Here is a 143,230-nt window from a genome sequence, read left to right on the forward strand (position 1 = left end):
AAAGTCTGAAAGCTTCTGTCAAGGCTTTTTAATGCTGGCTATTAATCACACACACAAATATATATTTTTAATTACTCTACTTTTAACCTATTCTTTAAGATACAGCTCAAATCCTACTCCCTTAGGGAAGCCTACTAGCTTTTCCTTTGGAAGTCCTGGCCATGCTTTGTTGTTTACTGTCTGGCATGGTTCAGTTTTGTACTGATGAAAGTGTCATGTTGATATAATGGTTATCTACCTCCTGGTGAATAATTCTTCAGAAGAAATATAGAGAATACTGGACTAAGCTACTCCTTTTTCAGAGCTCACTGAACTTGTGTCGTGGGCTTATAGGTAATGGTGAGCAGAAATGTATACAGCATTTTCTTAAAACATAGTTAGCAGATTGGACTCCATTATCTGCTCGCTTCCTTCCTGTGAGTACATCTAGCTTGCCTGGTGGGAAGTCATGTTGGTTCTTTAAGACAATGTTGGAAAATTCATCAGTATGAAGCAGAGAACCATTAACAAGAGCAGGGCTCATATTGGTGTGAGAATAACACCCCTTATTCCCACAGTTTTACACTTTAGGAAAGTCTTCCTTTCCCTTTAGGTAGGAGAGATGTACAGAACAGGCTAAGATGGGCCATTCCCACAGGGAGAGTAGGTAGATCCCAAATGGAACTGAAATGCCGACCTGCTTAGAAGCGTTTCCACTCTGGGTCTGCTGGTGGCTTTGGATTAAAACACCTTTGTCAGAAGGCCCTTGAAGTGACATAAACATAGTGGACAATCAAGAAAAATCTACTTATTAATAATCAATTATCCAGACTTGTTCTCTCTTTCTCCGTCTCTCTCTCCCATACAGACACTACCCTAACAAAATAAAAATCAGAAATCAAAGAGATTTTACTTTTTCTCTTAAATCTGCTCTGTATTTCCAGATTTTCATTTTTAAAATATCATTTTTTTTCTCAACACAGAGATAAATAAAAAAAATTAGTAACCCACTTGTCCAATATTAATAGCTTTGTATATATACCTGTATCCTTTTTAAATTCAAACACTTTTTTGTTGTCTTTGCAAAAGTAGGATCATAATATGAACAGCTCTTTGCATTGTCATTTTCTCTTTAAAATACATCCTGTGGAACTAGAGGGTATTATGCTTAGCGAAATAAGTTAATCGGAGAAAGACAGCTATCATATGATCTCCCTGATATGAGGAAGTGGAGATGCAACATGGGGGGTTTGGGGAGTAGGAAAAGAATAAATGAAACAAGATGGGATCGGGAGGGAGACAAACCATAAGAGACTCTTAATGTCACAAAACAAACTGAGGGTGGCTGGGGGAGGGGGGTGTGAAGAGGGTGGTGATGTTATGGACATTGGGGAGGGTATGTGCTATGGTGAGTGCTGTGAAGTGTGTAAACCTGGCAATTCACAGACCTGTACCCCTAGGGCTAATAATACATTATACGTTTATTAAAAAAATTAAAAAAATTAAAAAAAGAAACACACCCTGGTCTCCTTTCTAGCTCAACAGAAAGTCTTAATGTGTTCTTTTTATTTGTGCGTAACATCCCATAGAATAGATCAACCACGATTTATTCAATCAATTTAGTTACCGATAGACATTCAGGTGCTTTCCAATTCTGTCACTACAAAATAGGCCTGTATTGCTCTAATATTCTAGTATAATCACGTAATGCTTATATTAGAAAATATTATGTAAGGAGCAAATATAGAGTCAAGAAACACACTGAACTTGTTTGCTAAACAGGCAAATAAATGTATTAAAATGATATCTGGGAGTGGAGCCACCAACCTGTTTCTGGGATGAAGTAACAATTTCATTGCAGGCCCTGTCTCCCAGTGGAACTTGCAAATGCCTTGAGGTCAGGAACCAGGCCTCCTTGCTCCTCTTCTCTTCCAAATCGCCAAGCACAGCCCTGCAGAGGGCAGGCAGTCCCAGACCCACACAATCCAAAGTACTTTAACAACGTCCTTGGAAAACAGCTGTTAAGATTTCAGACTGGAAATTTCCCTTATGTAGTGTCGTCAAACTGGCTTCCAAAGCCAGCCTACAAATTCTTCGTTTAACCCACAATGAAGGTAAACTGTATTACTTACATTGTTAGAGTTTCTTATTATTTCTGTGGTAAAATACATTCTGAATTCCAAATGAGCATTTGCACGCAGAGAACCCTCCTCTACTGTGTGTGTGTGCGCGCACGCGCGCGCGTATTCACACATGCGTGCATGTAGGAGAGAGGGAGAGAGAGACGGATAGGTTAAGAGAGATTCTTTCCTTCACTGCCCTCAAATGAGATGTTTTCCGTCCCCTTCTGCTGATCTGGTTGTATGTGGAAACTGAGCAAGCAGAAAAGGAAATGTGATGACTAAATATGAAAGTGCCAGAAAGACGAGATGCAGGAAGAACAAATTTAACATAGAAGTTTAATATTTTTCTTAGTCCTCATTCATGTTTGAGATCTAAGAATTTGAATTTGATTGCTAAGAATATAGTAACTGAAATTTGCATATAAGTGAAATGAAAATTTATAATTAGACAAGATCTTTTAGTTGTTATGGATTTCTCTTAATTCTTATTTGCTTTCAAATAGCATATTTAAGCCATGGTGTGAATCAAAGCAAAAGGTTATTGAAATATTAATGATCATGGGATGTATCATTTATTAATAGCTACCTATCTGGATACACATTATAAGCTTGTTCATATATGTTCATTTGGAGAGTCACTATTTGAACTGTTAGGATAAAAACACAAATGGGACAGTGTGCCTGGGTGGCTCAGTGGGTTAAAGCCTCTGTCTTCGGCTCAGGTCATGATCCCAGGGTCCTGGAATCGAGCCCCGCATCGGGCTCTCTGCTCAGTGAGGAGCCTGCTTCCCTTCCTCTCTCTCTGCCTGCCTCTCTGCCTACTTGTGATCTCTGTCTGTCAAATAAATAAATAAAATCTTAAAAAAAAAACACAAATGGGTTTTAAAAGATGAATGTTTTGATAAAATAAAAGATTAGGAGAAGCTCCATGGCATTTATCCGTAGGAAAAAAATTATCTTCCATGTAATTTAAAGAGATATAGGTTTAAAAATTCTTAAAAGAATGTAGTCTAAAATATAAGATACATTCATCAGTGCTTTCTTTTTTGAAGTTCTATGGAAAAAACTAGCTAAAACTCACAAGTAATTTATATAAACATCAAATATCAAAAAATACTTTTCCAAAATCACCTATACAGTAGTATTTAAAGTTTTACATGAATAAAAGTGAAATCTATTCTCAAACAACATTAACTTTTCAATAGGAACAAAAATCATCCATAGTTCCGTTGCTCAAAGACAATCACTGTTAAGGTTTTGATGTAGTTCCATTTGGCCTTACTCATAAGACATCTTTGGGGTGGTCATACCATACCTACAAACTCTATTTTCCTTTTCCCCTCAGTGTGGTATAAATATTTCCTACTATCATACTTAAGTTCATCATAAGCAAAAATACCAACAAAAGAAAAAGCGCATATGTGGTAAAACATGCATTGAACATTATGAAAGATGACAGGCTCGGGGGGTCATTTTTTTCCAGTTTCTCAATGAGGGAAAAAGGTCTGTTCAAACCTCAATTGCATACATGAAAACCAGTAGTCACGATTCTTTTGTTCTGCATCACGAGAAGGTCTCATCAAGATGGGAAAAAAAAACAAAGAAAAATGTGAGCCAACACCTGCGCAAGTCAATTGTTGATGAGCCTAGAACGTTGGTACCTCTAAGGGGCCTGGCTCTGTTCTAGGGACATTCACAATCACCTCCCGTCACTTGGTGTCTGTATTCCTTTCTCTCCTTCATTCAGTCTTTCGTGGTTTCCCACTTAAGAGTTGGTTGTGTGTTCTTTTTTCTCTCTGATTATCTGAATACGATGTAAAACTGACATACAGTTTTTGTGGCCGTTAGTGTTAAAATTGAAAAAAAATTTTTTTTTTTAAAACAACAGAACCTTTTCCCTAAATTAAAGCTTACTCAGAACCTCAATACATAAAACAGAAAAAAACTTGACCTTTTTTTGGTTGCCAGGAGAGGAGTGGTGCAGAAATCAGGATCCACAACTTGAGGTTGAGAAAATACGTGAGGGGCTGTTTAAACCAATATTTGCTTTCAAATTACAGAACGTTCAAGGCAAACCATAAATTCTTACTTATGCTGATTGTTCTGCCAACAAAAATTCAGTTTTGTGAAAACGATTTATTACATGAGGAGTTTCTGACAGAAAAAAATCTGAAATTTTTTTAGAAATCAAAACACTGAAATAGTTTGGAGCCATTGAACTTTGGAATGAATATTGATTTTTGTGGCAACACAATCTCTTTAAAATGATCACTGTTCACTCAAAACAGTCTGAGGAAAATGCCTGGAATCTATAGTTGAATATATCTTCTTGTTTTCTTTCTTCTTTAAGGAAAGTTTATTTAGGGATAGAAAGAATGAAGTAAAAACTTACTTCATTTCTGGAGATGAAAATCAGAGAGAAAGTTAACTGGAAATAAATATTTTAACTGAGAAATTAAAAATGAGTCTAAAAAGACAAAACCGGGGATGCCTGGGTGTCTCAGTTAAGCATCTGCCTTCGGTCTGGGGTCATGATCCCAGGGTCCTGGAATCTAGTCCCATGTCAGTCTCCTTGCTCAGCAGGAAGCTTGCTTCTCCCTTTGCCTATCACTGCTTGTGGTAGGCTAGTGGTACCACTAGCCTGCTTGTGCCCACGCTCTCTCTCTGACAAATAAATAAAATCTTCAAAAAAATAAAAAAGACAGAACTTTCAGAATATCATAAATATGTTGTATTTCCTCAGCAATTCCACACTTAATGAATTGAGAGGGCAAAAAAAGAACCATTGCAAATTCTCCTAAGAAACCAACAAATTAAGAAATCCTTGCATTGCAGTGCTAAAGCGACAACTGGGAAATTTATAACATGACCTTTTAAAACCACAGAACCCATGGAAACCTGCCCATTGATCCTAGAATAAAACCCAAACTCCTTGATCTTCAGTCATGTTTTCCAGAATTCACCAGACCCTTCCGCTTCTTAGGGCCTCTGTCCCCATGCTTTCCCCTGTCCCAGGCCTTTAGTGCACGACTAGAACTTGTTACTTGTTAAATGGTGTCCTCCCCACCCCCCACCCCCCAACCAAATTCATATGCTGAAGTCCTAACCTTCAGTACCTCAGAATGCAACCTTATGCAGAAACAGGTCTTCGCGGATGTCATTAGTTAAGATGAGACAATACTGAGTAGGGTGGGCCTCTAATCCAATAACTGGTATCCTTATAAAAAGGAGAATTTTGGACACAGATACACTCCCGAATACCATGTAAAGATAAAGGCAGAGATCAGAGATCATCTTTGGCAAAGAGGGCCAAGACTCCTGACAAACTACCGGAAGCCAGGAGGCATGGACCTAATACCTCCCTCAGCCTCAGAAGGAATCAACCTTTTCTTTGTGACACCTTGATCTTGGTCTATCAGCTTCCATAACTGGGAGACAGTACATTCCTGTTTATTTAAGTTGCCTGGTTTGTGGTGCTTTGTTATGGCAGTCTTAGGAAACTAACACAGGATCCTCTAGTTCGTTCTTTCTTTCTTTCTTTCTTTCTTTCTTTCTTTTTTAAAGATTTTATTTATTTATTTGATAGCAAGCCAGAGAGAGAGAGCACAAGCAGGGGGAGCAGCAGAGGGAAAGGGACAAGCAGACTCCCTGCTGAGCAGGGAGCCCGATGTGGATGTGGGGCTCCATCCTAGGATCAGAAAGGCAGGAGCCCAACCAACTGAGCCACCCAGGTGCCCCTATCCTCTTGTTCTTTAAGCCTTGGCTTAACTGTCATTTTCTCTGAGGAACCTTCCTTGACCACCTAGATCCACTGGTATTTTCAATCAAAGCTCTTGTTTATTTCCTTCAAAACACCAAGACAAATCTGTAACTTTTATTGGTTGGGTTGTCTGTTGACATTGCCCCCACTGGGATGTAAACTCTGGGAGAGCAGGGGCTTGTGTTGTTCCTACCACCTTCAAGGGTGTGTGTGTGTGTGTGTGTGTGTGTGTGTGTGTGTGAACTGTTACGTGCATGTCGGATATAGCGGAGGTGAAGTTTTTCCCAGTAAGTCAGACTTAAAAATACTCTCAATCCTTTGTTTCATGACACTCTTCTGTCTGACTGGCAAATTTCCAAACATTTGCAAGTAGAACAAAGGGGTGTCATTCAGAATGCAAGAAAGAGAACACGCTGAGTGTCATCGCACTTCATTTGCTGGAAGTGAGGAACTTACAAAGAGTGGAAGCTGTAACAAAAAATTCTCTAAATAGCATAATCTCCTCCAGTCCCATCCATGTTGATGCAAAAGTTGGGTATTCATCCTTTCTGATGACTGAATAATATTCCATTGTATATATGGACCACATCTTTTTTATCCCTTCATCTGTTGAAGGGCATCTCAGCTCTTCCCATAGTTGGGCTATTGTGGACATTGCTGCTATGAACACTGGGTTGCAGGTGCCCCTTCTTTTCACTCCATCTGTATCTCTGGGGTAAATACCCAGTAGTGCAATTGCAGGGTCATAGGGTATCTCTATTTTTAATTTCTTAAGGAATCTTGGAACTGTTTTCCAGAGTGGGTGCACCAGCTTGCATTCCCACCAACAGTGTAGGAGGGTTCCCCTTTCTCCACATACTCTCCAACACATGTTGTTTACTGTCTTGTTAATTTAGGTCATTCTAATTGGTGTAAGGTGGTATCTCAATGTGGTTTTGATTTGAATTTAGGAGAAGGAAGGGAAAAATGAAGGGGGAGGGTTATCAGAGAGGGAGACCAACCATGAAATATTATGGCCTCCAAGAAACAAACTGAGGGTGTTAGAGGGGAGGGGGGTTGGGGGATGGGTGAGCCCAGTGATGGGTATTAGGGAGGGCATGTGTTGCATGGAGCACTGGGGGTTATATGCAAACAATGAATCATGGAACAGGACATCAAGAACTAATGACGTACTGTATGGTGACTAACATAACATAATAAAAAAAATATAAAAAAGTAAGCATCAGTTAAAAAAAAATAAAGTCAGTCATTTGAAAATACCAAAAAACAAAACAAAACAAAAATCTCTAAATATCCAGATCCAGTGAATTGTGTAGTCTGCATTAAAAACTTGAAATTTATTTTATTTAAAATATTTTTAATACTTGAAATTATTATAGTAGTTCTTTCTGAAGAACCTCAAAAAAGAACCATGGATGCCTTTTCCTTTTTTTTTTCTTTAATTGACACCTTTTCCTTCTGACTTTAAAAATAAAAGTATTACTTTAGAGTTTATCACCTTGAAGAAGTGATGAATATTTCAAAGCTATGGGGGATGGAATAGAGAAATTTTAGCAAAAAATGATTTACGAAGTTTTCATAATGTAAACCTTGCTTTTAGACAAGATAATCTTTTTCCCTTTTCTCTCTCTCTCTCCTGTGCACACACACACACAAATCCTATTTTTTTCCTTTTATTTATTTACTTTTAAAGATTTTATTTTTAAGTAATCTCCACACCCAATGTGGGGTTTGAACTTACAACCCCCCGAGATCAAGAGTCACACCCTCCACTAACTGAGCCAGCCAGGGTGCGGTGCCCTATCCTGGCAATTTTAAAGAATATTTTTTCCCTTACTTCATCAGAACAGGACAAAATTAATATTTACTACTAAGGACAGGGCAATATATCACTCAATTTAAATTCATGACTTTCAGAGAATAATTACAACAAAATGAACCTCATTTCAGTTTCTAGTGAAGTGGGAGAAAGCATTACATGAGGTAATAGTCAAGAATTTCTTCAACTTGGGACGCCTGGGTGGCTCAGTAGGTTAAGCCTCTGCCTTCGGCTCAGGTCATGGTCTCAGGATCCTGGGATCGAGTCCCACATCGGGCTCTCTGCTCAGCAGGAAGCCTGCTTCCTCCTCTCTCTCTCTGCCTACTTGTGATCTCTGTCAAATAAATAAATAAAATCTTAAAAAAAAAAAAAAGAATTTCTCCAACTTGATGCCTCTGATCCTTGAACTTTGACTGAGTGCTTTTCAATGTCATCACAGTTCTATTGTCTCAACAAAAATCCAACTTGACTGTATATTTATTTAACGTGGACTTCACAATAATATTCTCTGGAGTTCAGGACTATAGTTTATGTATTGGTCCAACTGCTTTTGCAGGTGTGGAATACTTTTCTATGATTTTATAATCCCCTGAATTATAACACCATGAAGGAGATGCTTTGTGAGCAGAACAGAGTTGTGTCATTGATAAGGTGGAGAGGATTGGGACATCCATTGACTGATGGATGAGAAGACTACTGATGTAATCAGAACTACAAATACTTAACACTTTAATGAGCCAGCCATTGTATTGCACATTCTTAACTTTAATGTGGTTATACATGGAGGGGACAATGTAATGGAAATTAACATGTCAATTTACTAGACTATAAGAAACCTTTTCGGGAGGCCAAGATTTTCAATGGTTTTGGTTCAGTTCCCAGCGCTGAGAAAAGTTTGTGGGCACTTAATAAATATTTGCTATTTGAATGATTATTTTATCAAACCATTCTTGTTAGAAGAATAAATGAAAAACCCATCTGAAAGAGGTTAACCTTGAATGTATCTTTAAATTTCTTCCTTAGTTGAAATCCTTCACTGCACAGAGATCAATCACTACAGGCCCAACCAATCACTGCTCTTACTCAACTTCTTTGAAAAGAAATTAGCTCTAATGCATGCAGATGGATCTTTTAGAAGGTTCCATTCCACAGGTGAAACATTAACAGGCCTCACTAAGGAGATCGCTATTTCATTACAGAAGACTGCTTGAACGATGGTTTTGTATTAGACCAAGGTGTCTGGTCAAATTTCTTTGGAATGGCAAAGGTCACTTTATTCAGGGACTTTCGAAAAGATTATATTATGCTACATCAATCCATTTTCCAGAGATTTATGAGTGTATGTATCTCATCAAAGGGTTAAGAAATATTTCTTGACTGTGTATATCAATACCATGTGGATTTGGGGGGTGTATTTATACTTTTGGTCTGTAGCGATACATCATCAAGGTTATAGGAACAGAGTGAAATTCATCCCATGCTTTATGTGTTCAGGGGCCTGAAAAATTGGAAACAGTACCCATGCCTCCGGGAGTTACAGGGGGCTCAGGAAAGGCAGGAGTCAGGGATGTCTGCCAGTCTGCTGGGTAGGTCAGCGAGGTGACAAATATACAAGATTGTTGGGAAAGATGTGATGTCCTCAGTTTTAGACGTGCATAATTTGTCGAACCCAAGGACCGTCCAGGAGGTAATGAATTCAGCCCAATGAATTCAGGCCTCAGAAGCTACAGATTTTGGAGCTAACACCAAATAAAGCTATCTGAAGCTTTGGCCTTGAGTGAGTGAGAGCACTCAAAGGGAAAGCACGTGGAATGAGAAAATGGAAGGGTTTAAGATGGAATGTCTGGAAACACCATAATTTAGGGGGCCGGCAGCAGAAGAGGTGCCGGCCAAGAAATAGAACAGGACAGAGGGAAGTCACTCAGACATCATGGAAAATGGGCAGCGCAATGGGCATTTCTACATGATACAGAGAGACTGTGCCAATGAGGACTGGAAATGGCACTTTGGGAAAATTAAAGGAAGAAATGCATAAAAATATCAACAGCCCAATTTCTGACTGGTGACATTTCAGGTGGCTTATCTTCCTCTCCCAACATTGCTGCATTTTCTGCATTCTGTACAATAAATATCAGTTACTATATATTAAAAAATAAAATACTCTGAAAAGTCTAAAATATTTCATGAGAAAAAAAGGGCAGGTGATTATTAATTCACAAGTATTTGGGTCTCTGTGTGCTGGGTACCCTGCAAAGGATAAAACAACAAAGAGGCTGGCTCTTGGTGATTTATAGGAAGAAATGACAGCTGATTAGACAAAAGGGAGGAGCAGAGAGCTGGCGGCGGGGGGCGGGGGGGGGGACAGTTGCAGGAGATGAGGCTGGAAAAGTAGCTCGGTGCCAGGTCATAGTGGATTTTATAGGTTTCGTTAAATAATATGGACTCGATGGGGCGCCTGTGGGGCTCTGTCGTGAAGTCACTCCTGATTTTGGCTCAGGTCATGATCTCAGAGTTGCGAGATGGAGCCCTGTGTCTGACGGAACGCTGGGTGTGGAGCCTGCCAGAGATGCTCTCTCTCTGCCTGCCTCCTTTCTAGCCCCGCCCCCCACCTCGCTTGTGCTCTCTTTCTCCAAATAAATAAATATGTAATAAAAAAATGGACTTTATCCTGAAGGTTACAGGGCGGTTTATGAGAAGCAGAATTAGGGTTAGAATCATGCTTTATTTGAAGTCAGTTTTCTACTGCATTGGACAGTAGCGTGGCTGCTAACCCAGAGGAGCCCAAGGGTGGGCATGGTTGGCAACAGCTGCCTTTACTGGTCACAGGGAGTGCAGTGGGGATGAAGGGGCCAGGCCCACATGTATTAGCATCAACAGGTCAGTAGGGTACTACCCATTGGATGTATGTTGGGGGAAAGAAGACATGACGAACGACTACTGGGTTTTTAACTTGTGTCCCTAGGTGGGTAAAGGGCGACAGCCGCCCTACAGACTTTGTCTATAAGGACGCTCAGTGCCTGGAGTGGTCAATGTTCTATGAAATAAGGAAGCAAGTGTCTGTGTCAGACAGTATTACAGGAGAGGGAAGAAGCAGCAATGTGCATATGTGAGATCTGTTTCCGAGATCACAGCCACGAAGCAGAATCCTAAACACTCAGCCATCTCCTCATCACATATGCACACTGAGAGACTTTTATTTCTTCCAATCCACAGAATTCAATACTTCAGTGGCAAAGAGGGATGTTGGCGCTATGTTTTTAGAAGTGTTCACATGCAATAGCTCCCAGGAAGGGTCTTTCTTGGTGGCAGAGAGAAGTTGGGAGAAGGCTGGTTAAACTGCAGTTGAGGGAAGAAAGAGGTATAATTAGATGAGAATTGACACTGTTAAGGCAAAGGACCCCAAAGCGGTAGGTCTCAAATGAATTGTGCTGGTGTGAGCTCACACACCCTGAAGGGAACAGGTGCTGTAGTTGTATTCTTGGGTTCTATCACTTGGCATTGAAAACCGAGGCCTTTGGTCGAGCAACTTGACGGAGCAGGCCCAGCTACTAAATTAAAGGGGCCAAATCTCAACCTGGCTGAACGAACGCATCACAGTACGAAGCCCCTCTCCTGGACCGGCCAGGATTAAGCCATCTGGATGTAAGATGAACTCACACCCTTGCGCACCTCCTCCTGCAGTAAAGGAACTTCTGTTGCACCGGCGATAACTCGGTCTCGCATGTGCTGCTGTAGACCGACCCGGGGGGGGGGGACACCCCCTTTTATCACCTTCCCTACGGAACAGAGCGCCAGGTGGTGCCAGAGATGGCGGCAGCCCTCCAAATGGTGACACCCTCAACTCCTGACGACGGTTCAGTTAAGGTTAAGGTCGCCGGTCCTCGGCGGGCCCAGTTCTTGCGTGACTATGGAAGTACTGCTGTCTTGTCAGTTCATTGTTCCTTTTATTCCTTGGAGGCGGGCATGTCACAGAGTGAAGTGTCATCCCCCCTGAAAAGAGCGGTGCTCAACACCACTCACACCTGCCCCACCAGCTGGAAGGCAAGCGCCCCCTTTGCTCCCCTCGCCGCCCTCTGCCTCCTCCCCCTTCCTTCCTTCCCAACCTCCAGGTAACCCCGAGGGTGGAGGCTCGGGTACCTGCGTTCCTCTCCTACCGCCGCTAGCTTCTGGCCAGAACCGAAGCAGGCGCCCGGGTCGCTCCCGGACCACCCCCTTCACCCCCACCCCCACCCCCCACCCCCCACCCAAGCCTCGGCGGTGTGCGCGGCGAGCGGGAGCGTCCCGGTGTGCCAACAACAGACTCACGAGCAGCCGCTTGTTGCTCCTGCTGCCGCGACGTGGGGAAGTGAAAATGAAATTGACTTTTCCGAGAAATGATGAAAGCGGCGCGGCCCGCCAATGAGCGGCGGCGGCGAACTTCCGCACCTCCCGGCCGGGCCGCGCGCGCCCTCCCTCCGCCTCCACCTCCCGCTTGCACAAGCTTGAAACAAACACTGGGGAGGAAGGGCGGAGGGAGGAGGGCGGAGGGGGGGAGGCGAGGGAGGGAGGGAGCCAGGCAGGGAGGAGGGCGGGGGGTGGGGGGATTTCCAGCCTCAGCTCTTCGCAGTTTCCTCTCCTTGTTTTGCTTTCGATCTGGACTGTTCTCAGGCAAGCCGGGGAGTAACTTTTAGTTTTGCTCCTGCGATTATTCAACTGACGGGCTTTCATTTCCATTTCACACACCCTAGCAACACTTAAACCTTGCGGAATTGTATTGGTAGTGTGAAAAGCACTACCGAGAGGTAACATTTTTCAAATAATAGTTGTGACTGTGCGTGTGTGTTTTTCTCGAGGGCATGTTTGTGAGGACTGGAGGGGATGTGTGTGTGTTTGTGTGTGTGTGTGTGTGTGCACGCGTCCTGACGGTTTGACACAGTGTTTTGCAGGCGGAAAATGCTGGGGTTCATGAATATTAATACCGATTTTTGGAGGAACGGTCGGAGCTCTTATGGATCATCTGATTTTAGGGGAAGCAGGTTCTGCTGCTGTTGCTGCTGCTGCTGGGGCTGCTGAGGCTGCGAGGAGGAGGAGGAGGAGGAGGTAGAGAGGGAGGAGGAGGAGGAGGAGGTTGGTGGAGGTTTAATTTCACTTTTGGATTTGCAGACGGGGAGAGGTGGCTCCATGGACACAGACCTGCTCTGTGTGATTCTGCGCCCCAGGTGTTGTGTGTGTGGGTGCAGGTCCGCCGGAGTCGGGCCTCCTTTTAAAACAAAATTGTCGTGTGCATGTGTCTGCGTGCGTGTGTGTTTACAGACGCGGTCCGCCACCAGATCGAAGGAGGGGAGCGGGTCCTTCTCGGTGTCCGGCGGCGGCGGCGCCTCTCTCCTGGCAGCCCCAGCGAAAACAAGCAGGAGCCCGCCGTCCGCCCCGCCGCCTGCTCCCCGCGCCCCGGCCAGGAGAGGCGCCTGGCGCCGCGGCCAAAGGAAACTTGGTGGGGCGCCCCGCAGCGGTCCCAGGGCTCGCCGGCCCGCGGGACTGGGGGAGCGGCCGCGGGCGTCGGGTGCCAGCGGCCGGAGGCGGCGGGCGGGCTCCGAGCGGTGCTGGGCGCCGGGCCTGGCCGGCACGCCCGGCTTCCTGGGAGCTGGGCCGCTGCCGCCAGCGCCGCTCCGGAGGGACGCCGCGTCCTCCTTCCCGCCGGCCAGCGTCCGGCCTGGCCCGGGGGCTTTGTCACTGCACTTGTCCAGGCGCGCGGGGAGGGGCTCCGGCGGCGCGTCCCGGGAGGACGCCGCGCGGAGGGGTCATCCGCCCCGGCCGCGGCCTAGCGCCGGGCGCCGCCGGGTCCCCCCAGGCGCCCCCGGGCCGGCCTGGCGCGCTGGGCCTGACCCGCCTCGGCTACGGAGCGGGCGAGGTGGGGGCGGGGAGCCTCCGGGGACCGAGCGGCGCCCTGCTGGCAGGCGTGGGGGCGGGCGTCCCCTGGGGGTCCAGGGGCGCGGGCAGCGGCGGGGTGGGGACGCGAGTGCCCGCCCCGCGCCCTCCGACCCCGCTCTGGGCGCCGAGTGGCATTCGCCCGCCGGCCGAACGTGGTTGGTGCACAGCCGTGGCCGCCACTTCCTTTCCGCCTCGCCGGCCGGGCTCGCCCACCGAGCGCTGCCCGCCGCGGCCAATCGTGGCGCCCGCCCGCCTGCGGCCGCGCTCGGTGCCCCGGCCTGGGGGCCGGCCCCCGAGAGGGGCTCGGGCAGCCGCTGCAAGTTCCAGGGGCCTCTGGGTGTAACTACGTCCCCTCGCCAGGACGCGCCGGCATCTGTCTTTGGCCCCAGGTCTCGGTACGTTTGCCGCCCTACCCCCTTGCCCTGTTAGAGGGGGAGAAGGGAAGGAGGCTGGCAGCCCGAGCCGGGCGCGGAGACGGTGTTCCGGGCGCGCGCCCGGGTCCGGGGGTGTAGGCAGAAGCCTGGGGCATCAGCCGTACATGTGCCCCCTGGGACTGGCAGTCGGGGTGGCCGCACACGAGCGGGGCGGCGTTCACTCGTATGCAACCCCTTAGTGGAGTGTTTGGAACTTGGGGACATTTTTTAGCCGCTCCGTCCCTCTGCAGCTTCCTCCCTCCGGTGCGGCCGGTGGGTAGGGCTCCCCGTCCTCGGTCACGGAATAAGAAAACGCAGAGTCTTTCTCCAGGAGGAAAACTGCTGGCATTTGCCTTGTGCCACTGGCCTCTCTGTTGCTGCGACTCGGTCTGCTTTTGATGAATGGCTAGGGAGGGTGGAGGATAGTTACATTTCCTGTTGTGGATTTTCAGGAATCGCCAAGGCTGCTGTCAAGCCTGCCGTCATTTATTAGTTTTCAGACCGATTGAAAATGGCACTGGAGCTTAGGAGCCTGCACTTTTTGGTGCTCGCTGGGCAGGTGCAGACAGAGGTCTGGTGACAGACTTGAGTTCGAAAGGTGGGTCGTCTCGATGTCAGGCAGATGCGCGCTCCCCACCAGGACCTGGAAGGGATCTCTTTCACTTCGGGGTGCACACAGATTCAGGATTCTCTAGTTTTCCCAACGCCATGTCCTTCCTTTTTCTTCTTCTTTTTCTTTTTTTCTTTTTTTGGAGGGGGGAAAGAGGTAGAAATAGAAACCTAAAAAATCCTAGAAAAATTTATCTTTTCTAAGGAAACTTCGGAGATGGAATATTTGGAAATTAAACGGGCACTTCTGCGGGGTAACCTTGGAACGTCTATTGATTGATGGATGGCAAAGTCTGGAATTTCCCAATTAGTGAATGATTATAATTTATAACACAGCCTGTTGTGTAAGAAGTTAGATTTTGGCCTCTTGGATTCAGGAGTTCTGTTCTGTGATGATTTGTAATTGCTTCCTAATATTAAACATTTATATGCTTCATTCTCAGTGACTTGTCTTTTTTCTTTTGATCTTCACAAGTTGAAGATAATGTTGCATATTTCAGACTTACCTGTAAAAATGTCATGGTAATCAAGAGTTAGAGTTTGTAGTTAAATTGGAAGCAAATTATGGCAAAGAAATGGTTGTCCTAAGGTCCTAACAGCTCTATGAACCATGGCCTCACTTTTCTCTTCCTCTGCCTTCTGAAGTCCTTTATTGGGCAGATGTTGAATATACCCAAGTGAGTTAAACCTCACAAGGAGTAGTGGAACATTTGAGATGTAGGATTTTTATCTTTTGGTGGGCACTCATTGCTTCATGTTTGCAGGGACACTGTCCTTTTATTCCTATGATTATTGAATATGAGCTCTGTTGTTTCTAGAACATTTTCGCTCAATTTCCTTTTGATAGAGAGCAGAACTCTAAATGGGGTATCTGGGACATGGTTCTGTTTTGTGCTTTACACCAAAAAGGGGAGTAAAGCAGATGAAGGGCCTTATTTATTCATTTAATGAATATTCCTGGGATATTCAGTAAGCACCAGACACAGTTCTAGGCTCTGCGGGTTCAACTCAGAAGAGGAGAAGAATTTCCTTGCCCTCTGGGGAAATTGTATTGTAATTGGTGAGCTGATAATACACAACCGGTGATTACCTTTTGGGGTTAGTTCTGTGGAAGGTGATGATAATACTTAAATGCCTATCTGATAGGGTTGCTTTGGGGAACAGATGAGATACTGGGTATGAAAGAAGGTTGTATAAGTTACAGCAATCTACAAATGTGTAAGGCATTAACTTTCAGAATTCTGTCATTATTTTTAATGTGAAAAAGCCAGGAAATCAGGACTGAACAGTGACTTTCTTTTACAGACTTTGCAGCAAAAAGGATTAACTTCTTCTGAGAGTATATGGATAATGGCGAGGAATTAACACAGCATAGCTTTTTTATGTAAAGCATCAAAGAATTTAATAGTGAAATATAATATTGTCAGTGAATTTTTTCCTGTCAGAAGAGAATTAGATGGTATCCATGGAGACCAAATGATATGGAAATAACAGTGATGCCAATGTATTTTCTCTCTTTCTCTCTCTCTCTCCATCTTTTCAGGCTCAAGGTGCTTTAGTGTGAATTTTCTTCACAGTTGCTTCAGACTCTCTAATTCACTATCTTTATTATGGGTATGTCCCTAGCTGATTTTAGTATTTAGCTGTAACATCTTTTTTTTTTTTTTTTTTTTTTTAAAGATTTTATTTATTTATTTGACAGACAGATCACAAGCAGGCAGAGAGGCAGGCAGAGAGAAGGAGGAAGCAGGCTCCCTGCTGAGCTGAGAGCCTTATGCCCAGGATCCTGAGATCAGGACCCCTGGCCGAGGCTTTAACCCACTGAGACACTCAGGTGCCCCTAGCTGTAACATCTTTAAGGGAATTCAGTTAACTTTAACTTACTGAATGCTTACTGTATGCCCAACACTGCATATGTGTAATAAACGGATAGTATATTTTAATAAACTATAACATCTTAAAGTACATAAAGTAATATATAAACAGAATGTAAATTGCCGTGAAGTGTCAGTTTTATTAAGAATAAAATCAGTTCTTCTCTTTGTCTGTATGGGACATCAGGTCCTTTTCATATGGGGTAGGAGGGCAGGGCCCTCTGCTCATTTGCCCCAGATGTGTCCTGCTTTTGTCCTGAGTGTGATTGCTGTTGGGTGCAGAATGTCTGCCCAAGGCAGGGTTCAGGAATAGCACTCAAGGAAGTGGATGCTGGAAACGGAAGTGAGGAAGTTTGAATAAATCTTGATTTTTCAACAAAGACTGATAAATTACCTATAATATACCAAGAGAGATATACCAACAGCAAATCCAGCCCTGGGGCACCTGATGCCAAGCCCTATCCTGTCCTGGGGACTCTGCTAGGCCCCGTGGGCTACAGGCAGCAGGCCCCTAGCTGCCGGCATTTTACCTTCAAGCATCCTTTTTGAGTGATTTTCCCCCTCACCAGCTCCATCTTTTGACAAACTGTGCCTGAAATAAATTGTGTTTAGTTAGGAAGACTTTGAGGCCTATGTTTATTATGAGAGTGGCATAAGACTTCTAGGCAGAACTCCTGATCTACCCTCCAGGAGGAGCATCCTCAAATCTGGTTGATCTAAAACTCATAGTCCCCTTAGGCTCTCTGAGTTCTGCAACTAGCCCAGGACCCCTGCTGGCGGCAGGAACATTGTGTTCTGCTGGGGAACTCATCCAGGGATCCCAGGATGTGAACAATTATAATAACCCAGGCAGTTGTTTTAGTGAATGAACACACACATGTAACCGTCTATCACTAGTTTATTAAATACTTGTTGACCACCAGCTGTGTTCAAGGCTCTGTGTAGAGCAGGTGCAGTGAACTCAAGTGTCCAGAGGCCCGGAATTGAGTTTGTGCCCTTTCTTTAACTCTCCCGATCACCTCTCTTTTTGGTACCTTAGTTTTCACATCTGTAAAATGGGGCTGCATGGTTCTGTTTGCTACGGGGTATGGGGCTCTTGTGCGCCTCAACGTCACCTGGGGGAAGGGGGCTTTCAGAAGCCGCAAGGAACTTCCAGACTTAAGAGTGTCTACAGTGCCTTCCTCTCCTTGATTCTTTCACCCAAAGAACCCACTACCCCCACCCCTATAGCAAGCCTTTTACGTACCAGAGCCTCCTGGATCCCTGTCCCTCAGATGCATGGGCCAGAGCAAAGGCAGAGAACCACTGAATCAGGTATCTCTTCTTAGGGCCTGATCGATTATTTTTGTATTGTCTTGGGCCCTGCTATGCAGACCTATTTCCCACATTTTAGACAGGGCTTTTAGTAGGGAATCCATGGTTACTCTCTGCTGGCCTGGTTGTGTTGACCTTGCTTGTCCTATGAATGTGATATTAGTGTGATGATTGTGATCCTTTGAATTGTCCATTCTGAAGAGGCAAGAAGGGCTTTGTTTTATGGGTATGTCTCTTGGTCTAGGAAGGCCATCAAAAGTTATGGGTTTGTTTTGTGTTTGTTTCTGTTACAGCTCATTTTCCCCTTTATCAGTGTGGTATTCAGCTCCGTTAAACAAGAGAGAATCGTGGATTGGAGCATCGTCCCCCTTTTTATGAGAAACAAGGCTCATGTGGTTCTTTCTGATGAGGGATTCTGAGCATGTTTATCTCAAGGGCAAGGCCAGTGTCATTTACCAAAATATCTTAATTTAGGATTTTGTGTGATAAAGTTCTAATTTTCATTAAGCCAATATTTTTGGGAGTTAAGTACGTGCTATGTAATTTTCATAAATAATTTCTTCTCAGGCCTACTGAGCAATCTGTTACTATGCTTGCACACCCAGTGTGATGGAAGGAAAGATGAGCTTCCCGTGTAATTTGTTCTTATTGAGCTGATAAATGTCAGCTTTGTGTAGGATCTAAAGAAATATTTTATAGATAGAATACACTGTCCTGTCCCCATAATCTTAGAATCCTACTGACTTTACCATTTCATGAGGTTGACATTTTGACTGAGAAGGGACTGCATACAAATTGCTTTTTTTTTTTTTTCCCAACTAATACCTAATGTGTTATTTTTGAAGAGAGCTTTTTTTGTTCTCTTTACCCTAGAATTATTGAACCGGATGAGAATTACAGTGGTGAGAAGAGCGTCCTAACACCTGGATAGGGGGTGTTAGTGGGTGCGTGGATGGGTAGGATAGGACTGGGCGGGCTTTGGAAGGGGACACTGTTGTAGGGGGAGATGATGAAAAAACAGAATAAGGTGTAGGGCGGAATAGCGCCTCCTGAATTCTGGATTGGGAGAGAGAAAAAAGGGACTCAGGCAGGTAGATTTTCTGTCTCATTACAGGTGTCACTGAAGGAATTTCAGGGCAGCAGGGAGCAAGTTGGTAGTTAATTAGCAGGAATGCAAGGTCAAGTTGAAATACTAAAGGACCCCCCCCCCCCATGTCTGACTTTGGAATTAAGCCTTTTTATCCTGCGGGACGTAGAGTCTGATGGGAAAACCGCTAGGCATCAGCCGACTTTGGGCAAGTGAACAGGAGGTTGTGGGTAGATTTCCCTTAGGCTTGGTTGAAGCCTTTTGAGGTAAGAGTGCTGGGGCTGCGGTGGCTAGGGGAATTGATATCCCGAGCGGAGGCCTCAGCCTCTCTCAGACCCGGTCCAGAATTGCCTTTGGAGGCAACCATGGGCCCCGAAAGGAAGATACATGGTGATACACATTTTTAGAAATATTGGAATCGCTCTCTCAGACCCATGCTGGTCTTCTCTTAGATCCCATGCTGGTCTTCCTCACTGCTCTTTTATTTGGGGTCAGGTTGTTGGAGGGGACTAGGAATCAGGAAAGCAGTAAGGGTTGATTCCATGTTCCCCCAAAGAACAGGTGGCACAGTTAAGGCTGAGCCCCGAATGCCATCACTGGGTTCCGAAGGTCACCGATGGTGAAAGTAAGCACTCCGTGTTGCAGTTGGGATTGTATGTTGAAGTAAATCTTCTGGAATGCAGTTTGATGTTACATTCTCAAAGTCTTAAAAATGTTAAACCCTCTGTTCCAGTAATCCTACTTCTAGGAATGTACTCATGTCAAGTAACCAGAGATGGGACGGATTTCTTTATGAGGATGTTCATCGAATTAGCTTTTGTTATAGTGAAAGTTTGGAAACAGTCTAAGTACCCACAATGGGGATGCCTGTAAATGAAGTCCGGCACATCCAGATGATGAGGACAGATAGCTGATCAAATTCATCTTTTTGCATTTAATGATGGAAAAGTGCTTGTGATATATGTTGAGTGGAGGAAAAGAGATACTTAACTGTGACCCTAACTTTATTTTACAGATGTGTGTGTATGCATATATACATCATTAAAGACATAGCTGGCAGAAAATATTTGCATGGTAGGATCAAGGGTGCTCGGCTTTTTTTCTCCCCTTGAAACACTGGGAGTTTCCAAATTAATATAGCAGTACAATTGCTTTTATAACCGGGAACGTATTCTCACAACAACTCTGAAGTGTGCCATCTGACCTCACCTTGATAAAGGTTAAGATTGGGCCGTTGCGGAGGAGGGTGCTGTACATGGATAAGGCCTTTTTTTTTTTTCCCCCCCCAGTGGGCTCCACACCCAAGTATGGAGCCCAATGCAGGGTTTGAACTTACAACCCTGAGATCAAGACCTGAGCTGAAATGGGGAGTCAGAGGCTTAACCAACCCTTGGATGTGGCCATTCTTGAGCTCGTTTGCCCTGATGGATGGAGCCAGGCTGTAGAAGCTGGACTTTCCCACCTCATGCTGAGAGATGCCTTTGTCCCAGTTTCAGCTCTTGGTACTTGAAGCCGCTGAGCTTGAGGGCTCCTTGGTGAGGGGAGGGTGGGACATGTTTTGTCAAAAACTGTGTGCGTGTGGGGGGTCACAAATGTTATTGCACTTCACAGATACCTCCTTTATGTTCGTGAATACAGCAGAAACAAGGCACTGGGGGAGGGGAAAAGACTTCTTTAGCCATCATCATGGCCAGGTCAACAGCCAGAGGGGTGTGGCAATGGACAGCCATTGCCAGACCCTCAATGATGCTGTGAGAGCAGGTGGAGTGTGGGTGTGGGCTATGCTCCCCTGAGAGTGGATGGAAAGGATTCAGGGTTCTCATCCTAACATTTTGGAATGTCAGGCTTTTTCTAGGAGTATTCCTAAGATCTGGGCTTCATTCCATTTGAAATGTCCATGTTTAGAGACAGGTCTTTCTGGCACCTTGGGAACTTAACCCAGGGAGCTAGTCCCAGCTGTAACTAGTTGGCCCCCCAGAGCGGGTAAGAGTACAATTATCCTCTTGGATCAGAGCAATTAATTTAGACAAATGGCTGCAGATCCAATTCTCATGGCCCAGTGAAGAATAAAATGTTTCTAGGGGAAGTGAATGCAGACATGCCCTATCTTTATGTCCTATACATTCTCTGTATTGTACACGTTCCCGGGGCTCGGTCGGGATGGAGTATCTCACAGGACCACTGAGGAATCTGGCAGAGTTCTGTTTGTCACACAACCTTTATTGGAGAATGACTTAGTGTCGGACTCCATCAGAGTGTGGCGTAAGATTTCTCACAACTGCAGAAACCTCCAAATCCCTGGCTTGTATCTGGAAAAAAAAAAAAAGTTTAGAATAGTTTTCATCCCTTTGTAGATCCTGGAGACATTTTTGGATTGTTATGAGCTAGTATTGGATATAACCAGACGCAGAGGCAGAGTACCAAAGCATAGCTTTAAAAAACAAAACAAAACACTGTCCCATACAAATAAAACATGAGCTGCAGGCATAATCTTTAATTTTCTAGTAGCCATGTTAGGAAAGTAAAAAGAAAGTGGAAAATTTAGTTTTACTATTTTATATAGCTCAGCATGTCCAAAATATTATCATTTCAACATGTGATTCATATGAAAATACTGATGAGGTCATTTACGTTCCTTTTTCGTACAGAATCTTCGAGATCCAATGTGTCTTTTGTGCCTAGAGCACATCTAAATTCAGCCTGGCCGCATTTTGAGAGTGCGGTGGCCGCAAATGGCTGTCGCGTTAGGTGTGGTACAGGATTAGGACATGAAGAGAAGTAAGGGGAAAAGTTGTTATCGGAGGACTGAACCTAACAGGACTGAGGGAAAGCAGATTTGAGCGGTCATTTTGGTGATGTGGTCCGGTCATCTGGTGAAAACTGCACAGCCCTCCCCCACCCCCCACCTCCCCAGATAAACCCCACCTTGAACTCTTCAGCCCAAGATACCAAAACGCTCTGGATTTCTTTAGAAGCAACACTCTGCACGTGCCATTCCTTTGGCGATCAACCTCAAACATCCTGAATATTTCTGGCACCTTGAACTGTTAAGACAATCCTCGATTCCTTGGGTTTCTCCATGTGTAACAGCTACCCGGCATGGGATTTGTGAGCGAGGCTGGTGGTGTTCCCCACCAATACTTGATACGCAGTAAGAAGTAGATAAATATTTGTTGATTTGATTTTCAGCCTCGAAGCAAAGGTTAGCTCAGAAGGCTGAATTCCGGTTCAGAATGGATGGCCCAGAGCTGTGTTGGGTTAGAAACCTAATAGTATATCTACTGGGCATGTAAACATCGAGATTTGTTGCTTTGTATTAGGGGTTCAACATCCAGAAGGTGAAAAATTGGTTTTTTTCCTTCTCCTTTGTACCTAGGACTTTAAAACAATTTTACCAGCCCTTTTCTTTGACATTTAAGATCCAGCGAGTGTACTAATTGCTCCCTGTACATATAAATAAGCTATAGTCACTGATAAACCGGAGATATTTGGGATTTGGGGATATTTGGGAGCTGTTCCTTTCTTGGTGGGTTAGTTATTAACAATAACCTTATTATTAATGAACACTTAGTCATAACGTGTAAGCAGTGAAATTCTTTGAAAATCAAGTACAGTATTTTATAGTTGCCTTTATTTGTTCCCTCTGACTATAATTGTTGGGTTGAAGCAACAGACTTCTTCTCCACAGAGCCAAGGCAATTTATTTTTACTGAAGCCTACCTAAGAACTGCTTAGGTAGCTTTTCTCTGTGAGATTAAATACGACCTTCACTGAATCATGTTAGCAGGGCCGGCAGCTAGAAAAATAAAGACTAAACCAAACCTTCAGCATAGAAATTCCCAGCTGCTCAGTGGGTCAGAGCTTTCCTGATTGCTTTCTACCAATGAAAACACTGCAGATTAGTTTTAAGTGAATTCTAGTAGGTTTGGGGATTTGCAACTGACAGAAGAACAGGAAAGTATAATCTCACTTTAAAAAATAGTAATCCTGAAGGTAAATCTTTATTGACTCGTTTTGGAGAATGTTGGGATTTTGTTCATATGGAAAAACTTCACTCGTGTGCACTGTTTAGCTGACCTTGGAAGTTAAGGTTCTCAGGATAGAATGGGGACAGAGAAGTCAGACATGAAGCTCTTGCCCCAAAAGGACACTGTGGGCTTGTGGGGGTGTTCTGGGTACTCCCAGAGACCAACACAGATGGCAGTGCTCCCCTTTCTCCTCTGGGTTATAAAATGAAAGTAGAAATGGGGAGCCTGCCAAGGAGGCCCCAGGGGGGAATGTAGACAGATGAACTACATTTCCACTTCTGGGTGTGGTCATGCTGGGGAGTGGAGAAGTCAGGATGAATTTACAATATTGCGGGGGAGGATTTGCCTCTCTTACAGGTGCATTTCATACATTAAGACTTAAGAATTTTTTTAAAAAAATTCTTTAAAGTCAGTTTGCAATTTAGGTTAAGATGAGTCATTCCACTGGCACAGTGGACTATTTTGTTCATTCATTCAGTTAATGTATTTCACAGGTATTTATTTACTCAGTGCTAACTGTGGAGAGGGAGGTTGAAAAAGGTTACAAGGTAATAAGCTTGGATTTGAGTTAGCTAGGTAGAGGATCTGCGCTCCTAGCCAAGAGGAGATGACTGCAAGGAGATGACTAATTTTAACAGCTATATAAAACAGAATCAAGCAGTTGGGAAGGCCCCACTTCTGGAAGAGCTGTTAGATATGGGTGAATCCCCTCTAGAGGTCTTCATGGGCCACATGGCCTTGTCTTAGAGCCTAGGGGAAGCAGCAGCGCCAATAGCACATATTTTTGGCTGGCTGTATACATTTTAATTCCTAAAAGACAGATTTTTAAAAAAAGATTTTATTTATTTATTTGACAGAGAGACACAGCGGGAGAGGGAACACAAGCAGGGGGAGAGGCAGGCAGAGGGAGAAGCAGGCTTCCCACTGAGCAGGGAGCCCCATGTGGGGCTCGACACCAGGACCCCAGGATCATGACCCAAGCCGAAGGCAGACGCTTAACGACTGAGCCACCCAGGCGCCCCTAGAAGACAGATTCTTAATAATAAACCACATAACAGGCACAAAACAGCATACTGCTTTGTTGTCCCTCTTGTTTTTCTACAATCCTTCCACACTTCGTTTGGCCTGTAGAATTCAACTGTTGCTTGGTATCTTTTATCGTTCAGGAAAACCACGTGGGGGAAGTCCTGATCTTGATCTCCGCTCTCTACTTCCTTCCTTCAAGGTGGGCGCTCTAACCAGCAGCACTGCTAATCGGTGTCACTGCTCTCCTCCCTCCCCAGAGGTGGGTGCTGGGAGAAGCTGACCGTGCGCACGGCCAGGAGAGGCTTTCCCCTCACTTGGTTTGAGATGTCATCACCATGAACAGGAAACTGGCCCTTATTTTATTTTGAAAAGCCTCCGTTCCCCCCTCGCTTCCCTCTCTTTCCTCGCACGCTCGGTGTGTGCGCATGCGCCCATTGGCTGCGCGCGCACGCGTTTGGCTCATGAAAACTTCCGGTTGCCTGGAATCAAAGAGTCACCATCATCCGTGATAGGACTGAAGGAAGCAGTGCAAACAGTAGTGAATTCGTAAATGCTACTTACTTTTTTTTTTTTTTTTAATTGCGGTAAAGGTTACATAACATAAAATTTACCATTAGAGAGATCTTTAAGTGTATAATCTGGTGGCGGGAAGGGCTTTTATGATGCTGTGCAGCTGTCAGCCCATCCACCCCAGAGCGTCCTCACCCTGTCAAACAGAAACTCTGTACCTATTAAACGATAACCCTGCTGCCCTCAACCCCTGGCAACAACCGGTCTACTTTCTATGAACTTGATGATGCCAGCTACCTCATGTGAGTGGAATCATACAATATTTGTACCTTTGTGTCTGTTTTTTTTTTTTTTTTTTTTTTTTGGTCACGTTGCAGAACGCCTTCTAGGTTCACCCCGTTGTAGCAGGTGCCAGAATTTCATTCCTTTTATTTTTTATTTTTTAAAGATTTTATTTATCCATTTGCTAGAGCAAGAGAGGAAACACAAGCAGGGGGAGAGAGAAGGAGAAGGAGCCTTCTGGCTGAGCAGGGAACCCCATGTGGGGCTCCATCCCAGGACCCTGGGATCATGACCTGAGCCAAAGGCAGAGGCTTAACAGACCGAGCCACTCAGGTGTGCCGAACTTCATTCCTTTTTAAGACTGAATAGTATTCCCCCATTTTGTTTATCCATGCACCTGTTGATAGCCACTCGGGTTACCATGACCATCTAGCTATGGTAAAGAGTGTTGCTGTGATGGGTAGTCTACAAAGAACCAGTTCGAGTTCCCGCTTCCCATTCTTTCAGTCCAGTGGATCATATGGTAATTGCATGCTTTTAATATTTTGAGAAACTATCAAACTTTCCCACGGTGGCTGTACCATTTTGTATCCTTCTACGAATGCATGAAGGTTCCGCTTTCTCGACATCCTGGTCAACATTTGCTATTTTCTGTTTTTCAGGGATTTTGTTTTTGTTTTTAATTTCTTTTTTTTTTTTTTAAAGATTTTATTTATTTATTTGACAGAGAGAGATCACAAGTAGGCAGAGAGGCAGGCAGAGAGAGAGAGAGAGAGAGAGAGAGGAGGAAGCAGGCTCCCTGCTGAGCAGAGAGCCTGACACGGGACTCGATCCCCGGACCCTGAGATCATGACCTGAGCCGAAGGCAGCGGCTTAACCCACTGAGCCACCCAGGCGCCCTGTTTTTGTTTTTAATGCTAGCTCTCTTGATGGCCGTGAAGCAGTATCTCATTGTGCCTTTTTTTTTTTTTTTTTAAGATTTTATTTATTTGAGAGAGACAGAGAGCATAAATGGTAAGGAAGGGGCAGAGGGAGAGAGTGAAGCAGACTCCCTGCTGAGCAGGAAGCCCGCCATGAGGCTTGATCCCAGGACGCTGAGATCATGACCTGAGCCAAAGACAGATACTTAATGGACTGAGCCATCCAGACACCACTGTCATTGTGCTTTTGATTTGCATTTCTCTAATAGCTGATGATGTTCTTGGTCATTGGTATATTTCCATTGGAGAAATGTTTATCCAAATCTTTTGCACATTTTTGATTTGGTTATTTGGGTTTTTTGGTTGCTGAGTTGTAGGATTATGTCATTCTTTCCTGTTGGTTCCAAAATGACGTGCTAGATGATCTGAAAAGCTAACAACAATCCCTCCTCATATAGTATATATAGCATGGGGCATAAGATCATTTGTAATATTTGCGATGTAAAGTTGATAAAGTGTGCACATTGAGGAATTAAATTACATTGCATGAAGTAAATCAGGGTGGCTTGGTAAACAGGGAATCAGATAAAAGTATTTAATCTTTTAATAGAGTTCTAGAATTGGAAGTTTCCTTAGAGATTATGGTCTGCTGCTTCAGGTTTTCAGCTAGAGATTTCAAATGACCTGCCCAAGATCTTGTGGCCAGATGAAGTACTCGGTATGTCGTGTTGAACTCTGTCATAAAGAATTAACTTTTCGTAGTGTTGTAGTTTGAATTTTAAGATTTCTGGTACGAGGAAAGTCATAGCAGTGCTTGAACACGTTAATGAATTAATTGTAGTGGGCTCTTCCTATGGTGCTCAGTAAACAAACCCTCAGGTTCATCACCACTGTGGTATTAGGATAAAAGTGAGTAAAAGGAGCCTTAGACTAACACTTGGGGCATGAGAATTTAAATGTAATGCATCCAGTAATGGCTTAATACTACCATTTGTGTGGATGAAAAATAAATTTATTGCTTTAATAACAGATCTGTAAAGTATAATGAAAGCATCTGTATATTTATTGAGAATTATCGACCAAATAAGGAACCAATTATTTGTTCTTTTTTTTTTTTTTTAAAGATTTTATTTATTTATTTGACAGAGAGAAAGGGATCACAAGTAGGCAGAGAGGCAGGCAGAGAGATATGGGGAAGCAGACTCCCTGCTGAGCAGAGAGCCCGGCGCCCCGGCACGGGACTGGATCCTAGGACCCTGGGATCATGACCTGAGTCGAAGGCAGAGGCTTTAACCCACTGAGCCACCCAGGCACCCCATTTATTTGTTCTTATGCGAGCAATAGGAGATGAGGAAATTCAGTGAAATATCACAAATGTACAGCAGCAAATTTACTCTTGGTTTGCTTTTACGTTGTGCTCAGATTTTTCATTTCACCAGATCCTCGTGTGGAGTTGGTCTTTATTAAATCATACAGCCCGCCAAGAGAACATACGGATATAACTAAGAGCGATTTGTGACTAATTGGGAAGAAGATACATAATGTCTCTGACATAAGGGGGGCGGGGGGGGGGGTGGTGGTGGAATTTATATTCCCTTCAGGTTGGGGGCCCAGGCTTTTTCTAAAGAGTCCTCAGAATTTGCCTCCAGGACTATGAAAACAAATAGGATCATGATGAAATAAAGTTGAAGGCTCCTTTCTGCAAGCACATATTTTAAATGAAACTCTCAGGAGAATTAATTCCTTCAACAGACCTTTACGAACCGGTGTGTGTGAAGCCTGGTGGTTGTGGAGACATAAAGTTGACAATTTCATGTTCTCAAAGAGCTTATCATTTACTTAGAGAGACAGGCGGTAGATAACCATCTGTCGTAATAAGAAGAATGAAATATGTGCTTGATACAAGCCCAGCAAGCCAAAGGATCTGTGTCTTTGCCCAGAGAAATGGAGGCTGTGCTCCACCACGGACTTCGTACCTACCACAGGAGGACGGCCTTGGCCACTGGTGGCAAATGGGTGAACAGGGCGTCTTTGGTTGAAAGAACAGTCAGAGCAAAGAAAAGACGGGGGGAAGATTCCTTCCAGTCTCGGTGCGTGGAGGGGGAGGTCTGGTGGGGCAGGACCAGATGGATCATGGGAGTGACCGGCTGGGTCTGGGGGACCACAGCTACCACAAGTCGTGTGCTCCAGTAAGGAAAGGCTTTGTTCTGAGCATAGAGCAAGTTTTCTATGGGGGGGGGGTGTGATTGGGGATTTGGAACATTGCCCCCTTACATTTTAGAGAGTGGTAGGGGATGACTGTTGGCGGGGTGTGGCGGGGCGGTGTGCCTGCCCCACTGGAGAGATGGAAGGGGGTGTGTGTGCATCGTTCTACGCATGACGGACATTGCAGAAAGGACCGGATTGTGCTTTGGATGAGAACCAGGCCTGCTTTTGAGGTGTTTTCATAGGTTCCCAAGAGGAAGTGATGCCCAGGTATAAAAATATTTTTTTGTGCTCGCTTTTGTTTGTTTTGATCTGGTTTATAAAGAGAGGGAAGTGATTATGAATAGGTTTACAGTAGACGGTTGTCCTTAATATGGATGAGAAACCAAGAGAACCAAGAGAGTAGATGGCAGGGTGCCAGAAGTTTTCAGGCTAGGGTGTCCTTTTGGCTCAAAGAGTGATGGGGATCTCGCTCTCCCCTCAGGAGTGAGATTGGCGGTTGGGTTTGGACGCTCCTCCCCGCCCAGGCGTGAGGTACACTGGCTCACATTCTCTGAGTTCCCCTTCCTGAAGGCCAAGGCCATGGAAGGGCTGGTTCATGGATCATTAGGGTCAGGCCTAAACTACAGGGACTCAGGAAGCCCAGAGGAACCTGGTGAGATTGGCCGTGCCACGGGAAGGTTCCTTCCCATCTGCATTCCCTCAGCACGGCTGCAGTCAAAATGGCTCCCTCCATCCGGTGTGGAGGCCACGTCAGCCTGGTTGACTGACTGCCTTGAGAGCATATAATCGATCTTTGCTGGGCTCTCCACTTCACTGTCAGGCTAAGGTTTGAAGATCTTATTCAAAGGCCCTAGAATTTTCTGGATTATATTACAATATATCACATTCTACATCTATTATTAATGACTGCCTTCTCGACTCCACTGATAAATTTTGGAGTGCTGTCATGTGTTCCTCGGGGCTCAGCAAGATGACTTCATATACCCAATACTCAGTAAATGTTGGCTGCATTGAATTGTAATGATTGGCCTAGTTCTCCATTTATTTCCTGTCCAGACACGGGCCCATCTGTAGTACCTTAGAGCTAACAGGACTCATGTGCTGTGTTGCCTAGTAAGGAACAGGACCAGACGGCCGGTGGAGAGCACATCAGCTGTGTTTGTATGTGCCCTGGGGTGCATCGGGTGTTTCCCCTCATCAGTCAACAGGGACCCTTGTTAAGGTGCGAGGACAAATGGTTCTCTGTTAATTAGCCAGCCTCAGACAAGCCTTCTAGCTGTTTCTCCACCACTTCCACCCTCTCCCTGGGGCACAGCTTCTCCCTGTTACTAATGGTTCAAACATGCCATGCACACTTCCTTCCTCTTGCCTTTATTTGTTATTCCCCCTTTTGTCTGGAATGTTCTTCCTTGCTTTTCACCTGAGGATCCCTTCCCTCTCCAGGATGCCCCCTCTTCTTGGAAGTCTTCCAGAGTTAGCTCTTTGGGGATTTTACATAATACAGTAGAACTCCCCCAAAATGCCTCACAAAAGAAATTCATCTCTATAAAGCTCAGGGTCACACTGTTGTGAGGCTGATGAAATGGTGATGGGGACAGGGGAGTCTGATGTGGAGAACGAACCACAGCCCAGGGGTTTTGAATGCCCCGTTCAGTTATCGCAGACCCTTTTAGATCCTGAAGTGCATCATCGAAAAGTTCTACTGTCCTCCTTTTGTTTCTCTAGTGTTACCTAAGGACAAGACACCTCATTTTGGAGTTGGGTGCTTATGTGCCTGGGTCCATCATTGCAGGGTCAACTCTGAGGACAGAGATCATGTCCTCATTTCCTTTGTGTCCTCACCCCCCACCCCAAATTTTGTCATTGTGCTTGGTACATAGGGCTCTTTATAGTACCTGGCTCAATGAGATTTTTTGAGTGAAACATGCTTTTTGTAATCACTAGTCCCCCCTACTTTTTATCACTTTCTCATATAATAAGTCCTTTCCATCACAACATGTAGTTCATATCCTCTGCCCCCCCTCCCCCGCCCATGGAGGGATCCGCCCACTTCCTTCTGGCTGGTTTGCAACTCTCCTGGGAGCTTCCCCGGTGTGATTTGAAATTGACCCCTCTACTTAGAGGGCAGAGAAAGATGGAGAAAGAAGCAGGCCACTCCAGGTTGGTAGGTGGCAGTTTTAATAAGCAAAGGGAACTTGGAAATTAGGGTCGTCTTGCGGGCAGCACAACGATTGGATCTCTGCACTTGCCCACCAAACCCTACACACTTCTACAGAGGCCTTAAGTCACATACACTGTGCAGGTGTTCTCAACATCACATCACTATCTCAAGGCTGTGACCTTGGAGGAACTTCTGGGAGCAGGAAAGGCAAGGAGAATGCACATTCGGAGGACAGGGGACGGGGTGAGGAGTGTCCTGTTGCTGCGGTCCAGCTCACAGTTCAGCCGGCAGTTCCGGCTCTTCCCTGACCTTCTCCAACACTTATCAGTAAACGATTACTATGTAAAGTTATTTGCAAGGCGCTGCGCTTGATATCTGGGGAGGTTTAAAGATGAATAAGATGAAGTTCCTGCTCACAAGGACTTTATACAGAGATATGCCCGTTCTCAAGTTCATGAAGCTGTGAGCTTTGGGAGGAATCAGTGGGATACAAAGACGGGAAGGTGGGACGGGCTGAGTTGTGGCTCAGATTTTATTCAGGCGGCCTTTTGGAGCTGCTGGAAGACATTGCACCAGGTGATGTAGTAGCGGTAGTAGTCGTCGTAGTAGTAGTAGCAGTGGTAATAATAATAATAATAATATTAGGAAGAAGAAGAAGAAAAATAAGAAATAACCTTTATTAAGTGCTTACTGGCTGGGGGGACAACTCAAAGGAAATCCTCAAAGGAAAAGTGGCAGCAAGAAGGACTTCAGGCACGGCCTGTGGATGTGGACTGAGGGAAGGGAACCTTTATTCTCATCGAGGGGGAAAGATAGGCAGTTGCCCTTCAAAGTCAACCTTTTTCAGAGCACATTCTTTTCAGGCACCTGTTTTTTTCTGGGAAGGCATTGGTTTTCAACATAGTCCGCCACAAATGGATTTGAAATCAGATGGCAGTTTTGTCATTTGGTGGCAGACAGGTTTTCTTAGATGGTTCCAGGACGCTGGCCCTCCTGAGAATCCCGGTGACTTCTCTGTTCAAACCTCAGCCTCGAAAGCTTTGCCCTCCCTTCTTTCCTTGTGTCCCCTTCCTTGACCTTTCTGTCTACCCAGTCGGGACCAAGCATGCCCACTGGAGGTCTGCAGAGTGTTACAGGGACTTGAGTGATAGCAATAAATCGGTGAATTCAGGTCCTTGCTATCTGCTGCCGCGCACCCTTCCCCAAGCGAGTGTGAGCGTGGCCTACTTACCCACTTTGTTGTCCACACTTTTCTGACATGCACCCTCTTCTTGAACGTCTTCCCTACTTTCCTGGCATACCTGAGGACCAAGATATCTTTTCCAGGCTTTCGTTCTGCTGACTTAGACCAGCGGCCCCGGGGACACCAACCTATTCATGGAATGAGGGACAGTCTTAAGTGAACTTTTTACTTAACTCCCCAAAGAAACCTTGCCTTTCAGAGTGCTTTCCTTCTGTACTGCAAAGGCAATGCTCAGAGGACATGCTGATTAAGGAAAAATTAGGGTCGCTTGTTTTCCTGTTTTCCATATGGAAAGAAGGTTTGAACATGCCGGATGAGCCCGAGTCCATATGCTTGGAAATCTGTCCACGATTCTTGCTTTGCTGAATTGCAGAATCAGTGCCATCTAGGTACTGGGGTCTGGGCCCGAACACACCCAGCAGTCACAGCGTGATTTCTGCCCTTTGAGGTCCTTCTATGAATTCTTCTGGAAAATACGTGAGAAAGGTGATGGATTTAAAAATGCTCTTAGTTCATTAATTAGATGTATCTGGGTAGTAATTTATCTGTGCAACTGTATGCAACTTTTTTTTTTAAATAAGATGAGAATATTACCTTTGCATCTGTAACAGATTTCATGATTATTGTAGTTTTTTGTTTTTGTTTTTTTTTAAAGAAAACATGTTCACACAGGCTTGTTTAAATTGCTTGGGAAAGGTTCTAGAAGTGACGTGGCTGGGTCAAAGGATATCATTTAAAATTTTTGATACTGGGATGCCTGGGTGTCTCAGTCGGTTAAGCATCTGCCTTTGGTTCAGATCATGATCCCAGGCTCCTGGGATCGAGCCCCGCATTGGGGTCCCTGCTCAGCAGGGAACCTATTTCTCCCTCTACCTGCCACTCCCTCTGCTTGTGCTCTCTCTCTCTCTCTCATAAATAAAAATTTTTAAAAATAAAACAAAATTTTTGATGCCTGTGGCCAAGCTGCTATTTGGAAAATTTGTACCTTTTTATACTATAGCCCATGAGAGATAGAGCTGTTCTGGAGGTATTACATTTCCTCAGCTAATCCTTGCAAAAGCCTATGAGAACAGAGGGGTGAGTAACCTGCCAAGGTCACCCAGATAAGAAGCAATAGAGCTAGAGTTGGGAAGAGGCATCTGGGCCAGACTCCATACTACACACTGTGACCTTTTCTGCTCTGTTACCTTCATGCAGCTGGCGGGGAGAAAATGACAAAGTCATGCTGTGATGAGACTTTTCCAGCCTCCTGGGGGTCCCCAGGTATGGCTCGAATCTCCTTCGCCCTCATTCTTCCTGCAGCAGATAGGACCAGGTGCAGAACGATTTCCCTGAACCAAAAACATTTGGTCTGTCATTCTTAAGGAAAGTGTGTAATTCGGAAGCAGTCACTGTCAGGAAGGAAGCACCTTTCTTCATGAGGCCTTTCCTCATTTCTCCCCTGCCTCGAGCTGCAGGCTGGAGGCTAAGCAAAGGGCCAGGGCAGCATGAAATCTTGTACCCTGATGACCCCTCTTGGTGCCTCTGTCATCATGTGGTTGCCAGCAGCACCAGGGAGAGGGGGGAAGGTTCTTCAAAGTTCTGTTTAGGGATGTCAGGTTTTAACCCCCTGCTTATCTGTGCTGCTGGATCTGGTGCCACAGGTCACACAGCCCAGCAAGTGTTTTCATCAGCGCAGCCCTGGAGCCCTACAGCGCCACGCGGCTCCGTCTTTTAGAAGCAGCTCCAGGTATCCCGCTTACCGCCTTGTTCATCCTTGTGTGTGGTAGTTTGGGTTCCTAACTGTACCTTGCTCAGAAACAAAGACCCGGTGAAACAGAAAGTGTTAGGAAATGCTACAGTCCTGCTCTGTGTTTTCTTTCTTTTTTAAGGATTGTATTTATTTATCTGACAGAGAGAAATAGAGCTGAAGTAGGCAGAGCGGCAGGCAGAGAGAGAGGGAGAAGCAGGCCCTCTGCTGAGCAGGGAGTCCAGTGTGGGGACTCGATCCCAGCACTCTGAGCCAAAGGCAGATGCTTAACGGACTGAGCCACCCAGGCGCCCCTCTGTGTTTTCTTTCTGACGGGCAAGCCCTGGGTGACTGACTTGAAGTCTCCTGTTCCTGAAACGATCCTGACTAGAGGAGGCAACTGTCAGACGGAGGGCAGTGTCCCCAAGGAAAGCTTGGGAAACACAACAAGCTTTCTAGCGTTTATGTTTGAGGACTGAAAGGGCACACGGGAATGAGTACTGTCCACAGTCAAGGTTGGAGCCTATTTTGGGACGCTGGGTTCTCATGATAATGGAGCTCGGGGCAGGGAAGGGGGGGGCGCGGACGGAATCAGCTCTAGGAAGGGCTAAGCCACATCTTCCTGTTCCTAAAACGGTAATGAATTGCAGCGCCTGCCTCATAGGGTTCCTGTGAGGGTTAATGAGATCATGTATAGAAGGCATAGAATTTAACACAGGTGCTATCGTAGGGTGCTCTAGAAAATAGTCATTGCCATCCACATGACGTCACCATCATTATCTGCTAAAGAATCAGGACAGCTTTATTTTTTCAAGCAAGTTTTGACTTTTAACTTGGGTATTTATAAATAGTTTAAGTCAGTAGATGTAATGCTGGTGTAAGTGCTTTAGCCCTTACGGTAGGAAGCTCTCTGGGGGCTCTTCACCTTGACCGTCATTAGCCTTAGTGTGTTTCCTCTCTTCACATGTCACACTGGAAGCAGCTGTGTGCCTCCGGATCTCGGAACTGAGTTTCTGCCCAAGTCCAGCAGTACTGTAGTTCTCACTTGGCCATGACAGTGAGGCTCTTTCCTTCAAGTTATTTTAAAGTGATTTAAGAAAAAAATGAGCAGGTAAACGTTCGCAGACAAGTTCTTTCGAGTAAATGAGCTTTTGTGCCATGCTGAGTATTTAGTGCTTTTGGTTCTGGCGATGATAGAGCTTCAGCCAGATGGGAGCATGGCTCCTCTACCCATCTGTGTCCATGGATGGTGCAGTCCCGCTCAGAGACAGACAGACAATAAAACAAACTCGCTCTAACCTGACACATGTGAAAGTAATTTTTTGTCATGAATTTCATTTTGGAATGAAATATTTAAAATATTATGGAGGAAGGAACAATGTCAATTGCAAATGCCTAGGAGGGTGTGCCTGGTTGGCTCAGTTGTTTAAGCATCTGCCTTCTGCTCAGGTCATGATCTCAGGGCCCTGGGATCGAGCCCCGCTTGGGGCTCCCTGCTCAGTGGGAACCCTGCATCTCCCCTCTCCCAATATCCCTGCTTGTGTTCCCTCTCTTCCTATCTCTCTCTCTATTGAATAAATAAATCTTAAAAAACAACAACAACAAATGCCTAAGGAGGATATTTGAAAGACATTTTGCATCTTATTTAAGGGTTTTCTTATTTAATAAATAATATTTTATATATAAGATTGGTAAAGTGAAAATATATCCATATTGCCAGGGAGGTCTGACATAAAGGCAAGAATAATTTTTAAATGGCTGCTTAAGATTGCAAATTTTATAAAAATATTCCGCAGAAGTATTTCCCTACTTTTTAACGTGCAAAAGAAGTTTGCATGAAACCTTCCCATTTCGGGACTAAAACTGTGCTATTATTATTCGCTAATTTAAGCATAGTGCATGCCAGATTAATTTATGATGTAAGTACAGTTTAAGGAAGAAAGATATGATTTCCTTGTATAATATGGGACACTAATATATTCCAAGGGTAGAAATAACTTGAATTAATTACAGATCCCACATCTTTTATTTGCAATCCAAAAAGCCCTGCAAACTAAAAGTTTCTGTTATGACTCATTGGGCAGGATGGTCTGCCCCGACTGGCATACAATGATTTGTAGCTTTCTCTCATCCCAGTCAGCATGAGGGTTCATGTTTTACTGCGGAAGGAATTGCTGGGTTGGATGAAGGGGTTCTATTCTAGATATTCCTGGGGGTGTTCTGGTTCTGTGAGGGCAGAGGCACCATATTCTGCCTCTAATACCCCCACATGGCTGAATTCTGAAATCTGCCTGGTCCAAGGATTTCAAATAAAAAGAGCCTTGACCTCCCATAACAAGAACCCCCCATGTCCTGGTTTTTCCAGGGACAAGCAACCCTCTTTACATCTGTTCAGAGTCAAGTAGAATTATTAATCAGGCCCCATTCATGCTTAGAACGGTTCCATTTTGGACAGTAAATGATTTGGTTGCCATCCCGACCATGCATGAGTTCTTGGGGACAGGCCACATGGGGCTGATGGGCGTCCATCAGTTTCTAGTGAGCTGTCATATACACAGCTTTGAAATAGACAAGTTCCACATTACATCTTGAAGCTGTATGAAATTTGAAGCTGTTTACAAGGAAAAATTTTAAAAGGTATACATCCTTCGTTCTTAGACGGGATTCCCCACAGCACAGGTATATGGTACCTTTTATAATGGCATATCCTTGGCTTCCCTTATTATAACTGCTTGCCACGATCCTTGTTTTTTGTAGTTTGCAGCCCCTCTCTGTTCCCCCCGTCATGATCATTGGTGCCCAGCATACATCCTAATTTCATGGTTTATTTATGAAGCCTCAGCCTTTGCCATAGTCTAGAATCTGGGAATATAGAGCATGATGAGCTCTGGGGTCTCATGGAGATTCTCGTTAAGCGGGCCACATGGATTTGGAGGCTTGCTGGAGAGCTGGTTTGAGGAGCTAAGATGGGGAAAATGTGAGGTCAGCAGTGAAAGGGGACGCTCTTGAGATGGAGGGGCAGAGGCTTTGGGGCAGCCCCACTAGCTTGAGGATTGGGGAGGAAGGACAGTGGAGGGAGAGGCAACAACGGGCTTTAAACAGATGGGGGGGTTGTTTCTGGCTGCCGGTAGCTTTCCGCATTGGGGCTGGAACACAGAGCTCACAGAATGGCTGCTTGGGACTGGCGCTGCTGAAGGAAGGAATTGTTCCTGACCCACGGGTGGCACTTTCTATTCTCCCAGCGCTAGAGTTACTCTCTTGGAAATCTGTGCTCCTGACTCCGAGGCCAAAGTCATTACCGCCGTGTTCCGCCAAGTTAAAGCAAGTAGAACTGAAGGGTATTCACTCTTCTGAATTCTGCAAGTTGAGGAAAAGTTGTCAGTGAGAAGCAAGTAGCCAAACCCTTACTCACCGTGGGCGTTCTGGGAGCCAAGTGCCTGACAGGCTGAGGGAGGGGAGCCCTTGCCAGAGGGATGAAACTATGCCAGGAATGCCAGCTTTGGGGGCACCGAGTGACAGCCGAGGGCCTGAAATGTCCTCTAGAGGGTACACTGGCGTGGGGCCTCTGAAGGCCAGCTCTCTGGCAAAGGCAGTCGGGGGCAGCCCAGGCCTGGGGGCTTTGAACCGCTTTTCTTTGCTGCTAACTTCACTGTCGGGGTGAGGCCACATCCCTGGGACACCACCCTCGTGTTTTCATTAACTGCTGTTAAATATTAGTACAGAATTTAGGAGGTCAATGTTTCATGCTTAACTCCGAGATCCTTCTCTGAACTATGGCAGGCGAGCTCCTGATCACGTCTGGTTTTCCAGACAACTTGCAGTTTAAGTGAATTATGGACCATCACTCCTCATCTTCCCCAGGAAATGAAACTTCCAGGCTCCTCGTTGAGTTAATTGGTGCTTGATGGCGCTGCCCCTGATGGATGGACGGATATCATCATTGCTGTGTGTACTTAATCCGGTCGTGGTACTTGGACTGAGAAAAAACTGCCAACAGTTTAACTGCAGCACCAGAGAGGGACTTTCTAGAATTTGTTGCATCTGCAGAGAAATGTATTTGCCATTGTTTCCCCCCTCGGGACAGCAAATCACTCCTGAACTCTGCTGTGGTCTTTCTCACCAAATCTTTTTCTTCCCAACTAATTTCAGACTTACTCTGAGATGGCAAGAACACTGGAAAAAAAAGCATTTCCCCCCCGCAAAGAGAGTCACCTGCCAACACGACATCCCATCACTCCTGGATGCTTGAGTCTGTCTTTCCTGCAAACAGGGCCACGTTCCAACCTGATCACGTGCAGAAACAGGCTGTTGACATTAGGGCCGCCTAATCCACAGACCCCGCTCAGGTCCGCCTGTTGTTTTAACAGGGACCCTCATGGCAGAGGGATCCCACCTAGGCTCTGGTGTCCTGTGCCTTGCATCTTCCGGTAACTTCTGTGACCTTGAGATTTTTGACAGTGATGAGCCCTGGCTGTCTTATGGAATGCCATGTCCGTTAGGGGCTTGTTGGACGTTCACAATCGTGACTAGATTGAGTGGTGTGTTTTCCGCAAGAGTATCAAGACATGGGACTCCATTTTCACTGCATCCTCTAGGTGGTGAATGACCTTGACTTTACCGGTGATACTCATCTGATCATTCGGCTTAAAGAGGTCTCTGTTAGGTTTTTCCCTTGTAAGGGTTATTCTTTTTCCCTTTGTAATAAGAAATATTTTGTGGATGGGGCACCTGGATGGCTCAGTCAGTCCCCTTAAGCGTCCAACTCTTGATTTTGGCTCAGGTCGTGATCTCAGGGTCATGAGATCGAACCCCTCTTCGGCTCCATGGTGGGCATGGAGGCTGCTTAAGATTCCCTCCCTTTGCCCTAATGCCTTTATATAAAAGATATTTTGTGGGAAGGTATTTCAAGACCTTGTAAGTTTTCCAGTCCTCATGAGTCTTTCATGGCCTCATTTTAGCATCCGTTGATGTTTGCTGGTGGTTATTTCTTCGGTAGCTGTCAAGTGGTGATTTTTGGTTCCATACTCTGTTTACGCTTACTGCCTGGCATTCTGCTTTATATTTTATTTTATATTGTTTACTTTTCATTGATCCCTATTTCATTCAGTGGACCTTAACACACTTTTATGAGTATTTCAATGTTCAGATTGTCCCCGATTTGCCTGCTCTGTCCTCTTGCTGTGTCGCCAGAGTTTCTTTGGACACTTCTTTCCGGTCCCCCCAAAATGGTTCATGCTCATCTTTTGCGTTCCATGCCCTAGACCTGAAATCAGCCTTTTCCCAAGAAGCCCTGATTCCTTCGAGTGGAGAATGTATTTAGAAACTAAGATTGTGACATTACGAGTACTCAGTAATGGTATGTTGCTGCCCTCAGACCCTCTTAGCGGGCAGGGAGTGTATGTACTGTATGCAAACACAGATTTTTTTTAAAAAGATTTTATTTATTTATTTGACAGGCAGAGATCATAAGTAGGCAGAGAGGCAGGCGGGGGGGGGGGGAAGCAGGCTCCCCACTGAGCAGAGAGCCTGATGTGGGGCTCCATCCCAGGACCCCGGGATCATGCCTGAGCCGAAGGCAGAGCCTTTAACCTACTGAGCCACCCAGGCACCCCCAGACACAGATTTTTACATCTATATTTAGCTCTGTATTTATTGAGATATATGATGAACTATGAACTCAGCCTTTACTCTGTTCCAACACCCAGAGTTATTCTAGATTTCTTTCTGTATTTGAACTTCTGTATCCAAAAGTGATAAACGTGGCTCCTATTATCCTTACTATGTTAACGAATTACTCCGTTACCTGTATGCATCCCATTGCTCATCCCACGGCCTCCCCATGGCAATGAGCTTGCCCCCCCCACCTCATTACTCAGGCTGCTGCTGTCCTGGATGAGAATGCGGCCCTGGACAGGAGCCTAGTCACCCCACTCGGGCCCTGACACCCCCTTCTAGGCTGCCATCTCCCCCAGTGTCTCTCCTCGCTGCCGCACATGGGCTTCCTTACTCCCCACGCTATGTGCCACTGCTTCCTCTCTTTATGTCAAGGGGAGACCCTCTCTTTATGCCAGGAACCCCACATTAGCATGCTTTTGTGCTGCTCCCCAAATGTCTGTTTTCGGATTGGTTACGGCTGCCGTACAGTACCACAGAACTGGGTGATTTAAACAACAGAAATTCATGGTCCTCACAGTTCAGCTGGAAGTCTGAAATCAGGGTGTTGGCAGGGTGGTTTCTTCCGGGGGCTCTCAGGGAGAACTGCTCCCTGCTTCTCTCCTCACTTTGGGGTCTTTGGCGTTCCTTGCCTTAGGGAGGCTCCCCCTGACCCCCGTCTCTGTCTTCATACGGCCTTCTCTCCTCTCTGTGTGTCATCTGTCCAGACTTCCCTCTTTTTATTTTTTTTTAAGATTTTATTTATTTATTTGACAGACAGAGATCACAAGTAGGCAGAGAGGCAGGCAGGCAGAGAGGGAGGAAGGGAAGCAGGCTCCTCTTGAGCAGGGAACCTGACGTGGTGCTTGATCCTAGGACCCCGGAACCATGACCTGAGCCGAAGGCAGAGGCTTCAACCCACTTAGCCACCCAGGCGCCCCGAGACTTCCCTCTTCTTGTAAGGACACCAGTCGTGTTGGATCCTAACCCAGTATGACCTGATTTTAACTTGATCATATCTGCAAGGACCCTATTTCCAAATAAGGTTATATCCAAGGTTCTGGGTTGACATGAATTTGGGGGCTGCACTCTTCAACACAGTACATCTGCTTGCATGGTTTCCGGCTAACAGGCTTTTGGACGACATCATCTGTGAAGGGAGGGTGAGGGGAGGAAGGCGAGATGGGAACCACTGTCATTCTGAGAAGAATGTTCTTTATTGCCATACTGTACTTATTCTCTAATCTAAAATTAGAGCACTGTGCTGCCCTCAGGGCTGTTGGAAACCTCAGGACTTGGAGTGAACACAGGATGGCACTCATTAGGATGTGGTTTTAGGATTCCTCCTGGGGACTGTTCCCCTTCTGTACCCTGCCCCTAGACACCCTGTGCTGTAATGGAGAACAGCGCTTTACAAAATCACTGTGGAGCAAACTTCTTCACCTGGTCTGGTAGCGCTGGGGTTGGGGGACTCCCCTGGCCCCTGGCCACCCAGTTCCAGGCCAAACAGCTGTGTCTTGATGCACAGGGTCCGTCCTGTCTCAGGCACTGGCCTCTGTAGGAGTCAGCTAGAGCGTGTGTGGGGGGTGAGTTCTGACTGTGGTCAAGAGGGGGTGCCCTGTGTTGGCACCCGACTCAGCATATTCTCTAAGTGTGCTGCCCTGCTTGCTTTTTGTTTTTCATTTATTAGTATTATGTTCTGAAACTATATTAACTTATATATCACTTTGATGGAATAGATTTAAATACATAGAATATATATTTAATAGATTAGTTCTGTGTTAATATAATGTATGCTGATCACTTTCCCATGCAGATGAAATACTCTTCTAGAGTCATGGTTTTTCATTATTTGAGTCTATTGCATATTACGTAGCCGTGTCCCTACTCTCTGGTATTTGGATCAATTTACATTTTTGGGTGTTGGAAATGACACTCCATCAAATACCCCTGACCAAAAATTTGTGTCTGTGGAAACCATTAATTATTAAATATCCACTGTTGACCGGGTAGTAGGCGAGGCACTTTACACATCTTATTAATCCTACCACAGTCTCCATTTTACAGATGAGAATACTGAGGCTTAAGGATCTGGGGTTCTGCTCCCCTCTGCATTGGGTTCCTGAGGCAGTGCCCCGGGGAATGGCCAGGGTTGCTGAGGCAACTACTCCTAGACCTGTGTGCTCCCTCTAATTGTGGAGAAAGTAGTGGGACTAAAGAGATTTCTGACTTTTTAGAGGAATGACAGGTTGAATTCTCAGTGAGGGTCACAACTCCTCAGTTCTAGTCTCATACAGGGCATGGTGATAAGGACGTGGCACTAGCTCCTTGGGACACAGGAGCCTCCAAGGCCTTCTCAGGTCTCACCCCACTCATGTGGTCATGCTGTCCCTGAGCCATGGTGCCTGTCTGCCGTGCATCGCGGCCACTGTGCTAGTCAGTGACAAAAAAGGATAGTGCTAGGTCCTGTGGCAATCGTAATCACTTATTGGGAAGTTCCAGGTCAACTTAATTAGCGAAGAGTCAGACAAGATCAATTATCATTAACATCCAGCTATTTCTAGGGGCCATTCTCTCTGTACGAGCAGGAAGGCTATTGCCATACGAGTTGAACCTGCATTGGTCAGGGAAAGCTTTTTGGGAAGGGTGGATTTAAAACTGGCCCTTCATTCCAAGAGGGGAGTGAGTTGGTATGGATGGATGTAGGACACACATGGTGCAGAGGATGTATGGATGTAGGCAGGTTGGCGTGGCATTTGCGGGCTTGAGGGTTGACTCTTGCTCGGCATACACACAGCCAGCTTGGAAATTGACAGATACCCCACATGCTTACCACCTGAGCGGTTTTCAGGACCTTACAGAAACGTTCATGCAAAATACGCGTTGAGGTAGAGTGTCTGTGGTTCTTATGGGTGCTCTTGAAATAGTTCTTGGGGCTCATCAAGAATCCCTCATTGTGGAATTAAAGAAACAACAGATGAGCATAAGGGAAGAGAAGGAAAAATAAGATGAACTCAGAGATGGAGACAAACCATAGAGATTCAACTCTAGGAAACAAACTGAGGCTGCTGGAGGGGCACGGGATGGGGATGGGGTAACAGGGTGATGGACATTAAGGAGGGCACGGGATGTAAGGGAGCACTGAGTGTTATATACAACTGACGAATCTCTAAAATCCACCTCTGAAACTAGGGATACACTATATGGTAATTAATTGATTACAAAAAAGTAAAAGGAAGAAGAAGAAAAAAGAATAGGCTGGGCAGAGCTCACCCTCTTCCTCCCCCCCTTTCTAAAGACCACCCAGGACTCAGGTGGCCCATGCTTGGGGCCAGGTGACCCTGCCTTATGGCAGAAGCAGAAAGGAAAACAACGGGAGAATGCACCCAGTGACAGACACAGAGATAACAAACCCTCTGGTTCTCTCCTGTTGCTTTCTTAACGAGGAGATGGAGGTAGAGGTGAAGGGGTGGGGCGGAGGGTGATGGTTCTATTTTGGAGTGGCGGACTACTGTTTTCCCAGTACAGATTGCAAAAATGAAGCTCTGGCTGGACAGGATATGCGGTACGTCTTGCTGATTTCCACCAGCCAGGATAGGCAGGAAGCGGGACAGGAAGTACGGATTAACGGGGGTGTGCTGGATAACGGAGGTCGGGAAGCTGCTTTCTATGCATCGGACTGACCAGTGTGGCTGGAGCAGTGCTTACTGGCTGTCTTGGTCCAGGAAGCCCCTTCAGAACAGGCGCCCAGTGCGGACACTGTGTCAGACTGGGAGGTACTGGGCCCTCCATGCCTCTTTATGTGGACCCTAATTTGGCCTCCTGGTCCAAAGGTCAAGTAAGGGCCTCAGACCCATTGTGTTTAAATGTGAACTCAGCCACTCCATAGATCTGGGACCTTGGGCAAGTTACTTATTAATCTTCCGTGTCTCAGTTTCTCCATCTGTAAAATGGAGATTCTGGGAGCTCCTACCATTCAGGATGGAGGTAAATCAAACGAACTAATACAACAAGCTGAGAACTGGCCCGACGCTGTTGAGCACTTAAGACTCACCGGCTGTTGCTTGTATCTTGTCACGTAGCATGGGATCCTGCATGTTGTGGACCTGCCAGCTGGTGGTGTTTCCAGGGGCCTGCAGGTCAGAACAGGGATACGAATTACTCACACGGAAGCTCCCTCACTTTCCAACAGGTTGCCTTCCAAAAGGTGATTAAGCCTGCAGAGTGTGAGTCAGGCCTTTTAAAACCAGAAATTATCTCAAAAAACCAAAAAACTAAACAAAAAAAGAACCCACAACAACAACAAATACGAAAACAAAAACACCCCAAAACAACAACACAAAACCAAAAAAAACAGAAAAAACAAACAAGCAAACAACAACAACACAAACAGCCCAGGCTTTTCTCAAAATAGAGCCGTTTCAATGTCAAGTGGCAAACCTGCCTCTTCAAAAACCCCACTAGGGTGTCCTAGGCAGACATTTTGTTTTGACCAGACACCTGAGCACTCACTGTAATTTGGAAAAACTAGAACTGGCCTTGAAACTCCCTGTCCGTCTTTGGGGACCAGTGGTTCCTCATTCACCTCAGCCACAGTTCAGGTGTTCCGAGCCACATGTGGCTGGTGGCTCTCTTGTTGGACTGTGTGGGGACAGAACACATGCAGAATTGCAGGATAGGGCTGGTATGTATTTATCAGGTGCCTGCTGGATGCAAAGTAGAAGACAACACAGACGTATATGCTAATATATGTAGCAATGTTAACCCAGGTGCCCGGCTTGAAAGGAGCATGGGATATATGTTGGAGGCAGTGTTTAGGAGTTCAAGGGAAGTTTGCAAAGAGGGTGGGGTGGCTGGGCTGTTTCCAGGCTAGGCCTTTCTCCAGAGCTCTAGCTTGATGGAACTAATGGCCCACCCAACACTTTCTCTCTTTTTTTTTTTAATATCCCAAGATATCTCAAAGCAATAGACCCAAACCAATTTCATTATTTCTCCTCTTAAATCTTCCACATTCCCCTTGCAAAGAGTGATATCACTACCTGGTCTGAGAAGGAAAAAAGGAGGGCATGGAAGTCCAGATAAGTTTGAAGCGGGAGAGGAGTCAGAAATTCAGAAAGAAGAGGCCGGTGGCATCTGTTTTTCTCTCTGAAGGGAGAGGCAGGAGCCTTTGCTGGGATCAGTGAGTGTGAAGGTGATTTAGACAGCGCGAGGATGGAAAGATCCGAGATCACTGCCGTGGGGAACAGCGACAGGGGCTGATGAGGGAGAAGCAAAAAAGACGTGCAGGAATTTGAATGCCCAGGTGACGTGATAAACCATCAACGTGTCATGGTGGTGTCAGGACTGGGCCTTCTTCAGCCCTGGCATGAGCTTGTGCCACATGAGCAAGCAAGAGGGAGGAAGTGAGACCCATTTGTAGGGGAGAAGTGCTAGAGTAGCTGTGTTGGGCAGAGAGTGGGGCCAGAGAGTGGGTTCTCTGGGGAGAGGGGACAGGGGGAGTGGGGGTCGTTAGGCAGGGATGGAGGGCAGGGCTCTGGGCCCCTTCTCCAAAAAGCACAGGTCTACATAGACAGATTGTGTCCCCTGTTTCCTTCCAGGCTTGCTCTCTAGATGGAGAGAACCCCTGTTCTCTTTAGGCTGATCTGAGAACCGTTTCCTAGAATGACCGTTGGCTCACCAACAGTACGGAAAACCATTGATACCTTTTGGTGTCTTTCGAGCACACACGTGGAGGCCATCCGTCAGTTTCGGTTGCAATGATGCTATCAGAGTTACTATCAGAGGCTCAGTCACACTGTTGCAGGTACCAGAGTAGTTTGTGGTCAGAGACAGGGAAATATTTCAAAAATAGCTATGGTAATATCTTCTGAAAGGATATAGAAAACACGTCCAATAAGAAAATTGTGGGTGGAACGGTGAATATGCAAAACTATAATTTGGATGATTCTCAGTGTGGGAAACTTGTTCCGTGGTATTTAAAGGCATTTTAGAATTCTAATTTCATATGTATTTATATTCTATTCATGATGAAATCTATTCACCATTGGCGTCCTCATTCTCCTATGACTCATTTGGAGATGTTTATTATACATACAGGATCTAGAAGGCCATTGAGCTGATGGGACTGAATGACTGTGATATCTGTGTAGCGGCATATCCAAATTGCCCTGGGATTAAAAAAAAAAAAAAAAAAAATCCCTGGTTCCTAATCCCTGGAAATTCTTACTCAGCGAGTCTACGATGGGACCAGGGAGTCTTTTCTTTCTTTCTTTTTTTTTAATTCCCCAGGTAATGGGACACCTGGGTGGCTCAGTGGGTTAGGTTAAGCATCTGCCTTCAGCTCAGGTCATGATCTTGGGGGTTCTGGGATGGAGCCCCGCATCGGGCTCTCTGCTCAGCGGAGGGCCTGCTTCTCCCCTCCCCTGCCCCACCTGCCTCTCTGCCTGTCATCTCTCTCTCTCTGTCAAAAAAATTTAAAAAAAATTAAAAAAAAATTCCCCTGGTACTAATGTAGCACAGGCATTTTGGCGGGTGCTGGTATAGGTGAATTGAAAAGTATAACGAGTGGTGCTGATACATCGAGGGTAGCCATTTCTGGCAATCCTGCCCCATTTTTCAAGGTCGAGCTCTTTTTTTTTGTTTGTTTGTTTTTATTTATTTGAGAGAAAGAGAGAGAGACAGAGAATGAGCAGGGAGGAGGGGCAGAAGAAGAAAGAGAGAGGAGGAAGCAGACTCCCCAGTGAGCAGGGAGCCTGATGCGGGGCTCCATCCCAGGACCCAGAGATCATGACCTAAGCCGAAGATAGACGCTTTACCATCTGAGCCACCCAGGCGCTCCAAGGTGGAGCTCTTGAAAAACCCACATTGTAGGAGAATGGAGAATTCATGGTTGAATTGCTTAAAGCCTTGAGAAAAAGTGGCTTAGAGACTCAAATTATTAAAGGAATCTGTGACGCACATCTTCAAAAGTTGAGTAAAATAAAACAGTAAGTGCGTGGAATGAGGGTTGCATCACTGACAATAGTAGACATCACACAGTTGATTTCCCTTGCGTATCAACACTCCTGCAGTTTAATACGACTTTTGACGTTGGTTCTGCATTGGTGCAGGTAACATGTACAGCGAGAGGCATGTTTTTTCTGGGTCTGGTGCTCAAACCAGGGTTCAAATGTCTTCCCGATTTCATGACTGGAATTGCTGACTTCATCCTCTACGGTCCCACCAGAGTGTGCCAAGTGGTGGGAATGCTGTAGGCAGACAAGTGTTAAGGATTGCCAGCTGGGTGGGTCTCAAGCCCCAGTCTGTTACTTAGCTCTGAACACAATCTTTTCATGCCGGACGCTTGCTGTTAAACTTCTCTCGTGCTTTTCACTTCTGTCTTCCAGGAGTCTTTAGGGTTCTAAGGTTTGCTATATCTTTCTCTTCTGCTTCCTACTTTCCACTATGACCCACCCCCCCAGCCACCCACAGGTGCACACACATCTGTATACACAGCTGGGGAGCGATTCGGCCCAGTAAAATGCATTTTATACCCTTTTTAACCATAGTACCAGGATAATATAAGATAAAATTGGTTTTTAAAAAAAGCTTAATAAAACAACCTTACCCTTATTGGGGGAACTCTCATCGTTTGTATTGTGTGTTCACTTACCTGAAAACTATAGTGCCATGCATTGATTTCATGACGCAGCGTTTGAAAAACACTGGCCTGGGGGGTTTCTGGCATCTTCTTTCGCATGAGGTGGATGTGGGTTCAAATCCTAGCTTGACCGCCTAATAGCTGTGCAGCTTGGTAAGCAGCTTCATTTCTTCACCTGTAGAATGGGGATAAGACACTCTACCTCATCTAGCATGTTTGAAGATTAAATGGACTAATGCATGAAAAGCCCTGGCCGAGGGGCTGATTCCCAGGAAGCACCTGGACCAGGTGATGGGGCCAAGGGATGGTGGTGACGAGGCTTTTCAGTTTGCAACGCCAGCTTCCTCTCAATTCACATAATTTTGAGCTGGAATTTTCAGCTTTTGCCAAAAGGGTACAAAGGTCGGTGTGAGGAGTTAGAATATTCATGCAAGAGTCCCTCGCATTTGGGAAAAGATTACCGTATAGCCAGGAAAAGTTATCAGGAAATGCCCCAAGTACATTCCTGCGCGGGTGTTGCCACTTGCGTTCCCACGGCCAGCGCCTTGGACCAGAGAGCAGTTGCCTCTGGCTCATCTCCTCGCCTCGGTTTGCCCCTGTGTGACTGCTGCACACGACTGATCTCAGGCGCACAGCCAGTATTTTTGGACCTTCTATACAGAAGCTGGGTGATGGGGTATAGGCCTCCGTCCCTTTTCTAGGGGCTTAGGCGGCTGGGACATGGTTTCCTTTCCTTCCTTCCTTCCTTTCTTTCTTTCTTTCTTCCTTTTTTTTTAAAGTTACCTTTTCAAGCTATACTTTTCCTCCTCCCTAAAATGGGGATAATAGTCTGTAACTGATAACGGTCGGTGTGTGGGCGAGCGATGATTTCTGTAAACCACCCAGCCCGCGATGCTCACCTGCTCACCTGCTCGCTGATTCTCACGCAGCTCCGCCCACACCGATGCCCAAAGCCGTTGCTCCGCCCACATCCGCAAACCCATTTTACCCCGTCCTGCCTCTGCCCTTTATACCAGCCTTCGCCTTTGCCTGGCTCGCTTGCCACCCTGTCGTGCCTGGACTGTTCTTCCCCATCCTGGAAGCTCCAACTGTGCCGCAAAGCTTTGCCTTACCAGTGCATCCCATGACGATTTATGGATTCCTCACGAACTAGTTCACGTAGTTGGAAATTAATCATATACTGCCTTCTGATCTCTAGTGCAGTCTTTTATTATCGTAATTAGAGTATTATTAGGTCGCTTTATAGAATTTATGTCTCATACCCCCAGTTAACTTACTAATTCCTTGAGGCTAGTGATCATGTCTTACACATCTCTGAATCCTCCCTAGCACTTAGCAGAGTTCCTTGCAATAAATATGTGTTTACTAATAAATATTTGTGATACCTTGGATGACTCGGCTGCCATAGGAGGAGAGGGTTCACTGGTTAGAGCGGTGAGAGGTTTCGTAGATGAAAAGAGATTGGAGCTAGTTTCTGTTAGAAGGGCTGCATTTCTGTAGGCTTGTAGGAGGGGTGGGCACACGGCTGTCTGGTGACAAGAGCCCTGGCAGGTTACTAATAAGAGCAGATCAATGTCTCAGGTGCTGAAGAAACGGGATGGAGCGCTGCTGTGGTCAGACTCACGCTGAAGCCCTTCATCTTTGCGGCATAGCACCCATACTCTCTCCTACCGTCTTCCCTAATTTTGACCCACCTCCTGTGCCCCTATAACTGGAAACTGATGAGCTGTGGGGCTCCTGTTTTTGCTGTAGCTCAGATTTTTAAAATAGCAGCTTTTTCTTCCAGTACATTACAGACACCTTTCCATTGTCTTCTGTCTCCCATGGTTTCTGTGGAGTAACTGCCCTAAAGCTTCTGGGTCTTGAGGTTTTGTTATATGTTCTTTGAAGGTGTTGCCTGTTTTTTTCCCCTGGCTGTCTTTAAGATTTTTTCCTACGGTTTTGTTTTCCAGCATGCATACTGTAGTGTGGTGTTATTTGTATTTGTCTGTTTGGGGTTTGTAGTAAATTATTAAATCTGTGGTTGGAAGATAACATTTTCACCCTGTGGTCTCTAAGTGCTTCATTCTGTTTATTTCCTTCTGACCTGTCTTCTTCTTGTTTTATTTTATCATGGTGTCTAATCTATTAGTAAAACCATCCGGTGAGTTCTTAATTTTAATTATTTGCCTTTTAGTCCTAGAATTTCTTTTTTCGTTTCTAGTTCTTGGCCAACGTTGTCCATCTTGTCTTGTTATGTAGGCATACTTGTTTTAAAGGCTATTAAACACGTTAGGCATACTTGTCTCAAAAACTGTGTCTGAAAACTTTTGGTATCTGTGTATCCCTTAAATCTGTTTAAGACCTGTGTCTGAATCCCCGTGGGTCTGTTTTTATTGTCCATATTTCATTGATTTTTTTATTTTGTTGTCTTTTATCCTTGTATTCTCAACTATATTGATTGTGTGGATGAAAAACTCCAGAGATAATATAAATCCTAGGATAATGTTGTCTTCCTCAAGATATGATTACGTTTACTTCTGGGAGTTCCAGATCATTTTAATTTGATCAGGGATTGAAGTGATTCAAAGCTAGGCTTCTGTCTTTGTGGTTAGTCTTATCCCAAATGAAGCTTGTGAGTGTGTGTGTGTGTGTGTGTGTGTGTGTGTGTGTTTGGTTGCCTGCACTCCCTTTCCTACTTAGGTCCTGATCTTCATTGTCCCCCTTGGTCCCCCGAATGAACAAACGTGTCAGAAGCTTTGCTCAGTTTCTACATGCCCTGTAGTCTCCTATTAAGGAATCAGCAGATGCCCCAAGGCTGGGAGAAGAACGTGCCAAATGTCAGGCTTACCTTCCTGGGTTTCTTTCTTTTCCCAGATCCTCCTCTCCGAATTCTTTACTGCCTTGTTAGTTCTCTGATTCTTCTAAACAGATTTTGAAAAACATGTTTTGTGTAGGTTTTCTTATTATTCGCCTTGAGAGTTAGGTCTGAATTACCTATTGTGTCATTACCAAAAGCACACTGCCTCCCCCAGCCAAGGATTTTATTATCTTAAATCCAGCAGGGATGTTTAGAAGTCACTGGAACAGAACATTAACATGATTTAAGTGGTATTTTAGGAAATTTAATATGTCAGTGGTATGTAAAACAGACAGGAGTTGGGAAAGGCTCAGTTAAGTAGAGGAGTTAAAAGACCAACATAACTGAGTGCTTTCTAGAGTAAGAAAAAAAGCAGGTGTTAGGGTTTCTGAAGCTTGAGCGTTTCAGGGAGATCAGAATGAGAGTCTTGGCTCTCCTACTGACTAGCAGATTGCCTTTCAGCACTTCCTTTACCTATCCGGTCATCTGTAATATGGAACACTAAAGTCCCTACCTTCTAGGGTTGTAAGAATTACACAGGAAACTCAGAAAAACTCTGGTTTTAATGGGTTGGCATATAGTATGTGCTCAGTAAATAGTAGCCATTGCTGTTACTATTCCAAGATCCAAGATTCAGTTATTTAGGTTAAAATTCATGACTGCCGTTACTGACTCTGAGCGTGACCCTACCATTGTCAACCTCACGGGGCGCTGTTCACTTCCTAGGAGTCTTGGGGAGTAGCTTGTGTTCATGCAGCAACACTGGTGCCAGTAATATTCTAAATACCCACCGTGTACTGAACTGATGTAGAGGCTAATGCCATGGGTTTAAAAGATGATCCCGGTCCCACATCTCAAAGGAGTAATGATAGGTGATTTTAGAAGTGCCTTTGTCGGGCTCGAGGGTAGATGCTTTGTATTTTAGGCTTGAAGAGCCATAATTTCAGCATTTCACTTAAAAAAAAAAAAAGATTTATTTATTTATTTGAGAGCAATAGAGAGCACGTGCGATCAGGATGGGGACAGAAGGAGAGGGAGAGAGAATCCTTAAGCAGACTTCCTGCTGAGTGAAGAGCTGGATGTAGGGCTTGATCCCAGGACCCTGAGATCATGACCTGAGCTGAAATCAAGAGTCAGACCCTTAAATGACTGAGCCACCCAGGCGCCCCAAGCATTTCACTCTTTTTTTTTTTTCTTATAGATTTTATTTATTTATTTGACAGAGAGAGATCACAAGTAGGCAGAGAGATGGGGGAAGCAGGCTCCCTGCCAAGCAGAGAGCCCAATGCGGGGCTCGATCCCAGGACCCTGAGATCACGACCTGAGCTGAAGGCAGAGGCCTAACTAACTGAGCCACTCAGGTGCCCGCCAAGCATTTCATTCTTAAAAACCAACCCAGTGTATAAGTGTAGAAGCTTACACAAAAGGTAAATCAGATTATGAGCCTTCATGTCACAAAAGGATTCCTAGATTTGTAGATCACTTGAGAAATTATCTTTTTGAAACCTCTCATTTTCCTACATCATTAGAGTGTGGACCAGAGGGTGGGTGACTAGCCCAAGGAAACATGCCAGTAATGACAAGGTCAGGACTGGGACACGAGTGTCTTCAATTTCTGGTGGAATATGATTCTCTTGCCAAAAATAGCACATCTTTGTCTTTTTAACCTGTTCCACACCTTTCTCAACTCTGTTCAAGTTTCCTGTGGCCCATGGAACCGGGTGCCTATGGGAAACTTGCCTTCCAGAAGAAAGACCCATCTGTCACCGTGAATTTCATTGACAGAAGCTAGAAAATGCATGCCAAGGAAGCCTCTTTTCTCAGTATCTAGCCTCTGACTCTCTGTGACTGTCCTCCTAGCCTTTTAATCTTTGGAAATTTCATTTATTTTTTGTATCAAACTGAGGAGTTTTTGGCGCTAGGCTCAATGTAGAATTCCACCTTTGCTTTCTTCTGCAGAAGTCAGAATGTGCATTCAACTTGTGATAGTCATAGGAGACCTATGTCAGATGGAACCTGTTTTCTTCTGTGTCATATGGCGAGACCACTGGTCATTCATTACCTGTTTAGTCTGTGGGACATAGGACCAGGCTGTAAGGTCAAGTGTAATTAGAGGAAGTAGCTTCATGTAAAAGGATTATTATTTTTTTCGGTGTGTAACATTGGGGGAAGTCCTAGGTGTTTAAAACAAGATGAAACGTAGAACCTGAAGTAAGAGAAGCCCTTTATAGCAGAGTTGATCCTACTCTGATAAGGTGGTACTTGCTATCTTTGCTTTTCCTAAAAATCTGCTTATGATTAGTGACAGTCCTGACTCAAGATTTAGAACATTTTTTACATGTGTGATTTCCATGGTGTTTTGGCTAGGTAAGTGAGAGCCCGAGGTTTGGCTGAGCTGTGTCCTTATTAGAAAGGCACAGCATGTAAATAAAGGATGGACTGACAGGTGATACTTTCAGCGTAATGGAGGGGGTCTGCCTGCCAGAATGACCAGACTTTTCAGGAAGAGCACAGAAGAGCAGGTGGCTCGTAATTAAAAATAGAAGTCAATCTAGAGCCTTGCTCCTCAGAGTCTGGTCCAAGGACTTTGGAGCTTATTAGAAATAGAGAATCACAGGGCTCACCTAGACCTGCCAAGTCAATATTTGTGTGCCCGGTAAATATGGTGTATTGCTGTGGTGTAACTGGTCTGGATTTTGGCATCCACTGTCCACAAAATCGATTGTATCATTCATTTTCCTCAATCCCCAGTTTCCCCTCCAGTCTTGGGATGATGAACACAATCCCGAGGCATGGCTTTCCAGGCCCTGTCTCTGGCACCCTTCCTGTTGCCAGCTGCTTTCTAGTATCGTTCCGTACGCAGGACTCTTCGTGTGGTATGGTCATCTCTTCCTTCCTGTCCCCTGTTAGACTAGGAGTTTTTAGATGCTAGAGGATGTCTTGCCTTTTCCTGTTCCTGGAATATTGTTCTCAACAAATGATCTTGAAAAGGTGGATTGAATGCACAAAGGACTAGAATGACTTGCGAACCACTCAGAGGAGTGGTGCCGTGGGAGCCCCCTGGGGTCCCTGAGCTTCTTGTTACTTATCTCAAAGAATGGTGGCCTGAAGCCTCCACATGAGTGGACAGGGCCAACTAGCAATGGCAGCCCAGCTTGGCTGACCATCAGAACTGTCAGTGACTTTTGGGGAAGTCCAAGAGGAGGATTTCTTCAGGTGGGAGTGGTCTGGGAAGGCCTCTGGAGAAGGAGGGCAGAAACTGGGTCTTGGAGGATGGGGGAGGAGCGGGAGGGCCTGGGAAGGAGGAGCAGAGAGCATCGTGTGAGCAAGGAATCTGAGGGGGCACCTGCAGCAGATCTGAACTGGGAGAGATGTGCGGGTTCTAGGGTCGAGTTCTAGAAAGTCATCAGGCTCTCGAGGCCAAGGCTGTGGTCATACGTGGTTTACATAGTGATGCTCGCACGCTGGCATGAGCTGGGGGAGGCATGGAGGGGAGAGAAGTTTCTCGCAAGCTAGAAGAGAGAGTGACCGAGACTTTGATCTTTGCAACCCAAGTTCCAATAGAATTTTCGGAGTTCATTTTTGGAGGAAGAAATGAGTAAAAGAAGGAAGACACAGCTAAGGGTTGAAAGAAGATGATGTCCCATTGCCCGTGAAGTTTTGTAGAGGGGAGGCTTGAATGGACCTCATCTTTGCTTTTGAATCCCACATCCCATTTAAATTACATGCAAATAGGATGAAGATGCGTGCTAGATAGCCCTTCGTCAGTGACTGAACTCTGGATGTATTTGAGTGGCCAAGGGAAAGACTATCTAGAAATGTTTCTGCAAGGAGGGAAGAGAGGCAGTGTGCGGGCTGGGACCAGAACCGTGTTTAGGCCAGGCAGCCATTTCCAGAGGGAGGGTCAGTTAAAGGAAAGGGAGGAGGATCTCGGGTCAGAGGGATGTGGCCATGATGGGAGACCCTTGAGGGAGGGAGCAAGAGAGGACATGAACCTGAGCCCCGAGCTGAAGCCAGGCCAAAGATGCTGCTGGGCTCTGAAAGTAGATAGCATACCAAGTGAATGGATGCTTTTCGACATTCAAGTATGAACATTTGCGGTTCAGAACACTTGTGTCACCTTGATGCCTGAGAGCCATGAGTTGGTTCTAAGCACTGTTTCCCACAACTGTTTTGCTGGGTCCACCCTGGGCTCTTGGAAAGGTAACACCCAAAAGTTACTTGTAAACTGCTGGTCTCCCCAATACCCGCCTGATACACCGAAGAGGTCTGTTGTCAACACGACCGGGTTGGGATAGGGCTATCTCTCTTTAGGCCAGGTCACTTGGGTGTCCAGGCTTTTTGCCAGTCCAGGCCACCTACACCCATGAGACGTTCTCAGGTGAGAGCAGGCTTAGCCCGAACCATCGCCCCACTGAGACGGCTCCTTGGGACTGAGTGTGCCCCAGCGGGCAGAGACCCCTCACACCCGGCCTGGCCCTCCGATCCCCCGTGCCCGTCAGCTGTGCGGTTTTGGGGAAGGGGACAGTGGAAGAGGGTCAGGCAGGGGTGTAGAACTTGTCAGACCTGACGGTCATTACCAGAATTACCTAATGCTGCGTTTCTCTTCTGCAAAGGGTACCATGCCAGTGGAAAGGATGCGAATGCGCCCATGGCTGGAGGAACAGATCAATTCGAATACGATACCTGGGCTGAAGTGGCTTAATAAGGTACGTGTGCTGGTGGCCGTGTGTGTGTGTATGTGTGTGTGTGTGTGTGTGTGTGAGAGAGAGAGAGAGAGAGAGAGGTACTTCCTAAAAGATGAGCCTGGAGACGGCCAAAAAGTAAAATTGTGTTATTTGTGTTCAAAATCTTATGCTTGTTAATTACAAAACCAACCAACCTAAAATGATCTGTGTTATTCTTTAATGATTCTGACCCCCTTCCTTCTCTAAATGCCTCTCTTGCTTCCCCTGGCTTCGAGGATTGGAGAACATGGAAACTCTGGGGTTCTGTGTTGGGAAGGAAACTTCTTGGCTCTCTTCTCAGTATTGTCTGTGTAAAGAGAACTTTCTGGTTTTTTCATCTTAAAAAAAAAAAAAAGTCTCCTTTTTTATCACGAAACACGTGATGTGGTCCTAAGAAAGCAGGCTGTCATTTACAACCCTCCATGTATACACACACACCACACGCACGTACATAGATCCTCCCTTACTTTACCAACCTCAGACTCTCAATCTAATTGATCCTACCTGTTAGAGGAGTGAAACAGGGAGAGAGTGGTTGTCAAAATAAAGAACACCTGAAAATATATAGTTATCACCTAGAAAAGCCACTAATATATCACGCCTTCTTGAAGAGGGCCCAAGGGAGAAGCTTCTCTCCCGCTACCAGGAATATCACAGTTCTTCTGAGTAAATTTCTTTTTCCTCTTCTGCCTCCTCCTCATTTTCATCTCAAGGACCCGATGAATAATTCAGCTGGTCAGGCTTTCTCCTCGTATGGCGTGCTTGAGAGCCTCGAGCCTGATTGTGGCCCACTTCTAACAAGTGTGGAGGGTCCTATAACATTGTGCTTACTCCTATCTCTCCTGGCTTTGTCTTATCTTTTCAGATATCTCTCGAGCCTTATCTCTTTTTCCCTCACCCACTTATTTTTTTTTTTTCACTTATTTTAACTGGAATGGTATTGTATTCGAGTGCATCGGTTTCAGTGGGTCCTTTTCTGAAACAAGGTGGGGGTAACAAGTGAATGGAAATAAGTAAACCATATGGTCTCTCCATGGGAATTGGCCCCTTATCTTATGGTCTCTCGGCAAATAGTTTCTTTTTCTAGGCAAGCTATATCCATGGCGTTTCAGATGTGTATCCTGGAGGAGTTTTGTGATTAGTCTGCTCCAAAGACACAAACAAGAAGTCAGGTCCGGTCTTGGCCTGCTTGGTTAGCAGGCCACAGGTGGTGATACTGGAAGGGGAGGGAAGACTGTCGTCAAGGAGAACTGAAGAAACATAGCGTACTTGATAATGATAATAATCATAAAAATTAATGTCTATGAAGTGCCAGGTGCTCCTCTAAGTGAGACACGTACGTTGACTCACATAATCCCCACAATGGGGGAGATGCTGTGATGTTTTCCATTTTATAGACAAGGAAGCCAAGACACAGAGACATTAAGTAGGATTATATATATATGTTTAAAGATTTTATTTATTTGTTTGACAGAAGAGATCACAAGTAGGCAGAAGGGCATGCAGAGAGAGAGGGGGAAGCAGGCTCCAGAGAGCCCGATATAGGGCTCGATCCCAGGACCCTGAGATCATGACCTGAGCTGAAGGCAGAGGCTTAACCCACTGAGCCACCCAGGCGCCCCAAGTAGGATTATGTTTAAAGAACAAAATGGCGTCACCTATATTGATTTAGAATGTGGCATTGAAATATAAGTTCCTGGTTTCTGAAGAGAAGTAATTTTTTTTTTCCTTTTTAAAAAGTACATCCACCAGTTTTGGCTGCCCTGATGCAGGGGCAGACTTACCGTGTCATCGCGTCCCCTGCACGAGAAGGCACTTGATACGGTGCAGTTAACTATCCTTCTAGTAGATTGAATTGTGCCTCCCCTCGCCCCTCCCCCTCCACAAACCTCCCTCCACACTCTAGGCCCCGGAAGCTGTGGATGTGAGCGGACTTGGAAAAATGGTCTTTGGAAAAGATGAAGGATCTCAGGATTACCCCGTAGTATCTAGCTGGGCCAGTCCAGTGACGAGTGTCCACGTAAGAAAGAAGAGCAGAAGGCCCCGTGAAGACAGATGTTGAGATTACGGAGACGCAGCCATGAGCCAAGGAATGCCTGGGACCACCGGAAGCTGGAAGCGTCCAGCAAAGATTGTCTTTGCAGCCTCTGAGGGGAATGTGGCCCTGCCGACATCTTGGTTTTGGATTTCTTTATAGCCTCTGAAGGGAATGCGGCCCTCCTGACATCTTGCTTCTAAATTTCTGGCCTCCACACCTGTGGTAGGATGGATTCCTGTGGTGTAAGCTGCCTGCTTTGTGGCAGCTGTTAGGAGAGCTCTGGGAAACGAATGCACCCTCTTATGGTTGCTTCCTAACCGGGACTCTCCATTCAGACACCTTTTCTTCCATCCTCTCTGTCTCTGTTTTTCTGATAGACGACTGGAAAGGGCGTGGGAACACTTGGGCCCTCATAGGTGGCCCTCCAGGCCCCTGGCTTGTGAGGTCTCTTCTAGCGGTGGGGAAAGGAGACCCCTGACCTACCTGGTCTGGCCTCAACGTGAGCGGACCATGGCTTCAGCGGATGACACGTCTCATAAGGCCGGGGGGCTGGAGTGCCGGGGGACTGGTCAGGCAGGCCGTGCATGGGCCTGGGCGGAATGTGCCTGTGGCTGTGTCTGCACGCGCAGGCAGGGCTGTCCTGGTCACTGTGGACATTTTCTCTCCATACCTACACCTCCTCAAGCCATCTTTTTATAGGTTTCTATTCACTTTGGCTTTGGTATTCTTCTGCCCATGTAAAGATTTCATTGGAAACCTTACTGTTAATTCCTTCTTCTTCTTTTTCAAGATTTTATTTATTTATATGAGAGAGGGTGGCCAGGGGGTAGAGGGAGAAGGAGAAGCAGACTCCCTGCTGAGCAGGGAGCCCGATGTGGGGCTCCATCACAGGACCCCAGGATCATGACCTGAGATGAAAGCAGACGCTTAACTGACTGCCACCCAGGAGCCCCCTATTATTTCCTTCTTACTCAGAAGCATTCTGCCTAAGAATCCCCGATGGTGTGTTGAGTGGTTTGAGGTCTTTGTAAAATCTCTTCTCCCACTGAAGACTGGTTATAACTCAGAAATCACTGTGGGGTTTTGTTACTTACTTAAGCCTCAGCTGCCTTGTTCGGAATGTGTTGGTGTTGGGGTGAACTACTTCGTGCTGGATGGCCCCGGCGGGCGGTCCAGGCCTGTCTTGAATGTTGCTGCTTGCTGGCTCGGTGCTAGGCCACCTGAGGAAGTTTTGGGTGAGCACTGTTCCATGAGTAAATGGGAGAACAATGTGTACTTGAAGAGGAGCAACATTGGATACCATGTCTTTGTTCTGTGAAGATAATTGGACTTAAGAACATTGGGTTGGCAGTTGGCATGTTTCTGTCAAGTGGAGAGTCCATTGTATTTGGGACATTCTTAGTAAGAGACAAATAGGTGGTTAATAAATGCCTTAAATTGTTCTCCGTCTGCATGCTGCGGAGGACGGTGATGGCACGTGTCCTCTGAGGGAGAAGTGAGGAAGTTCACCGAAGATGCATTAGCACAAGCTCATGCAGAAGGCCTTGGCTTGGCCCCGTTACTTTTATTATGAGTATTTATAAACATACATGGCAGGTTTGAATTGTCTAATGACTAGAAAGAATAGTATAGCAAATTCTCATGTGGTTTCGAAATTCACATCCAGATTTAAAGATTATTGACATTTAGAGTATTCATGTGTGCGGGGGCATTTGGAAACAACTCTGTGACAGCATATGTCTGTCTGTAAGACTTAAGGCCATTTTCTGTATATTCACAATACCATTATCAATTGACTAACCAGAGATTACTCCTCATTAATCATAACTTTTAATATCATCACCACACACCCATATTCAGCATGCCTTTGTGTTCCCCAGAGTGTGTGTTTTTTTTTTTTAAAGATTTTTTTTTTATTTTATTTGACAGACAGAGATTACAAGTAGGCAGAGAGGCAGGCAGAGAGAGAGAGAGAGGAGAGAGGAGGAAGCAGGCTCCCTGCTGAGCAGAGAGCCCGATGCGGGACTCGATCCCAGGACCCTGAGATCATGACCTGAACCGAAGGCAGCGGCTTAACCCACTGAGCCACCCAGGTGCCCCAGAGTGTGTTTTTTACAATTGATCTGCTCAGTCAGAATCCAGAGAGGGCTGTTCAGACTTGAAGTATCTCCTGATTGTCCTTGATTATGAACAGTAGCCTCTCCTTTTTTTTTTTCCCACTTCTTGTCTTTGATTTGTCGAAGAGACCAGGTCCTTGCTGGGTTGGTCCAAATGCTTGCTTGTGATTTCTCTGGGGCTTTTCTTGAGGAATGAAGGAGGCAGCCACAACCAGGTTCATTGTTTCTCTTAGAGCTCTGATCAATTTCCCCTCTGGTTATTGACGTGCTCATTGCATATGGGAGATCGGACTGGACCCCGGTGGCCGAGGCCACTCCTCAGGCCTATGGCGTCACCAGGTAGTTTCAGACCTTATCCTTCTGTTCACTCTGAAAGCAGGCTCACACTTGTCTAAATGTTAGGTCATCTCAGAACAAGGTGAGGAGCCCCAGCAAAAACAGCAGAGTAAATTGGAACATCTTCTAAACACTGGGGGAGAGAAGAGGCAGAGGAAATGAAGAGAGCTAGTTGCCACTTAGGGCCAAGGTATGTTCTGCATTCCTCGAGATAATCGTAAATGTTCTTGTCAGCTCAAGCACTGCTTCTCTCTCCTTCCCTCAGGTAGGCACAGTTCTCTCTCTATAAACATGGGTTGAGTCTAGAACATGCTGTCCCTCCAAACATGGTGTGAATAGCCTCTGTGAATGGGGCACGCAGGGCTTCTGGTAGCACAGAGCAAACGCCGTTACCATCCTATAGGACACGCTGATTGAAGACCAGAATGTTTGCTGCTCAGAATCTCTTCCAGTTTTATCTTCTTTGTCTTTCAGCACCATCTTAAAAAAAAAAAATATATAGAGAGAGATGTGATATGTTTAGTAGCAGTTTATTTTTTTGCAATATGAAAAACTAGTTAAAAGTTACACGTATTAAGGAGGGCACGTATTGCATGGAGCACTGGGTGTGGTGCATAAACACTGAATCTTGGAACACTGAAAAGAAATAAAATAAAATTTTAAAAAAAGATAAGGAAGAAAAATAAATTCTATACACCCCCCCAAAAGTTACATGTGGTTTCTGTTTAATTTGCCACTTATCTATTTTTGAATGTGCAGTTTGGTGGATTTTTCTGCTCACAATGTTGTCTACAGTCATCGTCACTATAATCCCAGTATTGTCATCACCCCAAAAGGAAACACTTGGCCATTAAGCAGTCACTTTCCATTGCAAAGCATTTCACATCCTTTCCTTGTGCAAAGGCATTCACTAATCTGCTTTCTGCCCCTTTGGATTTAAGTGGAACCGTTCACGATGTGGCCTTTTGTAGAAAGCTTCTTTTACTGAATGTGACGTTCAAGATTCATTCGTGTTGTGGCACCTGTTATTACTGCATTCCTTTTTGTGACTGAATAATATTCCATTTTATGCATGTACAACATTTCCTTTATCCATTCATCAGTTGGTGGACATTTGGCTAGTATGAATAGTGCTGTTTTGAACATTCATGTATAAATACTTGTTTCAACGCCTGTTTATAAGTCTTTGAGTGAGATTACTGGGTCATGTGGGCATTCTGTGTGTAACTTTTTGAAGAATAGCCAAATTGGTTTCCACAGTGTCTATGCTGGGCAACATTCCCACCAGCAATGTAGGGAGCCTCCAGTTTCTCCACATCATTACCGCCAACTTATTATTTAATTATTTAAATAATTTAATCTAGCCACCCTGGGGGTAGGAAATGGTATCTCGTTGTTGTTTCGATTGGCACTCGCCTGATGCTTCGCAATGTTGGGTGTCTTCATGTGCTTATTGGCCATTTAGTTATCGTCTTTTGAGAAAGGTCCCCTCAGACCTTTTGCCCAGGAAAGATAATCCGTGGATGCATGGTAGATAATTGCTAGGTTTAGCTGCTCTGTTTGTGGGTTTGTGATTTGGGCACAGTTTCTGTGAGACTTGTTTTGGTAGGTGTGTGTGTGAGAGCATGCGTGTGTGCATGTAACAGCACATGTGCAAATGCTTAAAAAGACCTACTTACCAGCATCAACTTTGTGTTTCATGAGCTAGACTTCAGATCGTGTCCCCTCTGAACTCCCCTGACCTACAAAAATGTGCAGCAGCAGGTTCCATAAAGGGTCTGCCTGTTTAAGTGTAAACTTTTAGATCTGGTCGCTCTTTCCGGAGTTTCTTTCACCGAAATAAATTTATTTTTTTCATTTTCACGTGAATATCAAAAACTGCCTTAAATGATTTTGTGCTCTGATTTTCATCTGCGTTAAAAAATAAAATTTCCCTTAGCCCTTGGCTGATCACTGCTCTTTGGAAATGGCTAACCTGAAACCACGCTATCTCGGTGGGTGAGGCAGACTGAATGAGGAGGGGCTTATGAAAAGTCTCTTGCTTTCAGTTCTTTATTAACTGAGTTTTAAATACAGTAGAATGTTCCCTTTAAACAGTTTTTGGGGAACTCTCAAATATTCTGAAATATTTTTAGTTCAGGCTTCTTAGAGGCATCAAGTCCCTTTGGGATCGGTTGGGATGGTTTCTGTCTTTTGTTGTGTGAGAGACCAAAGTGGTGGAAAATCCCTGCTGACATTTTCTTTTCTCCCCCAGATCCCCATACCTAGAAACTACCTGAACTACCTTTAGGGCTTAAAAATGGACCGTTTTCCTGGGCTTGGTTTCCACAGAAGTCAAGACAACGGATGTGTCATAAGATGAGAAACCTCAGTCTGACCACTGGGAGACAATGTGTGGTGTGATATAGTGATTGAACATGGATGGGATCACGTGGCCTGGTTTTGAATTCGGATGCTTGCTCCTATCATTTCCTTGGCTGTAGAATCTAATTCTGTTCCTCAGTTTTCTCACCTGTAGGGCAGAGATAATGACGTCCATGGAACTCTGTAGATTCTTGCAAAAAATGAAACCGAGACCACATGAACACATGGGCAGTCACATGTAAAGTGCTGTGGGAAATCACTAACTGCTGGGACTGGTGGGAGAGAGCTGGTTGAAGAAGTTGCACATAGTGTGACTTTGTTTCCAAAGCACTGGTTTCTAATCCTGTGTTTAAAGGCCAGGGCTGATGTAAGCTATTTTGAGTTACCTCTTGAGCAGTAAAAGAGATGGAAAATGGTCTGTTGTAGAAATTGTACCAAGAGACTTTTCTAAAAAAGTAATATCTCCACACATTTAATACATCTTTATTTGCATTTCTTGCTGTTTCATGCAGGGCAGTAGACCCAGTCTTTTTCTGTTGGCTGCACAGTAGATTGAGGTGTTTGATCTCTGTGGCAGTGACCTCGGATAACCCTGATTTCCCTTTAGGAGCACAAATGGGCGTAATTTTGGAAAGTTGCCCAAGTTTTAATTTACCTAATTTACCTAAGGCAACTGGTAACAACGACAACAATAAGCATTAGAGGTTTCAGTCAGTGGCCAGTTCCCTGTGGTCCTTTAAGAAAAAATGGCACAGATAACAGAACACATTGGCATATCCCAAAATCAACTCCTCTGACCTTGGAATGCATTCCTATTCTGCCAGACTCCACAGGACTCTGAATCTCTTCCGAATGGGCTGTTGAGATCTAGAGCCCAGTGGGGGAGGTGGGTTTGGTTCCTAGTGGATTTTACTGGAGACGCCCCGCAAACCCAGTGTCACGTAGGAGAGCATCTTACTGGCTAGGATGTAAGAACCTTCTGCAAAGGTGGCCTGAACCCCATGGCTGTGGGGTTTTTGTTTGTTTTTTTTTCAGTTTTTACTTTTTTTTTTTTAGGAAAAGAAGATTTTCCAGATCCCTTGGATGCACGCGGCTAGACATGGGTGGGATGTCGAAAAAGATGCGCCCCTCTTTAGAAACTGGGCAATCCACACAGGTATTAAAGCCCCCGCATGGGGGCACAGAAGCAGACTGTTGTTTATTGTTGATTTCATGCCTTTTTTTTTCTTTCTTTTAAAGATTTTATTTATTAGAGAGAGTGTGAGAACAAATGGGTGGTGGGAGGGGCAGGAGAAGGAGAAGCAGACTCCATGATAAGCAGGGAGCCTGGCGCAGGACTCGATCCCAGGACCCCAGGATCATGACCTGAGCTGTAGGCAGACGCTTAACTGACTGAGCCACCCAGGCATCCCAGTGTCTTTTTTTTTTTCTTTTTCTTTTTGGAGATATAATGGACAAATAAAATTGTAAGATAGTTAAATTATACCACGTGATGATTTGACGTCTACACTACAACAAGATTCTCCCCATCAAATTAATTAACACATCTATCACCTCTCATATTTACCTTTTGTTATTTTTGGTTTTGGTGAGAACGTTGATGTTCTACTCTCTTAGCAAATTTCAATTACACAATACAGTGTTAACCATTGAAAATATTTTCTTTTTTACTATACACATAAGGCTTATGGCCTTGTGAAGACAGCTCTGAAAAACCTGTGGTGTGTCCCCAGGCACAGCCAGGACACGGGGGGCATGAACTTCCTCACTCTGAAGGGATGCTTTGCTCAGAAGTGACACTTAGTCCTTAAATTTCCTGTGAATGTGGGGTTCTGATCATGTTCCCCATAAACTTATTTGTTCTGGAGTGGTAAACTTGCTTTGAATTTCTCTCTCCAAAATGTAGTCAAGAATATATTTATTTATAACAGAATTTAAGGAGGGAATGCTATTTACAGGAATTAGACTTTTTACTAATATTTGAGAGTTTGAAGAAAAAGGGACACTCTAGTTACCTGGGCTTGAAGACTTCCCCAGCCTGCCAGCTTTCTCTGTTACTTACATTACCTCTCCATTCTACCATTATTAGTTTTTTTCTCAAGCTGTTAGGTGAGAGCTGGGGTGACCAGTTTGTCCCAGTTTGCCCAGAACTGTCTAGGTTTTAAAACAAAAATTCTCACATCCCAGGAATTCGGTCTCGGTCCCGGACAAAGCAGCATGGCTGGTCACTGTAGGAGCCTGGAATTAAAAAGGGATATGTGCACTATCTGGTCAGCAAGCCTATATGTTTCCAGAAACTTCTACACTCTATTTTTCCCTGCTCTTTTTCTTAACCTTCATTCTTTTGGCTCTTTTGTTAGGAAAGCATCAGCCCGGAGTAGATAAACCTGATCCCAAAACATGGAAGGCAAATTTTCGATGTGCCATGAACTCCTTGCCTGACATTGAAGAAGTCAAGGATAAAAGTATAAAGAAGGGAAACAATGCATTCAGAGTATACCGGATGTTGCCCTTATCTGAGCGACCTTCGAAGAAAGGTAGATATTTACTAACTAAAACAACGGTTACGTCATATATATTGTAGTATCTCTGTGGTTTCTTTATTTCCACATCTGTGGTCACTCCGAGGGGAGAGCAGTTGTTCACATTGTGGGTAATAGTCCTCCCCTTGCCTGGCTGGGGAAAGTGACCGTCAGGTTGCTCAAGGCAGTCAGAGAAACTTGGCTGTGTGTGGGTGAAAGCATGTACAGGTTCATTGAAAGTTCCAGAAATAATCGAGGGGAAACTGTTTTCGGTATGTTCCTCATGAATTAACCCCAGACTGTTTTTTGTTGCCACAGGAAAGAAACCAAAGACAGAGAAAGAAGACAGAGTTAAGCACATCAAGGTAATCTTTATTGTTCAGAGAGAAAGCCAAAGTTTGACCATATTAATGATTCCTGTTCTGTCTCATAAAAACAAGCAACGTGATCACTGTGAAGTATTTCATCTTTCTTCTTTGGCTCCTGTGTTATATGTGCTTTTCATGTCTCCTCTTCGGCTTTTCCCCAGCACAGACTCTGGTACCTACTTAATCCAGTGTCACGGAGCAGTTTATGAATGAAGTCGCAAATTCACACTGAGCTGGACTCCAGCCTCCATCTGGTCTCCATGACTGTTGCCAGCTGGTCCCTTAGTTCTAGCTGAGCTCTAGCAACCAGCTACAATCTGATGATATCATGTTTTCAGGCTCATAAATAGACCTTAAAGTCTATTAAGTATTATATACTTATGTTAAAATGTATCATCTCCGTGTTCTGCATATATTCCATGACAGGCCCTAAGGCTGGGGACACAGAGTTCTGTTCGAACAGCACCCTGTCCATGTGGTTCTCTCTAGTCTCTCTCTGCCCCACCTCAGAACTAACTCTCACGACTCCCCAAGTCTTTCCATACAGATGTGTGTGTGTGTGTGTGTTTGGACGCGCGTGTGTGTGCGCGCGTGCAAGCCTTTCAGTAGGCTCTGTGGTCTGGAACCCCCTGCAGTGTGAGGGTCTTTGTGCCTACGTGGCATGGCCTTGTTAAACAGAGAATAGCCAGATACCTGTGCTAAATTGAGGATGAGCTTCAGTGGCTGACCGGAGAGCAGACACTACACTCCCAGCCCTACAGACCGTCAAATTGTCTTAGGGCTCAAGGCACTCGGTTTACAGATGGAGAAACTGAGGTTCGAGGGACTTGAGTTACATGGGTCCAAGGGCGGTGGCACACATGGCCAAAGTGGCATGGTCCTTTAGAACTGAACTTAAAGGTGATGCCAACTATTCTTTTTTTTTGTTTTTTTTTACTTTTTTAAAAAAGATTTTATTTGTTTATTTGACACACAGAGAGAGATCACAAGTAGGCAGAGAGGCAGGCAGAGAGAGAGGGGGAAGCAGGCTCCCCACTGAGCAGAGAGCCCGATGTAGGACTCAATCCCAGGACCCTGAGATTATGACCTGAGCCAAAGGCAGAGGCTTATCCCACTGAGCCACCCCGGCACCCAGTGCCAACTATTCTGATTCCTAAGCCAGAATCGCTGTTGGAGGAATAACCCCAGCTATCCAGACAGCACTGTGTTTAAAAACAAGCCAGTTAGTCCCAGTAGACAAAACACAACAGTATTTACTTCTGAAATACAGGGAGACTTGTGAAGGTAGATAGAATTTGAGGGGCAGCTGAGATAGACTGTTAAAGTTTCGGAAATGCTCATCTTCCCGTCGGAGTGGAAAACAAATACTTGAGCAGAATATTTCAGAACTGACATGTCCACTTTCATCCTAAATATTTTTAGTTTGTGACTTATTTTAAATATAGCACAGTACTGAGGCCCAATTTTGTTTTAACTTTTTTATTGTGGAAAAATTTTATATGCACAAGAAGGAGACAGCTGAGGAGAATTCGCCCTGTGGCCATCACCCCAATTTGCACATTAATAGCTCGGGACTTTTTTGTTTCAGGAGTGGGTGCCACCATCCGTGTCCCTCCAACCCATGAGAGTGGCCGATATTCAGCCATTTTTGACTCAAACCATTTCGTATGGTTCAGCGCACTATTCTTATTTTTATTTATTTATTTATTTATTTGTTTTTTTTTGACAGACAGAGATCACAAGTAGGCAGAGAGGCAAGCAGAGAGAGAGAGAGAGAGAGAGAGAGAGAGGGAAGCAGGCTCCCTGCCGAGCAGAGAGCCCGATGTGGGACTCGATCCCAGGACCCTGAGATCATGACCTGAGCCGAAGGCAGCAGCTTAACCCACTGAGCCACCCAGGCGCCCCTCAGCGCACTATTCTGAAGCAGATCCCATGTTATATGATTTTTTCCCCAATTACTGGTTCAATTCCCTTCAGAATATGGATACTCCTTAAAAATAACACAGTAGCATTATTGCAGCTGAAGAATTAACAGTAATTCCTCAGTCTCGTCAAATATTATAAAAAATAGTCAGTGTTCAGATTTCCAGTTGTCTCATAAATGATGTCATATTTATACAGCCTGTTTACTGGAATGAAAATCCATGTAAGGTTTCACACATTGTGTCTCTTACGTTTTATTTTATTTTATTTTTATTTTTTTAAAAAAGATTTTATTTATTCATGAGAGACAGAGAAAGGGAGGAAGAGGCAGGGGGAGAAGCAGACTCCCCACTGAGCAGGGACCTCGATGTGGAACTCGATCCCAGGACCCTGGGATCACAACCTGAGCTGAAGGCAGATGCTTAACTGACTGAGCCCCTCCAGGTGGCTCTCTTAAGTTTTCTCTTAATCTGTAGGTCTCCTTTAACATCACTTTTTATTTATTTATTAATTTTTTAAAATATTTAATTATTTGACAAAGACACAGCAAGAGAGGGAACACAAACAGGGGGAGTGGGAGAGAGAGAAGCAGCCTTCCCACTCAGCAGGGAGCCCAACTCGGGCCTTGAGCCCAGGCCTCTGGGATCATGACCTGAGCCAAAGGCAGATGCCCAACGACTAAGCCACACAGGTGCCCTAACATCACTTTTTAAAAAAATTTATTTTTCTGGGCACCTGGGTGGCTCAATGGGTTAAGCCTCTGCCTTTGGCTCCGGTCATAATGCCAGGGTCCTGGCATCAAGCCCCGCTTCAGGCTCCCTGCTTAGTGGAGAGCCTGCTTTTCTCTCTCCCTCTGCCTGCCGCTCTGCCTACTTGTGCTTTCTATCTCTCTGTCAAATAAATAAAATCTTTTTAAAAATTAATTTTTCCTTGCAATTAAAAAAAACCCCACTAGTTATTATTTGTATCAAGTTTCCCAGAGTTGGGATTTTTTTGGGGGGCCTACACTTTAATGAGTATTATTTAGTCAGAAAAGTATGACTTCCCCACAAATAGGTGACTTGGAAGACCTTGCTGCAATCTTGAGTATGACTGTGTCGTATTCACTACTATTTTCATAGCATCTAGCTCAGTGCCTGGTACAGAACAGATAATCAGTACATATTCGATCACTAAGTAGATGCATAAATAGAGATAACGTGTGAGGCCAGAGTGAGGTGTTACATTGCAGCACAGATTTAATTTCCCCATCTCAGTTAATAGACAGAAGGGAGTAACTGACGTTCGCCAGCAGCAAACCTTGCTCAAACATGCCTTCCATGCCCCATCGAATATCAGATCCCACAGTGAGAGAACACCATCAGTTTAGGTCTGTCTGAGCAAGAAAAACTGCTTGCGGTGAGACCATGGCCCACACTTGATGACAAGGCACATTCTGTTTCAGGGCTGGGGACATCCGAGAAGATGCGCCTCTTCTAGTTGATGACACGGGCTGTGCTCATAAGCACGGGATGTGGCGGTGTCTTCCCTATGGCCGCACAGTTGAGCAAGGGGTGGAAGGGACAGCCCCAGGTGAGGCTTGGCCATGGTGGCCCAGGGAAGCAAGTGAGAGCCCCCAGCAAAGTGTATACTGTGAAATCCTCCGGTGACAACAATGTGGTTAGTCCCTGAGACTTGTCCCTCAGAGAGACATTGTCCCTTCAGCAGAAGGCAGGCGGTTCATCAGAAAGAAGGACAGCCTCACTTCTGACTTTAAATCTGCTTGTATCTGTCCCACAGTGTGGCCTCTGAACGTAGATAAGGCCAGTAGCCTTCCCAAGCTCTGTGGCTCCCGACAGTGAATGCCTTTGCATTCACAAAATGTTTCGGTAGAACGTTTCCTAGGGGATCTCTCCAACTTATCCGGAATTGTACAGTTGAAGGACTTTATCCTTACCGAGCTATTAATACATTACTTTTTGTTGTCACAGTGCCCAAGCTCTGAGTTAATAGGTCCCATGCCAGTGTGTGACAGGGGAGACTAGATAGGCTTCTTCCACTGAGAATGTTGGTCTTCGATGTAGGATCAAGGTGGGAAATTTTCCTATTGCGACAAACTCTTCCCAATCTTCATTCAGTTCAAGTTGAAGTTTTAACTAGCAAATGAGGTTTAGAACCTGTGGGCTAAGTGTCAGAATTTTTCTGAGGTCACTCAGGCAGTTTATCTCCATGCTGTAAGTTCCCTCAGCAAATCGCTTCCCCCGAGACTGGGAAACCGAGGCCCACTGGCCATGTAGTAGGGGCAGAAACTCTGCCTCGATATTCCTCAGTGTTCTCTGTTGTGAATATATATGCTCTGAACTCAGTGTGCTGTGTTTTACTTGAGCCAGGCCTTGCCTATGTGGAGGTATGTGGAGGTAACTGCCCATCTAAGGAAATAAGACTTAAGACCCAGGAGAGCGGACAGTCCCATACTGTGTGTTTCAAAAAAAAAGGTCACAGAGGCCAACATCAGTAAAAAGAGAAGGGGATAAACAGAGGAGTGGTAGCTGACATTTTTGAGCCTCTACCAAGTTCTGAGCTCTAATTAATATGTCATCTCGCTCTTCCTGGGATGGGCGGGTCATCTCCTGTTTGCATATGAGGAATTGGAGGCACAGGGAGGTTGAGTAATTTTCTCCAAGGTAGCACTGCTGGGATTTAAATCCAGGTCAGTCCAGCTCCAAATCCCACACTCTTTCACCACACCTGGTGCCTCTTGGCCTTATGGAAGTGGTGATACCTGAGCCAGGCTTTGGGGCATGGATGGAGTAACATGGCAGTCAGCGCCATGGCGGTCAGCACCAGGAGCATGACATAAAGGCCGGGAAGTCAGAGTTGCTGTTTGGTCTTCCTGGGATGAGTCAGGAAACTGGCTTAATTAGAGCAGGATTCAGTGTGAGGCAACTGTGGGAAACAAAAGACCGTGGGTGGGGAGGGTTAGAAATGAATAGTTCCTGGCTCCTAGGATTGTTTGACAGTGAAACATGCATGCTTTGTACCTATAACGTGCTTCCAGATCAAAGCATTGGTGCTATGATGGGAACTGTATTCTAGGAGGGTGTCTCAGGTCACCTGGGAGAGAGCAGGCCCGGTCTGTATTAGTTCTGAACCTAGACCTCTGGGTCGAAGTTACAGAAAAGCAGGTCCTGGTTTTTAGCAGAACTTTCTAATTAAGCTATTGGCTCTAATGGTGACCTTGAGCTGGATTAAAAGCAACATGCTCCCCATCACTATCCAGAGACCACCTGTCAGGGCTGGTACTGGAGCGATCCCATCATTGGTTGGAAGAGGGTCTTCAGTTTCCAGACCTTAATCAAATGAAAACACAGACTGGCAGCCCGCTTGAAACACAGGCAGACGCAGAGCTGCCCCAGATGGAGCAGGAGAGAGGGCCCGCCTGCCCGCCTGCTTGGGGCTGCTGCCTCCTTCGCTCTTGGTGGCTCTTGGGGGTACCGCTCAGAGCTCAGTCCGGAGGCTCCGTGGCTGAGTAAACTCGCGGGATGATGTGAAACGAGGCTTGGTTGAGTTCCTTGGGTAAGAGCCGTGCACAGTGGAGTTGATGTTTAAGGGGGGGAGGTCTTTCTCATGGCCGTAGGACGGAATGGAGGGGCGGAGAGCGCAGTGCAAGTGTAGATGAAGTTGGGGCCCTCGGAATGCGGACGGGGAGATGCCGGAGAGGGTGCGGAGGGTGTAGACAGCAGCACGTCAAAGTTGCAAGCCTGATAGGAGGGACAGGTGGGGCTGGAGCATGTTTTGTGGAGGAGGACCTGAGTTTAACTTGGAACGTGTTGAGTGTGAATGACCGTGGGATCTCACGGGCCCAGAGTTCGGGTAGGTGTGGGGCGGCGGGTGTGCGGTCAGGTACTCAGGAATGACCCCGGAGGCCTTGACAGTAGAAAAAGAAGAAGAGAAGCTGTATGAGAAGAACACGAGCCTCAAGGACAAGATAAAAAGGGAAAGGAGAGAAGTTAAAGGGAGGTTTGGAAGGTTATAATGGGAGTAGGAAGAAGATGAAGACAGTCTAGTTCCAGGGAAGAAAGGAAGATGTCGCAGGACTGGGCAGGAGGCGTCAACCTATCTTACTCGTGGCCCCATGGTGAGGAGTGTACAAACCCCACACCCCACCCCTCCAGGCCACTTTTTACCTTTTTTTTTTTTTTTTTTTTTAAGATTTTTCATTTATTTATTCATTTGACAGACAGAGATCACAAGTAGGAGAGGCAGGCAGAGAGAGAGGGCGAAGCAGTCTCCCTGCTGAGCAGAGAACCTAATGCGGAGCTCAATCAATCCCAGGACCCTGAGATCATGACCTGAGCCGAAAGCAGAGGCTTTAACCCACTGAGCCACCCAGGCGCCCACACTTTTTACTTTTTTTAAGTAGGCTCCATACTGAGCTTGAACTCACGACACTGAGATCAAGACTTGAGCTGAGATCAAGAGTCAGATGCTCAACCGACTGAGCCACCCAGGCGCCCCACCCCCAGGCTACTTTTATGAAGGCCAGCGGGCAGCCTGAAATTTTAGTTAATAGAGAGCTCTAGAGATCTCCTTCAGTTGGGCTGCAGAGAGACCGGCTTTGCACAGATGAATTAGGGCATCTCTGGCAGCAGGGAACTGGGTTGTAGACAGAAAAGCTCAGACGGCTGCTGTATCTTGCCTCTAGGCAAGGGACATCTAGACAAGGGGCTGTGGCACAGGGATGAGAGGGACTGGACTTGGAGAGGAGGCTGAGTGGCCTTGCTGTCCTCTGACTCGGGCCCACCCCAACCCCCTCCAGCAAGCTCAGCTTTTGAGACTGTAGAGGTCTAAAGAGCGCGGCTCCTGCCCTTGGACGCTCTCTCTCTCTCATGCCAGTTTGCTCTTGTCCCAAACCCCTCAAACTGCAGGCCAAAGTTTAGATTCTACATGGAGAAGGAAGGTTCTTGGGCATAAAGATTTGGCAGAGTTAATGCACCACGGAGGGGTCTGAACTTATGCATGGTCTCGGTTTGGCTTTCTCTGGGGTGGATTAGAAACCAAAACTAGTTGATTCAGGGGAGAGCCTATGTCTAAAGCCAGAAAGGGAACAGAAAGGGGTCTGGCTGAGGGTCGGTCAGGCCAAGCCGTGGTACGGCACAGCAGGGGACAGAGCGGGAGCAGGCACCACACAGGACTGGGAGACACGGGACAGAGACCTCTGTGTGCATGTTCCACAGAGAACTGTGTGCCCCTTTTTGTAATTTTGAATTCCTTGCTAAAAAAAAAAAAAAAAAAAATGTCTAGTTGAGGCCTGAGATCAGTGAAGATCCTTGTTTTGCACCCTGAGTGAAGAACTTTCGGAGAGATGCTGGCTGTTGCCCCTTATGGGACAGTTCACTACTGTCCTTCCAGAGTGCTAGAACCCGCGAGATGGTTTGCACTGGAGACTTTGGAAGCAACAGGGCATTTTTTGAAGCAGGATGGGAGGAATAAAACCTTGTCCAAAATAGTCCAACGCGCTCTCCAGCGGTAGAGCGTAGGGTTCCATCAGAGAAGTAGCGCAGGACACAAGGTCGGGGTGAGGTGGGGACAGCGATGTGGAAAATGGTTCTGTCTGAATTTCTGTTGGGATGCACGCGGGGTTCATTAAGGCAGAAAGCTCCTGGAATGGGCTCATGTCACATGACTGAAGACCTAGCTCAGTTCTTGTATCTCCTTAGGCTAGAAGTAGTGTGATCTTAGAAAATTAATTTAGTCTCTGAGTCATAGTTTTCTCAAGTGGAAAGTGATAGAAGTATCACTTGCCACTAATTAAACGGTAGATCATGTGAAACAGAGGCCTTCAGCTGAGAGCAAGATAATTTAGGTTTTTAAATATATGCAAGTATGACTGCCTCATGACTTTTATCAGAAACCTACAAGCAGAATGAGTTAAAAATAAATAAATAACTTTACAACAGAAGGAACCCATACAGATTGGGCGCGGGTGGGGGGGGGTCTTTCGACAATTCCTTTAGATGTTCTGTACATGGTTCCTTTGGAGCCATCAAGGAAAACGAAGTAGCAGAATGAAATCTGGAGCATGTCTGGGGGGCTGGGGAGAGCCCTGGAATAGGAGCCCCCGGAGGAGGCAGTGAGAGACGCAGGTGCCATGAGAAGGCGGAGAAATATGGTAACATGGGACAGTCGCATTGTCAAGAGGGACAGCACAGTCCTTCCCCCCTGCTGGATTTCAGTGTGTGGGGTTGGGTGACAGACCTGGAAGACAGGTCCCTGTACTTGAGAGCAGTTTTATTAGCCTCATTTATTTATGCGTGGGTAGTGGAAAGTGTTAACTTGATAGTAAGTGCCAGGTGCCTGTTTATCTCAATCTTCACGTGGTCCCTGGGAGTGGAGTCCGCTCTGTCCTCAGGTTCCCGCTGTCTGCACAGCCCCGGGAGAGGCTCCAAGAGGCTTCAGTCAGGTCCCGCATCCAGAGCGAGGTGAGGAGCCAGGCTCTGACCCCCGCGTGACAGCAAAGCCTGACAGACAAACGGGCTTGTCATACCAGCCCTGCGGGAGCCTGGAGCTTGAGGCCGAGGCCAGAGGGGCAGCCTCCACCCACCACAGGCTCTAACAGGGGCGTAAGGGAGGAGGAGAAGGGATGGAGACTCAAGTCCCAGGCGGGCGACTTTTTTCCCCAGAAAGGCCTCGCAAAATGGGCAAATGCAAGGTGCTGCAGGAGAAAGGGGCAGAGACTCCCCCTGGGGGGCTGGGGGGGGGCTGGCCTCGGTCCTGGGCCCCTCCCCTGCCCTTTGGTGCCTCTTGTCAGTGTGCGTGTGGGAAAGTTCTTAGGACTGAGCTGTATACTGACGTGATGTCTTCCAAGCTGAAGTTCTTTCTCATGATGGGAGTTTGCCAGGTGGGGATCATCAAGGAAGAGGTGCTTTCCCCTCCTTCCCTGTGTGGCTTCCCTAGGATTTGGGGGGCTCATCCCTGATTCCGGGTAGCCCATAAATGGTGAGGACACCCTGCATGCCTGAGAGATGCCCACCTCTCTGGGTTTTTCAAATCATAGGCATGTCTACCTCTGATGATCTTCTGCTCCCTCTTGTGTTCTTTCTGCTTCCGTTCTCCATCTTGGTTTCCCAAAGGAGCTGTCCTGTGTGGCTTTTTTTTTTTGTCTGACTCGATTGCTGTCATAGATGCAGATGCAATCTTCCCATGAGGAAAAACTCTTCTCGTCAACGTCCTGAAAGTTCCATGTGTACCTCAGGACTGGCTTCCCCAAAGTCCCCCAACCCTCTCAGAGGTGGGAGGGTTCCAAGGCACTTGACCGGAAGTGAGAGCTACACTAAGGATGAGGAACTTGTTGCATCATTTCATTAGTATGAATGAATAGCCTCTTGGGCTGTCTGGAACATTCAGACACTCGAAAGGCGTCTGTGGGACGCCATGGCTGTGGAGTTGCCCAGCTAGACTCCACAGGGGGAGGTGGCCTTCTGAGCAGTCTGGCTCGTTACCGACCAGCCCCTCAGTGACAAGTGCTCAGGTGGCCAGTGTCTAGGGCAAACCTTATCTGAGGAGAAGTTATTCACAAAGTCTCCCCAGCTTCCTGCTCTTGGCAATGGTGGAGGCAGACCTTTTCCTCCGAAGTTGTTGTAAAGGAAGCTTCCGGAAGCTTTTCTTCCTTAGTAAGCCAGGAGTTGACCCTTTTGAGCACTCTCTCCCTCTATCTGGAAGCTGGGCACGCAGTTCTTCCCACAGATAGTTGCATAGCCCCGCTGAACCCCCAGACTGTTGTCTACAGGTGTAAGCCTTTCAGAAAAGCCGACCGGATGTGCTCCTCGAAGGAAAATGAAAGCAGGGAAATACCTACAGGACATTCCATGCAGAAATGTGCTGCTTTAGCTCCAGGCTGATTGAAATTACCAGGGAATGCATTCAGGGGATGAACGTGACCGTAGCAGTAAAAAAAAAAAAAAAAAATTAGACAGAGGGTAGAATTTAAGCTAAGAAAAAGGAGGGGGAAGAAAGTGTTCTCAATTCTTTTTTCTTTTCTTCTTCCTAGCAAGAACCAGTTGAGTCATCTTTGGGGCTTAGTAATGGAGTAAGTGATCTTTCTCCTGAGTATGCCGTCCTGACTTCAGCTATAAAAAATGAAGTGGATAGTACGGTGAACATCATAGGTAAACTGTTTTGACATCTCATTTTTTATCTACACCAGCAGCCCCCTGGGGTCTAAAATTTGTAAAACGTGATTTGAAATAACATAGTCAGTGGGAGGAGGTCTTGGAACCATCTCAGAATGTGAAGTTCCAGCCCCCGGATTTCAGGGCTGAAGAATAAAGGCCTTTGAGGACCAGATAAAGGAACTTTTGATGGGTCAGCCTCAAGAAAATAGGCCAAGAGTGACTTCCCAGGAGAATCCAGTAGATGAAATGGGTTTCTTCCGCCCTCATGATTAGCGGTTCTCCATCTTTCAGTAAGCAGTCCCATGGACAAAAGTGTTAATTAACTCTTTGTACTCGGGAATAAGGAGAGGGTCCTCTCAGAACCTGGTCCGTGGCACAATCTGCCACAAAGGTGGAGCTCTTCTTTCAAATGAAGGAACTGAGGCACAGACACCTGTGGCCCAAATGGCACACTTTGGTTCCACCAAGATCCTTGAGCACCTTCCACAGACCAGACAGTGCTAGAAATAGGTTGGGGAACAGGACAAGCCCCATCCCTAGTTCCGTGGAAGGAGACAGCAAACATTTATGGCCACAGATGACTACCGCACTAGCATGTGTGGGAAATGCTGCAAAGAAGAGAACAAGGGAGAATATCTGGGGCCAGCGTCAGATGGGAGGCTTCTGGAAGCTTCTGGAAGGAGTGACATTTCCTCTGCAGTGGTGGGTGAGGGGGAGCGCCGGGATGGCCTGGCGTGGATCCCCACATAGGAACCTGCTTGGAGGGCTAAGGAAGTCCAGAGTGGCAGAGTGCGGGTGAGCCTGGGGAGAGGGGCACGAAGGTCTGTCAGAGAGGGATGAAGGGTGGGGTCCTGGGGACTTTTCCGGCCATGGGAAGGACATTGGGTTTTGTTCCCGAACTGCTGCAGGGTGTGTTTAAAAAAATTTTTTTTTAATTGAAGTATGAGAGACAGTCAAGTACACAACTGTTTTACACACACACACACACACACACACACACACACACACACACAGTGTAAACCCCATCTCTTGGAGGGTTTCAGGCAGGAGGGGGACCAGAGTGAATTTCATCTCAGCCAGATCCCACTGGGCCAGCGAGATCACGCAGAACTAGGAGCTCAAACCTCCTGTCCAGGTGCCTTCACTTCTGGACCCTCAGATGCTACACATGTTAGTCCCTCCTCCCCCACTTCCCCTGGGTTTTGGAGTTAGGGAGGTAGGGTGGTGTATGCAGGGACTCCCTTGAACGCTGAGGGCTGTGGCAGAGGCAGTGTGAGGGAAGGATGGGAGCCCATGCCCGCCAGTCGGCTTCTCACCCGCCCGGGGAGTGACCAGCACTCTGGTCTTCGCCTGGAGCTGCTTCAACCCCTCCTGGGTTCTCAATGCTCTTCCTGTCCTCAGCAGGCAGCCTCTGGAAAGCCTTGCCCAATGAGCCCTTTATTTAAAAGAAAGAAAGAAAGAAAATATTTGCCAAGACTCCAGGCACTTTTTCTTAAGATTGAGCTCTGTCGAGTGAGCTGGTTGGTTTGGAGCTCTCCTTCAATTATGAGGTGAATTCAGCCTGGTATAAAATGGTGAACAAAAATCACAGTAGTGCAGAGCTTTCTTTACCTTTAAAAAACAAAAGCACAAACCATCTGGTTGAGTCTTTGGCATGTAAATTCTCTGTCAGGTTGATTGTTCCTTGCCCTTTGGTATGATTGCTGCTATGGGGGTTGGTGCTGATTTAATGAGTCCTTACTTCCGGGGCAAAGCCGGAAGCCGGATGCCCAGTTTGGTTAGAAAATCACCTGCTGGATTAATTGAGTCTCTTCCTTGGCCTAATAAAAAAATAATAATGAGGGCAGTAAAAGGAGTTTGAATATCTCTAATTAGCTGGTGGCTCTTACAAAGGTGCATAATAATACAGCAAGTAGATCTATGCAAGTATTTTAAAGAAGGGGATAATTTGTGATCATTGTGAATGGTAGCACTGCCTCGGATTTTTAAACCATTCCTAGAGCTTTTATGTCCACTCCTGCCGTGACCATTAATTAGCCATCCCCAGCCTTTGTGATTTGTGGACCCAGATGAGAACACAGGGATTCTGACTCCCAAGGCCACGGTGGAATTTGAGAGATTCTCTCTCTCAACCTTTTAAAAATGCCTGATTTTAAAAAATGACACCATTCCTTGCTTTCAGTTCATGCCTCTCTGAGCCCGGAGTTCATTCCAGTTTTGTCTTTAGGCCCCAAGAAGGAAGCTTCTGGGTGTTTTTCATTCTGCTTTTATAAGCATATATGTGGGTAAGATTTTGAATTGGGAACTGAAATGAGTGTTTTGTATGGTAGCAGGTTTTCACATGGTCTCTCGGTTCCTAGCGAGGAAAATAGATCGAAAATTAGTAAGTTAAGCTAGCAGAGGCCAGCTGCCTGGTACCTTTTCATTCCAGGCCGGGTGGAGGCTGCTGTGAGTGAATCCTGCAAGTGAACGAAACAGTCGCTGTGAGAGGAGAACTCTTATTTGATGGCTGCTGTGGTTGACTTTTATTTTTGCCACGAATTGCACAGCAGAAACAGACACACACGGGTGCATGCTTGTGGCTGTTGGTGGGCTGGGCCCTCGTCTTGTCCTTGACAGCCGAACGCACTTTCCGATTTAGCCAGTTGTGCTGGGACCCCCAAAAGGAGCACGGTGTCTCAGCACTTAAGTCTTGTCTTCTAACATTCTGTCTCTCCTGGATGATAAAATGGCCTGGGTGAGCAGGCCCAAAGGCCTAAGCCTGCTTTCCTTTGAAGGGTGGCAGAAAAAAACAAAACAAAACAGAACAAAACAAAACAAAGCAGAAAAACCTCCTCATTTTTATTTTTACTTTTCTTTAGCATTGAATTCTTTTTTGTGTGCAGTGACTTCTGTTTTTAGGAAGCGGAAGACGCCAGCAACATGTTGAATGGTTCTGACGAGACCCTGCTGGCGTCTTGCCCGGGTTAGCAGAGCTGTTGCTGAGCTGGATTGGAAATCATCTCCAGGCCAGGGTAAAAAGTGTGCAGGTGCGGGTGCTTTGTCAGGCTCCCTGGGCAGTGCTTTATAACCCCATTGTGTTCCTTGGTAAAAGGTGACCCCACCCTTCAATAAAGCAGAGATTGCTGGCACGCAGGGAGGCTGTTCAGTACTCCCAAGTCAATCAGGCAATCCTTGGTGACTAGACATACAGCCATTAGGAAATAATGTGATTTGGATTTTGTCTGCCCACAAGTGCACCTTATGGGATGTACATTTTTTGGTAATAGCTCCCAAGTTGGACTGATTTGAAAAGTAAAGATTGAGTAGCTCTTTTAGACAAGCTTAGAAACTCAGGTATAACCAGAGAGGACTTGCAGTTGCAAGAGAACAGATTCACAACGTAGAGACCATCTTCGGGTCCCTACGGGGGCCTCGTGCTTGTGACTCAAGGTTGGCAGCCTTGGGTACCAGAATTCGTAATCGTTTGAGGGTGGCCAGAAGTGCTGCTAGGCTATAGAATTGTGTCTTCATCTTTTTCCAGCCCCTTTGTCCACTCTTATTTTTTGCTATTTTTCCTGGTGCGTACCATTTCAAAAACTCCCATCTACAAGATACAAAATAGCTTGAGGTAGATTTTTAGATGGAAGGCGCCTCCCTCAGCAGGGGGAGGGAGTGAAGGTCTTCCATGCTCCTTCTCAGTGGCCTGTGTGCTGTGCCCTGTGCCTTCTTCTGGGAGGGCTGAGCTCTCTGCCCTGAGGGACAAAGCATCCAATTTTACCAGAACTCCTAGAAAACTCTAAGCAATATGAAACTCCATGTGAGATGTGAAACCCAAACGTCACAATAGACCCAGACCCAGACCCAGAACCGATAGTGCACCTTATTTTTCTTCAGGGGACTAGACCTGGGGAAGCCTGGTCACAGATGCGGGACTGCACGGGACACTCTCAGTTGCTGTGTGCCAGCATGAGCCTTGGCAGTGGTTTGGTGTTGCTTTTCAACCTTGAGACGTTTTTATTTGCCCAAGAAACCTGCCAACTTTTTCTTATGAGGCTATATATTTCTCACCCTTTCCTCTCCCTTGCCACCCCCCTCATTTATAATTAACCATCAGCTCCTCCTGTCTCCCCTCATACTTCCCAAATACCATCCCCTTCCTTCTCTTTTCGATATCACCCCCAGTCACCTTCACTGTTGCTGGGGCTCTGCTTCCATTCTGCCCCCTCCCCACTCATTCTCCACATGGACAGATTTTTTTTCTTTAATTTGTAATTTTTAAATTAAAAAAAATTTTTTTTAAAGATCTTATTTAGTTATTTGTGAGAGAGAGAGCACAAGCAGGGGAAGGGACAGAGAGAGAGGGCGAGGCAGACTCCCTGCTGAGCAGGGAGCCCAACCTCGAAGCTCAGTCCCAGGACTCTGAGATCATGACCTGGGCCAAAGACAGATGCTTAGCCGCTGAGCACCCCCAGGTGCCATGGGATTTTTTTTTTTTTAAATGCCGGTCTCACCATGTCACCATTGCCTGCGACGCAAAGTCTCTCTTATGTCCCCAGAGCCCTGCTACCTGGTCCCTGCCGACTCCTTTTATATTTGTTTTTGAACTTGAATTATTCTGAACATTTTGACTTCCATGTGCCTGTCCCTTGAGAAAGCTAGGTGGGTTGTGTGTGTCGTCCTTGTGGAGCGGCCATGAGGGCTCGTCCACATGACCCAGAAAGACGTGGACATTTGGCAGTTCTGCTGGGAAGTGTAAGCTGCTACCCCAAGAAGTCTCATCCACATCTCTGCTCCCATCCCATCAACCCTTGAGATGTGTTGATTAACTCAACTGAGATTTTACTGGGACAGTTATTTGCTTCCCTTTATTAGCACGCAGCGCTGTTTTCTCGTGGGAGTGAAGAGTGTATATTGCCCCAGTCACGCTCTTGCTTTGCCTTGACCTACGGCAGCCTGTTGAGGTGGGCACAGGCTGCAGCTGGGAAGTCTGGCCCATGCAAGGACAGAGGTCCATTCTCCATTAACCCCATAGTGACCGTCTTTCCCACCGTGGCTCATGGGCATCTAACCCAAATCATGGCTGTGTTTTCTTACAAAAAATAAAATAAAAAGCACACAGATTAGGAGTCACAAGACATAGTCTCTAGACCTACTCCCACAGTTTTTTCACTTACCACATGACCTTGGACAAACTCCCTAGCCTCTCTGAGACTCGATTTCCTGAAATATAAGACAGAAGTAATAATAATAATAATACTGATCTTATCTACTTCCCAGGGTTGTTGGGAGCACAAAATGAGCATAGTGGAAAAATCACTGTGTAGTTAGAAGGTGGCCAAATGATATTATGATCATGATATTATCAAAATTATATTGAAATATATTTGAGTAGGGAGGGTAGCCTTGTCTGTGCTGCATCGACAGCACTAATATTAACAGTTTCAATTCTCGAACTTTCGGATAGGATCAAGAAGAAATTTCTCTCCACAGTACCGTGGATAGCCTGATTTTGTATGCCCACTGATAAGCTTTATGCTGAACCCTACAGCGACCTGGATGACCTTGGGGCTCTGCTTCCATTCTGCCCCCTCCCCACTCATTCTCCACATGGACAGATTTTTGAAGCCCAGGAAAGCTGGCCTCTTGGGCTTCAGCTTTCTTTAGCTATAAAGTGGTAGGACCACCCCACTCCCCTCTTCCAGAGCCCCGTGTCTTCATTTCTAATAGTCTCTGCTCCGAGAGCTTTCTGTGGGGCATGGGCCGGCGACGGCTCTCTCAGGTGGAGGCCCACACTAAGTCAGCAATGGTTCATCAAGTCAGAATGGCCTTTTAAGGAACCAAACTGGTGCATCAGTAAGCAGCCATGAATAATATTGTTGCAATTCTTAGCAACTAGGTCCAGATAAAACTGCATTCCTGTGGGTGACTCTTTTCCTGATGGGCTGACCCAATGTGCTGGAGAAGCTCTAGTGGATTCCTAGCCCCTCCAACCATTAGAGAATTTCCTCGGCACCCAGTACCAAGCTGCTGAAAAAGCAATTTCCCTACTGGTTATGAGCCCCGAGTCTCATGAAGGTGAGAGTCGCCAGTTTTTAGCCTCAGATGGGCTTAGAAAGGCGGGAGCAGCCCGGTGGGAACTTACTGAGCCCTTTTGGTTGGGGGAGACTGCCCGGCAGAGCACTGGAGCTGAGCCACAGTCAGGGAGAGTGGAATTTGATTCCTGGTTCTGCCACTTACCGGCCCTCTGACCTTGAATTAAAATTTAACTCTCCACGATGCCCTTCCTCATATCTAGAATGGGGGTGATCATTGTACCCTCCCTGTGGGGTCGTGGAGCCTTCCAGGTGGGAGGTCAGAGGGCAGTGGGAAAGGCAAAGGTAAGTGCTCAGGAAGTGTTTGGTTTTATTACCCTTAATTGTCAGTCAGGGTACTCGGGGGCGCTGCATGGTGCCATTTTTTAAAAAAAATACTTTATTTATTTATTTGAAAGTGGGGGAGATAGAGAGGGCACAAACAGGGGAAGCGGCAGGCAAAGGGAGAAGCAGGCTCCCCAGTGAGCAGGGAGCCCACTGCGGGGCTCCATCCCAGGACCCTGGGATCATGACCTGAGCCGAAGGCAGATGCTTAATGACTGAGCCACCCAGGCGCCCCACACCGTGTCCGTTCTGACTTGGATCACTGTAGCAGATTGCTGATGGCTTGCAACACGTGTGTCTTTTTGACTGTCAGGAGTCAGTGTTGCTATCTGTATTGTCACTCAGGGCAAAGGCTGGTGGTTCAGGAAACTCATGAGAGAGAGAGATCGGTCAGATGATTAGAGCTAGTACCTACAGAGCATCCAGAGAACATCTCAGATGTTGGCAAGTCCTTGCTTCTTTGGGCTTGCCGCTTGTGAGTTGGGCCTCCATAATGTTCAGATGTTACATGAAACAGACTAAAATGAACCCCTTTCAGTGTACTGTTCTGTGAATTTTGACAGAAGCACTCAGTTGTGTAACCACCGCTATGTTCAAGACCCAGGACATTTGATCACCTCCCCCTCGAAACATTTCCTCTTCTTTCCCCCGGTTTCTGGCTACTATGGCCCCCTCTGTTTCCATCACTTCCTTTAGGTTCTGAAAAGCCCCCTTGCCAGAAGTCTTGAAATTCACTAGGAAGCTTTCATTGTTACACGTGTCTTCATGTGGCCGTGACCTCCCGCGGGATTTGGGCTCTGGTCGGTCTGTTTAGCAGAGCTTCATGGGCTGCTTGAGGCAGAGGCCATGAGCCTGTGCTGGGACTTGGTACAGAAGGTTCTAATCCCGCTTTTCAACTCTCTCAGGAGCCGAGGCTTGGTTGGGAGATGAGGCACACAATAAAAAGTTACAGGAAGAGATACAGTATTACCTTGGGATGAGGCAGAAAGTCAAGAAGTGGAACAAGGTTGTGTCATGTTGTAGGTTCAGCTGAGCACTGGGGACAGTGAGGGAGAGGCGCTCTGGAAGGAGAAGTCCTTCTGTTCTGGGGTGGTCAGGAGAAGGCTCCAGAAAGCAGAGGCATTCTGAACACTGCCTTTGCTCACCCCCCTCTTCCAGCCCATGTGCTCCTGCCTCGGTGAAACCTCTGAGTCTTCAGACTGGAAAAAAATACTCCACTTTCTCAACTCTTTTCATATGGCCTCTCCCTGGCCGCCTTCCCTTCTGTTTCTTTTCACAACTGTCCTAAACTTAACTTCTGGAGCATTCTGTGCTGGCCCAGAGCCCCACCAGAGTTCTCACAAACCAGGCCCTTGCCTGGGTTGATGGTGCTCTGCCCCTCCTCATACTTGACAACAATGTCCCTCACAAAGTAGGTGCTCAGTAAATCTCCTGTGAGTTGAATGACTGGCTGAGTTGGGCACTGTGAGAAGCAGCGAGGGAGAGACTTCCTGGTCAGAGCAAGGGGCTATGAGGATAGGAAGACACTTGAGTTGCTGCCGTTATGTGTGCTCCCGGCTCGCTTGCAGTCTACTTGGAATGACAGGGCAAAACAGAAGTGAATTTTAGAGGGTTGCAAGTGAGAGCGGCTTTGATTTAAATCGAGTTTATAGAAGACCTCAGTTGCCTCAGTGGGCAGAGACTACCTGTCGCTTGTCGCCAAGCCCTCCTCAGACACACGCATGCACACCCTGTTTGCTTTCTATCCACCAGCTGCTTTTAGGACTTGGGAAATCTTGTTTTCCTGCCATTTTATCTTCCATGGGAGAAGAGGCAGAAGAAACTTGAGAGAGGTCAGTGTCTGCACTCAGTCTGGGTCTGGTGAACAGCATAACTGATGGTCTTCGTGTTCAAGTAGGATAGTTTAAGGGATAAAATAAGAATTTGGGAGACTGGGATGCCTAGGTGGCTCAGTTGGTTGGACAACCGCCTTCGGCTCAGGTCATGATCCCGGAGTCCTGGGATCGAGTCCCGCATCGGGCTCCCAGCTCCACGGGGAGTCTGCTTCTCTCTCCGACCTTCTCCTTGCTCATGCTCTCTCTCACTGTCTCTCTCAAATAAATAAAAATAAAATCTTAAAAAAAAAAAAAAAAGAATTTGGGAACTACCTGCCGCTTATAACCTGCCTGCCTTTTCTTTAGTTGTACTCCCCCCGCCCAGGAGAACCTGAACAACACTCCATTTCCCTTCCTCTCTGAGGAGGTGCTGCGGCTCCGTGGACGGTTAGCACGTCCCCACATCTCCTTCCCCCAGCCTCTTGGGTGCCTCCCCTCTCTTCATTCCAGAACCCGAGAATTCTCACTCCCCTCTCAAGGCTTCTCTGAATAGAATCAGGTCATGTTCTCTTTACCTCGTGCTAGTCATTTCATCTCTCTCCAAAAAGCAATTAAAACAGGAACTCATTTATAAACAAAAATACTGGAGCAATTAAAATACTGAGTGGTTAAGACAAGAACTTGTCCACGATGGCAGACTTCTGAAGAAGATAAGGATGTGGTGGCCTTTTAGCCTAACCTGATGGTCAAGAAAGCAGGAGGGATGAGGAGCTCTGCTCAGAACCTGAGCTGTGTGACTTTGGGGGAGTTAATCTACCTCTCTGTGCCTGAGCTTTTTCACTGATAAAAGGATTAGGATGGCTTGCTTGCCTGTCATTCCCCAGGGATGGGGGGGGGGATGTTTAAATAACTTACCCAGGCCTGAGTAAAACATTGATTATGGTGGCCAAGTATTTTGAGGCCCTTGGGGAAACATTGTGATTGCTTTGTTGTTTCCATTTGTTTATCGGTGCCAGTTTTCAAGGATACCTCATTCAGTCAGTTGCCAACGAGGTATAAGGTCAGTTCTATTTAAAAGTAGGGGAGGGCATTAAGGGCTTTCAGATGAACACAACAGTGAGATACCACTACAATGAAAACTCCGAGAGGTTTCAGAGTGGCCAAAGTAGGAAAATAGTGACCACACCAAAAGCTGGTGAGAATGTGCGTGACTCGGGTCATCCTTACGTTGCCGGGGATGTGAACAGTGTAGCCACGCCAAGCAGTAGTCTGGCGGTTTCTTATAAAAGGAAACGTGAAGTTACCCTGTGATCCAGCACTCTTGGGCCTTGATCCCAGAGAAATGGAAACTTACATTTATACAAAACCCATACACCCATGTTCTTGGCGGCCTTATTTATAATAGCCAAAGAATGGAAATGACCCGGAAGACCATCAGTGAGCTGACTAGTTAAACAGACTGTGGTATATCCACACTGGGGACTATTACTCAGCCGTGGAAAGGAACCAACTATTAATATGCACTGACCGGCGGCAGGGTTGAATTTCCAGTGAATTAGGCAGAGTGCAAAAAGCTGCTCTCTCAGGGTTACTGGGTGAGCTTGTTTATGAAACATCCTTGAAAGGACAAAAATTACGGAACTGGGAAACAGATGAGTGGATGTCAGGGGTTGGAGACGGTGGGGAGGAGAGGCCGACGGACGGTGGGGGTAGGTGATGCTTGTGATGATGGATCTGGTTTGTAATTTGACTGTGCTGGTGAACACATGAGATGACATATGTGATCAAATGGCATAAAACTACACACACACACACACACACACACACACACACAGGATTACGAGTGAGACTGGGCAAATCTGAACAAAATGTGTAGAATGTTACCAGTGTCAGTACCCAGATGCTGGGCTAGAGTTTTCCAAGATGTTTCCATTGGAGGAGACTGGATGAAGGGCACCCAGGATCTGTCTCTATGATTTCTTCCAGCTGTGTGTGAATCTACAATGAACTAAACGACTAAAAAGTTTAATTAACAAAAAGTGGAGGCAGGATTCAGAAGCCGGTGGTGGGAATTCATCTTCTCAGTGTCCTAGTTAGCGGGTGTGAGGCTCGCGCAAGCATTCTGGCCCATCGTCTGGTATTTCCTCCCCTGGTTACGTTTCTTGGAGGATAGGAAAGGGCTGGGAGCATGAGCAGAGCCCCCACAGCTGGAAATGATACAATGGAGTGCATTCTGGTGGTCCTTTCTCCTTAGTAAGATTTGATTTTGTTTCTCTGGACCCAGGACCCGGCACACAGCACAGCAGCTTCCTTCGGAGCAAGAGCAGAGGACAGAAATGGGTCAAGTTCAAAGCACTGTCTATCTGGACTTAGGGCTAGTTCTGGGTGCAACCCCTGGTCCTGCAGGCTTGGCTATGACTGGATTGAGTTTGGGACATTGCCACATGTAAGCACCATGGACCAGCATGCTGGGAATGGCCCCGGGGAGCCAGGTTCCTGGCAAAGCTGTTTCTCCGGAGATATTAACACAAAGCTAAGGCTGGGTTCTTCAGTTTCATGGCCGATGATGTATGGTGACTGAGAATTTGATTCCTGACTCTTCAACTCTTTGGGGAAAGGTTGTCTTTCTTGAGAGGGCCTGCTGTTGTGGGGAGTCAGGCATCAGTGCATTATGGCTGTCTTGTCTTTGAAGTTGTAGGACAGTCACACCTGGACAGCAACATCGAGGATCAAGAGATTGTCGCTAATCCTCCGGACATCTGCCAGGTTGTAGAGGTGACCACCGAGAGTGACGAACAGCCAGTCAGCATGAGTGAGCTCTACCCTCTGCAGATTTCCCCCGTGTCTTCCTATGCAGGTAAGAGGGTCGGAGGGAACCTTTAGAGCTGAGCAAGGTTCAGGGGTGTGGTGCAGCCCCTCCCGTGGGGCCAACCACTTTACCACACAGCAAAAAACCTTTCCTCCATCCTGGGAATTATTCTTGTTTTATTTTCTCCATGAACATCTTCTTGGGTACTTGTATTCTCAGAAGACTATGGGCACAGCATTTCTTGACTCAATCACTCATAACATTTTCATGCAAGACTAACAATTTTTCTTTGGAGAAGTAGTTCATCGATGTCTGTCTTATTTGCATAAATTATCAGAAATCCGGAAGGGTGTTTTCAGTGGAATCTGAGTTGGACCAAGCTGGATAGAACCTCAAAGAGCTCCTTCAAATTTTTGGAAGTGAAGGCAGGTGTCCTAGGGTCACGTGGCCAGTGAGTGTTTGGGTCAGGACTTGAACTCAGCCTTGAGACCCAGAGCCTCATTCCATCCCACCGTGTTTACTAGTTCCCACTTATTTTCCCCTTCTCTTTCAATTCAGTGCAGCTTCTCATCAGGCCAGGTGCCTGGGCCCGGCTCTGATTCCCTGGGGAAGGACCACATAATGACCAGGAATCGACTCAGGCAGTCCTAGGATTAGAACTGAATTCAGGCGGCTCTTGCATCTTTCGCAGAACAAAGTGGTAGCTCCCTAGTCTACCACCATTACGTCATCTTACGCTCTCCCACAATCTCCACTTCATTTTCTGGGGACTCGGTTATAATTAGAAATATAAATTCTGAGTCAGTGTTACTGCTTGCAAACATTAAAAATAGAAAACAGAGGCCCTGTACCAAGGAACTGTAGTCCGCTCTTGTACACGTTCAGGAATCTTCCCAGTGTCCATTACGTGCCTCCAGACAGTGTCCTTTAGTTTGGGTGCCCCTCTGGTGGCTGGCACACAGTCAGTATTAGAATTAGTTTGCTTCAAATGACAGGGTCTTCGTGAATTGTCAACCACTGACATAACCTTCAATTTTCTGAACACCAACTTTCTGTATTTTTAGCTGATTTTTTCAAAATTGCAGTTAAATGGACATAGCCCAGAATTTGCCATTTTTGCTATTTTTAAGGGCACATTTTGGTGGCAGTAAGTGCACTCGCCTTGTTGTGCAACCATGACCACCATCCGGCTCCAGAACTTTCTCATCTTACACAACTAAAGCTCTGTCCCCGTGAAACACCAATTCCCTCTTCTCTCCTCCCCCTACCCCTGGCAGTGCCCCACTCTGCTTTCTGCCTCCATGAATCTGCTACTCTGGGTAGGTCACGGAAGTGGAATCATACCGTGCTTGTCCTTTGGTGATGGGCTGATTCCGCCTAAGGTCGTCAAGATCCTGACTTTCTTCTATGCCTAGAACGTAGAAGGAACGTGAGAGCGACTCTTGGCTACAGGAAGCCTATAATCTGTCAAAGAGGATAAGCTGGTCGCGGGTTGTTTCATCATCACATTTTGAGCCCCTACCTGTTTGAGATCCTTGGTGGTCTTTGCCAAGATATAAACTCCTATTTGCTGCAGGGTTATGGTGCCCTGGGAGCTGTGCCCCATCAGCCTGGGTATCATCGTTAGTCCCTCTTTAAAAATCAGGGAGCTAAGGCCGGTGTGGGTAAGGCAGCATGTCCGGAGAAGAACATGTCGCTGGTACCAGAAGCCTGTGCTCAACCCTTCCCCAGTAACCCTTCCCCAGACACGTGCCCAGGGCTCTGTAGTGCAGAACGAGTCCTCGTCCCCCATCTTCAGGACCCACCAAAGGGGCCAGAGTAGCATGTTTATGCCTTCGTTTTACAGTTGAGCTAACACTAGGCTATTTTGCTTACTTTGCATAGCTATGGCTGGAAACGTGTGACTTTCTCCTCCATGGTGCCGCTGTGGGCATTATTCCAACCCATGTGGCTGTTTCAAATTTTTGCAAGGGTTGGAGCTTCAGAACCAACTTCTCTGTGTATCTGTTACAGCCTTCCTGAAGCCTTCTGGAGGCTTCTGCAAAGACGTCGTCTTGCTGTTCTGCCCTCAGTGGCATTTTGCCTCAGCAGAAGAATCCCAGGAACAGCTGAGCCGTGCAGAGAGAGATGAAAATTTCATTACCCTTTTCAGGACATTTGCATAGATTAGAAAAGAAAGATTGCAGTGCCAGCCTGGCAGGCAGCAGGAGTTTTGTCGGAGGCTGGCTCTTCAGTCTGGCCTTTAGTTCTCTCCCTTGTTTTCATTGTCTGAATTCTCCAGAACCTTCTGGAGTGAGGCGTATTGGTAGGAGCCAAGATGTTTCATCGCTGCTGCTTTTCCAGAGCTTACAGACCTGGAGTTTACCTGTTAGGGACCGTGGCCGGTTGAGGTCTTTTGGTCGAGGAACTTTATAGCATTGTGCTGGGAAAGGCAGCTTTTGGGTTGTCATTCACCCCTCTTACTGCTTGTCTGGTTTTTTGTTTTTGTTTTTTGGTTTGTGTTGTTGTTGCTTGGTTTTTGGTTTGTTGTTTTATTGTTTTTGTTGTTGTTTTGGGGTATTTTTTTGGTTATGATAAGTTTCCTTTGTTTGGGCTGAAATTCAACTGAATTTCAACTTCCTCTCACCATTTCATTCACTTGCTTCGAAAACTGGTATTTGGAGGCTGTTGTTTGCGATTTTTTTTTTTTTAATCCTCCCTGATCACTGAAGTATAATCCAGTGGTATTACAAAACCACAGTCTGTTTTGCAAGTCCATCTTCTCTATGGTCTAAGTGGTGAGCAAGGAAAGAGGCGGTTTCCCTGAGCGGAGGTACTTGCATGGGATGTTTGAAGACAATATAAGATTCTCATTGGATTATTAGAACTTTCATGCCGAGAGATATCCCAGAGCCCAGCCTTGGGAAACTCCGGAGGATAGTCATTTTCTAATTCAAGGTCTTCTGCATAGTGGTCTCTTGCCTGATGTGTGTATGACCCCAAGGTTTTACTAGATTATTGATGGTTTAATAAAAGAAAGCCCAAGGAGGATTTTTATGGAGGACTGGGCGAGGGGATGGGGAACAAAGCATAGTAGAAAGGATTAATTGGTTGTCACTGAGGGAGTGGAGATTGCCTCTTGACCAGCTATTAGCAATGAAGACTTTGAGTCCCCATGGAAACCAGAAAAACCTTGCCTTTTAATGAGTGGGGCAAAGGTAAAAGTGCTCTGAAACGAAGAAACCTCTGATTTGGACCTTTTGATTGAACTTTCTAGTGAGCTGAGGAAAAGGACCGAGGGAGAGGAATCCTTGCCAATCTTACTAGTAAAACTTGTTGAACAGGAGCCTTCCAGAAAATGTACCAGGATGTCAGAATGCAAAAAAGGCTTTCGCACTAAGCCTCCTGTCTCCCTCCCCAGAATGTTCCTGAGGTGGTTGAACAGTCAAAACGGGGCTGAAGGGGCATGTGAAGTGGAGACTAGTGTCTCCCCAGAACCGCAGCTCTGGAAGAAGGGCCTCTGAGATCAGCCCGTCCCGGGGTTGACCCCTTTCCCTCTCACCCGTCACTTTCAGGGACACTGGGGCCACAGTGTTAAAACGGAGCTACTCGTGTCCCTGTGATAGGTACTCAACATACCTGCTTTTCCGCTTAGTCATGCCACACTACGGAAGCAACTGCAGTTTCTTTTTATTCCATTGTATTCACTACCAATTAAAAAAAAACACAAAAAACAGATCTAAACTCTTCAAAAGGGAAAATGAAATAATAGTGCACGCTGATACTCGTCCGTGGCCTTGACTTGGACGCAGCAGCTGCCGTGCACCCACGTGCAGTATAGGAATGGGTGTTGAGAACAGCAACAGTGAAGGAGAAGCAGAGAAACAGAGGAACACGGGTCTGTGCGTGCCCAGCAAAGCCCCGGGAGCCAGTGGTGTCGGGGCAGCTGAGAGAGCCAGGCTTACTCCAGAGAGGCGGCTCTGGAGTCCTCAGGCTGGAGCTTGAGGCATCTCGTGCTCCTGGGGGAAAGGCACGCAGGACCATGGTTATAAGCAATGAAAGCTGGAAATCTCAGCTTGCTAATATGGAGAGCCTTCAGAGTCACTCCAAAAGCAGGTGATCTTAATTTGGAAGGCACGCTCTTGACGAACATTTGCATTAGCCGAAAATGTCAGTTTAGAACATGGATGTCTTTTTTTGTCACAGACTGGTTCCCTGAAGCTTTGAAAACTGGGTCCTTAAGGGCAGTAAGCATGCTGGTCATGTTCGTGGTCTCTGCGGGGTCTTCCCAAGGAGTCTGCCCAGGCTCTGCCTTCCACCTGCTCCCGCAGCTGGGACTGGGGCTGGGGCTGGGGCTGGATCCCAGAACCTTGGTGGGAATTGCTCATTTCCATGGATTTCCAGCTGTCCCTGCCCCCCACCACCAGGTCTGTTGGCGTCTGTTTGTTTGTTGCTATTCAAAGGGGGAAAAGGACCAGAAGATGACGGTATTTATGGAAGGTCATTAGGAGCAAAGAGGGTCTAGACATGTATGGGAGGAAGAGGAACCCTGGCTTTAGGGCACAGAGAGAGCTAAGCATAAAAATGGAAAGGGGATCTTGAAATTTCAGCCGGGGTGGCAGGACCGCAGCGGGAAGCGGAGCTGTTGTGTTCTGTGCCCAGGGCCCTGGAGTCGGACGTGCAGTTTTGTTTTCTGTCCTCCGTGCTGACTCAGGCCACAGCTTTGGCAGGGTTTTCAACATCTCTGTTCCTCATTCTTCCTGGGAGTGGCCATCCTGATTGCTGCCTCTGTAGGATACTGGGCCAGCACGAGGGTTAGGGGAGCAGGGTTTCTACCTTGCTGTGCGCTTAGCTGCTGTTGTCCGTCAGCATTGTCATGGCCATGGTCAGCTAAGACGAAGCCTTCTCCAGGCGGCTGTTGCTCCCAGCTAGGGAGGCTTTGGGGAGGTCTGAGGAGAGGCGAGGCCAGGCCCGAGCTCTGGTTGCTCCCAGTGGGCCCTCTGGGGTCACTCATGCCCAGGGGACGTCCCTGGAGAGTGGCTGAGGATGGTCAGCGTTCTCGTTTTCATTGGTGAAGGGATGACCCTGGGGCTCACTTTGGCCATTTGTTCTTTAACCTTTAAGTCCTATGGGGCTAGTGCTCTGAATGGTTGAAAAGGCTCTGTCTGGGCCGGGGCATCTGGTCCCTGCTGTGCCACCAGCTGGATGGGAGACTGGAGGTCAGCTGCTCTGTAGGTTTGGGACGGAAAGAGGTAGAAGGTGCTAGAGTACCTGAGCTCTTCTGCATGAGGGGCAGGGGGTGGCCGTAGGAGCTGCTTCCCACTGAGGATCTCTGCAGGGGTACAGCCCTGGCCCCCGGCTCTCTATGAACGTTCCCCGGGATGCTCTCTGTAGGCCCTGTCTGCAAAGGAAGGACCCAGACTCCGGGATCCCTAAGGCTCAGTGTATTTCTCTACCCTCCGTGCTTTCATTTCCCACAGCCGCAGACACTGAAGAGCTGCCCACCATTAATTTTTTATTTAAAGAAATGACAAATAATTTAAAAAAATAAAAATTTTAACTTAAATTTTTCTATTTAAAAAAAAATCTTGTGTTATATTTACAGATGATGTGTAATCACTAGCTATTGACTCTGACTCTGTTCATCTAGCCTGTTGTGCAAAGCCAATGCTGAGCAAGGCTGATGAGCTCAGGACGAAGGTGTGCTGTCGCGCATTGAGTGTACGCTGTGGGCCTGGCCCTGTGCTCAGCCTTTTCCCACACATCGTCCCACGGACTCCTCACTCAGTCCTCTCTGGAAGATGTTCATACTCGCATCTTAGATGAGGAAGCTATACTCTGTGGAGTCAGCGAAGCTGTTCTGTGTCTCTCAGCTGGCACACTGGCTCAGGATGATAAGCGAATTAGTTACCTGTTGCTGCATCGCAACATAACCAGAAACTCGGTGGCTTCAGACAACACGCATTTATGATCCCAGCGCAGCTTCTGAGGGTCGGGAGTGCAGGCATGGCTGAGCGGGCTTCTCTGCTCAGCCCACTGCATGCACAGACCTGTGGTCAAGGCGTGGTCCGGGGCTGCTAGCTCGTCTGAGGGCAGAATGGCAGGGAGGAGGTCTACTTCTAAGCCCACGTGATTGGGGGTAGAACGTAGGCGTGTGTCCAACTGAGAGCCTTGGTTTCTTGCCAGCTGTTGGTCAGAAGCAGCTCTTAGTTGTTTTTGTTTGTTTGTTTTTTGTCATGCAAACCTTCCCAACATGGCTCCTTGTTTCCTCAAAGCCAGCAAGGGGGGGAAGTCTCCTCAGGAAACAGGGCTCGGTTACTTAATGTAACATCCCATCGCTCGCTGTGTTCTGTTGCCTCAAAGCGAGTCACAGGTCCCAGCTACCTTCCAGAGGAGGGAGTCCCAACAGGCGAGTAGACACCAGGAGAGGAGGATCATGGGAGCCCCCCAGAATCTGTCCACCACCGTAACCAGGGTGGAAGAGGCAACTTTATAAACCCGAGATAGAAGTATGAAAGGTATATGAGGTGAAGGAGGGATCCAAGTAAGTGGGGATGATCCCGGGAGGCTCTGAGTCGGGACTGACGTGAAGTGGGAGAAAGCTCACGCGGGCTGTGTGGATAGAGCAAAAGGGGGTGAGCAGAGTCCTGGGAAGCAGAGCGCGGATTGGCACCGCAGGGGCCGACACCCCAGTCCTGGGAGGTTGCGGCCGTGAGAAGACATAGCCTGGCCCTCGGAGAGGGAGCTACCCCCGACTCTAAAACCTTTCTCCGATGAACCGCCAAAATCGGAGAAATAAAATCCACTGTAGCATCTCCCAAGTACACATGTGTATGGAGCCTCACAAAGGGGGGTGAAGGTCATGAGTTCACCGACCCATTTCTCTTTTCTTAAAAAAAAGAAGTGTGGATATATTTTATAAACACTGCCTAAGCCTCACCACGGTTTGAGCGGCAGGAATGATGGCCCTGTGTTTTTCTCTCTGTGAACAGAAAGCGAAACTACCGATAGTGTGCCCAGTGATGAAGAGAGCGTGGAGGTAAGCATGGCGGCCACCGCTTGGCTCCAACAGATGCTGTGGGAAAGCGTGCCCCCCCACCACCACTTCGGGTTCCTTGCTGCTGGTTACGTTTCTCTATATCCGATCATGGGTTCTACCAGAAGAGTTTGTGTTGGTGGTGGGGGTGTCATCAAATAAACATAACATGAAAATTGACCATACTTTTGGATTTTGAATTCTACATTTAAGCTTTGGGGGCTGAATGGAAGGAGAGACAGTAAGGTGTTCCTTTTAGGAAAAGAGGCTATGACGGCAGGAAATGGAGACTGAAGTGAGGCCATTGTTGATATTGTTGATATTCTCACCACTGTACACATCCCGATTCACCGGCAGAACAGAAGGGCCGAGTGGCCAACATCAATGACTGGAAGTCACCGTCAGAAAGGGCTCAGCAAAAATATCTCCACCTGTACCTGGGGTCTCCTCCCTCGGCAGTCCGTGCCCAGAGGCTAGGTGTGTGTTCAGTCCGGATTCAGAGTCTCCTGCTTCCCATTCCCCTGCTCCAGGCTGAGCTTACACAATGGCAGGAAATGGCTCTAACTGCCTGCTTCGCGTCTGTGTTTGAGAGAGAAAGAGAGAGAGACTGACTGATGGTGGTTTCAGTTCATGATTTCCCGGTGTACTACACACTTCAAGTGGAGTCCAGGAACTCTGAAAAGACAGGAAGTGTAGCTGCTCACAGACATTCCAACCCTGTTTCTTCCAGGTCAGAAATTCCAGCTCCCCTGAGTGAAGTCACCCCTGAGATCCCCTGTTTGCTTGGCACATTGGAGCTCTAAATCCGCACCCGTTTGAACACAGTGGGAAGGCATTTGCCCTCTGAGTTCCTCCTCACTTCCCTTTCTCTGAAAGCACAGATTGACTCAAAAGACTGGACTAGGCCATGAGTGAGGAAGCAAGACTCTATGACAGACCAGCCAGGATGACCTAACACCTACCTCCTGATCAGGCTGGGGGGCCAGAGGAGAGGGGAACCAGAAACCAACTTGCTGCCTTGTTTTCCTGCCTTCATAGAACTGTTTGGCCTGTTTTTCTGGGAGGTAGCAAATGGGAATTGATAAAAAGGGAAGAGAAACCATTGTTTGGGATGTGAGCAGCTGGGTGTGGGTCTCGGTTGAGGGACGTCAAGTCGCTAAGCTTCTGTTCATTCCATGCCTCTTAAGAAACTCAGTTAACACACCAACATGTGGGCACAGGGGGCTTTTTTTTTTTTTTTTAAACCATTCGATAGAAGGCAAAGGAAAAAAATTCGTCTCTTGATTCTTTTCTTTGAAAGGGACGACCACACTGGCGGAAGAGGAACATTGAAGGCAAACAGTACCTCAGCAACATGGGGACACGAAGCACCTACCTGCTGCCCAGCATGGCGACCTTCGTGACTTCCAACAAACCTGACCTCCAGGTCACCATCAAAGAGGAGAGCTGTCCGGTGCCTTACAACAGCTCATGGCCCACTCTACCAGACCTCCCCCTCCCTCCCTCTGTGACCCCAGCACCCAGCAGCAGTCGGCCGGACCGGGAGACTCGGGCCAGTGTCATCAAGAAGACATCGGATATCACCCAGGCCCGTGTCAAGAGCTGTTAGGCCTTCGACTTCCCCCAGTGGTTGTTGGGATTTCTTGGCTTTGTTTTGTTGTTTGTTTGTATTTTATTTTTTTCCTCTCTGACGCCTATTTTAGACAAATCTAAGGGAAAAAGCCTTGACAATAGAACATTGATTGCTGTGTCCAACTCCAGTACTGGGGCTTCTCTTAACTCAGGACTCCAGCCCATTGGTAGACGCGTATCTCTAGAGCCTGCTGGATCTCCCAGGGCTGCTCCCTCAAGTTCAAGGACGTCATAGGACCAACACTCACACGGGCGGCGAGGTGCTGCATTGCCTGCGGTCAAGGCCAGCATGGTGGAGTGGATGCCTCAGAACGGATGAGAAAATGTGAACTAGCTGGAATTTTTTATTCTTGTGAATATGTACATAGGGCAGTACTAGCGACGCGGCCGTCTGCTTCTGCACCTTATCTTAAAGCACTTACAGATAGACCTTCTTCTTGTGACCTTGCTCTATTTCTCAGCACATTCAGCGCCCCCTCCCCCCTCCCCACCATGGCCCTTTGTCCCGCTTCCCGGCCCATCCAGTTCCTTTCCTCCCCTTCCTCCCCGCAAAGGCTGTGTTCCACATCCCTGAGGAGGAGGAGGAGAAGAAAAGGAGCTTCTCCACGGAGATCCCATTTTTAAGACTGCTTTAAAAGAAAAAAAAAAAAGAAAGAAAGAAAGAAAAAGAAAATCTAATCTGCTGTGCTTGAATGCCATGCGGTACAAAGGAAAACTATCATGGAGATATTATGCAAATTCCCAGATTTGAAGACAAAAATATTCTAATTCTAACCAGAGCAAGCTTTTTTATTTTTTATACAGGGGAATATTTTATTCAAGGTAAAATTCTAAAGAAAATATAATTGTTTTTTATCTTTTCTACAGCAAATTTATAATTTTAAGATTTCCTTTTCTTGTTTATCAGCAGTTGTTATTACATCCTTGTGGCACATTTTTTTTTTAATTTTGTAAAGGTGAAAAAGCTTTTATGAGCTCATGTAGCAATCAAATTATCCTGTGGATTGATAATAAATGAATATGATATATAGTTAAATTTTTAATGGGCATCATGCCTGACTTTGTCTGTGTCTGCTTGAGAGTACCACCATGGGAGAGGGGTGGCAAAGCGTCTGTGCTTCTTGGGGATCAAAACTTTCTCCCGTTTCAACCACAAGAAGCCCTGAAAGGCTCCTGACTCCGAAGATCAAATAGCCTCCTGTTTCGAGTGTTCGCCCTGAGCCAGGTGCTCGGCTGCACGTTTGGATGAGCTACCTTCTTCACTCATCAAGGTCATGTCCCAGATGGGGACTGAGCTCCATTTCACGTGGAAGAAATGGAGGCTTCAAATAAAAAATGCCTTTCCTCAAGGTTACCTGGGTAGTAAGAGTCAAGGGCGTGAGTGAAGGCCAAGTTTGGTGTGATTATGGAGGGAGTCCAAAGCCAACCCACTATATCCTCTACTGTGGGCACATTCCGCCCACCTCTGTGCTTTTCCTGTTCTTATCCATGGGCTTATATGTATGATGAAAACTTTGTGTTTATGTCCCATAGCAGGCCCACTAGCAAGATGTTTCCAGTAACAGGAAATACACGGTGGGCTTCTGGTCTACCTCAGTCTTCTTTCCAGGACCCAGGGCCCCAGAGAATCCGTCTTTGGTTCTTAGGGCATGCCTTTCTGCATGATAGAACTCCAGACTCCATCACCCTTTTGTCATCTCAAGGTGCATCCCTGACCTTGGGAGAACCACTGCACGAACCTCTCATGCGTCCATGATGTCTATAAAATCAGAAAACCAAGACTTACCTGCCCATCTACTCCTGGGCGTTGTGGAGGAGATTGCTAAGTTAATCTTTGAAAAGGTTCTTTCAGTGAAAGGACAGAGAGCTATTTTTAGGCTTTTCTCCATGTGTGGCTGCAGACATAATTAGTGGTCATAAAATTATCCAGCTCAGAACAGAAATTAACCGAAGCATTTTACTGGTTGATGTGTTGGGTTGAAATGCCACATCTTGATGGTTGACTGCTTCCATGAGGAACCCTTTTGTTGACTGTGTGTTTACCTCAATTTCATGGGGAAGCCTCACTTTCTTAGTGAAAAAAGCCCTGAAGAGGAAGGAGATGCTCCCAGCCTCTTAAGCCCTCTGTTCTTCAGTGAAGACCTGCTCTTCTCCCGAGTCCTAAATAAAGAAGCCCTGTTTCTTGTGACTTCTAAGTCCTCTTATTTAGTCATCCTGTTTTAAAATAAATTGAAAAAAATAATAGCAGAAAGTGGCCCTAAGCCACGTGGTCTGGCAGTCAGAGGGTTAAGGGTGGCTCCTCATCCCGAGCCCCCTTGCCCCTTCCGAAAGCAGAGGAACCAGCTCACATCCTGCCCCTTTCCGCAGCCCTGCAGTGCCCAGACGCCATCCTCGCTTGCGCCCTCCTCCTCTGTGGCTGGAACCACACTCGCAGAAGCATACCAGCTGAAGGAAAATTCAGGATTTGGAATGCACAGCTGAAGTACTAAAAAGATAATCATCTGCTGCATCATTTCTAGTGTTACTTGCCGGGAGAGTAGGAAGACAAGCTAGTTCTATGAAGCCCAGGGTTGACGTGAGGAAGAAAGGCAGATGAGATGAGGCATCTGAGGGATGCAACCCTCAGATCTTGTTGTTGTCAGTTAGAGGAAGTACTAGGGACACGTGCTTCATTTGGCCAGCGTCTGTGTGAGCTGATAGGCTTTTATGATAGGCGTGTGTGTGTGTGTGTGTGTGTGCGTGTGGGTGAGGATGTGTGTGTGTCAGTAGCAAGTTCAATGTTAGCAACCTTTGGGACAATCATCTCCATTCTCTGCAGCTGGCGCTCGGTTCTCTCCCCTGATAACAGGAGCTTGGTTTAGCTGTGAACTGTGAGTCCAGTGACAGCAACTTCCTCCCAGTCAGAAGGCTGAGAGAACCCAGCCCATCCTCGAACTGCAGAGGGCTTCCAGAACCCCATTTGCAAATATCTAAATAAATCCGTGCTCAAGCGTAGCATTTTTTCAATGTTTTGATGAAGTAGCTGGCCAAAGGAGGTGTTTAGTCTATTCAAATGTATTTATAGAGAAGAAGAAATACACATGGATAAGAAATACACACAAATCCACTGGACATCAAAACCCCCAAACGGTATCCATCCCTTTATCTTCACATCTAAAATATATTAAAACTATCAGGGACCCGCTCCTGAGATAAACATTTTAGGAATAAGGAAGATTATTAGGGATTCAGTCTCAGGATGCTGAATTTTAAAACTTGTGCTTTTGGAAATATTTTGAATGTGAATGAAAATGATGTTAAACCCCTGCGGCCTCCCTGCTGCCCTAAGCTGGGGAGAGGGACCATTAGACATTCCATTTGCTTGAGGCCATTCTTTGAACGTTGAATTCATTAGGTTTTTAAAAAGCCCTTGTTATTCTAGCTGTGGACAAACAGACCCAGATAAAAGGTGAGAATAAGAACCCCGCTCTTCTGCCAGATTTCTACTGAAGAAAGACAAAAAGCATGCTAGGAAGGTTTTCAAGGAGGTAGCCAAGATGGGTCCCTGGCATGCAATGCCAGATATCCGATGTCTCCGTACTAGTTTTGGTTTAGAAAGAAAACAGAAGCAGAAATCGATTTTGACCTGGTGGTGTTCAGCTACCTCAAGCTAAAATTCCACACAGTGGCATAACCAGGGCCAGGATGATCAGAGCCAGTGGGACCCGACCCACGACCAGCCAAGGGGGCCAGGAGCCAGCTCACCATCTGTTCCCAGGGCAGTGGACCCCTCCCCAAGAGCGTCACGGCCCGAGGGACTGTAAGCATCTCAGAGCGGCATCTCAGTCACATCTGCATCCCAACATGAGGAACAAGGTTGGCAGTCACCCCCCGAACCTTCTCTCCTTCCATGGGATCAGCCATCCGAGTATCAAGAGAACAGGGCTGGAATTCTTGGCTGCGCCCCTGGGGAATGTGGCCAGTTACAGACCAGGAAGTGCCAGGGGAAATGTTCCCTCCTGAGGCTGCCTGGTCTCGGCGTCCCAGCCGGCCCCTCTGGACACTGACCCTGGCCCCTGCCGCAGATCGGGGACCCCTAGCTGCGCTGTGGGGACAAATGAGGGTTTGTAGAGGTTTCCTCCTATGGCCACACCAGCAACAGGTGCAGGGGCTCCGGGTCTCTCCTCCTGAAAATAGTGCCAGGAAGGAAGGAAGTGGCCAGGCCTAATAGCTGGTTTTAGCAGAAATGTTAAGTCTGTCCAAGAACTTGAGTCATGCTGTGGAAGGATCAAGATGTAGGACATTTCAGAGTGCACACGGTCTGAAAAGCATTTTCTGGAGTCCTCTGACCAATTTCTTACCGAAAGAAGCTGCACTTGAACTTCTGTTGGTCTAAGCAAGCTGCTCTTTGGAGATTTGGTCCGTTTCTCTGGATCTGCTTGATAAACGCGTTGGAATAGAGAATGCTGGCTCCACGAGAGGTCCCATGCCGGGACCATGTAAGTGCCCCGCGGTGAACCCCTAACACACATGGTTGGAGAAACACCACCATCACACGCAGCAGTCTGCACAGCAAAAGCAGCTGATTTTAGTAACACGGCTGTTTTTGCAGGTGCAAAAAATTCCAGAGTGATTGCGCCTCTCGGTTTCAGTTTTGGTTGAGAAGAATGTTTTAAAATCTAAACACCCAAACACCCGTCCCCATGAATCATCAGGGAAAGAGAATACCCAAGATGTTCCATCTGCCGGGAGCCTGGGTCATAGATCAGAGAAGGCTTATACTCTCCAGATTCTCTCTAATGCACTAGTTCAAAGGTGCTGACATTCCCAATCGCCAAGTTATGTTTGAACCCACTGTCTGAAGTTTCAGGAGAACCGTGGCAGCTAAAGGGGGTGAGTTCCTTGGCATTAGGAAACTAATCTATCAGGAAATAGAAATGGCTTAGAAATAACATTGATAGGGGCACCTGGGTGGCTCGGTGGGTTAAAGCCTCTGCCTTTGGTTCAGGTCATGATCCCAAGGTTCTGGGATCGAGCCCCGCATCGGGCTCTCTGCTCGGCATGGAGCCTGCTTCCCCCCTGCCTGCCTCTCTGCCTACTTGTGATCTCTTTCAAATAAATAAATAAAATCTTAAAAAAAAAAAAAAAAGAAATAACACTGATAAATATCCTCTAGGGGTGGCTGGGTGGCTCAGTCATTTAAGCCTCCTGCTCTTGGTTGCAACTCAGGTCACGATCTCAGGGTCATGGGTTCGAGTCCCATGCAGGCTCCATGCTGGATGTGGAGGCTGGTTATAATTCTCTCCCTCTGCCCACACTTGGAAAAATAAAATAAAAATATTCTCTGGAGTTAACTCTTCTGACTCCCAAAGAGATTATGGACTTTGACTTCTCTTTTGTTCCCTGCAGGATCTCGTGCTATAAATTCTGCAGCACCTTTCTTCTCTGCGAAGTTGACGAATTGTAGTTTTAATGCAATTATGAAATACAGCAGAGATTTCATTTCCCAGGCTGAGCTCTGGCACATCCAGGGGATAGACACAGGAATCGTGGTAAAAGTGTGAAATACAGCTCAAAGCCTTTGCCCAAATCCCACCCGATGTGTTCAGGGATCACTTGTAACACCGCCATGATATGGGAAGGAAACCACAGGCTGGTTTCATAGATTCAACACCGTGTACAACGTTCCCACTCTTTCCCAGGGCTGTTCTCAGTGTTAGAGAACTGTATAGACATGAACAAAACCAAGTCCTTGTTCCAGTGGAGCTTAAATTCTAGGAGGGGTGGACATTCAACCCATAAATCATCTCCGAGTGACAATAAACTATGGAGAAAAATAAAGCTGGATAAGAGAGATAGGGAGTGAATGGGGGATATTTCAACTTTCATTTTAGAGCTTAAAGGGTCAGTTGAAATGATGGCAGTTGCAAAGGCCCGCAGTTAGTGGGAAAGAAGGAAAACTGTGTGTATCAGCAGGGTTCAGTTGCAGGAAACAGAAACCACTCCAGCTATTTTAAGCAGAAAAGCAGTGAACAGAGAGAAGCAGGTGTTTCTAGCATTGTGTGAAAGGCTGGAGGAGCCAACTTTCGGGCTGCTTCCACGTCTGCCATGGCTGTGAAGGTTGGCGATCAGGAGGCTGTCCCTGGAAACACATGGCTGTCCTAGAAATATAAGAATCAGGAAGTCCCTGTCACCCCATTCTGACTATCTCCTGGCACCCACTGAATTAGTGACCGGAAGCCCCAATGTCTCCACAGTCATGTTCGCCAAGGGTTACAGCCAAATCAGCAGGAAGGTGGATTTTGCTGCCATGCTGACTTCCGGTCTCATGCAAATGGATTTAATTAGTTGAACATCACTCACATTTAGAAGCCCAGATACAAAAAAGACTAGGAAACATGGTGCTAGATTTCCAGGCTCTCCACTAGAGAAAGGCATACTAGAAGGAATTGGGAATGGGTACTCAGTGCCTACTCAGGATATCTATGCACCTCGAAGAAGTCACTCTTTACTGAGAACACCAAAGAAAGTAGGAAATCCCAGGTAAGACTGTCCAGGGAATGGAGACTTCATCCTGTGTAGCCAGGGTATATGGAAAGGCAACATGGTGTAGTGGGAGGACGTTAGGTTTTTGAAATCAGATAAACCTAGGCTCAGCTCTCACTTATTAATGACTTTGGGCAATCTCCTAAGATCTATGAGAAGTGGCTTCTTTGTATATAAAATGGGGTATTAGCACCTCACTTGGAAGGATGTTGTAAGCATTAAGTAAGATGATGTTTTAAAAATACGGGGCATATTGCAGGCATTCAATTTGATCAACCATACAACTTGTATATAAAATAGCTAATATCCGTATTTTGGAGGGCTGATTCCAAATTACCCATTCTTTCCCAGACTTAGATTGATTCAAGGATTTGCCACTGAGGATCCCAGAGCTCAAATGCATGACCCCAGTTTCTACGTAGCTAAAATCAGTAGGTCTCATTTTTTTTGTTTGGTTGTTTTTTAAGATCCTGGACCATCCTTTCTGGGGACAAGCTAATTCTATTAGTGGCTTAGAAGGAGCTAAGAAAAGGGTCAGAACCTGCTGGTAGTTACTTTCATTTTTAACAACATAGACCCAACCAAATTTTTTAAATGCCTTATAAAACCACCAAGTGGAATTAAATAAACTTTTGATTATTGAGGTGGCTCTGACTGGCTTCATTTGGGTCAGTAGAATAATACCCATCCAACACAGACCAGTGTGCTCTGTATTTCCCACAAGATGCATGTGATGCTTGATGTTTGACTTAGCAATTTCAAAAGTAGGTATATTTCAACACACTTATAAAACAGCCTAATAAACAATTAAGCATTTGTGCTTTCTTGGTATATTCCTACCCTCTCCTGGAATATTATCCCACCTTGCGGATGGGACAAGGAAACTTATATGGCAGATGCTTTGTCAGAGCCCAAACATATACCAGGTAGGAGGGCAGGAGTACTGCCTTCCAGGGCCTCTTTTTGCCTGAATTGGTTAACACTGGGTCTGAGAAAGCTCTGGAAAAAGAGCTAGAAGAATATGTCAGAGACTAGATCCTGTGATGTGACCAGCTGGAGCCAAAAGGACTCTGAAAGTGGTAGGTGAACAGGTGAGCTGCTCTCAGTAGTGTCAAGACTATTGCTTGAGGCTATAAGGACACTTGGCCACGCTTGAGCAGTGCGTATCTCCCAAGGAGAGAATGGGTGAAGGTGTGGAAAGCTACCACCTGAGAACGCATCACCCTCCTTATTTCCTTAGCTAGTGGTTTGATGAGCTGTGGCCTGACCCTGAGTGGCAGATCAAGTAGAATGACAAGAACTACCCTAGAAAGGACAGAGGCAGGAGGCCAGGAGAAGCTCTCAGACATTCTGGAGTAGGATCACATCAGTGGAACATGTAGCAGCCATAACCAAGGAATGAGAATTTGGCTGAAAGTCACAAGGCCGTAGGGCTGGCAGCTGGCACAGGAAGCAGCAGCTCCAAGACTAAAAATGCCAGAAGTGTACTTAGTAGATTGGTACACAGAGCAGAGAACCTAAGATACTAGAGCCAGAGGGACCTCAAAAACTGGTGGTAGTAGTGGCAGGGGTTATGCTTCTGAAAGCCTTAGGTTGCATAGGCTGGACTTCCAAGTTTAGGACAGCTAGTCTATGTGGCATATGGCATCATTTGTATAAAGGCTGGGAAACATTGGGACATTCAGATTATAAATGAATAATAAAAACATTGTAGTGTGACCATAATGATGTAAAAGTGTCTTTCTTTCATTTCCTCAAGATTCTCAAGACTTCCCCTCTTGTCTTTTTCTTCACTTTCAGAACTGCAAGGACCACCACTGCTTCTCTGTGTGTCTGATTCTCTTCCAGAGGAATACTTCTCTTAGTGCTACATTGAAGACCCTACAGGGAATCAATACCACACACACAGGCTCTCTGAGGGAACTCTCTTGAAGGATGAGCTGCTTCCAGCAAAGGATAAATGGGGAAACTTCAACAAAAGCACTGATGGTGAACATTGAATGTATGTAATTGTGTAGCAAAGACCAAAACAAGGATGGGGACATGATCAAATAATAGTATGTAAACAGGATGGATTCTGGCCAAGGGGGAAGAATGGTAGAAGAAGGAAAAGAGAAGGGACAATTGTCGCATTCATTATTCATTCTCTTGTATTAGTCATTCTATCAATGATATTGATAGTTATGGGGTAAAAGTCCTATCAAACCACTTAAAATGGACAGATCAGACAGTAACAAGTTAAGAAAAAGATAGACCAAAAGTATTACAAAAGGCATAAGTCTAGAAGTATCCAAATATTCCTGCATCAAAACAACTATGACAAAATATCTTGATCCAATATTACAGCTGCTACAGACAGTATTTGTGTCTCTCCACAATTCATATGTTGAAGCCTCTTCCCCCAGTAGGATGCTATTGAGAAGTGGGGCCTTGGCAGGTGATTAGATCATGAGGGTAGAGCTCCCATGAATACTATTCATGCCCCGATGAGAGAGGCTCCAAAGAGCTTCCTCCTCCCTGCCGCCATGTGAGGACACAGCAAAACACAGCCATCTGGTGCCTTCATCTTGGATTTCCCTCCTCCAGAACTGTGAGAAATAAATTTCTGCTGTTTATAAGCCACTCAGTCTATAGTATTCTTGGTATAGCAGCCTGAATGGACTAAGGCAATGGCTCTGGAAATTACTCAGTTCAGGGATTTGGAGCAGAGGATGAGGAAATGTTCACACATGAGAATCTGAGGAGAGGAAAGTGTGTGTCTAGAAAGAAAACCGTGCTTTGTCTCATGGCTTTGATTTGGTTTTAGTTACCTGATTTCATCTATTTGGCATTTTATAAACATTTCAATAGTGTATGAGATTTTATGATGATAAAAGGAGAAAACGGGTTCAAAGGGGCTAAGAAGCACTCATCAAGGGAGTTTCCATATTTGGAGGAAAAGTGCAGCCACATGAAATCAAATCTCTTCATACAGACCTTAAATTCAACAGGAAAGAAAACCATCCATGATTCATGACTTCAGCATTAGAAGAAAGAATACCTCAAACTTCAAATTACCGATAAGTAGAGAAATGAACACCTATCCCAAGAGAGTTCCTATCACTTGTCACTATAAGCTGGGAACAGAGTGTAGGAGAAAAGAGATGTAAAATCTCTGGGGAAAAGAGTAAAGAGACACAGAAAGGAACTAATGAGAAAACTTAGGATCTTGTAGAAATGACATATAAATATGGCATGATGGCTCTGCTCCCCTACTGTCCACTAATGACATTTTGCTCCACTGCACTGACAGCTAAGGACCGAGAACATTCTTGAATTAGGAACTCTGTTACAAAACGCCCAGGAAAATTAAAAAAAAAAAAAATCAACCTAACTCTGTAAAGAGTTGCTATTAGAAGAACACAGAAAATGAGAATCACAGCAATTGAACTGATAAAAATTCTCCACCCCAAACCAATCACAAAGCAGAAGAAAACTGTACAGTAATGCTCTCTTACTTCAGTAAGGGAGATACTTAGGAAAACACCAAAATCATAAATTTAAAAATTAAGGCCATACATGGGTACAAAATATGAAGAAATGCAATAAGAGTTGATTGACTTTGGGAAATAAACTGAAGAAAAATACAAAAACTTTTCAAAAATGAAGAACAAATACAAAGTGCTCAAAAGAAAACAGATTTGGGTGTTGCATGATTTCAGCATTGGAGGAGGGCAGATAAGTAATCAAGAGAATGAAAATAAAATTAAGAAAGGTGTTGCCAGGGTTGAAGACAATGTGATTGAAATGGAAGACAGGCAAATAAGGTCCAACATACATACAGTAGCAGCTCTTGAAGAAGAAAAATAAAGCAATGAAACATAACTATAATTAAAGAAAACTCTCCAGAAATAAGGAAAACTGTAAATCAGTATTTGAAAAGGCTACTGCATATCTAGGAAAATTTATCTAGAAAGAGACATTTTGAGAGAGCTTCTAATAAACCATGAGATTTTTAAACACACACACACACACACACACACACACACACACGGACACACAATCCTCAAAGCCTGTATTAATATGCCTGTATTAATAATAGCATACCTCAAACTGGTGACTTAAAACAATGTAAATTTCTTTTTCTATGGTGCTGGAGTCCAGAAGTCCAAAATCAAGGCGTCAGCATGGCCGTGTTCCTTCTGAAGGCTCTAAGAGAGAATCCTCTATGCTTTTCTCAGCCTCTGGTGACTCCTGGCGTTTCTTGGCTTGTGGTAACATCACTCCAACCTCCCTTCTGTCTTCATGTGGCCTTCTCCTCTTTGTCCCTCTGCATTTCTTCCACGGCCTCTCAAATTTATGCCCCTGTCCTTTTCTCTTATAAGAACATGTGTCATTAAATTTAGGGACCATCTGGGTGATCCAGGATGATCTACTATCAAAACTCTTAATTACACCTGCAAAGACCCTTTTTCCAAATAAGGTAACATTCACATGTTCCAGGGACTCGGATAGAAGTATCTTTTTAGAGTCACTCTTCAATCCACTACAGGGCCTCCTAACTAAATGGTCAAATCACTTATAAGGGTAAGAATATTAAACTGACATCAGACTTCTCATGAGTAACTTATAAAGCCAGTCAGCAAAGGACAGCATTCTTAAGAAGCCCAAGAACAAAGAGTGTGAGCCAAAGATTTTCTATCCATCCAAGCTGTCCTTCAAATACCAAGGTTAAAGGAAATGGTTTTAACCTGCAGTAACTCATAGAATACCTTACACATGTGCTGTAGGGCTTTTCTAGAGCAGAGAGAACATGCGCCAAGCACAAGCAAGGGGAGAGGCAGGCAGAGGGAGAAGGAGGCTCCCTGCTGAGCAAGGAGCCCAAGGCGGGACTTGATCCAGGAACCCTGGGATCATGACCTAAGCCAAAGGCAGACACTTAACCAACTGAGCCATTCAGGCATCCCTAGAGGAAGAGTTTTATCTGACCGAGAGATAACTGGAAAACTTTATCCAGAGAATTAGTGATAAAAATCTATTTTATGATGCAATTTTATCATATTAGCCTATCAATATTAGTTAATTATTATATGATCTATGTTGCAATATATTTAATTACACAGGTAAGATTAAAACAAGGGTGAGGATATGGTTTGAAGATCAGCATCTCTATATTTTATGTTTCGGAAAAGTAAAAACAAAACAGCCAAAAAAAAAAGGGAAGGGAGAGAAGTAGGAAGGTAGAATAGTAAAATCGACAGTTGTATAGTTAATAAGTGAAGAAAGATACAAATGGACATACCAGACGGCAAAGTCTCAGTATGAAAAATTAAAGGAGATTAAGGGCACCATAAATGGAACAAATAGAAAGACAGCCATTGGAACAAACATACAAACATTGTGAAATAGCAAAAACAATGAAAAGAAAATAAATAGCAAAGAAAATATGCCCAACTAAGTAGGAAATACAGTAAATATAACACATGCCTAATTATACCACAGTTTAATAGGCTTGACACTAAACATGTAAATCATATTAGGTAATAGAATGGACTTTGCTGGTTTCTTCTCTTGTCTTGCTATAGGGACAAATGAGCCAATTCTCAGATGAGCTCACAAGACAAAAGCAGATCCCATATTATATTTAATAGACACACCCCAAACAGAGTGATTCAAAAGACCCAAAATAAAGAAATGGCCAAAAATACACCAGAAAAATAAAGACAATAAGAAGACAGGGTAATGACTCATAATAATTAAAGTGAATTCAGGCGAAAAAGCTTTAAAAGAGACCAAAAAATACACTTAAGGCTAATCACCACAATTCACAATGAAGGGAAATTATAAACATCTATAGACCACGTAATACAAAGACAACCAACATAAAGCAGAAATTACGCGAGATGAGAAGAGAAGTTGGAAAACAGATTTTAACATGACCCAATCGACATAACAGGTATAACGGAAGGAAAACAAAGATATAAATGTTTGGAACAACTTAATAAATAATACAGTAGAACTTGTATATATATTTAATACTGTGCTCTCATAAAAGAGATTCTGTCTTCTTTTCAAACATAATGAACATGGATTGTTTGGGGAACTTTGTCAAATACTTCTACTGAGAGTCGCGTTCAGTGAACCTGGTAGACGTCTGGGTTTATTGCATGAGATGCATGGGCAGACGAGCTCTTACTTTCCCGACACAACACAACGAATACCTCCTTTTGAAGGACAGCTTGTGGGATGCGTAAAATATAAAATGCCTTCAGACAGCTGTGTGTAGGGGTTGATGACTCCTCCAAGTCTCCAGACCTCCCGAGGTTGTGCCGGGTGGTCTGCACTGTGGCCGGTGAGATGTACGGCGTCATCCCATTGCCATTCTGCAAGGTCAGTGGCAAACTCGGGGAACTACAGGTTGGTCGTATGTGTCATGTGGGCAGGAAACAAAAGCTGAGCGCGGCTCCCACAGCACAGAGACCACGTACCCTGAATGCTTCCATGTGGTTTTGTCCCATATTGTATTGTGAATCCACAACTATTTATTTTGACATTTAGTAATTCTTTTTTTTTTATAATAAACAATTTGGAGAGCAATGAGTTTTACAAAGTACATGCTTAGTGAAAAAAATATTAGTGATTTCCTGATTCTCAAGGAAGTTATGATGAAATGTAATCGACACCAAATTTCTGCTGACATTTACCATCCAGCAAAGGACAGACCGCAAGAAAACCTGTGGACGAAATTGTCTTAAGAACGCTCAGCATCAACGTCAAAAGTTAGTAATTATTTTAAGAGGATTGTGCTTGAAGACGGCCATCTAACACAAGTAGGTACAAAAGATGCGTTTCTGTATATCACTGTGACGCAGTGCTGACTTTTTATTTACATCAAAGGTCTGTTCTTCTTAAATGATGTTTTTCGTTTTCAACGGCGGTGCCCCTGGGAAGGGCCATCGGTCTGGGGGCTAGCACTGCTGCTCAGCCTCGGCCATGCCGGTGGCCAGAAAATTCCTGGACCTCCAAGTGTGCTGTGCCATGCAGAGACAGTGGGTAGTGGAAAAGAAGTCCTTTTCTCGTAAAAGAAATCAACCGGAATAAGTAAGAGATATCCAGGAGCTTGCATCAGTGTAGAGGATTTCATGGTCAGACGTGAGAGGAAAGAGTTTCTAGCCGCCCCGGAAGAGATGCCGTTCTTTTCTATCCAGTAACCAAACGCTGCCAAGGCGGGCGGAGTGGAGGCCTGTGACCCTGTTTGCTTTCCTTCTGTCTGTGGCTGCAGGGGATAGCTCCCCACCCCCATTCTCACCCGGGGGCTGGCTTTCAGGCAGAGGCACTGAGTCCCCCAAAAAGTGACTCTTCAGACACCTGCATCTTGTTCTGGTTTGGTTTTGCCCTCCCTGTGCAGGTTCTTGTCACATATTTCTAGGGGGGAGGGCCTTGTCTTTCTAAAAGCTGGGAATTTTTCCAGAGGCAGCAAGGCAAAGCTCTTACTGCTGAAACAGGAAGGGAGGGTTTTTGCCATAGGAGAGCTTGTAACCATGATTAAAAGCTTCTTGCTTTATGATTTTATTCAAAAAGGAAGAAACAAAATACACCCCAAACAAACAAACAAAAAACATACACATGAACACATGAAACGGCAGGCTATTTTTCTAAGATGAATTCCTAATTCCTATTATCAGAGGTGAGTTGGTGTTTCACAACAACTAAGTCACTAAGTCAAGTGAGGTTCAAGGCCCCAGAAAAGGGAGACTCCAAGTTTTAGCAGAGCCGTGAAAATGCGTGTTTGCCCAGGAGCCTTCAGGAAACCAAGTCCGATCTGAAAGGAATCAGTCTCGTGGTATTTCAGGCAGGAAGTTTAAAATAAACACTAACTATTGTCTTCTTTTTCCTTTTTAGATTGTTTTTCCCTCCAAAGGGTGATTTGAATTCTGTTATCTCCAGGGTTGGAGCTGGAGGGGGAGTTGGGAATACAGAAAGTATAGAGGTAGACATAACTTCTTAGCTGGTAGATACGGTTCCAGCTCTGTAGGCTAAAGAGAATTCTCAAGGCTTTGTGACTTTCTTTAATACTTTATTTTTTAAGATTTTATTTATTTATTTGACACAGAGAGAGCGCACAAGAACATAAAGCAGGGGGAACAGCAGAGGGAGAGAGAGAAGCAGACTCCCTGCTGAGCAGAAAGCCGGATGCAGTGCTCAATTGCAAGATCCTGGATCATGACCTAAGGCAAAGGCAGACGCTTAACTGACTGAGCCACCCAGTCACCCCTGGCCTTGTGAGTTTTGAGAGCTGTCGTATTTCCTCTAGTTCAAGACTCCCTTTATTTTTTTCTATATGTTAACTCTTACAGAATTGTAATGCACATTCTGTCAAAAATACTTCCCAGTGGCTGCACAGAAGGGTGAGGTGCCCCTGGGGCTGGCACTGCCGATGGCCACACAGACTGAGCCAACATACAAGTACCTCTTCACTTCATCACTTCTGTTCTTTATTTGGTGGCACCACATACACTTAACTTACATGTGTGTCCCTAATGGTCACTGGAAATGACTTCACAAAGATTACACTTCTTTACTGAGTTGAAACAAATATATGTCATGTGTGCATAAGATTGCCTAGCACATGCCAAATATTACAAATTGCCTCACCACACAGAGTGGGTTAAAAAGTTTTCAAAGCTAGGGGAAATTTGTTATGACCGCTTCATGCAGTTTTTTGTTAAAACAAAACAAAACAAAACAAAACCGTGTTATTCAAAATCCAGAATCTACAGAAAATTTCTAGTGACTTTCAGTAGAAGGTTTATGTTTATGTTTATCTTTAAAAAAGGAAAAACAAAATTATAACTTTAACCAAAGAGGAAATGACAATACATCCCTAGGATTCTCCACGAAGCCTCCAAATTACATGATCAATCTTAAGTGTGTTATTAAGGCCAAGCTCTTAAGTGTGGCCGAAGAGCAGCAAGTCCCCAAAAGATTATGAATAATTGGGGGGTCCAAAATGATCTGGAAGAATAGTCTCTGATTATGAAATAAGCCAGAGTGAGGCTTTGGTAATTGTGAACAGTGAAGGATCTGTGTGTCCAGAATCTTTTTTTTTTTTTTGCCTCTGGACATCCATTGTTTCAGCACCATTGATAGAAAAGACTGTCTTTTCCCCATTGTATCACTTTGTTCCTTTGTCAAAGATCAGTTGACTATGTTGATGGCGGTCTGCTTCTGGGTTCTCTGTTCTGTTGAGCATTGATCTGCTTGTTCTTTTCACCAATACCACACCTTCTTCTTTACTACCGCTTGAGAACAGGACTTGACATCCGGTAGGGCTGGTCCTCCAATGTTGTTGTTCTCCTTCAATACTGTATTGGAGATTCTGGATCTTTTGCTTCTCCATATAGACTCTAGATTCAGGTTATTGGTATCCACAAAATAACTTGCTGAGATTTTAGTGGGATTGCCTTGAACTTATAGATCTGGCATCTTGAAAACCTTGAGTCTTTCTATCCGTGAACATGAAACGTCCCCCCATTTATTATTTATTTAGTTCCTCTAATACTACTCAGAGTTTTATAGTTTTCCTCATCTTGTACATATTTTGTTAGATTTGTACCTAAGTACTTCACTTTGATCTTGTACATATTTTGTTAGATTTGTACCTAAGTACTTCACTTTGGGGAGTGCCAATGTAAATAGTATTGTGTTTTTAATTTCAAAATCCACTGTTCATTGCTGGTTTATAGGAAAATAATAGCAGCATGTAATTGCATAGATAAACAAGTCCTAAAGAATTTAAGAGAATATACAGTAAGTTTAGCCCCCACTCTCTCTCTGTCTTTTTCCCTTCCCCCTTTCTTCCTAACTTCTCTTATTTACTTCTTTCTTTCATTCCTTTCTCCCACTGAAAGGCTATTAAGTGATAGAGCATTTTACTCTCAGTAACATCTCAGAATTGGGGAAATAGCATCTCAGATTGCTTGAGCGGAGCTTTATGGGATGAAGGACTGGGGATGACTTCAAACAAGTGAGATTACTAGGTCTCTTTAGAGAAGATGCTGAAGAAATAGAATCACCATAATAAAGTTGAGTACAGATGGACATAAGCAAAGGTCAGTTTCCTCCAAAGGGTGAGTCTTTGTTTTGTGAGCATGGTGAGTGGGTCAGATGGGGAGATCAGCAAGCAGCATTTGCAAAAGAAGAAAAGGCAGTGAGATGTGAGCATTTGAAGATCAGGTGTACAATCTCCCTCAGGGGCTAGGCACCTACTGTTCCCTTAGCCCAGACCATTCTTCCCCTAGATAGCCTCATGGCTTTCTTCCTCATCTCTTACAAGTTTTTGCTTAAATTTCAATTGCTCATTGGGATTTTCTTTCAACACCATATTAACAATGACAAATTTATACTCCTCACATTCTGTAATCTCCTTCCCTACATTTTCTTCCATAGTGTGGTAAAGAACAGAGAAAGAAATTCTGAAAGAACAGGGTGATGGGTCTGTTCTCTTATTTTCAACAAGAATGATTAAGCTTCTTATTTTTAATTTGCATGTGCCCTCAAATACCCCAGCATCTAGAACAACGCATATGTAAGTACTCACTAAATATTTGTGGGATGAATAAATGAATGATGGATCCTGATGTAACTTCTGAATGCTTCATCTATGATTTCAAACCCGAGTTACAAATTGTGATCCACGTAAACATAGTTCCAAGGGATGTGAATCGGTACTTTGTTTTTTTACTTGTTTGACATTCCTTCTGTGTCATTTTTTCCTTTATGCTCATTTAAAAGAAATGATTGCGACACAACTTATATGCAATAAAATTAACCTTTTAAATGCATCCAATTCTGTGAGTTTTGACAAATGCACAATTGTGTAGCCATCTCCCCCCACCCCCATCATGATGTAAAAAGTCTCCTTCACTCCCAAAGCTTCCCTCTTGTCCCTTTCTAGTCAACCCTCACCCTACTCCCAGGCTTTGGCAGCCACTCGTCAGCCTTCTACTCTTACACATTTTGCTTATTCCAGGATTATACAATATGTAGCCTTTTGAGTCTGGCTTCTTTCCCTGTAAACAATGTACTTGACATTCAACCATATGGTTGCATGTCAGTAGTTGATTCTTCTTTGTTGTGGAGGAGTATTCCTTTGTACGAATGTATCAGTTTGTTCATCCATTCATTCCTCAAAGGTGCAGGGGAAGAAAAACACTTTTTCCTTTACCCTCCTAGGTTCAGTAACTGGAGGCCTGCAAATTAAACTGACAAAAGACAAATTAATAGGGAAGAAAAGGTTTATTTCATATGCATAAGGAGGGCCTCACAGAAATCAAAACCCTAAAGAGGCAGTCAGACCTGAAAGTTTGCATGTCAATTTGGCAAAAGGGCAATAAATTTGTGGAGATGTAATAAGACAAAGGAGAAGGGTTTGAGCTTTGAGGGGTGGTAAATTGTGGGAAGGTAAATATATGGGGAAACTAATGGAAGATAAGGATTATTTAGGATGACTTGCTTGTGTAGGTCCATCTTGGTGTCTACTTTCCATCTTCTTTGCGGCCATAAAATTCCTCCAGGAGAGGGGATTTATAGCAGTCCTCATTTCTCAGAAGTTTCTGTTCTTAATCAGGGGCGGCTCTGAGAAGGCTTCTTTTTTCATCTGTTCATTCTCAGTTGCCTCCAGCTCAACATAATCCTTATACCAAGGTGGCGTATCCTTGTCCCCTTCAGAGGACATTTGGGTTGTTAGTAAGTGATGATGAATAAAATGTTTTAAGCATGTGTGTCCTACTTTCACGTGGATGTAAGTTTTCATCTTGTTGGGTGAAGACCTACAAGTGAGATTGCTAGATGTATAGTAAGTATAGATGACAGACTGAACCTGAGGACAAAGAGAAGGTGGCCACCTGTAAGCTGGGAAGAAAGTTCTCACCACAAAACAGCCACACTGGCACCTTGATCTTGGACTTGCAGCCTCCAGAACTGTGAGAAAATAAATTTCTGTTGGCTAAGCCTCCCAGGGTATGGCATTTTGTTATGGCAGCCCTGAGCTAAGATAGTATGTATTTGACTTTATTTTTAAAAACTGCCCAACTGTTTCCCAAAGTTGTGGTACCATTTTGCACTCTGGCCAACAGTAGTACAAGATTTCCATCTGCTCTGCATCCTCCCTAATACCTAGTATTGCCAGTTCTTTTTTTTTTTTTTTAAGGCATTCTAATAGGGGACTATGTTTTAAATTTTCACTTCCCCAACTACTAACGATGTTGCACATCTTTTCATGTTTAAAAGGGCTTTAAACCAAGCGAAACCAATTTCTTTCTTTACTGCAGGACTATGTTAATGCACAGTGTGAATTACCCAATGGGAAAATGGCAAGGACTGTGATTTTTACTTGACCATGGAACTTTTTTCTTAGGTTCAAGATAACAAGGCTAGTCTTTCAGTGAGAATATTTTGCCAAACGCTGGCCTATACATGTGGTCAAGTATATACTCTTCTGTAGACCATTTAATCTATTTGCAACCAACTCATTCAACCTTACTTCCCTTTGTTTCCTATTCCTAACAGAAACACTTTTGAGGTATCAGTTATGATACCTCCAAACCTTTGCTCATGCCATTCTACCTGCTTGAAATGCCTTCCCCCTTCCCTTCTTCTCCCTTAACTCACCCAGCTTTGGCTGTCTGGCTCATGCCCACAGGGAGCATTTCCCAGTCCACAGTGATCTTTCCCAGACCTCCCCAGTGACTGGGCCACTCGTGGGGACTCTTGATCACATCCTGCCTTTTTTGTTTCTAGATTTTTTCCAAAGTTCTACTTCTGTACCTGGATAGTTAGTGGAAGTCCCTGATATCCTAGATTTTTTTTTATAAGTCCATTGATGCATTGAGTTTTGTGCTTAGTTCCTGCTTCTAAACCCCTGTTGAATTCAGCTAAAGTAAATTAACAGTTGTTTACATCAGTTCACTTAAATGTGAACTCTCCATTTATCCAGGCACCAAGGACAAATGTCAAAAAGAGAAGTTTGCCCACAATTCCTGACTGAATGGGAAGAAGATATTTAATGGAAACATGAAGCTCATGCCTCAGTCTCCTGGAACCTGTAAGTGAAACTAGGAGTTTGTGGCCAAGCCTACCAACCATATCCCCCAACTGTGTCTTCTCCTTTGGTACACTGGTCATGAAATCAAGGAGTTAGAGAGGAGAGCCCCCAGTCCACTCTTTTCCTTAAGTTAGATTGCATCCATCACTAGAAGAAACAGTGGACTCTGGCACTCAGGTTTTTGTGCACTCTCTCCTCTCATTGGTTGTCTTCCCGGCTCAGCAAACTGTCCACACCCAGCTCGTTAGTCAGAGAACTGGCTAGCCTGGGCAGATGATGAGTCAAGAATCCTCAGTGCTCAAGTGTCCCAAGATGACTGTCAAGAGTGGTTCAGCTGTTCTCTCACATCTTAGCCTTTTCCAAGCTCCCTAGCACTGCTGCAGTGTCAGATTGGGTGGTCCAAACTTGTGTGCAGCCAGAAATCAGTAAGTGGGAACATGATATGCCCCGCTCTGTAGAGATCACATCCTGTAGCTTTCTATCCTTTGCCCTACCAACAAACATAGATTAAGCATCTACTGTGTATCAGGAACTAGAGGAGGTCTCGGGGGATACAAGTATGAATGGAACATGATCCCTGACCCAAGGAAGTCTTGATGGGAGAAGGTATACAAATAAAGCCTTCCAACACACCCCAGATGTAAGTCACGATTCCTAGGTTATGCCACTGATGGTTATGGGAGTTGGGATATGAGATCCAACTGGTAGTCACAGATTTATATTGCTCTGACTCTCCCTCGCACAAGTCTAGGAGTTTCTGGAATTTTCCAGAAGGTTATGAAGATGTCTTGGCTGCCAAGGTACAGCACAGGCCTTTCTCCATCTGCCCATGCTCCCTGAGGTCAGCTCTCCTGGATCCTGTGGCACATAGATATGAATGCCCAAGGCACCCTGCACTCCAAATACCGGCTAAAGGCGCTATATATATGTCTCTTCCCAATTCTCTGACAGGAGATATGTCACCTGCTTTGGCCCACTGCCCAAGACCCCTGATAATTCTCTACTCGAACCTATTTCATGAGTCAATTCATGTGGGCCTGAGTCCTCTTCACCCTGATACTCTATTCTGTTAACTATATCCCAGAGTTGTACTTTTTAAAGTGTAACTCAAACTACATTGGCATTTGGGTTGCCCTAGTACATATAACACCTCTCTGAAAATCGGAAATATGCACCCACTTCTGCCAGATGGACACAGCCCCATGCAAGTGGGCATGCTTGGTAAGTGGAGCACAGGCTAGGTTTCAGCCCAAACTCACCCCCTTGGCTGGTTGTCCTCGGCAGGGCACAATGTAGCCAAGTGACAGTCCTAATGACATGGCCCCTGGCTACACTATCGCAACACATTGGCTGTCTTCACAGTGGTTTGCTGGCCATTCATGGCTGTTTCCCGAAATTTTGTCTGACTTGAACTCAAGGGTAGGTCTCTCGGGGCCTTCCATCTTGAGCTTCTGGTCACACTGCAATTGACCCGCCCCACGATCATGTCCATGTCCCTACTGGCACACCTGGCCTTTCCCAGAGACTGCTCCTGCTACCAGCCTAAGGGAGGACATGATACTGCATTCTATACTCTTTCTACCAACTGCATGGGCCTGGATTTTCATTAATTCCTCATGGCATGGCTGAGACAACATGATAGTGTTTAACATGGCTCTACTCCAGGAGCACCTGGGTGGTGTTAAGCATCTGTTAAGCATCTGACTCTTGATTTTGGCTCAGGTCATGATCTCAACTGGCAGTCATCCTGGCAAAAGATAAAATCTGTGGCAGGAGATAAGGGCCTGGGGTTGAGATGAAGGGATACAACTTCCCTGTCTCTGAAGCGGTGGCTCAGTCTGGTGCTGAGTCTAAGAATGGAAGTGCCCTGGGTATTTCTGTGAGAATGAGCTGCCCCATGAAGATGGTGGTCTGTTAAGAAACCCCAGGGCAGATACTAGTTTGTGTAATATTTGTAAATTCATTCAGGGGAATCTATATCTCATTTTGTCTGTCTGTCTATCTATCTCTACAATTCTGGGGGTGAGGAAGGAACTATATATACATATAAGTATATACGTGTATGTGGTCTTATGTTTCTTCATCTTTGAACCTCATATAAAACCTTGGATTTTTGTTTGTTTGTTTATTTTAAGAGAGAGAGAGAGGGAGAGGGAGAATCCTAAGCAGGCTCCATGCCCAGTGTGGAACCCGACATGGGGCTTGATGCAGGGCTGGGTCCCACGACCATGAGATCTTGGTGATAAAGGCAATTCTATTGGACTCACAAAATGGAGGCCGCCCAAGTGGCTTGGCCCACCACACAGACTGAAACCTAAGTCAGTCACACGTAAGGGAAATGCATCACTGTCAAAGAAACCTAGCGTACACCAGTCACAATCCTTTAGTGTTAGCTTACCTTCACTTTGAAACTAGGAACTCTTTGCCTTAGAAGGAAGTCACTGACCTCCTAGCCAATCATGCTCTGTTTCTGAGTTACTGTGTCTTATTCTCTAAACATTCTATTCTTGCCCAGATTCCCTCGGGAAGAGTACTTTACTGCCTGAGAAGAACTGTACTCCCCCATTCTGGGGATCATTTTCCTTTGAATAAAGGACATCAAACACATTATCATTTTATTTTTGTCATTTGATATTGGGGAAAATCATTTAGCCTCCTCAGATTTTAGTTTCCTGGCCTGTAGCATGGACATGAGAGTTCTTTTGTCCACAAACTCATAGGGTATTTTCAATATTGAATAAATACTATGTGTAGGACCTAACAAATTGTAAATGCTCCATGAATGGTTACATCTTATGAACTCATTTGTACTGAAAGTTTCTGAAGCTTCTGCTACAAAGAAAATATGACCAAATAGATAGGTATTTTTACATGTGAACATTTTCATTTGAAGCGACTGAAGCAATTCTTGGGGAATTCGTGGCCTTGATCTATTTGTTGTATATGAAGAGACATACGGCAGGGGTCCGTCACACAACTCCCTCCCACGGTGTCCCTATAAGTGGTTACGAATCTTAAGTGGGTGCCGTTGGGGTTCACTATGAAGTACCAAGATCATTCCATCACACTTTCTGAAGTTACTTTCATCAACTAATGCTGGCTTTGGGACCTTCCCTATAAAAGCTAATTCTCATCTTCCTTGGAATTCTTAAATAGCTCAGCAAGCATTTGAGGTCTGGTCTAAACAAGGAAACCATTTGCTTAGGAAGAAATAAATTTCCTTTAGGGATATACACCTTTGCAAAACTCAGCCATTGCTCTCAGCACTTTTTTTCCCAGCAATTTGGGGGCCTATCCTCCTTGTCAAATGTTACACAAAAGACCTTTTTTCTGGAAACAACTTCTAGCAAGGGATTAGCACCAGTTCTGAGATTCCATTTGTCTTGTTTACATTCCTTGTGCAATTTCAGAACACTGTGTTCCCTTTCTTGTAATTGCACAACAAAGGCCCTGCCACACAGCCCTGGAGAGGCTTTCTGCTCCACGCCAGGATTTCCTTTGGGCTGGTATTCTTTGCAGATAGCTCTGGGACCTCCAGGTGGGCTGGTTCAGGGAATGGAGCATGGCCTTCAGAGACAGACAAACCTGGGGTCCAGGTCTGTGGCTCCCTTTCGTGATGAATTTACCTAATCTGACTCTGGGTTTTGTTTTGTGTTTTTCTTCTGTAAAATGGAAATAAGAATACAGTCTTTGTGGGGTCCCTGTGACGATGGTGTAAGACAGTGTGTGTAGATCCTTCAGCCCAGGGCCTGGCAATCCTAAGTACTCCGATAAATGAAGTCATTATTTTAATGAAGGCGCTCAGGGACCGTGTGGTGTTCTTTTCTTTCTTGTGATCTCCAACCTCAGAAGGCTCTGCCTTTGCTTAAAGTCTCCAAAGAAACACGCACAGATGTGCTACCAGAGAAGGTGCTAAGTGATAGGGATTCTTGGCTTTAGTAGCCATCTTTTAGAATATTCCGTGGCTTGGCAAAAAAGGCTGTCTCGGTCACTGTTTGAATCATGGAGGAGGGACACCTGACTGTTGAAGGTGAAGAAGCAGATATGTGACGGGAAGAGAAGTGGGCCTTGTAATGACGACACCAACACAATGATCCGAAACAGCCGCTGTGTCTCTGGGGCTCACCCTTCGCAAGATTGAAAAGGAGAGGGTGTGGCCACCGATCGTAGGCTGTAGTGCACGGTTGTGTACAATGAACACTCACTTTGCGAAGAACCCATAGTCATCAGACTGCCTGTACATGGGGGTTACTCCATCAAGGTGAAGGCCGCAGGCTGGCCCTGAACAGTCTGAGAGGCCTTCTGCGGGTGAGTCTTGCCAGGGAAGGATGAAGGGTGGGTGCTGGCCTTGTATGTGCTTAGCACGTGCTCTCGGCAGCTGGTGTCAGCGTCTCGTGGTGTGTTTGGGCAGCTGGTGGACAGCGTGGCGGAAGGAGAGCTCACTTGGGAGTCACGAGTTCGAGACTCGAATCTCAGCTCGGCCACTCATTGACTTTGAACAAGTTACTTGACCTTGCTGCGGTACCTCATTTTAAAAACAAAACCAGTAATGTCACCATTGTTCCTAGTATAGGTAAAAAGCCGCATACTGTACTTTGTACAGTGCCTAGTATAATGTGATAACAATAAATGCGGTTTACATGGCCATTACTTAAAAATAACCTAGATCTGGGGCACCTGGGTGGCTCAGTGGATTAAGCTTCTGCCTTTGGCTCAGGTCATGTTCTCAGGGCCCTGGGATCGAGCCCCGCATCGGGCTCTCTGCTCAGCAGGGAGCCTGCTTTCCCCTCTCTCTCTCTCTGCCTGCCTCTCTGACTATTTGTGATCCCTCTCTCTGCGTCAAATAAATAAATAAATTCTTAAAAAAAAATAACCTATATCTATATAGAAGGAGGGTGATGGGCCCCCAGAGTAGGTTAATTTATTATGCAAATGATTATGTCATTAGTGGCTGCTCGCATAAGAATGAGGGTAGCTAGAATTTATTAAGTGGTGGGATCCTAGCCGGGGCCCATAGCAAATCTTCTTGATGCCTGGTGCTGGATTCCCAAAGTTGGCCTACAGTCACCAACCATGCCAATGTGTCCATCTGTCATTGAGGATGGAAGGAACACTCTCCTTTTCCACAAAGTCCTTGCACATGTGGGAGAACCCCTTGAGTAGATGAACCCTGGGAACATGAAGAGTCATAGCATCACCGTGCTACAAGTGTGAGCTGAGACAGCGTGACCTCACCCATGAGTGCCACGTTGTCACAGGAGGGACCATCTCCCAGCTCACGGCACTGCTCCAAACTAAATATAATGCCGAACAAGGCAGCAAAGCATGGATCTGGTGGGGACTGGGCTTGATCTGATCATCTGTGGCACTCCTCCGTGGGCTTGGGGATGGACAGCATGCATAGTGGAAACAAGATGGTAGGCAGAAGTGTTGGCTGTTTGCCAAAGAACTATGCTCCCTTCTGTGCTGCTGGGAAGTGGACACTCAGCCAGGGATAACAATGCCCAGAAACACTGGCATCTAATTTGGGCCACGTGATGAGTTCTGGCCATTCGAATGCAGCCCAAAGGGATGTAAACAATTCCATTGTTGGCCTCTAGAAACATGATTCCTTGTCTCGCAACCTGGAGGTTGGTTGGATGTCAGAGGGCAGCGCTGGGGTCTGTGTGCTAAGGACTCACACATTTGCTCCTCGAGCTGGGGTCTCCACAGGGCTGTGTTGAGTGGAGCCCTGTGTCCATTGGACACCACATGAGGGGGGGAATAAACCTCGTAAGTAAAATTTTATATTTAATACTACAGTGTTGCCCCTGACTTTTGGGGATTTATGTGTGATAGCAACCAACACCGTCTTAACTAATACAAGATGATTTATGTATTTGTTATTATTATTTTTTAAGCTTTATCTATTTGAGAGAAAGGGAGCATGGGGGACAGGGGCAGAAGGAGAGAGAGTCTTTTTTTTTTATGATTTTATTTATTTATTTGACAGAGAGAGATCACACATAGGCAGAGAGGCAGGCAGAGAGAGAGGAAGGGAAGCAGGCTCCCCGCTGAGCAGAGAGCCTGATGTGGGGCTCGATCCCAGGACCCTGAGATCATGACCTGAGCTGAAGGCAGCGGCTTAACCCATTGAGCCACCCAGGTGCCCCGAGAGAGTCTTAAGCAGACTCTGCACTGGGCATGGAGCCCGATGGAAGGCTTGATCTCATGACCCTGAGATCATGACCTGAACTGAAACTAAGAGTCAGACACTGAACCAATGATCCCACCAGGTGCCCCAATAAGATGATTTGTAATTGACTTTTCCCAGAATGTCAGCACAGACATACCAAATAGATTTGTCTATTTGGTAATCAGATAATTGAGGGTGTAGGGTAGGTGACTATACTAAGAAACACCTATGTGCCTTAAACCAATACTCAGTTTGTGTTTACCCTTTTTGGGATAAGAAAAGGGAAGCCTGGTAATTTAATATGTAAGTCGGGAGCCTTGAATGTTGAGGGGATTTATAATGCATAAGAAGCCACAGCTAATACAGCAGGATACATCTATTTACTACAGATTTCAAGAAGTTCGTTCTTGGACTTTCTTTATCCAAATGAACAGTTTTGGAGTTTCCTGCTCAGTAATTACTTCTTGATTGATTAATTTAATTGGGAAGTAACATCCAAGAACTTTAGATTCCTGTCCTGGTCTGGGCAAAATTATTCAGTTGTCTTAAGCAAAGAAAAAAAATAGTAGTTGAAATAATAATTTCTTGGATTGCTAAATGTCTTAATGATATTGATCGACGACTCCTTAACTGTCGAGACAACATTACAATGCCTACTAACTTTTGTTTTTCTTTTCAACCCTTCCCTCTATGAGCACAGGGTTCCCTGTGAGGACCGCTCACTTTCACTTCAGTAACTTCGCTGGGGATAATTCTCTTCTCCTTTGCGAGCCTGTCACAAAGACTCCTTGTGCTGGGAAGTTTGCCCACTTCCTCACACGTCAGCCACACAGGGCAAAACTCACCGGAAGCATGCACTTCCCTTTTCTTCCCAGCAACAATTACTTTGTCCAGTCCCCGGAAGTCTTGTGCACTGTCAGCTGTGCACGAGCATGCGTGTGTGTGTGTCTGTGTGTGTGTCACTCAAAACGTGGCATGAAAAAGACATACATGAGAAGCAACAGAAAAGACGTTTCTCAGGACTGCCTGGAAACTCATCTGTCTGAGATGCTTCCTTTCCTCCTTTCCTCCCGCAGTGACCACTCGTGCCCAGGCTGGGTGGTGGTCTTCCCTAGAGCAGGGGGACAGTTCACCCCAGGAGGATAACAGGGAGGGAGTTGTGCCTATTTTCAGCAGACTGTAGGCTGAAAAGCAGATGTAGGCACCCACATCTGCTCACTTTTCTCTTCTAGAAAAGTGATAGGCTCCCTCCAGATATTTTTTTCTTGAACCTTATCATGTCTTTCTCTATTCCCTCACTGTGTCTGAGGCTCTGGAGAAGTCGCTGACTGTCCTCTAATTTAATCTACCTGATGACAAAATGGCTAGAGTAATGACTTAGATTCAGAAATACTCCTCAACAGTAAATTCTGTGAAAATGCATATACAGCTCCTACCTGGTAACCCAGTCACTGTTGCTACAGAAGGACTTACCCCAAAGTTCAGTGGCTTGAAACAATGTTCTTATTTTACTCATGGATTCTGGGGCTTTGAAACTGAGACTGCAGAAATGACTGCTCCATAATCTCGGGGGATATGGAATTGGGAGAAAAATCGTCTAAAGACTCTTCTACTCACATATCTGGTGTCTGATTTGGGAGCATTTGAAGATGAGCACAGTTCATTGAGGATCCATCCAGGGCCTCTCCCTGTGCTGTGGTTCCCACACAGCATGGCAGCCTAGGGCAGTTGCACGTCTAACCTGGAAGGTCAGGGCTCAAAGTGTAAGTGCTTCAGAAGCAAGACAAAGCTCAGTGAATGGCCTTTGTGACCTGGAAGTCCTGCGGCCTCGTTTCTGCTGCATTCATTGGTTGCAGCCAAGCCACACCCTCGCCCAGAGTCCAAGGAAAGAGAATTAGACTACCTCTTGGCAGGGTAGTGGCAAAGTTCTGGAAGTACCTGGGCAGAAGCTGTCATCTTGTCATCTTTGGAAAACACCAATAGCCACGGCAGAATCAGCTTTTAGAGGTTGTGTGGGCATTTGTGCGGCAGAATTTGAAGCCACATGTGGTCAGTGCTCGGCACTTTGTAAAGAAAGTGCTCTGGGGGTCCGGGAGGGGAAGAATCTTTACTCATCGAGATGAGTCTGGTTGCATTTCAGCTAAACCTGGAAAGATACGGCAGGCAAGAGGGGACAGCACTTTTAAATACGAGGTGGGATAAAGAAAATGAAGAAGATGTGGTGTATATACACGATGGAATACTACTGAGCCATCAAAAAGAATGAGATCTTGCCATTTGCCACGATGCAGAAGGAACTAGAGGGAATTATGCTAAGTGAAATAAGTCAGTCCGAGAAAGACAAATATATGATTTTGCTCCTACGTGGAATTTAAGAAAGAAAACAGATGAACATAGCGGAAAGGAAGCAAAAATAAAATAAGACAAAATTAAAGAGGGAGATGAACCATAAGAGACATTTAAGATAGGAAACAAACTGAGGGCTGCTGGAGGGGGAGTGGGTGGGGGGTGGGGTAACTGGGAGACGGACGTGATGGAAGGAGCTGTGGGTGTTGTATGCGACTGATGAATCACTAAACTCTCCCTCTGACACTGATGATCCACTAGTTGTTAGTTAAATTGATTTAAAATAAAAATAAACACATAAATACAGGGAGGTGGGAAGTACAGGGAAAGGTGAGTACATCGTGTGACTATGGTATTGGAGAGCGGTTCAGGGACGGATGGAGACAAACTTGAAATGTTGATGGAACCTGGATCCATTTGAGCCTATGACTGACAAAGCAAAAGACGGGGGAAGCTGCTTCTATCAGTTCCTCCTGCCTTCCCTTTCCCTCCAAGAGTCTCTACATCTTAACATTTTACTTGTCTCGCTTTAAATAAAGTGTGCACTCCTTTGCTCTTTGGATAGATTTAGGCATAAACATACTCTGATATCCTTTGGGTTCTCATTTTGATACCATTACATCTTTGCACACTTTATCTTGGCCCCTCCCTACTGCTTTGGTTTCCCCCAAGACCTTATTCCAAATGTGGGGAGAATGGACCGACTCTGACTCTCTCTCTCCCTGGTCCTCGGCTCCATTAATTCCAGCTCTATCCCTGCTCTGAAAACCTGTGCTCGATCTTGGATCACACTTATTTCTATCTTTAGCTATATGTGTTACTCATGTTTTTAAAAGCCTGGACGTTGACCAGTCATCTTGAACACTTCAAATTTATTGAAAATTGGGGCAATCGTTAATTATCTTTGTATCCTACCTAGGAAGAATGTAAGATGCCATGGTTGGGTCAACACTACCTCAACCTAGCAGTACACCTGGGTGTTATTCAAATTAAGAGTCAGGAAGGAAAGTTCATTTAAAAATACCCTCTAAGGGTGCCTGGGTGTCTCTGTCGGCTGAGTGTCTGCCTTTGGCTCAGGTCAGGATCCCAGCTTCCTGGGATCAGGCCGTGAGTCAGGCTCCATGCTCAACAGGGAGTCTGCTTCTCCCTCTCTCTCTGCTCCCCACCCCCATTCTCTTTTGCATGTGCACGTGCTCTCTCTCTAATGAATAAATAAAATCTTTAAAAGAATAAAAATGCCATCAGACTCTCTGAGTTGGGCAATTGCTGTGGGGAATAAAAAGGCAAAACTACAAAGCAACAGTGCCCTCGATAAAGTATGAACACACAGAATGGTAAAGAACTGAGTTGTAGCAGAATGATGCCCCCCTCCCCGAAAATATCCACACCCTAGTCCTTGGAAACCGAATATGTTTCTTTACGCGACAAGAAGGGCTTTACAGATATGAGTAAATCAAAGTTCTGAGATGGGAAGTGATCCTGGATTATCCAGCTGGGCCCAGTGTAATCACATGGACCCTTTAACTGAAGGAGGGAGGCAAGAAAGTCAGTTATGCAATATGAGAATGACTTGACTGGCCAGTGTTGGCTATGAACCAAGAAATGAAAACAGGCTCCAGCAGACGGAAAAGGCCGAAGGGAATAGAGCTCTCTCTAACCTTGATTTTAGTTCAGGAAGACCCGTTTTAGACTTCTCATCTTCAGACCGTAAGATATCTGTGTTGTTTTTAAGCCACTAAGCCTGTGGGAGATCTGTTACAGCAGCAATAGAAAACTAATACAAACAGCAAAGTTAAATGATACAAGAATCTAGAAAATGGCGTCATGGGTCAATAGCCACAAATTCTCAAATACTCGGGTTTCTACTATAATTCCATATATATAGTCTCCCCTCCCCCACAAAACCCCTTATGTCTGCAAAATCAAGCATGAGGAATAACTGGGCTTATAAAGGGAAAGTATGGTTGGGGTAGATCATTCGAAGCTTATTGAATTTATAACCAGAGCACTAATAAAACAGATAACAGTGCTAATAAAAATGTCAGCAGTTAACCTCCACTGGCATGGCATCTCCGTCAGTCAGTCCATCCCAGGTTCGTGCCTTCTCCTCAAGGATGGAGTGTTCATATGGCCATTGTTTCTGATAGTGACCTGCTTCATTAAAATAAGCAGTACAGTCTTGAGGTAGCCTTGCTGGTCGATCGTTTCTTTCTGGGCACTGGGGGAAATGTCTTTGCAAAGCCTTCTATCTTCACTCATGACTTCTCCAGACACATTGGAAAGTCCAGTTCCTTGAAGCTGTGAAACTAGCTCCTACCTGTACTGATGGGAGACACTTCTGCACGATTTTCTTTTTGTCAAGTTTTCATTTAGTGCTGAAACTTTCTATTTAACTCTGAAACCCTTGTTGCTCATTGCTTCCGAATGTTGATCTGCTTGGAAAGATTGAACAAAAGCAGACATAATGGGTAAAAGCAATGAGTGCCAGGAGTTCCAAGCAGGGTGGCAGCAGTGAGAAAAGCCTCCTCCTGGAGGAGGTCTCGAGCGGAGCCTGGAGTGCGAGTAAGAGTGTGGAGGGTATAGATGAACTTCTGGGTGTCGAGAAGAACAATGGCAGCACCAGCCAACATGGCGCGTCCCTGGGGAGCTATGTTGGGCTCTGGGACCACTGGCTGACACAGTCATGATGGCCAGAGTTGGCATTCTTGTGGCTGCTTCTCATGGTATCAGAGGGCCCAAGAGGTCCTCCCAAGGAGGCAGTGCCACCCCTGTTCTCATACTTAAAGATACTGCGGCTGCCTCCTGCACCCTTCAAGCTGCCTCACCCCCTGTGATTCCCCCTTCAAACCAGCCTCCTGTGATTTTGTGGCCCTGGACCTCTTGGAGGAGACAGAAATACAGAAAAGCAGGTTCTAGACACGCATGTCCAAACTTTCCCAGCCAAGTTCCTTCAAACGATTTCAATGCCTCTGCCCATCACAGGATCTTGAGAGAGAAAGCCTCACCAACAAAGCTACCGTAGGATGGGGGTGGCCTTCAAATGTGTACCCCACTGACAGATATTAGGACCTCCTGACTATTAACGTGTACAGCGAAATCTATACCCATGTCTGTTCCTCAAACTCCATGACCTGTGGGGTCAATTCCCGCGCCCCCACCTCCTCCCCCTGCCCACGCCCATCTCGGTGCCTCTTTTCCCCCTTTGGCCTTCAAATACATCCTCTAGGTTGGAAGATGGTGCTCCTGCTGGGAAGGAGCTGGGAGTGCCCCAGATGCAGCTGCGGAGGCCCCCATGCGGCCATTGGGTCCCTCCTCAGGGCGCACCCTAGAAGATATTGGGGTTGTGCTCCTGTCCTTGCCAGTGGCTACACCAGTCCTGTTGGTGCTCCTGGACTTGGCCTTGGCCTTTGTTCCGGAAGAGCGCGCATTCATCACAGCTTTTTCAGAATCTCTCCTGCCTGTTTGCCTGCTGTTCACTTAGAAGTAACTCAGTGATCCCTTCATGTCTGGGCTGTGGAACCCGCCCTGTCAGAGGACAAGTAAATCCTTAAGACCGTCCAAAGGAGAGCCACCAGGATGACTGAGGAACCTGGAAAAGGCGGTAGGGCGCTCGGGGACTTGTAAATGTGACCATTCCACAGAGGATAGGAACATCCCTGCTTCTTTTTGCACAACCACGGAGAGAGAGAGAGTCAGTGTTCACTGAACTTTTGCGGAGAGGGAAGCACCTCAGGCAGAGGGAGCACGGAGGAAATGGAAGCTGGTGCTCACTCCGTCCGGTCACAAGATTCAGAGACTAGAGGGTGAGCTAGGCATACACAACTTCTTCACCCAGGGATCCAAGCAATAGTGATCAAAAATGAGTTACACGCAACGGATGAGTAGGGGCTGCGAAGGCACAGATCAAATGTGCAAGGGAACTGGGTTTAAATTACACAGTGAGGAGCTCGATCAAAGGCAATGATCAGTCCTTCTTTGGAAGGCTTTGAGCAGAGGGTCAGTGAAACAAGGTTTAAAGGGGACTTGCTGCAAGCAAGAGGAGGAAGGAGTCCTGGGGGGAGCCCTCTGGGCACAGCGCCCTCAGCCCGGCCCAAAGCAGCTCCTGCAGGTGTAAATATTTGCCTGCCGCACCCACCGGCTTCCAAGGGAGCCGATGTTCAGCTGGCGCGGTGAGAGTAACACTGGCCTCGGTGTTCTAAATGAGGGGCCCGAAGTGCAGTGGACCTTGGCCTTCAATTATCATCCCAGGGAAACGATCTCCATTACCCATGGGACTCCCCTCACCCCACTGGTTTAGCAAAACTGTCAGGTGGTCTTTCTTTCTTTCTTTCTTTCTTTCTTTCTTTCTTTCTTTCTTTCTTTCTTTTTTTAAATCACGTACCATATTCTAGGACAATGCTGTAAAGAGAAGTGTGGGGAGTTGGCAGTAGCACCTTAGAGTACGGCGGGGCGGGGGGCGGGGGGTTCCGGGGGGGGGCCCTGGAGGAAAAAGCAAAGGACTTGCATGTTTTTAAAAAACTTCTGCCAAAAGATAAGGTTGTTTGTTCAACTTCTAACACTGATCAGGGGAGGGCTCTGCCAAACCAGGCTAGGAAGAACTTTGGTCAGCAAATACATACACGATTCTCATTAGCCAGGCAGGGAGAAGGGCTGTTGCGGGTCTGCGTCTCTGAGCAGTCACAGAGCCATAACTTGAAGGCATATCTGGGGCTAGGTGTCTGATTTAACTTCGTCGGTGTGGAGTGATGATTTGGAGTTCACGTTCAGAAAAGCAGTTTATCGAGTGAAACACCAGGCTACAAACACAGGTCTCTTAATAGACCCAGATGGTCCGTGGATTAAAATGATGACTTCCCACATCCTGGGTGCCAGATGGCCTTCCACTGACCCCTGGGTAACAGAGTCTCACCATCAGGGAGCAGGCTTTGGGGAGGTGTGGAGGTCAGTTGGGGTATTATAAAAGAAGTCAGTTATCTCTGCGAGTCCTGGCTAGTACCAGGAAGTGATCTAAAACATGAAAACAGATAGGCATATCAGAAGTTGGAACAGTTTACTGAAGGGCAGTTTGGAGAAGTTCATTGACTTCAAGGTACTAACACCCACTTCCTCTTGGGGTGGAGATGCTGAAATTTTGCTGCTGTGGGCTTTGAGTGTGACCACACCACGTGTAGGGACCTCTAGCAGGTGGCAGGCTCCATAGGGGAAGCCTTGCTCTGGTGAATTTGTAGGAGAGACTTTGATGAAAGCTTCTTTGAGTCAGTGACAAGCTCCCGCATCGATCATTGGAGAGTCCAGAAGGCAGGTTCCAAAATCCTTGTTAAGGGGGACTAGAGGAGATGCGAGGACATGTCCTAAAGCCCAGGGAATTCACCACGAGGCAGACGGATGTGGCAGCCACGTGGGGGAGTATGGATGTGGGACTCGAACCCAGCCGTGTTCAGGGTTTCTTCAGTAGAGCCCCCCCTCTCCTGCCCCTGCCCCTGGCTCTTCTGGGGCGGCTGTCCTAGAGAGATCTCAGCCCAGAGGAGATGCTCTGAGATGTCTGAATATCAGTGACTTTGGGTAAAGCTCAGCATGGGACACCATGAGACTTCAGATTAAGATTTCAATGTTGGCGAACGCTGACGTGTGAATTGTATTTTTAAGTTGTGACTTCCTTCCTGTATGTTGTGGCCAATGCATAAGCCGGCGGAGGGACAGTTGGTGTCACTCTACCAGAAACGTTTCCCCAGATTTCTGGACAGATTCTTGAGTCGACAGAAATCTGACAGTGCAGAGGAGCAAGGCAGCCCCTCCAAGCACAGGCTCCCGGGTCCTAGAGACCGAGTTGCAAACATGTCCATCCATTCATCCGTTTGCTTGAGGAGCCGAAGTCTCTCGAAGAGTGGGGAGGTCATTTCTGCAGCGGCACTGCTGTCCCACAGCTGAGAGAGGAAGTATAATTGAAGGCAGGAAGACAGCATTCTGAAAAGACTATGGAGTTCACGGAGAGTTAACCGAGTAATCTGTCTCCCAAACCTCCTAAGAAGTTGTCGCAGGGGATATATTGTTTTCCGACTCTCAGGAGGGTCTGTCTCCGTGAAATGGGAGAACCCCAGTGCCCTCAGTGCTCGTCTGCCCCTCTGCTGGATGTGCAGTGGGTGGCGAAGGCCAAAAGCAGCAGAGAACACCTGGCCCAGAGGAAATCTCTGGTTTGCTGCTTCCCCGGGACAGCTTTCCATCAAACGGTGTTTCAAACATTTTTCTCTAGATGATATTCACCTAGAGGGGGAAACTGAGCTAAAATAGATTATTCTCTGTCCTCAGATCATCTTGTGTTCTTTCCCTCTCCTCCTGATTTCAGAGCTCTGTTTGGCTTAACTGTGTCGAGGCTTTGGCCACCGAGCTCAGGTGCAGAAGTAGGTTAGGAGGGCAAAGTGTTGGGATAGAAGGAATTTACTTTATTTTTTGGCCAGCGATTTCCCAGGCACGAGATTTCCTTTTTCTCCTTCTTATGCTTTCGCAGAGAGGAACAGGGCACATGGGGTGAGGGCGCGCCAGGCTGCCTAGCCAGGAAATACTGTCCCGTGACACCAAATTTAAAAAAAAGAGATTTTAGAGAATGGGAACGTATTCTGGGTTCCCCCTTTCATTTTGTTCCATGACACGGACTTCTGCATGCTTCGTGGTTGTCCAAATCGTTGCTTGCAAATCCCAAAGTGAGCCCACGAAGCTGAACATTAGTGGCGATGCTTTTCCTAAAATGCCAAGTTTTTTTTTTTTTTTTCTTAAAGATTAATGTGTTTTTTCAGTTGGTCAGAAGATATTTTAGAGACCATCCCCTGGGTACATGGTGATGTCATGGGTGTTTAGGGAGGGCAGTTAAAGAACAGGCCTACAGGCCCTGCCCGGCTGTATTTACAGCCTTTTGAAAAGGGAGGACTCCTGTGGCACGAAAGGCCTTAACCTTAGGGCTGGTGGATTGGGATGTTGGCCGTGGACCTGGCAGGGAAGGGGCCCGCCGGGAGGGAGATTAACAGAAGCATTCGTCTGGGATCCCAAAATCAAAGTGATACAGGGTTCTGGAAAAAAAAAAAAAATAAAAGGAAGTGGCCCGGGCTAGTCTGCACCTCTGAGAGCCATAGGCAGGGAAGGAGGGGCGTGAGGAGCAGCGGGACGGTGATGACCGCACGGCCATGCCAGCCCGGCCTGTCCCCTCTCCTCTCTGTTGCTACACACTTCTGTCCAAGCCAGTCGTCTAGCTCCTGTCCAGTTCCGCACAGAGCTCTCTCAAAACAGAGAGGCTGTTGTCATGGAAACAAGACAGCTTTGGAGGAAGTCAGGCTTGGGTTCTAAGCCTCTGCCTGTGAGCAGTCACAGTGTTAGACTTTATGTTCCTTCCCTGTAGAATGGGTGCACCGAGACCTACCATGCAGGGTCCTGGGGAAGACTACAGTGGATCATGTGCGTCAAACACACAGTGCAGTGCCTGGCACAGGACAGACGCCCAGGAAGGCTTGTCCCTCAGCCCCTTTAGAGGAAGCCCCCTCACAAGGATTTGTTCACACGCACGTGTGGGGAGAATAGACAGGGCATTCCTTCTGGCCATGTTGCTTCCCAGATGTGAGGTGCCCCCAGCTTTCCTCTTCTTCAAGAGGAGATGAAGTCATTACGTCCTTGTCAGGACTGAAAAGGGAAAGCAACACAGCTGGCTTCCATCTTTAAACTTCTTTGTAATGTGCCATCCCTGCCCCCCGAGACCCCCGACCACGCAGCTGTGTCTCTGTCATCGCCTTCGCGGGAGCCCCATCGGGTGCCTAAGCCAGGTATGGAGGCTGCCTCGAGGTTCCGGGGGACTGCTGCCTCCAAAACATGCCTCGCTTCACTTGCCATTTCGACAACTGCCTTCTCTGTTGAGCGTGACCTCATTTTACCTGAGAAGCTAATTCCATGGTCCGGATAGAGTTTCCTCTGCGCCCTGATCAAGCCTCGTCTGTCAGAGCAGCTCTGCCCCATCACACTTGTCCCATATCCCTCCCCTCCCCAGGGCTTGCCTTGCAGACCAAAGCACGATTCGAGCCCATAAAGGGAAAATCAGGCTCCGTAAACCTAAGAGACAATTCGAGAAGCGTCTAAAGAACCAGGCTCAGGTGTCAAGGGGAGATGACCTTGTCTCATAGGGGACAGTTGCTGCTAGTTCATTGGCATCACTGCGGATCTAGCAGACTCCATGTGTGTAAGGGAGGAAAAATAATTTCCCTCTATCCTGAGTTCTTACCCGAGACCTCTGTAATCAAAGACAGATGAATGAGAGAAAAACAGATTTTTATTAACAAGTCTACCTCATGAGGTGCCTGGATGGCTCAGTGGGTTAAGCCTCTGCCTTCGGCTCAGGTCATGATCTCAGGGTCCTGGGATCGAGCCCCACATCTGGCTCTCTGCTCAGCAGGGAGCCTGCTTCCCCCTCTCTCTCTGCCTGTTGCTCTGCCTACTTGTGATCTCTGTCTGTCAAATAAATAAATAAAATCTTTAAAAAAAACACCCCAAACCAAGTCTACCCCATGTATATGTGGGACACACACAGGGACAAATGAGTAACTCAAAGAAGTGACTTAGAATTCAGGTTTAAAAGCCATCTTTTCAGCCTCTGCCTTCAGCTCAGGTCATGATTCCAGGGTCCTGGGATTGAGCCCTGCATCGGGCTCTCTGCTCAGCAGGAAACCTGCTTCCTTCTCTCTCTCTGCCTGCCTCTCTGCCTGCCTGTGATCTCTCTCTGTCAAATAAATAAAATCTTTTTTTTTTTAAATCCATCTTTTTAAAGATTTTACTTATTTGAGAGAGAGAGAAAGAAAACAGGTGGGGGGAGGGGCAGAGGGAGAAGCAGACTCTCTGTGGGGCAGGGGGCCCAACGTGGGACTCGATCCCCAGCCCCTGGGATCATGACCTGAGCGGAAGGCAGACACCCAACTGACTGAGCCAGTCAGGAGCCCTGTTTTAAAAGCCATCTTAATAGGGAAAGGGGAAGGAAATGTAGGCCTCTTAGGAGAGAGGAAATGATTTTTAGGAAAGACAAATGGGCCATGAAAGAAGAGATGGGAGGTGTGATAGTTTGCGACGAAGTTTATCCGGCTGTGTGGTTGACTTCGAGGACCCCCTCCTGTGACAAGAGTCCGTTCTCCGTGGTTGACGATGCTACTGGGAGGAGATTCATGACGACTGAGTTCCTTTCGGCAGATCTCTCTTTTCGTGGATAAGGGTGGTCCAGAGAAAGCCTCTCCCTGCATTTATTTGCCTACAGCTCAAAAGAGTATACCAAAGCAGCATATTTGGGGGTGACGCGGCCTAAATTCCGACCAGCCTATTTTGGGGTGACGTATTCTGTTATCCTTCATGTGCAGTTGCTGATTAAAGATTACAGACATTTTTGAAGAGAAAACCAGGAGCACCTTTTGGGCCCTTTGAAGGGAAAATAAGGACCCTGCTATCCCTTTGCAAAGCTGCCCCACATGACTTTAATGAGGCACTTCAAGTGGGTAAAAGGCAGGAGACCAGAAAGATTTCACTGGTATTTTGCACAGTGGAGTGTAAAACGCACGTTTTTGCCAGCGTTTACACAGCCCCGGCCAAAACCCAAGGAGGAAAGGAGTCAACGGCCATGTGGAAGAGGGGTTTGAAGATCAGATGCTCAAATGTGGCATGATAGCGTTCTGCGAAAGTTCTGAAACATTCCCCGTAGGCTCTCTTTGCTTCAGACAGACCTGACTAGAAAACATCTGGGGGCGCCCACAGCAGTGCTACGGGAAACATCTGTGTAGAAATCCTACGCGGTGCTGCGTGCTGTGTGCTGGCTCCCGGCGCCGTTCCCACCCTGCCTGCCCTGCTCTCTCTGGAGGGGCTGGAAGCCCGCGAGCTACGCTTCCCAGACCCCCCCCCCCCCCCAGCCAGCTGGCCTGCACTTAGGTTCCGGCCGTGGGAGACTGCAAGGTGGGTGGAGGGAGGAGCCCATCTTTCTGGGCCCAGACAGCAGCAGCAGGTGAATTTGGGTTTGCGCTCAGGTGGTGGCGTTTCAGCAGCAGTGAGCACATGGGGCGCTCCAGTAGGGCAACACTCCCGCACTCGGGCTGTGGTCCAGTGACTGGCAACCAAGGGTGGGAGTTCAGCCCCTCTCCCGCTTCTGGAAAGACTTTCCAGCGAGAGTAGTGGGGCCGGGGGGTGTATACCAGCAGCCTCGGCAAGAGAGCGGTTGTGGCTTCTGGATCATGCCATTTTTTCCTGCACTGCGTCTGCCTTCGGATGGTGGCAGCCTCCTGCTGTTCCTAATCTCTGAAAGATCTCAGCTTCCTTTTTCTCCTCCAGGCCTTCACATTTGCTTAACTGCCCCTCTCTTTAAAATTCCTATTGTAGGGCGCCTGGGCAGCTCAGTGGGTTAAACTGCTGCCTTCGGCTCAGGTCATGATCTTAGGGTCCTGGGATCAAGTCCCGCATTGGGCTCTCTGCTCAGCAGGGAGCCTGCTTCCTCCTCTCTCTCTCTCTGTCTACTTGTAATCTCTCTCTGTCAAATAAATAAATAAATAAAATCTTTAAAAAAAAAATTCCTATTGTAGTTTTTTCTGACTGGACACTGACCAACACACACACACAAACTAAACACAAAAACTGAAGGCAACCCGGGGCACCTGGGTGGCTCAGTGGGTTAAGCCGCTGCCTTCGGCTCAGGTCATGATCTCAGGGTCCTGGGATCGAGCCCCATGTCGGGGGGCCCCCGCTGATCTGGGAGTCTGCTTTTCCCTTTCCCTCCACCCCTCAGCTCTCTCCCTCAAAAAATAAGTAAAGTCTTAAAAAAAAAAAAAAAGAAGGCAAATCAAAGTACAATTTCATCCCCTACTCCACTTGGATTTGGAGTTTACACAAAGGAAGGGATAAATGAGATTTTACCCTAAAAATACAACAACAAAGCTCAGTTCCTTGTCAAATGGTAGATCCTGCAGGCTGCACCAAGAAACAGCAGTTAGCACAGCAAGTATTTGAAGATGAGAATTTTCCGTGAGGGAGGCCTGGCTATAACCTCCGTCTTCAGGGACATTAACAATAGGTATGCTTTCACCATGTGTTTTTTAGATGTGAGGCCTGTCAAGTGTTATTTTATTTAGTTATCAAAATAACTCTAGAATTTAGGAATTTGTGCTAATATCATAATGAGGTAAGTAATATATTTTTAATGCCACTGGCTGATTGTTTAGTGGCTACGTACTCCTCTGTAAGATGCATACTCTTCGCCGCGTGACATAGCCATCCCTCCCATGCAGGGCTGTAGTTTATCTCTTTACTCCCCAGAATTTGATGACCCTTGTGACCTCCTCAGCCTTGAGAATGTGCCAGAAGAGACATGCATGTGAATTCCAAGGCCCAGGCTCAAGAGGTCTGGCAGGTTCTGCCTTCATTCATATGGACCGCTATCCTGTAATGTCTATAAATGTAGCACGTCTGGCCCTGTTGGAGGATGTGAGGCCATTGGAGGAAGGAACAAGACCCACCAGCTCATAGCCGGTAGCACTTCCCGAATGTGAGTGTGGCCAACTTGGCCCTTCCAGCCAGGTGCCTGTCACAGAATGCAACTGCCTGAGCAAGCCAGGTGAAACCAGAAGAGGAACCAGCAGCTAACCCACAGACTTATGAGAGGTAAGAAATCATTGTTTTCTTAAGCCACTAAATCTATAGGTGGCAATACGTAACTGGTAAGAGTGCCATTTGTTGTTTTTTGCACCAAGCATCCATCCTGCCTTCATTTGCTGAGAGCATCCCGAATCCCTTTTGCTGTACTTGGCAATAGGATGCTTGTCCCTCCCCTGGTCAAGGGACAGGCTTGTGACTTGGACTGGTCCACTTGGACCCTTGGTCTCTGGAATTTAATTCATGACCAGAGGAAGGAAAACCCTTGGTAAAACTATTGAGACCTGGTTTTTGCTATCAAGATCTTTGGAGCTACTGGCTCTTATCTGCTGCTGGTTCCACATTTTAGCCTAAATCAGTTTCTGATGCTTGGACCAAGTACCCTCAAACCGATACACTGTTACAAATTAAGAAGCTAGCTCTGAGTCCCACCGCAGTAAGTAATAGCACTATAGCTTGAACCCATATCCATCCTGTCTACCTTCCACCTGTCCATGTTGCCTCTCCAGTTCCCCCCAATCCATTTTCCTCACTCACTTGAGCATCTTGAAGATGCCTGACCCTTCTTAACAGGAACTCAGCTTAGAAGCACCAGTGATCCAGCTGTGAGCTGTAACATGGCATCAACATTGGGTCTCTCACCCAATATTCAGGTGGTAGTACCCACAGAAGGCGCTTTTTAAACTGGAGAAATACTGTGTTGAACACAAAGTAGTGGATTTTTTTTTTTTTGGAGATTTACTGAAGTATAACTGATATACAGTAAAATGTACAACATTTGATGCACATGTTTAAAGTGTATAATTTGAGGGATGCCTGGGTGGCTTCATTGGTTAAGCATCTGCCTTTGGATCAGGTCATGATCTCGGGGTCCTGGGATCGAGCCCCACATTGGGCTCTCTGCTCAGCGGGGAGCCTGCTTCTCCCTGTCCCTCTTCTGGCTGCTCCCCTGCTCATTCTCTCTCTGACAAAGAAATAATCTTTAAATTGTACAATTCAAGAAGTTTTGTCATATGTACACACCCACAAAACCACCACCACAACTGAGATGGTGAACAACCATCTCTACCAGAAGTCTCATTTCCCTGTACCCCGTCATAAGTCCTCCCCCATGTCTCCGGCCCACACCAAGTAACCCCGATCTGCTCTCTGCCATCATAGATTGGTTTTCACTCTCCAGAACTTTGTGTAAGTGAAATCACACAGTCTGCGTTTCTTTCTCCAGTTTCTTTTACTCAGCAGAGTTTTGAGATTCATCTGTGCCGTCCTATACCGATAGCTCCCTTTATGTTGCTGAGTAAGACCTTTGGGTTGTTTCTTGTTTTGGGCTATTGCAAATAAAGCTTCCATGAACATTCCTGTACAAGTCGTTGTACTGACATATGCTTCCACATTTTTGAGGCAAACATCCAGGAGTGGAATGCCTAGATCATATAATAGGTACATACCTAATTTTTAAGAAACTGGTAAACTGTTTTCCAAATAGTATGATTTTATACTCCCATTGGCAGTATAAGAGGCTCTGATACCTCCACATTCTCGCAAACCTTGTGTTCAGTCTTTTAGATTCTGACCATTCTAATAATGTGGAATGGTATCATTGTGTTTTTAAGTTACATTACTCAAATGATAAATTCTGTTGAGCATATTTTCATATAATTATTTCTTTATCTTCTTTGGTGAAGAATCTGTTAAAATATTTTGCCCATTTAAAAATTGTATTTTTTTTAATTTTGAATTTTGAGAATTCTTTATATGTTCTGGATAAAATCCCTTTCTCAGTTAGGTGTTTTGAAAATATTTTCTTCTAGCCTGTGACTCGTCTGTTTTCATAGCATCTACAGAAGATGCTAGCATTTAGCATAGCATTTTCAGAAGATCTTCTAAACTTTCATGAAGTTAAATTTATCAGTTTATGTTTTTATTGGATCGCATTTATGGTGGCATATCGAAGAGATCTAACCCAGGATCACAGAGATTTCCTTCTAGAAGTTTTACAGTCTTACATTTAGATCCATTTTGAGTTAGTTTTTATGTACTGTGCAAGGTATGGCTTCAGCTTCTTCTTGCATGTGGACTATCAGTCATGCTGGCATCATTTGTTGAGACGAAACAGTAAAAAAATAAAAAAGACTCATTCTCCATTTACTTGCTTTTGCATTTTCATAAGACACTGATTCTCCATCTATGTGCAGGTCCCCTGTCCCATCTCAACTTTCTCTTCTGCTCCTTCAATCTATTTGACCGTCTTCATGCCAAAATTGCTCTGGCTTGACGACTGTACCTTTATAGTAAGTTTTGTGATCTACTCATATCAGTTTTCTTTTTTTTAAGTTCAGCTATTTGTTTTAAAACTTGTTTGGACTATTCTAGGTCTTTTGCATTTCCACAAAAATTTTAGAATAGGCTTATTAATTTCCATACACATACAAACCTGCTGAGATTTTGACTGGAATTGCACTGGCTCTAGAGGCCAATAATGTTGGATCTTCTTGCCATGAACATGGTATATCTCCCTTTAGATCTTTAATATCTCTCAGCAATAGTTTTTTTTTTTTTAAGATTTATTTATTTATTTGGCACAGAGATAGAGAGAGAGCACAGGTAGGCAGAGGGAGAGGGCGAAGCAGGCTCTCCACTGAGCAGGGAGCCCAATGCAGGGCTCAATTCCAGGACCCTGAGATCATGACCTGAACCAAAGGGAGCCACTTAACTGACTGAGCCACCCAGGAGCCCCCTCAGAAATATTTTAAAGATTTATTTATTTATTTGATAGAGAGAATGAGAGAGAATGAATGGAGGAGGGGCAAAAGGAGAGGGTGAGAGAGAATCTCAAGCAGACTTCCCACTGAGCACAGACCCCAAAGTAGGGCTCCATCTCAGGACCCTAAGATCATGAACTGAGCTGAAACCAAGAGTAGGACACTCAGCTGACTGAATCACCCAGACACCCTTCTCTCAGCAATATTTTATTGTTTTCAGTGGACAGATCTTTTGGAGTTTTATCAAATTTATTCTTAAGTATTTAATATTTCTGATCCTAATTTAAAAGGTGTTTTTCACAAGAAAAATAATTTCAATTTCAGTGGTTTGTTATTAGTATATAGAAATGCAACATCCATTCTTAGTCAAATAAGAAACAAAAAAAAAAAACCCAAACCCTTAGCAAACTAAAAATAAAAATGTCCTCACTCTAATAAAAGGCATCTACAAAAAAGGTAAAACTGATATCGTATACAATGGTAAAAGACTAAATCTTTCTCCCAAAGATCCAGAACAGTAGGCATGTCTCTTCTCATCACTTCTATTCCACATTGTACTATATGTTGTACTATATTAAGATAGCGCAATTAAAAAAAAAAGTCATCTAGACTGTAAAGGAGGTAAAACTGTATTTATAGACAATGTTCTCAGTGTAGTCCAGTGGAATGAAATCAGAGGCGTAGAGGAACCATGATAGACTATGGATTCTGAGAAACAAACTGAGGGTTTTAGAGAGGAGGTAGTGGGAGGATGGGTTAGTCCAGTGATGGGTATTAAGGAGGGCACGGATTGCATGGGCCACTGAGTGTTATACGTAAACAATGAATCATGGAACACTATATCAAAAACTAATGCTATACTGTATGGTGATTAACATAATAAAATAAAATAAAACTTACCTGGGTGGCTCAGTGGGTTAAGCTGCTGCCTTCGGCTCAGGTCATGATCTCAGGGTCCTGGGATCGAGTCCCGCATCGGGCTCTCTGCTCAGCAGGGAGCCTTCTTCCCTCTCTCTCTCTGCCTGCCTCTCCATCTACTTGTGATTTCTCTCTGTCAAATAAATACATAAAATCTTAAAAAAAATAAAATAAAACTTACTAGGAGTAATAGATGAATTTAGCAAAATTGAAGAATACAAAATCAATTCCATATATTGGTTTCCATTTTGTTCTCCAACAATATTTGTGGAGGAAACTTGTAAGATTTTCTTTTGTTCGATATGTAGTTGCTTTGGGGGGTCCTGACATTCCTTGAGAGCCCCCGATGGGGGACAGAAGGCCTAAAGTTCAAGTGAGTATGGGAACTGGGGGGCTGGTGTGGGAAGGGGAAAGTCTGGCAGGATGAACCGAAAAATGGAGGAGATCAGGGCTTAGAAGGGGACATAGGAAAGGATTCAAGGGAGCTGAAGGGAAGATCGGAAGAGGCAAAAGAAGGGAGGAGGAACGGAAGTGATGGGAAGGGAGAGGTCGTAGTTGAGTTAGACTAGACGAGCCACCAAAGTTCCAAATTCTCTGAGTGAAACCATGGCAACAAGAAATATAGGGGACAGAAGTAGCACGGTAGTGGTGAAACATACAGTTGGGAGGGATTTAGAAAGGCGAGGTTCAGCTGATTGAGAAGTTCCTGTAGAAAAAGCAGGATCAAACAGAACAAAGAGGCACAAAGAGCTAGGAAAAAATTTCTAGCCCCAGCATCAGGGAGTGAATCCCCAGTAGAAAGAAAGAGCTGGGAAGGACTTCCAGCCCAGCAGTTAAGGCAGAGCACCTGTGCTGGAAACAAGGACCCAGGGAAGAAAGCTTAGTCAGAAGGGACCTTTCAAACAAGGAAGCCTGAGACTAGCCCGGCCTCAGACAGTACATTCAGAATCCTAAGAATCTAAATCTGTCCTTACCATGATTCAGCAGACTGTCGTCAGGGGTCCTGGCTGAGGAGCTGTACTCACTGATGGGTCCTCAATCAGTGAGTCATGAGTGAAGACAAAGGCTTCAAAAATGTACACTTAGGGTCCTGGGAGAGAGGCTCTGTGGTCCAATGGGGAATCTGATCCCGAGTCATGGTACCATCACTGTTAAAGAAGAAATTATTCTGCCGTTGTTGTTAATGGTAAGGATGATTTATTCAGGACTATTGTCAGAGGTGTCAAGACTATTACAATAGGAGACATAGATGGGCCCAACTCTGAACACACAGCTGGAGATTTATAGCCAAGGAATTGAATGGGGGTTTGAGGGGTTGGTAGATAGAAAATTACTAAAAGGAGACACCAAGGGTAGGGGGGATTCTTGCTAACTTGACTTAGGGTTTTGCTGAAGGCAGGCCAGGGTGGTCAGATATCAAGGGTGGGGGAAATCTCAGTAAGGTGACTAGCAGAATTCTTGCTATAAATGGTCTAGGGAGGCCAGAGACAGGGCCCAGTGATGAGGCCCAGCCAGAATGCAGGCTCAGAGGGGCCTGGCTAAAGAGTAGTCAAGAAGAGCGTCTTTGCCTAAGGTGCCCCTCGCCCGAGTGTGTTATTTATGATGGTGTTTTGGCTGGTGTTAACTGGCTGATATTCTAGTACTTTCCTGGCAAATCAAAAACATCAGGTCACATTAAGAATTATGGAAAGAAAAGGTTGGAATCCAGGCAAAACATCACTTCTGTGGCCTACCTGCACGGAGAAGCCTGGTAAGGAACCAACTCTCAGCCTGGTTACCATCACCTTCTAAATAGGGTTGGTCATAGGAACAGGAGTGAGGAAACAGGACTGTTTGTCCCTGGGCAGATTCTGCTCAAGACTCCAGACCACGGCAAGAGGAAAGATAGGGTTCTCTGAAGTCTAGAGCTCAAACTTTTAAGCCCCCTCCCTGTCTGGGTTCTGAGTAAAAACAATAAACTGCCCCAACACAAATGCTACAATGTCTGCAAGGAACTTCCAAGAGCGTGTACCAGCGAGGCATCAGTCTCTGGGCTTTTAATCAACATTGCATGTGCGGTAATGTTGAAGGACTCTATTCAGGGATGAATACACACTTCAGGGAAGGGTTGTTGGAATCTGAAAGGTCATCAGGACACTCTTGTTCTAGAGGCTGTTCTAAGCGTGCCCCCTCTCAATTCCTATCAGAACCAACGGCTTTGTTATTTAGCATGATGGATCGTAGAGGCAGTGCTCATCGGTGGCACTGAAGGTGTTCAAAATACGTAAGGTGGTTGAAAATACTCTATTGGACACTCCCCACCTTACTTAAACAGGGTGTGATGCTCTAGAAAGCCTAGCTCAGAGCTCAAGCTGTCCCCACCTTAGAGTTTGAAACAGACCTATATCCAGAGCTCGCAGGAAGTTTCTCGCACCTGACTGACTAGACGCTGGGCTAAATCTTGCTGTTAGAATGCTGTCACATCTGCCTTCAGTGAGTGTGTTATACAAGGAATTTGTCAGCGAGCCAGTAGGACAGAGAACTGTACTTCATTGAGTTTACAGAACTGGTTGTACAACTTTTTTGTGCCTGCTGGCTTCCAAATGTTTATTTTACGGCCGAATTCAGCCCGAGACTTGCTTTCATTGTAACAAAGCACCTGGTAATGAAGTTGAGAGAACTAGAGCCCTCCCCTACTTCCAGGACAGGCACACAGGCCCATGTATGAATGTCTGTGTCCCTCCGTTTTAACAAGGTCTCCAAAACTCTGGGGCTCGAATCAAGCCCGCATGTATTGTTAGGGACCTTGGCTGGAGCAGGTGTTTTTCTATTTCTATGACCCTGCATAATGGCTCCTCGCCATTAAACCCTTTTATAGGAAACCACCTCAGCTCATTTATTAGAAGGACTCATAAAACTAACTAAATGGTACTGAGCTAGGGGGTGAGTGAAAAGAGCACAGGGCTGCCTCCAGGAACCTTTTTTTTTTTTTCCTTTAAATGCCTGTGTTCCTGTTTATATGTTATTCTGTATGGATGAATCAGTTTCGGCTTTTTGAATGATACTAAAGACCAGGCCGATGTCCTGCCGCCAGTAAAAGTCCCCTAAAGGCTGCAATTTTTCCCCTCTGGCCTGAGTCCAGTGTTCTCTTTACATAATTTCAAAAGGCACAGAAAACCTCCCCCACTCCAACTTATTTTTACACCGAGTTAGTTAGTTTGTTTGTCCTTTTCATATTTGCAGATACCGCCGCCCAGGCTGCGGTGCTTCTTTCTTTGCTCTCAATATCACATCGTGGTTGCACGCATAGACCAGCGTGTGCCTAGGTGTTTGTGTTGTTCAGCTTTTGTTTTGCCAAGTAAGAAAATGCTTACTTCTGGCCGTTCAGTACACTGTGAAATTCCTTTTTGGGAGCCCTGCAAATAAAATAAATAAGACCATCAGGAGTCTTTCGAGTTATTAAAATTCCAGACTCTCTAAAAACGGTATTTCCTGTCGAATCTTAATGAAATGATCAATTGAGAGCCAAATCCTGATTGCGGGATGAGCTCTTTTGGACATTATGTGCATGGCGATTAGAATTGCCAAGTCACGTTTCCATTACCTCGTCCATGGGAAACTCCCATCTTTCTGAGATGCATTTATAAATACCACCTAAATATGTATATATAATGTGTGAGCATACGCACCCCACGAAAGGGCAGAGAAAGCTGACAGTTCCATGTCACTGCAAGGAAAAGTCATGCCATCCGTTGAACTTTCTTTCACTCTTGGCCTTGAACTTGGCTTTGTGGCCACTCTGAGAACAAAACCAGCATGAACATACAGTCACACAAAATTCTCCCATTTTGAATGATTCCACAGAGATGTTACTGGACAACAAAATTTTCAGAAAGGGGCTTTGCTCTTGGTTAGGTGCAAAAAAAAAATTTTTATTTTTTGCCTTAGAAAGGCAGGTACCTCTTTAAAAGCCAGCCGATGGGAAGAGGGAAGGGAGAGGGCTGTCTGATGGGAATTTATGCCAATGGAATGCAGACGAGTTGTACTTATAAGGCCTTGTGCTTGTTCAGCTGGGAGCGGTGCTGTTCAGGAAAGCCAAGGAGATTGTGTTTTTTTGGACACATCAAAATATAGTGATCATTCTTTCATTAAAATGTGTAGTATTTATCATTAGGTTCGAGGTAGTAGAATGATTTTCTGGAGTTTTTAATCAAAACTCTGGATGAGAGGATCCTTTTCTAGTTCCTTAACCATTCTGAGCCTGGAACTTTCTTTAGTAGAATGCAGATTAGTATCTCTCCCCTGTCTGGGCAGCTTAACCAGAGAGGTAAATGAAAGTTCCTATGCCAGTACCTGGAACATACCGATCCTCAATAAAGTTTAGTGCTCTCAGTCTTGTCTTAAAATCAACAATGTTGGGGAGCCAGGTGGTTCAGTGGGTTAAGCCTCTGCCTTTGGCTCAGGTCATGGTCTCAGGGTCTTGGGATCGAGCCCTACATCGGGCTCTCTGCTCAGCGGGGAGCCTGCTTCCCCCTCTTTCTCTGCCTGCCTCTCTGCCTGCCTCTCTGCCTACTTGTGATCTCTGTCAAATAAAATAAAATCTTTTAAAAAATTCAATAATGTTAAGTTCTCTGTGTATAGCCTTAGTTCATTTTTTAAAAAGATTTTTATTTATTTGTCAGAGAGAGAGAGAGAGAGAGAGTACGCACAAGCAGGGGGAGCAGCAGACAGAGGGAGAAGTAGGCTCCCTGCTGAGTAAGGAGGTCTATGTGGGACTTGATCCCAAGGGGTCTGGAATCATGACCTCAGCTGAAGGCAGATGCTTAACTGGCTGAGCCACCCAGGCGTCCTTAGCCTTAGTTCATTTTTATGTTTGACTCCCAGCTGTAAAATCTTTGAGGGTAGGGACCTTATCACTCCCCCCGCAAAATTAATAGCAGTAAACATAAAGAATTGATGTGTATTAAATTTTTATCACATGAATTACACCAACTTCCTCTTACCTCTGGAGCTAGCCTGGAGGTTACCCTTATGACTCGGTGAAGAAAATCCCTCAGTTGGGATTTTCTCAGAATGGGAGAATGGGAGAGCTGAGCTCAAGTTAGGAACTTAGGGAGTAACAGAGAATTCCCCTCTCCATACTTAAGTTCGTAGACTCCTTTTGTGTGTACTCTTAGGATAGAAATCAGAGTCCAAATGGCGTTTTGTTCAGCACCAAATCAAAACACAGGCTGCCTCTCTGCTTTCACCTTTAACACACCAGCCCCTGTGCGGGAAAAGAGCCGAAAAGGAACGCACATCCTTCAGGCTTCCAAGGCCCCTTCTGTGTTCATCGGGGAACTGGCGTTTAGAGAATCCCGACCCCTCCTTAGGCACTGGCTGGACCAACGAACAGTGTATCACGCACTCTCTGAGGTCTACATGGTTGAACTTGGGTCTGACAAAACCTCTTCTCTGATGGGTTCACCCAGCATTATCTTACGATCGGACAGCAAGCAGTAGCCGCTCTAGATCACTCACACCAGGGGTATCCACGTTCCTTTGCCTCGACCAAACGGTCTCTCTGAGTGTTGTAGTAACTAGATTTATTCGGGATCAGAGAGGCATGGGTTTTCTATCTTCCTTTCTTATATATAACTTCCTTTACCAAAAATGAGGTTGGGCAAGTATTTAGAAGTTTAAATACTTGAACAGGCCCTCGGAGTCAGGGGGCTCCCAATATCTGACATTCTTGAAGTTTTTCCAGAATCCATCTCCTTTGTCCATTTACTCTGTCGTCCCATTAAAACATAATTCTCAGGGCACCTGTCTGGCTCAGTCCGAAGAGCATGTGACTCTTGATCTTGGGGCCACGGGTTTGAGCCCCATGTTGCATGCAGCGCTACTTAAATAAATAAACTTAAAAACATAACACGTAATTCTCTGTTGACTCCACTGTCTTTGCTTGAAGCCGCCTAGCCTAGAGGGTTGGGTAAACAATATTTTGTTGGGTAAACAATTTTTGATTTCATGACTATCAACCATTCATCTAGCCATTATTCAATGGCTCCAGCTTTTCTGTGTTCCTACTGCATACCACTAACTGAATTTTATAGATGAGCAAAAAGGAAGCTCAATATATAATTCAACAGATCTAATTTCAACATCCAACAAAAATAAATTGGCTATAATCTACCCATAATTACGGATCATTTTACTCTTAAATACGTCCCCATCTATTCTACCTAATTAGCTGTCAGTGTTACCCTCCTAAATATCTTTGTCTTTATGTTTTCTGGGTCAATATACCATCAATTCAAGAGAAGAATAGGTTTAAGATTGGAGATTGGGAATATCAGTTCAGAGTGGCCTTAATCAAGCCTTAATCGCAAGGTCTCCTATATTTTGAATAAGACTGTAGGGAAGATAAACATTTTCTCTCTATCCTCCTATACTCATTAGCTGGAGGACTGGT

The 143,230-nt window shown here is 45.7% G+C and overlaps 1 protein-coding gene and 3 long non-coding RNA genes across 12 annotated transcripts; 2 read left to right on the forward strand and 2 right to left on the reverse strand.

Moving 5' to 3' along the window:
* Positions 1–10,327: 10,327 nt before the first annotated feature.
* LOC116581969 lies at positions 10,328–12,130 on the reverse strand. Of its 3 annotated transcripts, none has more exons than XR_004282321.1 (3): positions 11,987–12,130; positions 11,339–11,631; positions 10,328–11,017 (listed from the first exon to the last, which is right to left on the reverse strand). It is a non-coding gene; the product is annotated as an uncharacterized LOC116581969 (long non-coding RNA). The 3 variants fall into 3 exon arrangements; XR_004282320.1 differs by having other exon boundaries at positions 11,351–11,631; positions 11,987–12,124; XR_004282319.1 differs by having other exon boundaries at positions 11,453–11,631; positions 11,987–12,099.
* A 110-nt stretch (positions 12,131–12,240) lies between these two features.
* Positions 12,241–94,374, forward strand: IRF2 (interferon regulatory factor 2). 7 transcript variants are annotated; one of them, XM_032329314.1, is made up of 10 exons: positions 44,182–44,203; positions 45,767–45,772; positions 53,739–53,831; positions 61,761–61,860; positions 63,065–63,241; positions 63,545–63,591; positions 73,547–73,664; positions 84,575–84,739; positions 91,663–91,709; positions 93,007–94,374. In XM_032329314.1, exons 3-10 carry the CDS (start codon positions 53,745–53,747, stop codon positions 93,313–93,315), a joined length of 1,050 nt encoding a protein of 349 aa, XP_032185205.1. In that variant the 5' UTR covers positions 44,182–44,203; positions 45,767–45,772; positions 53,739–53,744; the 3' UTR covers positions 93,316–94,374. The 7 variants fall into 7 exon arrangements, with proteins under 7 accessions (XP_032185200.1, XP_032185201.1, XP_032185202.1 ...); XM_032329309.1 differs by lacking the exons at positions 44,182–44,203; positions 45,767–45,772 and adding an exon at positions 12,241–12,462; XM_032329310.1 differs by lacking the exons at positions 44,182–44,203; positions 45,767–45,772 and adding an exon at positions 12,788–12,879.
* LOC116581971 lies at positions 90,271–97,902 on the reverse strand. Its single transcript, XR_004282322.1, has 3 exons — positions 97,679–97,902; positions 92,144–92,285; positions 90,271–90,856 (listed from the first exon to the last, which is right to left on the reverse strand). It is a non-coding gene; the product is annotated as an uncharacterized LOC116581971 (long non-coding RNA).
* A 19-nt stretch (positions 97,903–97,921) lies between these two features.
* LOC116581972 lies at positions 97,922–103,715 on the forward strand. Its single transcript, XR_004282323.1, has 3 exons — positions 97,922–98,210; positions 98,727–99,860; positions 101,664–103,715. It is a non-coding gene; the product is annotated as an uncharacterized LOC116581972 (long non-coding RNA).
* The last annotated feature ends 39,515 nt before the right edge of the window (positions 103,716–143,230 follow it).

This window comes from Mustela erminea, chromosome 21 (assembly GCF_009829155.1).
Source record: "Mustela erminea isolate mMusErm1 chromosome 21, mMusErm1.Pri, whole genome shotgun sequence".
Lineage (NCBI taxonomy): Eukaryota > Metazoa > Chordata > Mammalia > Carnivora > Mustelidae > Mustela > Mustela erminea.

Bases quoted from the DNA above. Each gene is read 5' to 3' on its own strand.
- IRF2 (XM_032329308.1), top strand. From the start codon at position 52,048: ATGCTAGAGGATGTCTTGCCTTTTCCTGTTCCTGGAATATTGTTCTCA. The intron at 53,832-61,760 runs GTACGTGTGCTG...TTTTTTTTTTAG, and splicing joins GGCTGAAGTGGCTTAATAAG to GAAAAGAAGATTTTCCAGAT. The intron at 91,710-93,006 runs GTAAGCATGGCG...TTTCTTTGAAAG, and splicing joins GTGATGAAGAGAGCGTGGAG to GGACGACCACACTGGCGGAA.